The 141,039-nt window shown below is 44.0% G+C and overlaps 9 protein-coding genes and 1 pseudogene across 14 annotated transcripts; 6 read left to right on the plus strand and 4 right to left on the minus strand.

The window, feature by feature from the left end:
* The first annotated feature begins 1,616 nt into the window (after positions 1–1,616).
* Positions 1,617–14,698, plus strand: LOC114603353 (protein lifeguard 3-like). Its single transcript, XM_028742267.2, has 12 exons — positions 1,617–1,763; positions 5,228–5,307; positions 5,767–5,861; positions 6,077–6,141; positions 6,846–6,899; positions 7,422–7,472; positions 8,239–8,278; positions 9,004–9,041; positions 10,228–10,315; positions 11,859–11,954; positions 12,417–12,470; positions 13,871–14,698. Exons 2-12 carry the CDS (start codon positions 5,256–5,258, stop codon positions 14,012–14,014), a joined length of 777 nt encoding a protein of 258 aa, XP_028598100.2. The 5' UTR covers positions 1,617–1,763; positions 5,228–5,255; the 3' UTR covers positions 14,015–14,698.
* A 243-nt stretch (positions 14,699–14,941) lies between these two features.
* On the minus strand, positions 14,942–17,292 carry LOC144328897 (uncharacterized). The gene is made up of 3 exons (XM_077934301.1): positions 17,146–17,292; positions 16,661–16,862; positions 14,942–16,438 (listed from the first exon to the last, which is right to left on the minus strand). The coding sequence occupies exons 1-3, from the start codon at positions 17,252–17,254 to the stop codon at positions 16,255–16,257; spliced, it is 495 nt and encodes a 164-aa protein (XP_077790427.1). The 5' UTR covers positions 17,255–17,292; the 3' UTR covers positions 14,942–16,254.
* A 180-nt stretch (positions 17,293–17,472) lies between these two features.
* On the plus strand, positions 17,473–35,223 carry AAMP (angio associated migratory cell protein). Of its 2 annotated transcripts, XR_013394270.1 has the most exons (12): positions 17,473–17,657; positions 19,274–19,399; positions 20,124–20,243; positions 20,716–20,855; positions 21,903–22,047; positions 22,933–23,016; positions 24,034–24,149; positions 24,677–24,771; positions 29,741–29,831; positions 30,738–30,892; positions 31,511–33,713; positions 34,091–35,223. XR_013394270.1 is itself a non-coding variant. In XM_028742254.2 (11 exons), the coding sequence occupies exons 1-11, from the start codon at positions 17,528–17,530 to the stop codon at positions 31,584–31,586; spliced, it is 1,278 nt and encodes a 425-aa protein (XP_028598087.2). In that variant the 5' UTR covers positions 17,473–17,527; the 3' UTR covers positions 31,587–35,223. The 2 variants fall into 2 exon arrangements, 1 of the variants encoding a protein (XP_028598087.2); XM_028742254.2 differs by having other exon boundaries at positions 31,511–35,223.
* Positions 35,224–45,827: 10,604 nt separating this feature from the next.
* On the minus strand, positions 45,828–54,197 carry GPBAR1 (G protein-coupled bile acid receptor 1). Its single transcript, XM_028707721.2, has 2 exons — positions 53,807–54,197; positions 45,828–47,060 (listed from the first exon to the last, which is right to left on the minus strand). The coding sequence occupies exon 2, from the start codon at positions 47,051–47,053 to the stop codon at positions 46,019–46,021; it is 1,035 nt and encodes a 344-aa protein (XP_028563554.2). The 5' UTR covers positions 47,054–47,060; positions 53,807–54,197; the 3' UTR covers positions 45,828–46,018.
* A 2,071-nt stretch (positions 54,198–56,268) lies between these two features.
* Positions 56,269–69,019, minus strand: LOC114603365 (keratin, type II cytoskeletal 8-like). 2 transcript variants are annotated; one of them, XM_028742290.2, is made up of 9 exons: positions 68,389–69,019; positions 62,483–62,691; positions 62,201–62,261; positions 60,716–60,811; positions 60,318–60,482; positions 60,039–60,164; positions 58,382–58,602; positions 57,585–57,634; positions 56,269–56,501 (listed from the first exon to the last, which is right to left on the minus strand). In XM_028742290.2, exons 1-9 carry the CDS (start codon positions 68,680–68,682, stop codon positions 56,338–56,340), a joined length of 1,386 nt encoding a protein of 461 aa, XP_028598123.2. In that variant the 5' UTR covers positions 68,683–69,019; the 3' UTR covers positions 56,269–56,337. The 2 variants fall into 2 exon arrangements, with proteins under 2 accessions (XP_028598123.2, XP_028598134.2); XM_028742301.2 differs by having other exon boundaries at positions 56,389–56,530; positions 68,389–69,016.
* A 93-nt stretch (positions 69,020–69,112) lies between these two features.
* LOC114603372 (keratin, type I cytoskeletal 18-A-like) lies at positions 69,113–78,991 on the plus strand. Of its 3 annotated transcripts, XM_028742315.2 has the most exons (9): positions 69,113–69,672; positions 71,667–71,749; positions 73,021–73,177; positions 74,585–74,749; positions 75,495–75,620; positions 76,933–77,153; positions 78,225–78,253; positions 78,405–78,526; positions 78,817–78,991. In XM_028742315.2, exons 1-9 carry the CDS (start codon positions 69,289–69,291, stop codon positions 78,883–78,885), a joined length of 1,356 nt encoding a protein of 451 aa, XP_028598148.2. In that variant the 5' UTR covers positions 69,113–69,288; the 3' UTR covers positions 78,886–78,991. The 3 variants fall into 3 exon arrangements, with proteins under 3 accessions (XP_028598148.2, XP_028598157.2, XP_028598167.2); XM_028742324.2 differs by lacking the exon at positions 78,405–78,526 and having other exon boundaries at positions 69,116–69,672; XM_028742334.2 differs by lacking the exons at positions 78,225–78,253; positions 78,405–78,526 and having other exon boundaries at positions 69,119–69,672.
* An 822-nt stretch (positions 78,992–79,813) lies between these two features.
* On the minus strand, positions 79,814–106,451 carry ARPC2 (actin related protein 2/3 complex subunit 2). Its single transcript, XM_028742348.2, has 10 exons — positions 106,214–106,451; positions 95,652–95,686; positions 94,371–94,483; positions 90,164–90,209; positions 89,349–89,535; positions 88,278–88,371; positions 85,965–86,091; positions 83,890–83,990; positions 83,589–83,689; positions 79,814–80,273 (listed from the first exon to the last, which is right to left on the minus strand). Exons 1-10 carry the CDS (start codon positions 106,285–106,287, stop codon positions 80,249–80,251), a joined length of 903 nt encoding a protein of 300 aa, XP_028598181.2. The 5' UTR covers positions 106,288–106,451; the 3' UTR covers positions 79,814–80,248.
* A 5,587-nt stretch (positions 106,452–112,038) lies between these two features.
* On the plus strand, positions 112,039–120,451 carry LOC114603388 (C-X-C chemokine receptor type 1-like; annotated as a pseudogene). Its single transcript, XR_013394273.1, has 2 exons — positions 112,039–114,493; positions 117,118–120,451. The product of XR_013394273.1 is annotated as a C-X-C chemokine receptor type 1-like (transcript).
* Positions 120,452–127,028: 6,577 nt separating this feature from the next.
* Positions 127,029–129,014, plus strand: LOC114590095 (C-X-C chemokine receptor type 1-like). The gene has a single exon (XM_028716459.2). The coding sequence runs from the start codon at positions 127,042–127,044 to the stop codon at positions 128,122–128,124; it is 1,083 nt and encodes a 360-aa protein (XP_028572292.2). The 5' UTR covers positions 127,029–127,041; the 3' UTR covers positions 128,125–129,014.
* Positions 129,015–137,293: 8,279 nt separating this feature from the next.
* LOC114585260 (C-X-C chemokine receptor type 1-like) lies at positions 137,294–138,739 on the plus strand. The gene has a single exon (XM_028707750.2). It carries the CDS (start codon positions 137,301–137,303, stop codon positions 138,393–138,395), a length of 1,095 nt encoding a protein of 364 aa, XP_028563583.1. The 5' UTR covers positions 137,294–137,300; the 3' UTR covers positions 138,396–138,739.
* The last annotated feature ends 2,300 nt before the right edge of the window (positions 138,740–141,039 follow it).

A 141,039-nucleotide genomic window follows, 5' to 3' on the forward strand; every position in this document is an offset into this window, starting at 1 on the left:
TAAACAGTCGGTCTGTGAGCACTTAGAAAAGGATGCTGTGATTACGGAGACCCAGCATGGGTTTCTCAAAACAAATAATACAACTGGGTGATACTGAAAGTCATGGAATTTGATGAGGTCATGTAGGTGCAGATGAGGCTGATGGGAGTTGTAGTCTAAAACATCTGTCGGGCACCAGGTTGGGGAAAGGATAGTGTTGACAATAGTTGGGTGCTGCTTCAGACAGTAGTTATGTGCACAGTAAATCATACAGCATACACACCTTGTTCTAAAGATTTAAAGGATCCCTATCTATCCCAAAAGCCTAGAGAGACTTTAAGCATGACGATTTGCCACAGACTCATGCTCAAAAAAAAAAAAAGTGAGAAAGGGAGGGGAAGGGTGTACCTGTTCTGAAGCAATTGGAACCCAAGTCAGAGATGGAAAGGGCTGTCCCTTTTGTTACTTATGGTCTCCCCAGATTGGCATGCAATGTTATACTGCAACGGGTGCAACCACTACAGCTTTTCCTGGACTGGGAGATCTTGACCACAGTAGTGCACTCACTGGTGACTTCAAAACTGGATTACTGCAGTACACTCTATGTGGGGCTTACCTTGTACTTCCCTTGGAAACTGCAGTTAATGCAGAATACTGCAGCTTTGTTGCTGGCAGGAGTGAGACTCTGAGCATGTAAAACCTTTAGGCAAGAGATATACACTGGTTGCCCATTTGCTTAGCAGGTTGACTCCTCCTTCCGTCTCAGAAGATCTGGGAAACATGGTGTGGTTTCTGAACTAATCTTTTCTGTTATTGTGGGTTTCCTGTTTCCTTTGTGTTTGCATTCTGTTTTTTTCTTCAACTTTGAGGTGCAGTTGCAGTCTCAATAAGGCACAAAGGTCTGATCACTCTGACACCACAAAGTCTCATGTATTATATTCCCAGACTACTAGAAGCCTACGCACTGTAAGGTGATGTTTGCTGCTTCCCCAATACATTTTTTTATGTCTCTGTAACACTCCCCCAACCATAGAAATACAAATGAAACAACAGGGGCATGCAGGGTTGGCCCTATCATTGGGCAAAGTGAAGCAACCACCTCAGGTGGCAGATGCCGGGAGGCAGCCGCCGCCACCACCCTTAAGTGTCTCTCTTAACCCTACAATGATCTTTGGGCTTTCACAACCCCAACGTCCTGCTTCAACCCCATTTAGTGAGTCTATTTGCATGGATTACAACACCAGACTTCATTTATGACTTACCTTAATGACTTGTCCCTGATGTGCTCAAAAGCCAGGAGTGTGTCTATCTGCAAGTGTTAATGCAATTTGGAGGAAGATTAACCTTGCAATTGCCCAAAGGGTTTATCAGCAGCCAAGTGTTGGTTCAAACAGTAGTGGCTAGTACATGATTCCAGGACAAGGACTGAATCCAGGAGGAAATCTGCTGATGTGGGGCCTTCCAAGACTTCTAGTGCTACTTTTTAGGTGAACAGGGAATTTCCTCTGACCTCAGTGCTAACATTTCCTCCCTGAGCTCTCGACACAAGGGGAGCTTGCAATAGCTCCAGCTCTCCTCTTGGGGGCACTCCCGCTCCATCCCATAGCCCGCTTCATGCAATAGGGAGGGGACCAAACGTTCCCCCTCCCATCACTTCCTCGTCATTTCTGGGAACTTTTCTCCCATCATTCTCGGGATTTACTTCGAAGAGCCGTAGGTCATTTTTCGGTCTAAAACTTTGGCAACGGGAGACGAGGGTTCCGGAGCTAGGCACACGGGTTAAGGTAAGGATGCTGGGAAATTTGGGACAAGGGATTGGGTACCCGTGCTCGGTCACATGGCGTAGGGGGTCGCTTCGGTTTGGACGGGCATCGCTCTAGCCAGCGAAAAAGTCTCAGTCTCCAAAGTTCAGGTCTAATTTTAATTCCCACGCTAAGATTCAGGGGCGGGGGTGGAGTCTAATTTGATCTTGAGGGGATCAATAACTTCTAGCACATTTTTGCCTGGAAATAAACCGACTGGCACAAGGACCACCGGCGCCTTGTGTTCGGCTGTGACTTTTCCGACGGGATCTACTAAGGGATAAACGCTACTCTCAAACCCACATCATCGCACGTGCGAGCAGACCCTCTCGGGTCCAGACAGGCCCAGGACACTTCCAGCTTCAGAGATCCTTAGCCCATAATGACGACAATGCAAAAATATCAAAATAAGGCTCTTAAAAAAGAGTGAGACGTCATTTGATTAAAAAAAAATAACGGAAGCTTTCATTTTCTGTGCAAATGCACTAATTATTGAGGTGGAAATGTAGCTTTTGTGCCATGCAACAGTTGATACTAAGCATGGTGAGCCTGTTCGAATGCTCTTGTTCCATAATGGAGCAGTAATGGTTCTTTATCTGCTCCAACATGTTCATGGAAGCTGCTGATTCAGGCAAACCGGCAAAAGTATGCCATGAAATTGTGCTATTAAGAAATAATATTAAGAAATGCCCCAGAGAGTCGTAAGTTTGAGTATGTCTTGAAGCCATTTCCTTTGAATTGCAGTGTTTCAAAGTTTATGCGAGATAATTGTTTGAGGAAGATGGCCTTGTCAGTGAGATATTTTGAGGTTTCTTTGATGTAAAGTGCTGCTTGCTGTGAATTGCTGCAGAAAGTAGATCTCCATTACTCAAAATGATCAAGTGGGTGGAGGAACTCTCCCGTGTGGATGAAACCATTGCGACTTTGGGGGCTTTTTAGTTTGGAAAAACTGAGTTAGAAGGGACAAGATAGAGATGATTAGACAAAGTCATGGAGGGATAAGTATATCAGTGGCAGCTAGATAACACTAGGTAAGTATGCCTCTGAATACCTGTTGCTGGAAATCACCTGTTGTTCCACACACGTGGTTGACCGCCATGAGAACAGGATACAGAACCAGATAGGCACCTGTGTTTCCATGACTTTGATGGGTGTAAAATGCAGTGCCAATTTAAAGCATGTATGTTATTCACATATCATCGTATTCTTGCAGATACATTTGTACGTTGTATTAATTGTTCTTAGAAACATTGATAGTCTTAAAAACAGTGATGGGGGATCATTGGGCTTCCCAATATTGCTGAAGGACAACTCCCATCAGCCCCAGTAAGCATGACCAATGGCCAGGGATGATGGGAGTTATTGTTCAGCAACATCTGAAGGGCTAAAGGTTCCCAACACATTCTCTAAAAGATCTGGAATGTGAATATATAATAAATAGAACTGTCAGGCGCATATCCCCTCTGCCATAGAACCAAACGCTGCCAATTTGGCAGATTGACAGAGGCTATTAGGGGTCAGCCCAAACAAAAATTTCAAAAAGAATGAGAAAAATATAAATGATACCTTAAAAAGGAGTGCCCTCAAATTAGTACTTGGACTTGTTTCAATTAACTTCTGCAAAATAAATTATGGCCTTTAAGTTAAAAAACAGAAAGAAAAAAGCGGTAATAACGAAATAAGGAGACAGTTTACAAAAAATGAAAAGAGAACCATGTTGAGGATGAAGGAAGTTAATTGGAAGAAAAGAAGAACTGAAACATGGTATATATATTGTTAATTATTTGTTCAAGCTGTCCATCAACCTGTCCAGTAATGTTAGTGAGGAAATGGGGGGCGGGGGAAAGAACCAAATGCTGTTCCATTTAGCCAGTGTGCTGTTCAGATGTCGGGGGGTGGTAGTGTATTAAGATTACAATAATATATGTATGTATTCTGAGAATACTTGCATTCAGAAGTGACAGACCCCTAAAGAAAAAAGGGGGCGATGACTAACCAATAGCAGACAGTCCTTCCCCCACTTAACCACAGAGTTTGTTTTGCTCAGGGTTGCGCTTCCTGTGAGAACTCACAGTGTGAGTATTATTTTTTTATATGGAACTGCTTTTAAATGAGCAGGTGATAGTGGTGGCCAGGATTGCCTTTCCCCTCAGTTTAGGTGGGTATATCCACCATATGCCCTTCCTTTAATAGGTTGAGCAGCAACATTGAGTCATGCCTTAGTGACAGCCAGATCACAGATCTCTTCATGGGGCTATTTTTGAAGAGTTCAGAATCTGGCTGCTGGGAGATGGAGATGGGTTGCAGAGGGTCAGTCCTGAAACAAGTACGGTTAGTTTCAGGGTCCAATTCAGAATGCTCCCTGCCCCCCTTTTCATTGCAATGTTCCATTTATTAAAAATATACGGCTCTTTGAAGAAACACTGCAAATCAGGCAGCTAGTGTCGTGATGGATACTTTCAGCTATGTCAGGTGTGGGGAACTTTTGGCTCTCCAGATATTGCTGAACCACAACTCCCATCAGCCCCAGCAAGCAATAGCCAGGGATGATGGGCATTGTCGTTCAGCAACATCATCTAGAGAGGGCTGAAGGTTCCCCACACCCAAGCTATGTCATGGAGTGCAGACACCTTTCCTCCATGGGCCTAGAAGACAAGGCAACAGGCTATGGGGAAAGAACAGGAGTTTGAACCTACAGATAGGCTACCTCAGAGACCATTTTTTTTAATGCATAGGCCAGTTCTTAAGAACGTGCTTTGTAGCTCCAGCTGAGCAGAAGTAGGTGGCAGCCCCTTGTCCAAATTCCCACCACCAGGAACTCATGCATTATAGAAACTCCCTCATCTTTGTTCTTTATGGTCCTGCCTTTACAGCCTCCTGAAGGCCAGCCTCTCTGGAATAAGCAGTCACTCTGGCAGTGTTAGAAACTCAAATGGCTCTTTAAACCAGGGCTACAGTTGCCAAAACAGAATGCCTAGTTGTCATTTGGGTCCCAGGCGGCTTGGAAGTTGTATTTTTCAATATGACTTTTTGGTTTCCGAAATTCAAATATAATGGATAGAATTCTACAGGATGTGTTGCTTGTGGGTGAAAACAGTCAAGATCCAAGGATGCCTAGGCATGCAGCTCCAGATGGTGGAGACATCAGACACCATCCTGGCACCTGGGCATCTTCACTTGGTTGCAAGTGGCTGATAACCAGGAGCAAAATTCCCCTGGTACCTGGTGAATTTTGAACGCTGCACTCTGGATCCAACACCTTTTCCCCTTACGGTTTATGCTTGGCACACCTTGCTGGGCTCCTTTGGCCTGGTATGTTCAGAACCAGTGGTTCAGAGAAGGGGTGCTGCCTCAGGGATGGGCATGTTGTATTTTGCACCCTGTATTTTATGTTTGTTTTCACTCTCCAAGTGATAATGAGGGTTTACCTCCTTGGTTTTTTCCAGGTGCTGTGCTAAGCCTCCCTGAGACATCATGGCAGAGCAGAGTCCACCTCCCTATGATGGCAAGAAAACTGGAGCTGCAGGTGCGAGAGCATACTTCGACTCACTTGGTTAAAAGCAGAGATTCTGCAAGAAAGGTGGCAGAGGGTTGAGGGGCGAGAATATTGCGAATTGCTGGGGACAGGAGAATCTCCACAAACAGGGAGGAAAGTTGAGAGCTGGTATGAGGAGAGGCGCCAGGTACTAGGCAAGCCAAGAACCAAAATAGATGGGATGTTAAATGCATAGTTAATATATTTCTTAAACTACAAACAGTAGCCACTGGTGGGGGCTACCAACAACTATTGGGATTGCAGTGGGTATTGATGGATAATATAGTGTCATGTTAAAGGTCCTGTTGAACCACTGTTTGAATTCTACTCCATGCTAAGTGTGGAAAAGCAATGCTTCAGCAGTGTCTATGGGCCCTAGGGTGGAATCTGTACCATCCAGATCTTGTGGCTTTGAAATTTACACTAACAAATGTTGCTGTTTGTCATCAGATACAACAGATTTGGAGTGTCTCGTAGAGGAAGATGGGGGTTTTCACATTGATTATTGGGTTGACAAGAATGTCCGGCAAACTTTCATTCGCAAGGTGAGTCTGAAGGCACTTTGGGGAAGAGGGAGAGGGAGAAGGCATATATGATAGGGTCAAGGTGCTCTAGTACACAGTTCAGCAACAGTCACCATTCGTGAATCTGTGAATCTGATCTTGCTGCTGGGCTATCTTGGCACCTGTAGATTGCAACACGCTTGTTTGCATTTATATATGTATGCAGATGCTCACATCTTGTTTGTCTTCATGACCAGGTCTACAGCATCATCACCCTTCAGCTGTTGGTGACTGTGGGCATCGTTGCACTCTTCACTTTTTCGTAAGTTTTCTGGTGCTCTGCTAGAACTCTGGAGGGGTTCTGGAACTCTAAAGGTAGGGGTTATCAGAATCAACCAGTTGCCCCCCCCCCCCTATTCTGACGTCTGGTTAGTTCTATTCCCATTTAGCTCCATTTGGAAATTCAGATTCTAGATTGTAGCAGATGGAATTCTGTACCTGTGCCATTTCCCTAAAATCAGGAAAAAAAGTATTTTATGTTGATTTGGTTTTTATTTATTTATTTTTTAATCTGTCCTGCAATTTTAAAGTGGTGAAATTGTTCAAATATCTGCCTCTCTGTCATTTGGGCTTGTTTTGTAGAACTTTTTTCTAGATGGGAAAGGATACTTTATTTTGTGACCTTGGCTTTTCTCAAAATCTTTAATAAAGAGATATTTGAATGGGTTCTTCCCCCCCTTTTCTTTTTGCCCATAAAAAAAACATGCAAAATTATGCCATGAAAGAATTGCACCAGTGCATCGTTTCTCCATTGTTATAATTTTGTCTTTTAAATGGAAAACATAAATTGAAAAACCCTGTCATTTCAAAGTTTCATCATTTTCACTACGGAAAAATGGCAAAATGCTCCTCCAAAATCCAGCTGGATTCTGCCTGCCATGTTCTGATCCAGAAACTATTCTGGCAGTACAGAACTGCAAGAATCAGGGCAGGCATCTCATCTTGTGCTCTCTTCCTTCCCCACAGACACCCTGTGAGCCATTATGTGCAAAGGAATATTGCCCTGTACTATGTATCTTAGTAAGTATCACTCCTTTTACAGAAGCAGAGCCAAATTCCGCTCTTGACCTGTTGCCAAGACAGATTGCTCTACTGGCCAGCTAAGCTGCTTCATGTCAGATTCTCTCACCCTGTCTCTCCTGTAACTTCCATCACTACCATTTCATAACAGCACAATGGCTGTGTTGTGCAGGGGGCCTCTGGGGAATAAGTTGCACATGGTATCCTTCCCTAGAGGAAACCTGCCTTCTTCATCCATAGTTTCCTGATGAAACATTGACATCTGATTTTACTGGTAATTTTAATGCGCTTTTTATATTTTATGTAAAATGCTGTTGATGTTTAGAAAGTATATAAATTCTATTAAATTAAATAACAAACATGCATAGTCAATTGATGGGAGGGATATTCTTTTTGTATGGAGGCTATCTCCCTTCATGGTTCAAGAAGGGCTTGAGGGACCTCCTACAATTGGAAAGCTGTTTATTTATTAGAGTTGCCAGCTAGTTTTAAATAAGTCATCTCTCTCTCTTTCATCCCTAGTGCTGTATTCTTGATCTGCTACCTTGTGCTGGCCTTGTGTAGAAGCATCCAGTATGTATCTGTTGATGAGATTTGTGATCACACAAAAACAGTTTCAACATTTGCTGGGACTCATAGGGAGGGGACAATGACAGAAGATGGACTTGTCAAAGGAGTTGGCATTTTGACAATGGCTTTGGATATAAATTGCCTTGGTATCTTACTTGGCCAGCTCTCTGGGTACAGTGGCTTCACTTATGTCCATAGGGCCAGTTCAGAGAGAGAACTACAGGCTGATTCTCAGTTCCCTGTCAGTTGTGCTGTGGGGTACTACAGGGAACTTGTATTTTCCCCACGTTAACATCTCCATAAAGCCGCTGGGAGCAGCCATTAGGACAGCGGTCAGTAAACTTTTTCAGCAGGGGGCCGGTCCACTGTCCCTCAGACCTTGTGGGGGGCCGGACTATATTTTTTTTTGGGGGGGGGAATGAACGAATTCCTATGCCCCACAAATAACCCAGAGATGCATTTTAAATAAAAGCACATATTCTACTCATGTAAAAACACCAGGCAGGCCCCACAAATAACCCAGAGATGCATTTTAAATAAAAGCACATATTCTACTCATGTAAAAACACGCTGATTCCCAGACTGTCCGCAGGCCAGATTTAGAAGGTGATTGGGCTGGATCCAGCCCCCGGGCCTTAGTTTGCCTACCCATGCATTAGGAGATTTGAAGTGCAGTGTCATCAGTATGTTGAATTCTCTCAGAAGGCTCCTTTTCTTGAGGTGAGACCGCCTGCACGTACTCTCTGACTCTCTTGCTGGTGTCTTTCAGGAGGCGCTTCCCATGGAACATAATCCTCATGACTATCTTTGTAAGTACAGTTTTTTGTGTGGTTTGCATTGGAATGATGCAAAATCTCTATTGGGGGGAGATGGTGGAAGAAGGGTCTAAGATGAAGTGTAGGGCAATGCATTTGACTCGCCACAAATTTTCAAGCAAAATAAATTGTCCAAATTGGTTTAGTATGTAAAAAATAAATACTTGCAATTCTATCCCCTTTTCATAAATTCAGAACACCTTTGTATATCAAATATTGGGATCAACTAACTAGCCTTGCTAGTGGAAGTGGGCTTTCCCCCTTTTCTTCTCCCCACACCCCCAAAATTGACTTTAGGTGTGTGTGTGAGAAGACACAGAAAAGTATGTAGGGAAAAGTGGGGTGGGGGGGTGGGGTGGGGTGGGTTGTTCCATCTGGTGAGGTGAAAAGCTTGTGCTGACTGGATGATTGCCTTAGTGCTAGGAAAAGGGCCAGCACAGAGTAGCAGATAAAGTATTTCTGTTATGTAAATAATGGAAGAAGCCGAAACTATTTGTCCTGATGTGTAACTAGGGGGTCCAAGGATGCTGTAGGACAGAAGGGGGGAACCTGTGACCCTCCAGATGTTGTTGGACTCCAACTCCCATATGTCCCAGCCATGATAGTCAGTGGCCACAGATTACGGAATCTGTTAGATCTGGAAGGCCACATGTTCACCATCTCTAGTGTAGATGGTGCTCTGTTAAATTTTTTTGTTTTTGTTTTCTGATTTCCCCTAGACCATGTCCACGGCATTCATGACTGGCACAATCGCAAGGTACTGTGCAAAGTGGTAAATGGAAGTGATACAGTAGAGGCCTACACAGTGGGAAGCTGTTTCTGAGCTAGATTTAGAAAATGTCTCCAAATAGGTCATATCCCCAGACACTACTGCACATCCCTTTTCACCCCTCTGCATGGAACTCATTTCTATGGTTGTGGCTGCAAAAAAAATAAAAAAAATGCATAGCAAAAGTGTGGAAATAATTTAACATCCTGACAGAATGTGAAAAGTTCAGCAGGTGGAAAGTACAGGAGGTAGTAGAGAGGGAAACAATAGCCAATAATGCAAAATTAAGTCTGCAATCCTAAACAAACCTAGAATTATGGGTGCTTGGAGCTGAACTGACCAAAGGTCATCTACTCCAACTTCCTGCTGATGCAGGCAGTCTGCTGCCACAGCTTCCCTGGGAGATGGCTGTCCAGCCTCTCCTTAAAAAAACCCCAACACCCCCCCCTTTACTAGATTCTTTAATTGCTACTGGGGAAATTCCACTGAACATAGTGGAGCTTATTTCTGAGTAAACATCCCTAGGATTGCACTGTGAGAGAAGCAAACAATCAAGCAGATTCTTGATGAAATAAATGGCGTTCCTTCTTGGTGAAAAAATATGAGCATGTATACTTTCATGTTTTTGATAATGCAGTTTTGGAAGTGGCGTTGTTTTTGGCTAGTAGAGGATGATATTCAACGCTGCAGCTCTGCTGGCACAATGGATTTCGTTGTGTGCCACAGAGCTGCTTCCTCTCCTGTCCCCTCCAGCCCCCTGCATGCCCTCAAAATCAGCTCTGGAGCATTGGGGGATCCTGTGGAGCACATTTTGTAGGTGCACAGGGTGAGGAGAGGAAGCAGAAGGGTCTTGGCTCAATGATAGAGCACCTGTTCACTCCCAGCTTCAATTCCTAGGGCTGAGAGAAACCTGCTGCAACCTTCGAGAGCTGCTGCCAGTCAGTGTAGGCATAACTGAGGTGGATGAACTGAAAGGTTGACTTGGCATAATGCAGCTTCCTATTTTCCTATGTTTGCACCAGCAAAATCATGTGGCTGGAGCATAGGATACAACCCCTCAAGTTTGAAAAGTACATTGTGCCTAATTTTATTGTTGTTGTCGCTCTTACATTATAATAAAATTATTTTAACAACAAAAATGTATGATTGTTATTTTTTACCTTTTTGTTACCAGCGTGTATGAGACCAAGACTGTACTCATTGCCATGATCATCACAGCAGTTGTAACCATCACTGTCACTGTTTTCTCCTTTCAGACAAAGGTGAGAAAGCCCGTTTTTCCAGTACAGTTAGCAGGCTTAGGAAGGGTGATTGCCCTGTGGTGGAAATGGTGACTTAGCTAAACATGTTTGGATCCCACCCTTACAATACAAGGCCCTTGTCATAAACAAAAAATTCCTTGTCATGGTGTTATGTACACCTGGCCTGTCATTACAACATGCAGCCCTCCATTTCATGAGTTAGGCTAGACAGCCACCCTTCTCTTTTGTATGCTCCCATGAGCTGATATTTCGGGGGGGGGGGGGGAGACACCATAGATATAATAATGCAGGCTAATGGCTGCAATTGTGACTAGTAAAGGTAAAGGTACCCCTGCCCGTACGGGCCACTCTTGCCAGACTCTAGGGTTGTGCGCTCATCTCACTCTATAGGCCGGGAGCCAGCGCTGTCCGGAGACACTTCCGGGTCACGTGGCCAGCGTGACAAGCTGATCTGGCGAGCCAGAGCCGCACACGGAAACGCCGTTTACCTTCCCGCTAGTAAGCGGTCCCTATTTATGTACTTGCACCTGAGGGTGCTTTCAAACTGCTAGGTTGGCAGGCGCTGGGACCGAGCAACGGGAGCTCACCCTGCTGCGGGGATTCGAACCGCCGACCTTTTGGTCGGCAAGTCCTAGGCGCGGAGGCTTTAACCCACAGTGCCACCCACGTCCCTGCAATTGTGACTACCCCTCCATTAAAAAATGGTATATGCAGGTAGAAAACTGGTTCCAGCCTGGCAAGCTCTAAACTAGAGGCCTTCCTTTTCCTCACACACTGGATTTCCATGGATAGGAACATGGAAACACTCAATACTAAATAGTTGTCTCCTAGGGTGCTTATGCGGTTCTTGCTTTTTGCCGTAAACTTTCACATCAGCTGTATATTGTAGACCCTCTTTGTGTGTAGTTTCAGAACTACACAGGCAATATTTTATCTCATTAAAATAAATTGATTTTAAAAACCTGGTTAGATGGTTTGGTGGGGGCATAAAGGGATGGAGGAGAGAGTGTTGTTGTTCTCGGTTCCTTCTTTTGGGCTTCCCATAGGCATCTGGTTGGCCACTTTGAGAAGAGGATGCTGGACTTCTTATGTTCTTAAGTTCCTCTTCTTATGTTCTTAAGTTTCCCCCCAGGCATCTGAGAGCAAATTAGTAGGCTTCCACCATGTGTATGTACCACACTAAAATCAGAAAAGAATTACTTTCTCTTGCTTTCCTGTCCGTTGTGCTGAAGAAAAAAAAAGCCCCCACAGTTCCTCTGTATACTGATTTGAGAGGAACTCCATCATACCTAGTGGGGCTTCTGAACAGACCTGCAGAGGATTGGAAATTCTAATCTGAGGTAGCCATGGCGAAAGTGGAAAGTGGAGTTTTTATTTCAGGTTAGCTAATCCAGGACACTGTTGTCTTTGGCTCTGCCCACCTCTTGCCCTCAGTACAAAAAATGGCTGCCCACCCCTGACGCAGGACTTCATAACTGAATACGTTTGGGCAGTAATATTTCCAAAGGTAATAAGGTATTTTTGTCACTTCCTCCGTTGACAGGTGGATCTCACAACCTGTCGTGGTTTCTTCTGTATCATGGCCATTGTCTTCATGGTGACTGGCATTGCCACTGCCATTGTCCTGAGCTGCAAATACGTAAGTGGCTGGGGAACTTGCTAGCCTATGGGATCAGCAGTACCACAAAGCTTCCTGTGGCAGAGCAATCCCAGTTGGTGTGTGTGTGTGTGTTCAGTGGGGGCTGCTGCATTGTTTCAGGAGGCTTTGAGCGATGGCTGCCCTTGCCCAACCTCTCGCTTTCCTGAAAGAGTTCATTCCCTTCTTTTGGACCAAGGCCTGTTTAGAAGTTCAGCTTTATTCCCTAGGCCTGCTGCCTTAAGCATCCCTTCAGTACACAATATGTTCTCCATGGGAATATTTTTGTTTTTAAAATGTACATCTATTTCTGTTAAGCCACCTTAGATCATTTTGAGAAACAGCGACTCATAAACATAAATAAATAAATACATATCGGCAGGTCTCTCGCTAGGTGACTACTTAACCTTTTTCATGCAGAGATGTAGAAACTCATTAGTTGACGCTCTTTTTCTCTTCTTGCAGATGTACTGGCTCGACTTGCTTTATGCGGCCATTTCTGCTGTGGTCTTCACCCTGGTTAGTAGAGATTTACTGTTGATTGCATGAATAGAGGTACCCCTTTTCCTGAGACAATATACATGCAGCATTTTGAATATTCTGGGTGTGCTGTGTTAATTCTGATAGGCAACAACTCAAGAGTTTCCTGTTTCGCCACCACCTCTTTGAGGTGGAGACCCTGCAAGAATCTTCTGGCTGTCCCAGACTAGCAGCGTAACAGGCAAATCAAGCTAGAGGGGCACAAAAACAAGGAAAGGCTTTGGAGAGTGGATTTTGTCTAGCATCTTTAGATTTCTAGCAAACTTTATTTATTGCTTACGTTTCTACCTTGCTCCTCAGCCAAAATACAAGTACGGCTGACAGTACTACTGTATGCAATGTAGCTTCATAGCAAATAGATGTAGCTAAATAGCTAAATCCAATGGCAGCTGCGTTGAGGAGGTGGGTACCAATTTTGTGGGAAGATGCTGGAATATTAAGATCCTTGGCATTGTAGTTTTCACTATGTTTGCAGACACCAACGAAACAGGAATGCTTAACTGCAGCTGCAAATTACTTTGAATTGGTTTGGGCCTGTCAGTATTTTCATCCCTCCCATTGCAAAGATCACCAGATCATGTTTGTTTTACTTTCTGTCTCAGAGAAAGGAGGGGGCGGAAACCACTCTTCCAGACTTCTGTCCCCAGCACTGTGCTGGTTTTTCTTTGATCTGTCTAGAGACTAGGTGGCAGTATGAGAGAGCTGACTCTCTCGTGCATGTCCGTTATGTTCTTTTGTTTTGTTTAACCAGTAGTAACAAAGTTAGGTATGCAACAAAACCTCCACTGTTTCGCTTCCATTACTCTGCTGCATTTGAGGTGCTCACAATAGCAAATGTGAGTCCACTGCACCAGGACCTGTTTCAGAGGAATGCTGTGCTCTGCTGTTCCTGCGATCAGAGGGTTGGTGAAGGTGCTCCCGACACCTAGCCCATGCAGCTGCTGAAGACGTGGGCTTTAAAGGGTGTACGGACAGGGCCTTGCTGTACTGCAATAGGCTTAAAAAAAGTTTACAAATGACTAAGTGGGATACTCTGGACCAAACTAGACGCAGCATTTTTCATTTAGTTTGGTCTCACATAGCTGCCCCCCACACTTTAATCAAGAACTGGTGTGGGGAGGGGGAAATCAGAGGGACCATGGCAGCCCCAGCCCAATGCATTTTGGTGCCTGAGGCAAACCACAAAATGGTTCCCTAGCCAGGGAAGTAGCAGTGAGTGGAGAGTTACATCAGGAACAGGTGGGGAGCAGGAAATCAAATCAACCTTACCCAATGGTTGAGGTGGGAATCAAAGGCTGTTGATGGGGAAAGAAGGAAGCTTTAAAGATAGACCGTTTATTGAATGATGTGGCTAAATGCTGCTTTGTGCTTCCTTACAGTTCCTTGCTTACGATACTCAGCTGCTGCTGGGGAACAGGAAATACGCCATCAGTCCCGAGGATTACATTTATGGAGCCATCCAGATCTACATAGATGTCATCTACATCTTCCTCTCCTTCACACGGCTTGTGGGCAGGAATTAGGGACTGTGGGACCTGTACTTAGGGCCAGGACTTTGTCTCAGCATTTGGGCAAAAAGGTTCTTCACCTTTTCCCTCTTCATCAGCACACGAGTCTGTTGTTTGCAAAGATCCTATACTGATGGTACACAAAGCTGATGCATAACCACTCCGCCACTAAGGCATTTTTGTGTGGCCATTAAAATTTTGCATGAAATTTGACTGCATGGAAATGCTCAATTGCAGAGTTAGTTGCGCTTAGGTCCTGTTGAAATCCATGAGATGTGTTAATAGTCGCAATTGATTTAAACCCTTCTGGTTTCAGTGTCTGGGCACAAATTGATTTCCTGGATTGGAGCCTGTAATTTTTACATTTTTCTGCAACATATGCAGGCAAGAAATATAGACCTTGCAGTGAAGTTCCGCTCTCTTAGCTATAACTGCAAATATGTATATTTAAAATAAGCCAACTGTCCATTCTTGTTACATATTAGAGATTACGGCAACTTTCTTAACATAGCACTGTGTGACGTAGTAGGCCAGTGCTGGTGAACCTTTTAGAGACCGAGTGCCCAAACTGCAACCCAAAACCCACTTATTTATCGTAAAGTGCCAACACGGCAATTTAACCTGTGTATCTCATTTTTTCTGTGTGTTTCGTGTTTCTTCTTAATGACTGCTGTTGTTAATAAATAATCCTTCATAAAAGTTATTGCATTACATATATATACGTCTCTGAACACAGCCTTCAGTATGTGAAAGAGATGGATGCTTTGTCAAGAATAAGACCACATAGTCCCTTTTATTTCTCATAGAACAAATGCCTCCCCTGTAGAGAGCAAGAATGATTAAGGATGACCCCTGCAGGATTGTTAGCCCCCTATCTTACTTGACCCACCCTCAAATTGGCATGAAATGCAAAAAATACAAACGCCTCTTTTTAAAAAAATGAAATGCACCGAACTATTAATTATGAGAATTAAAACACCTGCTCTAAAACCCATGTATGGGGTGGGGGAAGAACCCTGAAAAATTATACTTTTAATCTATGTAATTTAATAATACCATAAATGCAGTGTCTGGACAATTAATGGTTTATGGAACTGACTAGAAACAGCTGTTCCGTTTACTTCATCTCGCAGCTTGATGTGTTGCTACACAATCCTAGTCATTAGGGAAGTTATTGAAATCTGAGAGTGGTGTTTGTGCCAACTGTTACATTACAGTGGAACTAACAACACAGTTTTATAGGTGTGCAGGACGGCAGAAGGCACTCTGTGTGGAAGAGACATGGGAACAATATATTTGACTATCAAAAATGGTTACAAAAGCAATTGCTCACTGTAACAATCTATAATATTACACATGATTTAATACGCTAGAAAGGACCTTGTAATGATACCGCCAGTGTTTAGGAAATCAAATATTGTGCTATTCACACAAGCACTGGGTTTAACATGTCTAATTCTGTTAGAATCATAGAATCTTAGAGTTGGAAGGGACCCCAAGGGTCATTTAGTCCAACCCCCTGCAATGCAGGAATCTGAGCTAAAGCATCCATGACAGATTGTTGGATTATAGCCAGTCAGTTCACCACATGCTCAAAACTATAGAAGAAAATAAACCTGCTTGGATTCTCCAAAAGCATCTGCAATGAATCAGACTTCACACTTTCAATTTCAAGGATTTAATGGGTCATTTTTATGCCAATCTGGCAAGGTGTGAATGGTGAGACCTGGTCTCCCCTCTGGCCAATTTTTTTTGTAAAAAATGTGATGAGAACACAGTTTTATTCCTAAATATGCTGCTGATCTAGAAAGTACAAGAAGATGGGCTTAATGGGTCCTCACTGCCAAACATTCCTTACATAACTACTGTCCCTGCGCTTATAATTCCACCCCACCCCTAAATATTACTCAGACCCAAAAGAAGATAATCTTTTAACCCAAGATACCTACAACATGATGCCAAGCCAGACTGCAGTGCTGTCTTCCTAGGACACATCTAATGTTGGTGATGGTAGGGAATTTATCGATAACCTCTGCTTAACCCCACAAAAGGCATCTTGAGAAATCAGCTGACCATATTTCATACAGCGCTGTATGGTGCCTCACACAGATTCAGAGAATGCACCGGGATAACTGCTGGCAGCAGAAGCCAATACCTGCAAGGTACTCCCAATACACTGCAAAGTACTCTGGTACAGAGATAGAGCATCTTAAAAATGGCAACGACTGAGAGTTCTAGCCACTTTCATCCCAGGGCTAGGACTTCGTTTGAGCAAGTCCCTCTGTTTCTCGCAATGCTGTCCTGTATCGCTCTCTTTCATACTCTCCCTCATTGGATGCCCTCATCTTCTGGCGGACTTTCAGCTGCTTCAGACGGTTCTTGTCCACTTCTCGCTTAGTGAGGAGGAAAAGGATGATGCCAGAAGGGAAACCAATGGCCCTGGAGAGAGGCAAAGAATACATAAGCCACAACTTGTTCCCAGGAAGATTTTGCTTGGGGCTGTTCAGTCTCACACCACAGTCTGATATCCTTCCACTCCCATACTCAGCCGATATATTCAAGGGTTCCTTGGTGTTTGCATCAAACTGAGTTGCCTGGCATTGTAGGCTGCAAGATTAACAGCTAACCTATCATAAAACAAACTGATGAAATGATGCTCACCAAGCAATGCCAACTGCCTTCATGGGGTTCTTGCCCTTCCTCCCTGTGGGAATATATTCCACATGTTCATAGGTCTTTCCACCAGACTGTGATTTTGTCTGTAATTCTTCCAAAGCCCTGCAGCTCCTGTGGAAGGATCGGGTAGGAGTTCTGAAAGGCACACCTAAGCCTACAGCTCGGTTCACAGTGGCAGAAAAGAGGCCTGCAAAGGAGACACACTATAGTGAAATTGTACTTTTAAACATTTCATCTAGATTTATCCAGGGCCATGGCTGGGAATCTCAGCACAGCCACAGAGCTCTAGCCTAGGCGACACCTCTTCCTCTCCTAACCAGCCCCAGCAGCAGCAGCTCCTCCTCCTCCTCCGCCTAATTCACCAGCCGACCCTCTGGCTGTTTTCTCCCCGATGCCGGACCCCGCTTCCTCCCCCCCAAGGTCGCATTGCACGGGCAGCCGCGCCTCCCCTCCCTACCCTGCATTCGAACCCTGCAAGCGGCCGCCATCTCGGGGAAAAGTTCTCTCCCGCTTCCTCCCGCTGCGCGCCAGGTAGCAAGGTCGAGGAGAAGGAAGCGAACCGGGCACTACAACTCCCATGACTCCCTTTCGCGACGGCGAGAGGTCACATGGGCAACGAAGGCGCTCCCGTCGGGAAGGAGGAGAAGGCGGCCCTCTGGCTCGGAACGCGGAGCTGGCGAATGAGGGAGTCCGCGCTGATGACCTCCCCTCCGATTCGCTAGCCCGTTCCTATTCGCTTCGCTGATTGGTGGCGGAGACGTTGACCCCGCCCTCCTCGACGGGAGGGAGAGAGGGAGGAGAAGGAGATCGGCGTAGGCGCGTGCGGGTTGCTGGTAGGCTGAAGTCGTCAGCATGGCGGAACCCGCAGACGGGGCAGGTTTGGAGGCGGCCTCGGAGGGGCTCTTGCTGATGGCAGCCGGCGATGAGGAGGGGGCCGCGGAGGAGATCGTGGAGGTGGTGGACCTTGAGGCGCCTGGACCCGGTAAAGAGGCGAGGGACTGGGCGGCTGGGACGGGGACTTGGGATCGAGGTCCTTTTCCAGGGACTTTTGCAACGGAAAACGTGACCACCCTGAAAAGTAGTAAGAGGGCTGACCGGTTAGGTGTCATCACCCCCATCCTCATTATCGCCACTCAGTCTGTCAGATTTATTTGTTAGGAGACTTTGGTCATCGCTAAACTACAGCCTAGCTGAGTGAAACATTTTAACATAAATGACCCCCTAGCAAGTTGGATCGCGTTTTGTGCAATAAATCATTGGTTCATCCGTTGGGTGTCTAGCAACCCTAGAAACCTTATATGTCATATACTATATTTATGCCTATCAAGCAGTAAATAGCACGCTTTCTCCCTAATGTTAAAAAAAGAGAGGAAACTGGCCCTTGGATCATTTTCACAACCCATCCCTAGGGGAATTATACAGGAAACAGTATAACACACTTTGAACAATCTTTTGGTCACAGTTGCACATACATTTACTGATATTCTGGTGTTCACCAACATCTTTGTTATTTATACACCCAGAGATAGGATGGATTTAGAGCTGGCCACTTGGAGGTGCTCTAGCTCAAGAATATTACAAAGACAGGTCCCTACCCCAAGAGGCTTACAATCTAGAATGGATGCAGTGAAACAACAGGGAAAGGGGGAAATGGAGTCATGGGAAATATATGTGATTATTTCAATTGCATGCTATTTGGCTTTGGGAACAATTCTGTGTGCAAGAAGCTGCCATAAGGTAAGCTGATGTAAATTAAGCCAGCGTAAAGTTACACTAGGTCCAAACACCATGGGGCATTGGGGGGCTGCTTTCTGCCTAAGCTTGGTAGAGGGAAAACAAGCATTTAAAGTAGTGTTTTATGCTGGGTTGCTAGGTCACACGACTGAGCTGAATGGGCTTAGGGTGCAGTCCAAATTCTGCCCCCTCATCTCACCTTTTGAGGGACTTATATTGGCCTTAGCTCTCGTGACTGAGCCAGAATGAGCAAGGTACACTGGCTTATCTTTGGCTGAACTAGGGTTGGCTTTAAGGTGACCCACTGCTTCCTATGTTGCTAATCCTGGTGGATTTTGCCATAGGATTGCTGCCTTGGTTTAAAAAAAGGTATAGGTACAAAGCAGGTGATGGAGTAGCAATCACAGGGGGAATGGGAGAAGGGGAGCTGTTTGGAGGCAATGAATAAAAGAACAGAGGAGAGGGAGGGAGGATGGGGTCCATAATTATCAAAACCGATGTCTCATGTAGGTATTGTGCATTACAATCTATAATTTGACATAGGACTATAATTGAGGGGCTCAGGTTCTAGTGACAGCAGCATTTCAGACCACATGGAGTGGAAGGGGCTCAGGAGATTAGGGTTGGTGATTTCTACAACTTGTCTGAATCCTTTGTGACTATGACTTACCGGCACTTAGCTGTGAACTGATGATGGCAGTTTACCACGTAAGGTTCATTCTTCTCCTCTAAACAGGACGGTGAGCGCACACACAGATGCCGCAGTTTAGCACACCTGCCTTTACTTATTATGCTGGGTTGGAGGGGGGGAACCTTCATGCTGACTGGCTTTGTAAAATAGCATTGCTTTGTTTGCTTCTGCAGATGATCTGGCTGATGAAATGGAAGATGTGGATTTAGATGAAGAGGAGGCTGCTTGGGAGGATGTTGAGGCAGAGGAAGGCATGGAGGCCCAAGATGACAGTGAGGTCACGTTCTCCAAACACACGGGTGAGCTGGTAGAGGAATGAGAGTAGGCATCTCATTCATTATCTAGTGTCCCAGGTTTGGGCCTCCCTATTCTGTGCCTATTTTGTGGCCCGGCAAGACTACTTTATTATTATTTGCAAAAGAAACCTGGTTGATAAAGGATTTAACCAGCTCTTTGTCAGTGGCTAGCACGGTATTCCATTGGTGGGTTGCTGACGCAAGGTCACACTAACCGGTGAGCCTGCTTTCTACTTTAAGTCCCAGCCCTGCTAATTTAAAGCCAGGGTTGGTGATGTGAATCATCTCTGCTGGTATTTTCCAAGATGGTGCTCTTCCATGTTTTTCTTTTACCTTAAAAGGGCCAGGTGCCCTTGAGCAAGGAATGGAGGGGAAGCACCTGTGCATTCTCTATAGCGCTGCGCTGTTGTGGCTACAGGATGGTGCTGTTTCAGCTGAGAGTGTGCTTCACTTTCGCTCTTCTTTCCTTAACATTTTGCTGGGAGAGAGCAACACAGTTATGCCCCAGTCAAGGATGGGGAACTTGTGTCCCTCCAGATATTGTTGGATTCCCAGCTTCCATCAGCTCCCAGCCAGCATGGTCAATGATGACATTTGGAGGGTGGCAGGTTTTGCATCTCTGATCCTTTCGGTTCCTCTTGTTTGGATGCCCACAATAGGACTGTGAGTGTGTGAGAGAGGTATGTCTGGCTTCTGTCACTAACATAGTTCTGTTTGTTCCCCCTAGCATCTGTTTTCTGCGTCAGTCTTGACCCCAAGACCAACACGCTGGCAGTGACAGGCGGTGAAGATGACAAGGCTTTTGTGTGGCGCCTCAGTGATGGTGAGCTCCTCTTTGAATGCTCAGGTGAGGCTCTTCTGGGTAATACCTTGCAACTCCAATGCCAATATTTGAATTGCTTTGTGTTGCTGGGGTAAGCATAAAACAGTTTTAACAACAACTACTTCCCTCTATCTTGGATAGCCCTGGGGATAAAGTGATCCATATCTAAAAATCTATATATAGGAAACTCTTCAGCTGGTGATTTGGACAGGAAGGTGTAGCAAATGGAAAACATCTGTATTTTTGAGGTCATTGAATATCCCCTCCTTTTACTTCTGGCATTGAAAGGACTGCCTGCAGATTGCCATTATGTGGATAACTCCACATTAAGGGTATACTCTATAATGGCCCTGATCTACTGAAGAAATAATAATTCCAACAGGGCTGTGGGCTTTGAATATTGTTGGACTACAACACTCATCATTGTTGACCATTAGCAATGGTGGCTGGGGTGATTTCAGAATATGCATGTTCTTGTTCTTTTCATTATCGCCAGGACACAAAGATTCCGTCACTTGTGCTGGTTTCAGCCATGATTCCACATTCGTGGCCACGGGTGACATGAGTGGACTGATAAAAGTTTGGCGGGTGGATGCCAAAGAGGAGATCTGGTCTTTCGAAGCGGGCGACTTGGAGGTGAGAAATGGGGCCTATAAATTCCAGGGCAAAAGTTTCACCATGAGATTTCCCAGTGGAAAGCATGTCCACTGTCTTGATTCTAGGGAGAAAACTGAGAGATAATTCAGATAAATTATTTCCTCTGACAGAAATGCAGTGCTTTACAGGCCTGACATTTGGAATATTCCATTTGGAACAGTTTCTAATTTGGTTGGGTGCAACAATGTAATATGGAACAAACTGATGTTTTCTGTGCAAGCTACAGTGTTACGATTGCTACAACAAGGCTTTCAGTTTTGCTCATTCCGTGTTCCTTGCCACTCTGCCGTAGTCATACAAAGGCTCACAAAACCACATGGCAACGTCATAGCGTGCCAATTGCACAACCAGTATGTTAGGATGCAGTCGTAAGTAAGGCGTACTGGTGAGATAGTGTGATGTGGTGGCTAAAGAGTGGGAGCTAGGAGGCTGGAAGTCTCCAGCTGAAATCTCACCTCGGCTGCAGATTTGCTAGGTAATGTTAGGCAAGCTCCCATCTCAGCCTTGGCCCCTTCTCCATCTCCCCTGTTGGCATTGTATGGGGACCTCTCTTAAAGTGTGGTTGCACGGAATACTGAGAAGAGCATATGGGAAGCTATTTTCACCAGGAGAGCCAGTGTGGTGTAGTGGTTAAGAGTGGTTAAGAGCGGTAGACTTGTAATCTGGGGAACCGGTCCGCGTCTCCGCTCCTCCACATGCAGCTGCTGGGTGACCTTGGGCCAGTCACACTTCTCTGAAGTCTCTCAGCCCCACTCACCTCACAGAGTGTTTGTTGTGGGGGAGGAAGGGAAAGGAGAATGTTAGCCGTTTTGAGACTCCTTAAAGGGAGTGAAAGGTGGGATATCAATTCCAAACTCAACTCTTCTTCTATACATTAAACTTTTGGGGTACGTATTTAAGAGTTGGCTGTTGGATAACTTTTGCACAGTGAGAAAGGATTTGTTGGTCATGTGCAAAGCAACAGGCTCCTTTCTGGTATTGCTTAGCTCCCAGCCTATTGCTTTCTCTTTCTCTTCTTGACCCCAGTGGATGGAGTGGCACCCTCAGTCCCATGTCCTTCTGGCTGGCACAGCTGACGGCAATTCCTGGATGTGGAAGATCCCTAGTGGAGAGTGCAAGACCTTCCAAGGCCCGTCCTGTCCAGCTACGTGTGGTCATGTCCTTCCTGATGGTGAGGAGCAGGGCTTGGGGTGTGGGGATGAGCTTGCAGAATTTTTATAGGCGTGGCACTGTCCAATGGCAGAATACATCAGCTTGGTTCACCCATGATGCTAAAGCATGGTTGGTTGGTTTGTTATATTTATACCCCACCTTTCCTCCAAGGAGCTCAAGGTGGTCTACACAGTTCTCCCCTTCTTCATTTAATCCACGCAACCCTGGGAGATAGGTAGTGTCACCCAGTGAGCTTCAAGGCTCAGTAGGAGATGTAAACTCTGGTCCTAATCCAACACTCTAATCCCTACACCACACTGGCTTATTGGTTGGTTGAATCTTTGAACCCAGCCAACAGAGCAACCATGGTTTGTGTTTTGGCAACTTACGACTCCTGGCCGTTTTAACTATGATTTTGTGATATGCCTGAACACAGCAGCATTGCTTAATCAGTTTTTCAGCCACTTCATCCCAGATACTGGCCAAGTTACAGAGGCAGACGGCAAGGCTAGATGGAAAACAAACCAAGCTTTGGAGGAACAAGCTATGGCTTGTTTGCTGGATTAGAAGGCAACTCCTGGGTTTTTTTTAGAGTGGGGGTGGAATGGTTAAAACAAACCATACCTTAGTGTCATGTGTGACTGTAGCTGCTGTGACATTTGCCTCTTCCAAGCACACCCTCTGTTCCTTTATGCACAGAGGCAGCCTTCCTAGTGACCTCCATAAATTTTGAACCTCGACCAGCATGGCCTATGGCCAGCAAGGAAAGAAGCTGTAGTCTAAAACATTTGGAGGGGAAGGCTGTAATAGCAAGGGATCATGTTACAGTTGGGGTTGACTCTTGGGCTTCCTTGGGATCTCCCTGAATATGACAGAGTGACTAACACAAAGACGCTCAATGCAGGGAGGAGAGCTGTGGTCGGTTACGAAGATGGGACCGTGCGCATCTGGGATCTGAAGCAGGGCAGCTCGCTGCACGTCCTCAAAGGTACCAAAGGTTCTGTTTGGTTGCCTGTTTCCATTTATTTGCTGTCAGGAAGCTGGAGCGCGGGGAGGTGTTGCTCAGAAACCTCTTTCAGAGTACTAGCTTTGCACGGGAACTGTAAAGGCAGGAAAGAACCTGAGGAGGAGGAGGAATATGGATGGCTTTCAAGAAACATGGAATCCCAAGGCCTAAACAAAAGCAATAAAACCCTGCTTTCATTGTGCAGCCTCTCCCGGATTTCCTCTCATTGTACCTTGGCATATTGGCATCCTCTGCTTGGGGGATGTAGTGATGGTCACCGACTTAGTTGCCTTTGAACGGGAATAAGACGAATACATGGAGGATAGGGCTATAGCTCTTAGTCACGATTGCCGCATGCATTGGATGCAGTATGCCTCTGAACACCAGTTACTGGGGAATAGTATTGGGAGAGGCCGTTGTGTTGTCCAGGACAAAGGTCATTTTTTTGGGGGGGGGGGTTTCCTGTGATTATGCCTGCTTTTTCCTGCCTCGTGGGCTTCCCAGAGGCATCAGGTTGGTCACTGTGGAAACGGGATGTTGGAGGCCTTTGGTCTGATCCAGCAGGAATCCACTTGCCTTTCTATGAGAATCAGTAAAACTACAACAAAGAGTGAGATGGATTGCTTTGAAAAGTATCAGCAGACCTTCATCAGTCACTGGGTTGGGGCAGAGGAGAGAGGTGTGTTGGTCAACCTTTCTTGTGAAATTGCATCACCCAAGGGCCACTGAGCCACTTCTGCTCGCAGATAACAGGGTGTTTTTATGAGTCAAGGCAAAGGCCACAAGCCTGTCTCATGGTTTTCGTGTTCTTATATGAAGTCATAGCCTTTTTGTTATTTTCTCTTGTGGCTGTAATGTGCTTCAGAGTTGGCAAATCCAAAAATAAAAATGGTGAGCCAAGACACAAGCAACTATTTAGGGCAAAGAAGGAGGTGGAAGGTCTTAGCACACGCCTAGGCACCCTTTGATGTGTGATCTTTGCTCTCTCACCATTTCTAGGTCAGGATGGGCACCAGGGCCCATTGACGTGCGTGGCCAGCAATAAGGATGGCAGCCTAGTCCTGACAGGCTCTGTTGACTGCCATGCCAAGCTAGTGAGCTCTGCAACAGGCAAGGTGGGTGCCTTCTTCCCCTCCATGCTGGAATGAATATACATGGGAACTTCCTTAGCCCACAGGGTGAGAGAGTGAGAAACTGTGTTTGTTGCAGCACAATCTTGTATTGCCCATTTGGATAGAAGTTGCATTTTTACTCCGCCCTTCTTCCAAGGAGCTCAGGAGTTCTGTCCTCTTCCTTTTTTCACCGTCACAACAACCCTGTGAAGTAGGTTGGGTGGAAAGTGATCTGGGTCTCCCTGCTGATAGTCCAGATTTTACACCAGGGTGGATAAAAATAATTGATTTTTTAAAATTTTGTTTTGTTTTGCTTCCCCTTAAAAGTCCCGCCCAAAATGGAACCCCAACAAAATGGGTATAAAATGGGGTATTTCCCACCTCTAAATTAGGTCAACAGCAACTTTTACCTGAACCCCTAAGAAGGGGGGGTAAGATTACTGTCAGATTTTAATTCTGAAAGTAGATCGCAGTCCCTCGGGAGCTGGCCACCCCTCATTATCCTATCATTGGCTGTTTCTTTCCTGCAGGTTGTGTCTGTTTTCAAGGAGGAGGCCATTGTCCCCAAGTCTTCTGCTGAGGAGGCTGAATCCAACTCAGTTGAATCTCTGGGCTTCTGCAATGTGTGAGTATTGCCTTCTGGGTTGTGGGAACTGCCCGGAACTAATTGCTGAAATAAGTGAAATGTTTCCATCAGTGATGGGGAACCTGCAACCCTGCTGGATTTTGTTCCCACAAGTCCCGGCCAGTGGTCAGGAGTGATAAGTGTTGTAGTCCAACAATGTTTTGAGGACCACAAGTTCCCCATCCCTGGTTTGCATGAACAGAATGGAAGGGGACAACTGCCTGCAACAGAATGTAGAACAGCCTTTGCTAACTCAGTGCCCTACAAATGTTATGGACTATTATAATCAGCCCAACCACTATGATAGTGCTTGTTGAGGCTTATGGGAGTTGCAGTTCAAAGTACCTGGAGGGCACCAGGTTGGCAAAGTCTGAGCTAGTATAAGATCAATATGGGCTAGATACCACTGCATCATGAAATCTAAATTGTTTATTTTACATGGCATTTTCTTCATCGACCCTTTGAATGCATACGCATCCTTTGGGACTGCTTACAACAATTAAACAGCAATATCATGAAACTACTATACAGGTATCAAGTAAAATTACGTCGGGAAAGAGGCAGACTATTTCAAAAACAAACGTCAGATGGAAGCATCTTCCCAAGAGGGCAAAGGCCTGCCCAGGGTAGTTGGGATGGTTGAGTCTTTGCAAGCCTGCTGGCTTCTGAGATTTCACCAGGCATTGCCCACATGCTTTCTTTTTTTTTTAATAAATTTTTTATTGCGTTTCTTTCCATAATTTTGTACAATCCAAACAACCCAAGTGCAGTGAATACAAGAAACAGTTTTTCTTTTCTTTTTTACCAAAAACAAAACAAAAACCAAGAAAAAATATATATATATAAACCATTCCCTATTTGGACTTCCCCACACCCGCCGAAGCCGCGTTCTTTAAATTTAATAATGTCAGCAATTTGTTACCTTATTTCATACCTTGTTGTAACTTTCAATTGTTATGCATCCGAATTCAATATATTGTATCTTGATTTCAATACTTTTAAAATAAACATAACATATTCAATTCCGCTTTCTTAACAATAAAGTGTAATCTAAGCACAATGTTATTTTAAACTTTAGTCGTCCCATTAATCTTACCCTAATTTCCAATATTAAAAATCTTGATGCTGGAGCTTGGTTTTCCAGTTTATGCAAATTATTGAGAATCAAATAACTTATAATGTTTTTGTAGATAGTCCTTAAATTTTTTCCAGTTCTCCTCCGTTGTCTCTTCTCCCAAATCTCGGATTCTGCCAGTCATTTCGTCCAGTTCCATATAGTCCATCAATTGCATATGCCATTCTTCCAGAGTGGGCAAATCTTGTGTCTTCCAATACTTTGCAATAAGTATTCTTGCTGCTGTTGTTGCATACATAAAAAAGGTTCTATCGTTCTTTGACACATTCTGGCCGACAATGCCCAGAAGGAAGGCCTCTGGTTTCTTGGGAAAGGTATACTTAAATACCTTTTTTAACTCATTGTAAATCATTTCCCAGAAAGCCTTTACCCTTGGGCATGTCCACCAGAGGTGAAAGAATGTCCCTTCCACCTCTTTACATTTCCAACATCTGTTGTCAGACAGATGATATATTTTAGCAAGTTTTACTGGGGTCATGTACCACCTGTATATCATTTTCAAAATATTTTCTTTCAATGCACTACATGCCGTGAATTTCATACCGGTGGTCCATAACCTTTCCCAGTCATCAAACATGATGTTGTGCCCAATGTCTTGAGCCCATTTTATCATGGCGGATTTAACTGTCTCGTCCTGAGTGTTCCACTTAAGCAGCAAGTTGTACATTCTCGAAAGTACCTTTATCTTTGGTTCTAACAGTTCTGTCTCTAATTTCGATTTTTCCACCTGGAATCCTATCTTTTTGTCCAGTTTAAAGATCTCTTGAATTTGAGCATAGTGAAACCAGTTTTGCACCTTATGTTTTACTTTTTCATAGCTCTGTAACCTCCAATTGTCGCCTATTTTTTCTAGCATTTCCCAATATTTCAACCAGCCGGTCTCCATATTGGGCTTTTTTCGGGCCTTGGCCTCCACTGGTGAAAGCCACCTCGGGGTCTTACTTTCCAATAAGTCTTTGTATTTTATCCAGACCATAAATATTGCTTTTCTGACAATATGGTTTTTAAATGTTTTATGAACCTTAACCTTGTCGTACCACAAATATGCATGCCACCCAAAAGCATTGTCAAACCCTTCTAGATCCAGGACATCGGTATTTTCTAAAAGCAGCCAATCTTTCAACCAGCAGAAGGCTGCAGCTTCATAGTATAGCCTTAAGTCTGGCAGGGCAAATCCCCCTCTTTCTTTTGCATCAGTTAGTATTTTGAATTTTATTCGGGGCTTTTTGCCCTGCCAAACGAACTTCGAAATGTCCTTCTGCCACTTACCAAAACATTCAGGTCTGTCCACAATCTGAAGGGCTTGAAACAAAAACAACATCTTTGGCAATACATTCATTTTTACTGCTGCGATTCTGCCCAACAAGGAAAGTTTCAATCTTGACCAAATTTCTAGGTCTTTTTTAACTTCTAGCCAACTTTTTTCATAGTTATCCTTAAACAAATTCAGGTTTCTGGAAGACAAATTAATTCCCAGGTATTTCACTTTTTTAACCACAGATAATTCTGTTTCCTTCCGAAATTCATCTGTTTCTAAAGGTGTCAAGTTTTTAACCAGTACCTTGGTTTTTTGCTTATTCAACTTGAATCCCGCCACCCGACCAAACTCTTGGATCAATTCTAAAACTCTTTTTGTACTAGATTCTGGCTCCTGTAGTGTTAAAACCAAGTCATCTGCAAAGGCTTTCAATTTATATTGTTTCTCTCCGACCTGTATTCCTTTTATCATCCGGTCCTCCCTTATCATTTTCAGAAACACCTCCAGGACTGAGATAAATAAAAGAGGGGATAGGGGACACCCCTGTCGTGTTCCTTTTTGGATTTTAAACTCCTCCGTCACCACATTGTTCACTATCAATTTAGCTTTTTGTTCTGAGTAAATTGCATCTATACCATTTTCGAACCCCTGTCCCACTCCCATCCCCTCCAAATTTCTCTTCATAAACTTCCAGGAGATATTATCAAAGGCTTTCTCCGCATCAATGAAAATTAACACTGCTTTTGTATTAATATTCGTTTGCAGGAGTTCCAAGATATCAACAATGTTCCTAGTATTGTCAAACAAATGTCTGCCTGGGAGAAAGCCTGCCTGATCTTTATGAATTACTTCATTTAGCACTCTTTTAAACCTACTTGCCAAAATGTCTGCAAAGATTTTATAATCCACATTTAGAAGAGAGATGGGACGGTAGTTCTTTAGTTGAGTCTTTTCAGCTTCCAATTTAGGAATCAATGTGATGAAGGCTTCTTTCCACGTTTCCGGTGTCTTCTTCCCCTCCATAATCTGGTTACAAACCTCCATTAATGGCTGTATCAAGTGGTCTTTTAAAGTCTTATAATACTTGGAGGAAAGTCCATCTGGGCCTGGAGATTTACCAAGTTGCATATTCTGAATGGCACTCTCCATTTCCTGTTGTGTTATTTGGTGGTTTAAAATTGTCCTCTTTTCTTGAGATAGTTTTGGTAATCCCTTAGCTTTTAGAAATTGTTCTATCTCAGTCATTTCCTGTGGCCCTTGCGTGTAAAGTCTTTTGAAGTATTTCTGGAAACACTTTCTTATTTCTTCCGGTTTCTGTATGTTTTTACCCTCCACCTCCAGATTGGTTACAAAGTTCAATTTTTGTCTCCTTTTCAACTGCCACGCTAGCAGTTTTCCACATTTATTAGCCGATTCAAAAGATCTTTGTTTCATTTGTTTGATTTTCCATTCCACTTCTTGATTTATTAATTTCGCATATTGTGCTTGGTGAAATTTAATTTCTCTGAGAATCTCCTTAGATTTTGGTTTTGATCTCAATTTTTCCTCTCCATCTCTTATCTTCTCTAATATCTTGTCCTTTTTTCCATTCCAGAGTTTTTTCTTAATCGTGTTCTGTTGTATCAGAAACCCTCTCATTACAGCTTTACTTGCGTCCCAGATTATTCTCTTTTCCACCGAGGTGTTCAAATTTATTTCAAAATAGTCCTTTAAAGCTTTTTGGGCCTTTTTAACAATCTCTTGGTCTCTTAGCAGAGTGTCGTTCATTCTCCATCTGAAGGAACCGGCTGGAGTAAGTCTCAGTTCCACTTTCAAGGCGTTATGGTCGGAGCAGGTTTTTGGGCAGATTTCCACTTTCTTGGTCTTAGGAGCCAGTCCTCTAGATGTCCAAATTTGGTCTATTCTTGACCATGACAAATGAACTTCGGAAAAAAATGTTCCTTCTTTACCTAGGGGGTTCTTTGTCCTCCAAATGTCAATCAAATCCATATTGTCAGTCAGTTCAAAAAAAGTTTTAGGTAGTCTGCCATCTTTGGTTAAATTTTGATTTTGCGACTTATCCATGTGAGTAGAGACCACCCCATTCATGTCTCCCATCAAAAAAACACATGCTTTCAAGGCTATCCTCTGCCAGAAGGACTGAAAAAAATAAAGGAGATTTGTTTTTAAAAATTAAACGGGGTTCATAGGGAGGTTGCTCAGGATCAGTTTCTACCCTCATGCATTACAATTACAGGATGCACACAATTCTTGAGAATATTTGTGAGCATTTCTGCCAAAGTCAAGGGCTATTTTGTGGAACCCATTTAAGGGGAAAGCTATCACCAAATTTCAAGAAGACTCTGCCTTCACAGGCAGCTCCTGCATTGCTCCTTTTCTGAAGGAACAAGAGCCAGCCTGGTGACTCCTGAATGACTGCCCTTCTGCAGGGAGGTTTGGACTCCCCTGGGAGGAGATCACATTGTTGCATGGGCTTATTTATTTATTAAAGCGCATTGCCTACTTTTCCACAAAAAAGTTGCACTCAAAAGCCTCCCATTAAAAGCTCCTCTTTCTCTGGCTTTGTTGTCATGCAGGATGCCGCTGGCTGCTGTTGGCTACTTGGACGGGACCTTGGCCATTTATGACGTCGCCACACAGACCCTGAGACACAACTGCCAGCATGAGGTAGTGGAGAAGACCCTTCTGGGAATTGCTGGGGGCTTTGGGAAGAGCTGCTGTTGGCAGGAGGAAGCAGTTCAATCCAGGAGGAATGCAGCAATAGCCAAGTGCAGCTGTTCACAGAAGTCCTGGGTCCTGGCCTCTGCCTTGCAGCCCTGCTGCTGACAGGAGCTTCAGACAGGTCCCTAGTGCCTCGGGTAGAAGTGGCCCTGCACATGTTGTTGGGACCGCAACTCCCATCATCCCCAGGCAACATCACCAGTGGTCGGGGATGATGGGTGTTGGAGTCCAACAACATCTTGAGGGCCACAGGCTCCCTTTCTTTGCTGCAGCAGGAAGCTTTCCTGAGCTAAATCCCCTACATGCAAACAGCACCCAAAAACCCTATTATGGGCGAGCACATAATGGAGGGAAGGGTCATATTTTCTAAGCTCTCCTTTAATTCATTCTCTTCTCCTGGGTGAGCGGTCTTCTTTCCCGGGAAGCTTACTGTGCTTTGACAGGTTGATTGCAACATGCACTGAGTTTGTAGTCCAGGCTTGGCGTCCAACCACCTCTGATTTAGGTAGTCAGTAGAGTTTGTTTCATTCAACATTTCAGGGTGGGAAGACCTTAGGTGGGCGAGGGACCTTTCTTCTTCTTCTTCTTCTTCTTCTTCTTCTTCTTCTTCTTCTTCTTAATATACCTATACCTGGAGGTCTCAGGGTGGTTCACAGAACAAAATCAAAATACAAAACCACCAAATACATAATCGAAATAAAAACAACAACCCAATAACACCCCCCAAAAAAGAAAACCCCACATTTTAAAAGGGCATAGGATGTCAATCAAATCAACAAAAGGCCTGGTTAAAAATGCTAAGCGGGTGGGAATGCTGGTGACTAATAGGACCCTTTCCTTCTGTATTTTCAGTCGGGGATTGTACAGCTCCTGTGGGAAGAGAGCTCCCCTGTGGTCTACACCTGCACCCTGGGTGGGGCTGTGTGCCTCTGGGATGCCCGCTCAGGCAAGCTGATCAGCGAGTACCGGGGCCACTCAGCGGAAATCCTGGACTTTGCTTTGAACAAGTGAGTTCCTGGAGCAAGAACCCTTGGGGAGGTGCTGGGTGCTGGGTGGAGGGGTGCAGAGGGAAGCACAGAAAGCAAGCATTGGAAGGCAAGGCTATACGGAACAGTATACATTAAGCTATGGCTTGTTTTTGTGTGGGTGTGAGTAGGGTTCCTGGGGAAGGAAATATATCCTGTCTTCTTAAGGCTCTTTTCGTCCCAGCTCCCTTCAGAGTTGTCCTTTTCATTTGGAGGGAGGGCTCCACCTGTGGTTCTTGCAGAGAGCTGCGCATGTACACTAAAATGGAAATATGTGGTTTGGCACAGAGAAGAATGGGCTTGGAAAAAGGCTTCATCCCTAGGTAACCTTGGGCACTTTGGCTTTCCCTGCCTTCCTTTGTTATATGTAAAACGGGACTTGCTGATATCTGCCCCACCCGGGAGTTGTGAAGGCAAGTGAAATAGTGATTCTGGTTGGTTTTTGTTTGCTTGCTGGGAATTAAGCCTCACTGAGGTGAACAGGACTTGCTCCTGAGTAAAACCAGGGTAGGCTTGGGCCGTCGAAACTTGCACTGACATTGATTAGTAATCGTTGTTGGGGGTAAACCTTCTTCTCTTCTTGTCGCCTCTTTCTTGCAGAGACGCTTCCATTGTGGTTACCACTTCTGGCGACCACCAGGCCAAGGTCTTCTGTGTGCAGCGCCCTGACCGCTAACAGGGCTCCTCTCGAGCAGTGATTGGCACTGTGAAGAAGCAGCCCCCGGTGGATGCAAGTGGCCACACCAGTGGGACTGTGGTGGGGTGGGCAGGGTGGGCATCATCCCGCCTAAGAGGGCATCTAATGTTTTTGGGAAGGGAAAGCTTTGCCACCCTATCCCCCGACTGTCCGAGGGCTAATTTTTTGGAGTTTTGGATGAGAAGCTTTTAATTATTCCCCCTGCCTAGTACTCTGAAGAGCCACAAAGGTGTGCAAACACACTGTGTCTGGTCTGGGGGATAGATCATCTGCATGACTGTGGTGGCAGAGGTGTGCCATGCCTTTTTCTGCATTTTTTTCTGGTATGGCTCCCCCTTGTATAACTTGCAAAGGAGTGTGCAAAAACCCTGGTAATCAAAGGCATTGGCTTCCATCCGCTTCTGCATAAGCTGGGACAGGTGGATGGCTTCGCAACCTCTGAAATGACAAGGAAGTATGTCCTCCCACCTCCCCTGTTTGAAACCTTTGCCCTTGGTTTGGGTGAGCAAATTGTGTGGCTTGGCAGGGAGGGATCGGGTTTAGCCAGAGTTCTGACGCTCACACATTGTCTTGGAAACATCATCTTATGGTTGGTTGAATAGAACAGCCTGGGAGTTGGGCAGTGGATCTCTCCAGCAACAAATACACAATTTGTTCGAACGATCCCTCTGGCCGCTTCTATATCAGATGACATCGTGATGCAATAAAAAAGAACAAATGAAATAAGAAAGGCTATCATTTTCGCAAGGACTTCGTTTGGGGACCTATTTGTCCATGGTCAAACAGTGAGTCGGTTGACTCCCAAACCAATGGTCATTAAATAAAAATAAAAATGTGTGCTTATGTTCCTGAAAAACTGGAAAGAGGGAATGAATGAACACATGGAAGCATCCCTTGTTCCTCCACCAGCCAGTTCCCTGGTCTCAGCAAAGAGAGCTGAGTTGGGGGTTCTGTTGGGAAGTGCTCAGTGGTTCCTTGGCTTACTCTGTAACCTCTACTGCATAACAGATCTGACCCCAGTATCAGCCAGATGCGTGCAAATAGAGCACAACTGTTCTAGACATCTTACTCTTTGAGGTATCGTACGCTGTGATGACCTTGGTAGGAATTGGGGGCTCCCTCTCTCCCAGGGCTAGCGCAGTGTCAGAAGAGGGGGAGGGGGGGAAGGAGAATGCTCCATCGCACGCTGCGTTTTTGCCAGCTGGTCGTTGAAAGTGCTGCCCTGCGCTGAGGGAGGCGGGAACAGAAAATGTTTGTGAGAGGGGATGCGGTGTCTCTTATGAGAAATGGTAGCAGGAGGAAGTTCATGAGGTGCAGTTTTCGCTTCCTATGCTAACACTACCTGCCCCACAGCCACTAACAGCTCAAGGGGCTTCTCTGAAGTCAGCCTTCGCCAATCATGAGCCTTTGGAAGATTGTCACTAGCATGTTCTCCGCTTCCCAGTGTTGCTGCTCATTTTGTGTGTGTATTGTCACCATAAAAGTCTTGTTCAGAGGACCTGCTGGAGGGTCCTGTGTAGAAGGTGAATATAGAAAGCTATCTTATACTGCAGCAGACTGTTGATTGATCCAGCTCTGAATTGTCTCTGTAGCTACTGACTAAATAAAGTGTGACTGGAGCTGGAAAGACATGCTAGTATTTAAAACAAAATGTCAAGTATGTATTTAGGATATCCTGGGACAGATTGATTAGCCTGTCCCACCAGTAGGAGGCAATTAGTTTCTAATTTGCGTGCTGTGGAGGTGTCCCTTGTGTTTAGAAGTGGACTGAGAAATAGGTGTGAAATCCTCTTGCGCCTTTTCACTTGTGAAACTGCTTTTGATCCATCAGGCACATCTGATAAGTTAAGAAAAGGAGATGTGGTTTTTGGTTGTTTCTCACTGCAGTCCCAAAGGCGCCCCTTTTACAGTGGTGGTGGTGGGGACCCTCCAAAATGGTTTGCGGGGGAAGAGGGGGAAAATGGATTGTCCTTTACTTCAGTGGATGTCTTCACCGAATTAAAAGCTAATCTGTGAGCAGAATGGTGGCATGGTTGGATTTCAAAGCATGTGATCTCCATGGGAACTGTCGTTTGTTAAGGGTGCTGGATATGGTAGCTCTGTGAGGTAAAGGTAAAGGTACCCCTGCCCGTACGGGCCAGTCTTGACAGACTCTGGGGTTGTGCGCCCATCTCACTCAAGAGGCCAGGGGCCAGCGCTGTCCGGAGACACTTCCGGGTCACGTGGCCAGCGTGACAAAGCTGCATCTGGCGAGCCAGCGCAACACACGGAAACGCTGTTTACTTTCCCGCCAGTAAGCGGTCCCTATTTACTTGCACTCGGAGGTGCTTTCGAACTGCTAGGTTGGCAGGCGCTGGGGCCGAGCAGCAGGAGCGCACCCCGCTGCGGGGATTCAAACCGCCGACCTTTTGATCGGCAAGCCCTAGGCGCTGAGGCTTTTACCCACAGTGCCACCCGCGTCCCTGTGAGGAGGAAACTGTGAGGAGGAAACTCTAATTACCAGGATTGTTTGGGGAAAGTTGTATACTTCAGATGTCCGTTGAATATGCTTTAAAACGTATAGTGTGGATCTGCCCTGTGTATGTGTGTACAGGTGGTGATGGGAATTCAACAGTCAACTATTGAAAAAAGTATAGAAAATGACTTTTTGTAATTGGGTTGCATCACCTGCTGTGGTTCTTTTTATTTTTTTATGCATGCATGTTTTAGCACTTCTTCTTAGAACAGTCGTGAAGAGGGCAAAGCCTGTTGCATAGGCAACCACCCAACAACACTTCTTTTCTTTCCATGCAAATATGTTTTGTGTGTATAGCAATGCCTTTAGTCATGATTGGTTTGTCTGGCAAATTTTGAAATTTGCTTGTTCACAAAGCAAGGTTCATTTTGTTTACCAAATCCTCAGAAACTTTTGTTCCACCAGCAGTCGGGCTAGCATCATTTGCTTTTGTGTAATGTCTACGTTTCCATGGAGCAACGTCCTGCACTAGGACTAAACATGAAGAGCCACACCATTGCTCTGTACGTTTTCTTGAAATTTCAAGCTGGCTTCAGCAACAAACCCATCCACGCAGTGACTACCGTTCTGCACCTCCTGGTCTGAGGAATGCAGACCATGAGCTCTCGATATTCTTGACTTAAATCAGCCTTGTCAACAAGCCCGCAAAAGTTGCAGAAATGTTTATTAGCCCGCTGGGGCTGTCAGAAAAGAGGCCCCTGTTCCCATTGCAGCTGGTCCGGTGCATGGCAGAGGGGGGTGGGCTTCCCTCTGCTGGCACCCTACTTGGTTTCTAAGGTAATCTGAGGAAGGAAGATGTTCTCTGTCCTCCCCACCCCCCTCCAGTAGTAGGGATTGTTGGAATTTTTCAACTTTCAAATTCCAAAAGTGAGGAATTTGCTAAAAAGTTGCAACATAACTTGGGAATTCCAAAGATATTTTGGTTAAATTAATATAATTTAGTTTTGCTTAATACGTAAAATGTGTAAAATTGCATAGAAATCATTAGAAATGATTGCCAAGTACTTGTAAGTTTTATATAAATATTATTGTTGTTGTTGTTATTATTTAGCATTACCTGACATTTTCAAAAGGTAAAATTAAAATTCTTTGCTTTTCTGAGAGCAGTTTATGTGCTTTTTAATCAAATGTAGATTTACCAAGCTAAATGTTGTCCAATAAAAAATAATAGCAGATTTGAATTCCTCACACCCCAAAATATATTTTCAAGACCCCTGAAGAAATTTGCAAAAATTAAATTCCACCCCCTAAAATGACATGCTCTACTCCACCAGCTCTACTCCACCAGCACAATTGTTTTTCTACATGTGTTCACCTCCATGCAATTCCTTGTCACCTAGGGTGATAACCCCTTTTCACCACTTTTTCTTGAGCAAGACAGCTCAGCTCAGAATAGATCTATTTTGTAAACTGAACTGACATGTTCCAAGTTCTCTGGTTATCCTTAATAAGCCTTAATGGGTCTCTTGTTGTGGATGAGAGAGTGTCGCTCTTATGGCAGAAGAGACATGGAAAAAGACCACATGTGCAACAGCAAGATTAAAATACCAGGAAGATGTAACAGATCTAGAACATGTGACCCTCCAGATGTCATAGAGGCGGCGACCATTTTGCGCGTGTCCAATTGATGTGCGACCGACACGTGTGTTGCTTTTAGCATCAGAAGGGGGTGGAATGGACTTTCATGTTACCACTGATGTGTGCATTGACCCAGAACACAACTCCAGTGCAAATAGGGACTTGTCTGTACTACAGTTCTCATCGTTCCTGCCTGGTGCTGATGGCAGCTTGAGCACAACAGCTTCTGCAGAGCCACAGGTTAGCCACTCCTCTGAGCATCTTTCTGTCACCAGGGGTCCACCACTGAGAGTATGCCTATTACTGTATGGAAGAAATACTTACATAGAAGTATATTTTGTGCCTAATGAAGAATGGAACATCCAGTTCTGTTACTTTTTACTGATGATACTGAGTATATCAGTCTTTCCAATATGATGGCCTCCAGTTGGGAGTTATTGGGTTCCCAGTTAAATTGTTGGGCTCCCACCTAACTCCTATCAGCTCCAGCCAGTAGTCAAGAAAGATGGGAGTTGTAGTTCAACATCTGCAGGACTACATGTTAGGCTCCTCTGGAATATGTAATGCCTGAGTCTGTCTTAAAATAAACTGCTTGGTTTTGTTTCCCAGTATATGAATATCATGCAGCAATATTTGTTTCTGGGAATGTAAGCCACAGATTTTCTTCCTAGATATGTAAACAGCGATTCTCATGGGAAAATGTTGGCCTTTATCTAGCAGTCCAGAACTGAGATGAACTTAGATAGTTACAAAATGACGTTGGAGGGCCAGTGCGACCTTATGTAGTTCATACACCAATCCCTCAGTGTCCAGATGGTGGTGTGGGCTCTGAGAGATGCAAGCAAAATGATCGAACCAGAGGCTTATTTCTAAGCAGACATGGTTAAGATTGCACTGTTGTTCAGAGATGCTAGCAAGACCACATCAAAGTTCGTAAAATGGTTGAATCCAGAGGATTCCTGAACTAGCAGGCTGCCTTTCTATAATGAAATGAGTCAAAAGTGAATGAAGACTCCTCCTACCTCAGCTTTCAGTGGCAGCAATGTGGAAAGACCAGAGTGCACACAAAGTGTGTGCTAGAAAGAGGGGTTTCTGTTCCACGGAACCACAAGTTCAGAGAAATACATTAAATTACCAGAGGTCTCAGAAAAGAGCATTTCATGGAACCTAGCAAATATCGTACGTTGGTTAAGTTAGTAACATCTCTTACAAGTGGTTGTCAAGTTCAGTGGTCAACGCTGTGCCCCAAAATCACTGGAGAGTGTGTGTGTGTGTGTGTGTGTGTGTGTGTGCACCTGTCAAATATAACATGGGTAAGGTAAAGTGACAAGATGGGGCAACCACCATCTGGGAACTCAAAGGAGGGATCGTTTTGCTTTTAGTGGACCTTCTGGCTAGTGATCATAGGAAGTTCTTTCATACTAGATCAGCCTGTTTGTCCTTCGGGATTAGCATTGCTTGCTCCAATAGGCAGCAACTCCATGTCTCTACTAGGCAGGGGTTGAAGCTGGGCCTTCTGAATAAGAAGCATGTGCTGTACCACTGAGTGGTGGCCTCTCCTCTCCTCTTTCCTGGGCATGGGAAAACGTAGCTATTTGCTTTGGTGTGACCTGCTTTGGATGCTCTCTGCTGAAATGGTTGTATTTTCAAGCTTGGCTTGCTTAGCTTGTGCATGGTATAGTGTGCTATGGCCGCTGCGGAAGTGTCCTGACAGTTTCCCCACTTTTTCATCATTAAGTTGTTCCAAGATTCCTACCCAGTTTAATATTAAGGAAACCGGAAGTACCATAAGGGACACACAGGCAGGATCTCTGAATGGCGGCAATTAATACTGATAAAGCTCAGTTTTGCCTCCCTTTCCAAGCTTCCTGAATCTTGGGGCTGAGAAACCTGTGACCGTTCATATGTTGTTAGACTCAAAACTCCCATCAGCCACAGCCATCATGGCCGATGGCCAGGGACAAAAGGAGCTGGAGTCTAGCAACATCTGGAAGAGGCTGCAGGCTCCCCATCCCTGATTTAAAATACAGGGGAGGTAAGAGACTTTTTTCCTGTTGCAAATGAGAGATCAGAGTATTATAGAGTGAGGACTGTGGGGGCGGCAGCAGAGATGAGTGGCAGGCCTGTGCTGTGCTGCCCTTTCTTTGATCTCTTCCAGGAAGTGCTGCTGCTGCTAGCACAGCATCAGATATTATAATAAACACAGGGTAGGGGCTGTTCTTTTTCAAGCATTCCGGCCCTCTCTACATCCTCAGATCACAGAGTCATCAGGGAAGAGAAGCATCCGGCTGACCAGCTCTTCTGACTGCTCACACTTGAAACTTAGCAGAACTTTTTTGGTATTAAGTCAACGAAAAGCAGAGCTCTGACCTGGGCTGGGTAGAGCAGGGAGGAATTCCTCGCGCTGCCATTTACCCTATGAGAAAACAGCAAGAGTTCCTGGAAGCGTCTGGGCTGCTGTGTCAAACTGCGGAGAAGGCAGCGCTTGCAAGCCTTCTGCCCATACTGACTTTTCTCATTTAATACAGATGACAGTTGCTCCTGGCATTCTGCAGGGAGCCGCAGTTTATCACAGCGTGATCAGGCAAAGCTGTTGCAACTTCAATTTACACATATCTGCAGTCGCTGTAGCTTGCGTTACATCTGCTTGACCGGCTGCCCTTTTCGTGTTGCAGCCTCCAGTCCCTTCTGATTGAAATCCCAGGCTGATGGATGAGCTGCTTTGTTTCAGTGGCACAACCGTGTCCTTGGAGCGTTTCAGGAAGCTGTGAGAGATTAACTTGAACATTTTGCATCACAGGGTGTGACTGCTGCCCCTTTCCTGGGGACAGTGTGCTTCCTAATGGAATATTTACGAGCTCTCATCCATCACATTGCGGAGAGCAGGGGATGATCATGAGCCATCAAACCCCATCTGTGAGGGTGGAATGGCTAGCTAATCCTCTTTCGAGCAAACACAGTGGCAGATGCTGCTATCGATACAGCCCACTTGGCGGTCAGCAAACATTGGTAGGGGGAACTCCCTGGGATGTGGTGAGAGAAGAGGCACCACCGGACTCTATTTGTTCTGTCAGCGTGGGCGAAACACCCAGGTTGGTGCCCAAGTAGGATAGTATCATGGTGGGTGATCTAATTATATATACAGATTTACCAGGTTTCACTGGTATGCCAACTACAACTGTTCCTGGATAGGGATGGGTTGGCCACAGTGATCTGTGCACTGACAGCCTCAAGAATGGATTACTGTAATGTACTCTATTTGGGGCAGCTCCTAGAGCTGGTTTGGAAACTGCAACTGGTGCAGAATGCAGCCCCTCCAAGTGTCCCTGAAGTGCCCCGGCCCAGTATACCTGAAGGAGCGTCTCCACCCCCATCGTTCAGCCCAGACACTGAGGTCCTGCTCCAAGGGCCTTCTGCTGGTTTCCTCACTGTGAGAAGTGAAGTTACAGGGAACCAGGCAGAGGGCCTTTCGGTGGTGGCGCCTGCCGTATGGAACATCCTCCCATCAGATGTCAAGGAAATAAACAACTGTCTGACTTTTAGAAGACATCTGAAGGCAGCCTTGTTTAGGGAAGTTTTTAATGTTTGAAGTTTTATTCTGTTTTTAATCTGTTGGGAGCCGCTCAGAGTAGCTAAGGAAACCCAGCCGATGGATGGGGTATGAATAATAAATTATTATCATCATCATCCCTATTTTCCAAGGACAGTCCTGGATTTACAGAAGCCATCCTGGTTTCTGATTTGATCCTGGAATGTCCCACATTTCCTTAGGACATCACTTAGGATGATCCCTTAGGACATCATTGGATAGATGTGGGAGGATATGAGAATACCGTGGTTAGCTTACTGACTGCAGCTTCTTGCTGCATGCATGTAACACCCTCTTGAAGTAACCACACTTGCTGCCATTCTGGTCCCGAGTCAATTTTCCTCTGTTGACATATAAAGCTACAACCAACTGAGAGCTGGTAACCTGGGAAAAAATGCTTCTTTTAAATAAACCTGCCCATTCAATTAGATCACACAGAGGACTCTCCTGTGTGAGTGTCTGAGGGCCCTGCTCCTTCCTGCCACTCACCATCTGGCCCAGGGCAGGGCCTGAAGGACTCACAGGGACTGCTGCGCTCTGCTGCCCAGGAGGACTCTCCTGTGTGAGTGTCTGAGGGCCCTGCTCCTTCCTGCCACTCACCATCTGGCCCAGGGCGGGGCCTGAAGGACTCATAAGGACTGCTGCGTTCTGCTGCCCAGGAGGACTCTCCTGTGTGAGTGTCTGAGGGCCCTGCTCCTTCCTGCCACTCACCATCTGGCCCAGGGCGGGGCCTGAAGGACTCATAAGGACTGCTGCGTTCTGCTGCCCAGGAGGACTCTCCTGTGTGAGTGTCTGAGGGCCCTGCTCCTTCCTGCCACTCACCATCTGGCCCAGGGCGGGGCCTGAAGGACTCACAGGGACTGCTGCGCTCTGCTGCCCAGGAGGACTCTCCTGTGTGAGTGTCTGAGGGCCCTGCTCCTTCCTGCCACTCACCATCTGGCCCAGGGCGGGGCCTGAAGGACTCACAGGGACTGCTGCGCTCTGCTGCCCAGGAGGACCCTCCTGTGTGAGTGTCTGAGGGCCCTGCTCCTTCCTGCCACTCACCATCTGGCCCGGGGCGGGGCCTGAAGCCTCTCCATAAGGACTGCTGCGTTCTGCTGCCCAGGAGGACTCTCCTGTGTGAGTGTCTGAGGGCCCTGCTCCTTCCTGCCACTCACCATCTGGCCCAGGGCGGGGCCTGAAGGACTCATAAGGACTGCTGCGTTCTGCTGCCCAGGAGGACTCTCCTGTGTGAGTGTCCGAGGGCCCTGCTCCTTCCTGCCACTCACCATCTGGCCCAGGGCAGGGCCTGACAGGACTCACAGGGACGGTTGCTGTCACTGCTGCTGCGGCCCAGGGGGATCCGGTGGGGCGCAGAGTTCCTTTTAAAATGTTTTAAAATTTTCCTTTTCCTTTTCCTTTTATTTTTTTGTATATGTGGGGACGGGGATGGGGGTGGGATGGATGTTTAGTTGGGAATTTGTTTGATTTTAATGGATTTGTAATTTTTATAGTTTTTCATTTGTATTGCTTTTTGTTTTCTGAATTTTGTTTGTTTGTTTGTTTGTTTTTGTTTTTATTGTTTTAAGGTCTTATTTTGTTTTTAAGGGGAAGGGTCAGGGCTGCCGAGGAGTGGGTCCCAGCCAACAAAATGGCTGGGGTATGTTCCACAGAGGGGGATGCGCTGGGACAACCGATCTCAGTGATCACGGGTAGGAGGAGGAGTTACGCTAAGACCAGACCATGTCATTACAGAGGAGGCAGGTTTAGTCGTTGTCTGAGGACTATCCCTGCCTCCGGGTCTGGTCCTGTCCGGACGGATACTAGAATCAGCAAGGGATACCCACATAGCCTGAAGGTGCTGCTGTGCAATGCCAGGTCAATGATTCATAAGACCACTGCCATCCATGACTTGATCATGGATGGAGGATTTGACCTGGCTTGTGTAACAGAGACTTGGTTGGATGAAGCAGATGGGCCTGTTCTTGCCGCTGCTTGTCCACCGGGTTTCTCTTACGCACAGCAACCCAGGCCTTGTGGGCGGGGAGGGGGGGTTGCAGTGATTTTTAGGAAGTCATTAGTTTGCACCAGGCATCCTGTTAGGAAGACCCAGTTCTCTGAGTGCATGTTCTGGAAGTTGGGCAATAGGGGCAGTACAGGATTCCTTTTGGTGTACCGACCTCCCCGCTGCACCAAGGATTCCCTGCCCGAGCTGCTTCAGGTCGTGGCGGATGTTCTCCTGGAGACACCTAGTTTGGTTGTCCTAGGGGATTTTAATATCCATGCCGACACGACCTTACAAGGGGCCGCTCGGGACTTCGTGGAAAGCATGGCCTCCATGGGGCTGTCCCTGAATAACTTTGGCCCAACCCATAGCCGCGGACATGCCTTGGACCTGGTGTTTACCTCCATGGATGTTGGTGTTCTGACACTAAATAAAAGCGAAACAAAAGAAGTGCCATGGTCAGACCACTTCCTGGTGCAACTTGACTTCTCCGCGACCCTTCCCCTCTGCAGGGAGGTGGGACCGATTCGGATGGTCCGCCCCCGCCACTTAATGGATCCAAATGGCTTCCAGAGAGTGGTAGGGGATGCTTTATCCCATGTTGATGGCCTTTCAGCTGATTCCCTGGTGGCCCGCTGGAATGTGGAGTTAACCAGGGCTATTGACTGTTTGGCTCCGAAGCGCCCTCTCCGATTGCATGGAGCCCGGACAGCCCCGTGGTTTTCCACGGATCTGAGGGCAATGAAACAATCGTTGAGACGGCTAGAGCGCCGGTGGCGGATGACCCATTCTGAAGCTGACCGGACACAGGTTAGAGCTCAGTGTCGAGCCTACCAAGTGGCGGTAGCGACAGCGAAGAAGGCCTTCTTTGCCGCCTCTATTGCATCTGCAGAAAACAGCAGCAGGAGACTTTTTCAGGTGGTCCGCAATTTAGCGGAACCACCTGCTACATCGGGGCCCAGTACGGGCCACATGATCTCCTGCAATGATTTTGCAAAGTTTTTTGCAGATAAAATCGCTCAGATTCGGGAAGAGGTAGACGCCACCGTGGGAGCAGGGCCAGGGCGGGAGAGTGCTAGAGTCCTGTCTAGTCAAATTGCATGGGATCAATTCCAATCTGTTACCTCCGAGGATGTGGACAGGCTGCTTGGACGAGTGAAACCAACCACCTGTCTCCTGGATCCTTGCCCATCCTGGCTTATAAAAGCTAGCCGGGAAGGGCTGGGCGATGGGCTTCGTGGGGTGGTGAATGCTTCCCTCCGTGAGGGAACCTTCCCAGACCCGTTGAAAGAGGCGGTTATTAAACCGCTTCTTAAAAAACCATCTTTAGATGCGGCCACGATGGCCAACTATCGCCCAGTCTCAAATCTTCCATTCTTGGGCAAGGTGATTGAGCGAGTGGTTGCTGAACAACTCCAGGCACGCCTGGAAGAAGCGGACCATTTGGATCCCTTCCAATCGGGATTCAGGCCTCATCACGGGACTGAAACTGCCTTGGTCGCACTGGTTGATGATCTCCGGCGGGCTAGGGACAAAGGTGAGAGCTGTTTCCTAGTTCTGCTGGATCTCTCAGCGGCATTTGATACCATCGACCATAACATCCTTCTGGACCGTCTTGAGGGGCTGGGAGCTGGGGGTACTGTCATACAGTGGTTCCGCTCCTTCCTCCTGGGCCGTGTTCAGAAAGTGGTGGTGGGGGATGAGTGTTCAGACCCCTGGGCTCTCACTTGTGGGGTGCCTCAGGGTTCTGTCCTCTCCCCTATGCTTTTCAACATCTACATGCAGCCGCTGGGAGAGATCATCAGGGGGTTTGGGCTGGGTGTTCATCAGTATGCAGATGATACCCAGCTCTACCTTTCTTTCAAATCAGAACCAGTGAAGGCGGTGACGGTCCTGTGTGAGTGTCTGGAGGCGGTTGGAGGATGGATGGCGGCAAACAGATTGAGATTGAATCCTGACAAGACAGAAGTACTGTTTCTGGGGGACAGGAGGCGGGCAGGTGTGGAGGATTCCCTGGTTCTGAATGGGGTAACCGTGCCCCTGAAGGACCAGGTGCACAGCCTGGGAGTCATTTTGGACTCACAGCTGTCCATGGAGGCACAGGTTAAATCCGTGTCCAGGGCAGCTGTGTACCAGCTCCATCTGGTACGTAGGCTGAGACCCTATCTGCCCGCGGACTGCCTCGCCAGAGTGGTGCATGCTCTGGTTATCTCCCGCTTGGACTACTGCAATGCGCTCTACGTGGGGCTACCTTTGAAGGTGACCCGGAAACTACAACTAATCCAGAATGCAGCAGCCAGACTGGTGACTGGGATCGGCCGCCGAGACCATATAACACCGGTCTTGAAAGACCTACATTGGCTCCCAGTACGTTTCCGAGCACAATTCAAAGTGTTGGTGCTGACCTTTAAAGCCCTAAACGGCCTCGGTCCAGTATACCTGAAGGAGCGTCTCCACCTCCATCGTTCTACCCGGACACTGAGGTCCAGCACCGAGGGCCTTCTGGCGGTTCCCTCACTGCGAGAAGCCAAGTTACAGGGAACCAGGCAGAGGGCCTTCTCGGTAGTGGCGCCCTCCCTGTGGAACGCCCTCCCACCAGATGTCAAAGAGAACAACAACTACCAGACTTTTAGAAGACATCTGAAGGCAGCCCTGTTTAGGGAAGCTTTTAATGTTTGATGTATCACAGTATTTTAATATTCTTTTGGAAGCCGCCCAGAGTGGCTGGGGAAACCCAGCCAGATGGGCGGGGTATAAATAATAAATTATTATTATTATTATTATTATTATTATTATTATTATTATCTTCAAAGGAGGACTTCCTGGCTGGGCCATAACGTGCATTAATCCACCTTGTGATAATCCAGCATAGTGCCTTGGCTGTGGTGGTGCCTGCTTTGTGGAAAAGCCTCCTCTCTGAAATATGGCAAGCACCTACAGTATTGTGATTTTGCCATCTGTTAAAAACGCATCTATTCGACCAGGCATTTTGTCAATTGTAGCTAGTTCTCTGCCTACTGTATTTGTATACTGCATCTTATTTTGATGTAATTTTATCAAAAGATTTTATATTAATACTGTACACTGCCTTGGAATTTTGTTTTAAATGAAGTGCATTATAAAAATATTTTAAAATAAATAGCATAAATGCAGTTTAATCAGCCACCTTTCATGTGGTAACCCATATTCAAAAACATATAAAGTAAATTATGGCAAGTCAGTAGAAAAATCCCAAAGTTATAACCCAGTGGTTCCCAGCCTTTATGACTATGTGAATCATAGAATCATAGAGTTGGAAGAGACCACAAGGGCCATCAAGTCCAACCCCCTGCCAAGCAGGAAACACCATCAGAGCACTCCTGACATATGGTTGTCAAGCCTCTGCTTAAAGACCTCCAAAGAAGGAGACTCCACCACACTCCTTGGCAGCAAATTCCACTGTCGAACAGCTCTTACTGTCAGGACCCCCATTCAACCTCAAAAAATACCCCCCACATGCTAATTGCTGTAATTTTAGGCTGTGTTAATTGAGAAAACACAATAACAAAAAACTATTTTGAACTCAGTAAGGCTTTGCAATGAAGTGTTAAAAAACCTTAATTTTCATTAATTGCAACTGTCATCATCATCATCATTATTAAAGCATCCTACTGAAGAACTGAATATAGTTCTCCAGGTGTGGTGCAGTTTGAAAGCTAGTGCTTATACTGTCTTCATAAATGTGGGTACCTGTGAGACAGAAATATTTGCTTCATTATTCTCCAAGTGGTACAGCAGACCCACCTCTTTCTCCTCTGCCAATGGGCAGGATGGGGTGGGGAGCAGCTATCTCACAAGGGGTACAGACCAAATACAGATACTGTAAGGAAACTACACTCACTCTTGAGGGAACAAGCCAATCTATCTGATATTAGGGTGGCAGATTTGATGAATGACCAACCAACACAAAAACGATTATTATTCATGGGAAATTCCCAGTCCAGTCAGAGAATCCAAACAGGGATAGAAAAGTAACTTTCTCATACTATTTGGTACCATTGGTCCATGATTACTCCTGACAGGTCTCTCCAGTGTCTGGCTATGATGCTTCTGGCTGCTGAAAGTAAGTGGGTTATGAATTCTTTGTGGTGTAAGTGGGCATTGTTGTCTTGGAAGATGTTTAGTAAGGCCAATTATTTGTGGTGGTTTCTAATACTTGCTTGGTTATTTTACTTATTTCTCGTATGGTTGTCCCACCCACCCCATTCACACATGAAAACAAAGACCACCACAGCCAACCAAAAATGAATAACCACACCCTAGGCCAACCCCAACCTCTCTCACCACCAAAGGAACACAAATGAACAGCAAAGAACCTGCACAAGCAACGCTGACACCAAACCCTACATATAGTAACCATATAGTAAGTAAAATAGAAACATTGCTACCCCATCTCACCCCCACCCATCTCACCCCCTCCACCTCTTTTCCCCTTTTCTTCCTAATGTCTCAACAAATGAAACTGATTTGTAAAAATGTTACATGGAAAAAAATACGAGAGAGAGACATTGCACACACTTTTGTAAATCAAGAAAATCTTTAATAAAAAAGAAAAAAAAGTAACTTTCTTTCCTCTAGGCAACAGGAGCACAGGGTGACTTATTGATTATGACCAGGGCCCATTTCCAAGATCTGTCTAGATATACAATCTTACTCAGAGTGTGGTTTTGCTTGCTTCTAGTGACAATTTGCTATCTCCGAAGGTATCAGCCTGGTGCCCCATTGAGGTCTGCCTCTGCAGGGCAATGATGACCATGTGGCAAGTGGGCCTTTGCTTTGGCTTTCCTTTCCTTGCGCCCCTGTCTTTGACAACAGCCCCTACAGCATTTGGTGGCCATGTCTGTCCAAAATTGTGTGTACTGTCTGTTGCCAAGGCTGAGGATGACAGGCAGTGCAGCTGCGCTGCTGGTGCCTATGCAGGTGACAATAGGAATAATGAGAGGGTGGATTTTTTGATCTATAGACAGCAGTGAGATATTCAGGCAAACAATATAGGGCACCCAGCAGGCCACGAAGATGAAGGAGACACTAGCGATCTTCTTAGCATTCCTCAGTTCCAGTTGCTGCTCCAGCTCTGAAGGGGGCTGGCCTTGGTTCACTGAATGAAGGAGTCTTGTGATGTCCTTAAGCTGCCTTCGGGATGTGCACAGCACCTGGATGCACATGAAGCCCATGGCAAGGATGGATGGAATGAGGAAGCCATAGGTCTCTAGATAGAGGTAAGGAATAGGGAAGACCAGACCAAAGGAACAGTTGGCATGGGGCCGCCACTGGTTCCAAGCCAGTGGGAGGCATGCAAAGATCAAAGGAGCTGTCCAGGCTACTAATATGTAAAGACCAGGCCAGCGATACACCCAGGACCGGTGGTAATGCAGTGAGTGGATGATGAACACATACTTAACATAGTGCACCACCAGCAGGTTGGCTAAGAAAGCAAGGAAGATGAAGTTAGGTGCCACATAGTTGAAGAAGCAGAGGTGGTAGTTTAAATCCTTCGTCGAGGACAGCTCAGGAATATTGGGAAGGAATAAGCCGGCCAGAAGATCAGCAAAGAGTAGGCTCAGGAAGAACCAGTTGGTGGTGTTGCGGAGTCTACGGTTGAAGAGGATCCCAAGGATGAGGAAGATGTTGGCCAAAACAATGAAGGCTGACAGGGGCCTTGAGAGCCAGATGATGATATTTTGTGTCATAGTTTCTGTGTCTCTAGTGAGGACTCCCCTATCCTCTGCACCTTCCGACATTGACTTCCTAATGGAAATGAGAAAACACCCCATGTTATTATTCAGCAAAGCCAGAAGGTTAGCTTGGCAAACTACATTTCACTTCCAAACCACTGTGGCCTGATGATCATCTTCCAAAGCAGCTACTCTAGTCTGAACTTAAAAATGGTAAGCGTAATACTGGTGGTCAACAAAAGATGTTCAAAGACTCTCTCAAGGCAAATCTTAAAAAATGTAGTATGAACAGTGAAAACTGGGAAACACTGGCTTGCGAGCACTCCAGTTGAAGAACAGCCTTTACCAAAGCTGTCATGGACTTTGGATGAAAGGGAGAAACGTGCTAAGAGGAAAGCACGCTTGGCAAACCCTCACTGTGATCAACTCCTGCCCGAAAACCTATGTCCCCGCTGTGGAAGGACATGTGGATCCAGAATTGGCCTCCACAGTCACTTACGGACTTACTTTTAAAATCGTGTATATGAAAGACAATCTTACTCGGCTATGAGTGATCGCCAAAGAAGAAGAAATATTTCACTGACATGATTGTATTTAGTTATTAAAAAATCAATCCCACATTGAGGAGTTCTTCCAAATAAATAAAACAAAGCAATAATACAGCATAAAAATTAGCAACACCACATCTTATTTAAGTGCGTCTTATACAGCACAATTATACTAAATCTATTTTTAAAAAACCAAAAATAAACTTAGTTGCTACTGTGTCAATAGGGCAAAAATTCTGATATTATTGTTGTATTATTTATTGGCTTCATTTGCCACTTTCCCCCAAAAAACGTAACTCGGAGCGACTTACCAGAAAAAAATAGCACATACATTAAAGCCAACATAGAACTAAAACACAGTGAAAACTAAAAGCACATTCATATTTTAAAAAGGCAGGACTAAAACATCCCATACATTGAATTCATCAAAAAAAAGTTTATGGCAAGGGTGCGGAATAGCTAGCTGGGCTGGCCACTAAATATTTAACATTTAGCCTTGGGCAGAAACCTTGAATTTGGCCATGATTGTGCCTCTGCAGGTCATGGTGAAACTCAGAAAGCCAGTGCTCTTAATTCTCCCTTCTCAGGACAGGTAATTATTAACATCCCACCACCTTCCTATCCCTACCTTCCTTATAGTTCCCTAGACTTGCTACCTCTGAACTGGGATTAGTTACCCCTAGATATAAATAATAATAAACAGTGATATTAATTTAGACTAGCACTTGATAGTTCTTGCTCATTCTCCCAAATAAGCAAGACAAGACTGGTCTTTTTTTTTTTTTTTTAAAGTAATCATGTCTGTTGCAATAGCATTTGTCTTGTCTGATAATTTCCAGTAAAGATCCCTAAAAGTGATATTTCTGTCAAGGGTGCAGATCTATAGACACGTAAGCAGATCTGGTAACAGAATTAAAACCGGATGCCTCATTTTTTTAAGAAAAAAAAGTGAAGAAATATTTTAAACCAGTTGGACCAAGGAAGGGTAAGCTTGTCCAAAATTCCCATTCTCAGAATGCATGTCAAATGTTAGCAGTCTTTACAAAGAGCCCCAAAGTGTTTTGCAGTTAGGCTTCGGTTAGAAAATGAGTAAGAGAGAGACTTCTTCACTGAGACCCACAGCCCTGAAATCTCTTGTGAACTCCATGGTCCTTTTGACCACCTTTCAAACCTAAATGCCCAGAGACATTTTATTTGGCTCATGACATATCCTTTTGGGAAATGCTCAGAGACTGTCCAGCCATAAGCTCATGGAATCTTGAAAGTTAAGCTGTTGTCTTAGGAGATGAAATCATTTCCCAACACTGAGCAGTGCAGGTGGCAGGGATGGCTCAAGATAGTTCCTTGCCTATGGCAGTGCAGTAACCTTCCACCTCAGATCATGGGGCATAGTACCCATGGCTGGTCAAGTTATTTTGACACCTGAGGCAGATAAATCCCACAAACACTCCTCCTTGACAGGAAAAATGCAACAATCATAAATTCAATAATTAACAACTTGATACCCTTTCATGACACCCAAAATCTTCTACCTGAGGCATTCGTATTCTGCCTAATGGTAGGGCCCTGGAAGCCACAGATTAGGTGCTAAGGAACAACTGGGGTCACATCTGCATCATACATTTAAAGCACTAATATACCACTTTAACAGTCATGGCTTCCTCCAAAGAATGATGGGAAGAATAGTTTGCAAAGGATGCTGAGAGTTGTTATGAGACTCCCTATTTGACTCACAGAGCTACAATTTGCAGAGAGGTTTTTCAATAAATCCCTCTTTCCAGGGATTTGTGGGGAGGTGGGTTATTTTACTCACATGTGGTGGAGCTGTAAAAAAAGTTCCTCGATTTTGGGACTTGGTTAGAAATTTTTAACGTATTGATTGGCTACCTCTTGGTAGCAGTGAAGACTGATAGCTGGATATTGGAAGGACCTGAAAGGGCTTACCGTGAAACAGTGGTATACGAAAGCATAGACTAGAGTTTTGATTGAGAAATTGACTCATTGTTTATGAACAGCTAGAGACCGGAAGGAAAAAGGACTGTTTTGCAACAGAGTGGCAGAGTTTCATGACCTTTGCAAATAAGGAAGAGACTGGCTGGCCTGTGCCATCAGTATTCTGGAATATCTGGCTTGTACAATTTTTAAATTCGGTAATGTCTTGGTTTTGACCAAACTGCGGGAGGCAGTGGAAGACAGGAGTGCCTGGCGTGCTCTGGTCCATGGGGTCACAAAGAGTCGGACACGACTAAATGACTAAACAACAACAATGTCTTGGTGCTTATATTGCTTAGCTTGCGGGATGAACAATACTTACCTTGGCATTTGTTGTGTGCTGTTGCCTGACGGAGAATTTGGATTTTTGTTGTAAGCTGAATATAGTGGAAGCTCGGGTTGCGGATGTAATCCGTGACAGAGGCACGTCCGCAACCCGCAGCGTTCGTAACCTGCAGTGTTGCGTCTGCGCATGCGCGTGACGCAATTTGGTGCATCTGCGCATGCGCAAAGTGCGATTGGCAAAATCTGGAAGTAACCCTTTCTGGTATTTCCGGGTTTCCCGCGGTCCGTAACCTGAAAATGCATAACCCGAAGCGTCTGTAACCCAAGGTACCACTGTAATAATAATAATAATAATAATAATAATAATAATAATAATAGGGTTTTTAATGTATGGTGTGGATATAGCTAGAAAAAACAGTTGAGGAGGAAGACCATCATGAAGTTGTTTGGCAAAGCTTTTGAGGGCCAGGATAAATACGTGTGGCATTACCTCATGTTGCAGCTACTCTGCAGTCAAGAGCCACTAAAAGAACCAGTGGTGTTATTTTAAGACACTCATAAAGAAGAGGCAACAGGCTTTTTAGAGGGAGACTCCTACCATCTGGCTGTGTTTAAGAGAGTCAATTAAGCTATTCGAGTGACATAATTGCCAGCGGAAATCATCCCTGCTGAGGCCCTGCCGTCTTTCTCGAAAGGCTGAAAACAAAGTGGAATAAAACGAGGAAAGAATCATTTGACAGGGTGGTTTTAAGGGGCTTTAAGAGCGACCAGCTTAAGAAGCAAAGAAAAGCCTACCCATGCAATGATAGCCTGCATAAAGGGTTAATCTGGTATGCTGTTAAAGTTGCCTTTGCCAAATGACTATCAGCTCAATAACACTTCCCTTCCTCCCAACTGAAATTAGATTCATTTTTGCACCCCAAAAGATTTACTTCCACTGTGGCCTGGTTCACATGCAACACTAAGCCAAACCATGGTTTAGTGGTCATGGAGATGAGATTGTGGTGTTTTGTCTCTCCCCAGTTGTTTTGCTACTGAGCCATGGTTTGGCTTAGTGTGTCATCCAAACCCTGGCTCATGGTTTGCTCACATCTCAGCACACTGCAGGAGCAAAACCTCAGGGGAGGAGCAAAACATTATGATTGCTCATTCACACTAAAGCATTATTTGGCATAGAGTTATGTCTAGATGAGGACTGTGTGTGAGAGTGAACCAGAGGTGCTGTGGGGAAAATTCAACCCACACACATGCTTTTCTTGCATGTGCGTGGGTTGAATTTTGCCTCATCCATTAGATTTTGTGAAGAGAATTTCCATACTGCTTAATCCTCAAAACATCTAAATGGTTTACATAAAATATAAGATATATGATAAAATTGCCAATAAAATAAGATGTTAACAAAAATTTCAACACAATACTAGTATTTTTAAAATATATACACTTTAAAATAAAGTTACATACTGCATTAAAATACAGGTCAGATTTACATGTCTAGGTAGGTTTGCTTAAACAAAAACACTTAGCTGGTGCCGAAAACAGTACACTGGTACCTCGGATTACAAACACTTTGGGTTACAGACTCCACTAACCCGGAAGTAGTACCTCGGGTTAAGAACTTTGCCTCAGGATGAGAACAGAAATTGCATGCTGGTGGTGTGGCAGCAGGAGGCCCCATTAGCTAAAGAGGTACCCCAGGTTAAGAACGATTTCAGGTTAAGAACGGACCTCTGGAACGAATTAAGTTCATAACCAGAGGTACCACTGTACAGCAAGGGCATCTGCCTAATATCAATAGGCAGGGAGTCCGTCCCCCCGCCATGCTTCTGATACTGAAGCTTGGGTCTATATGTATCTATAACTGAGAATATATATTACTGAGAACATATGCAAAGTGTCTTTTCTTCGAATAATGACAGGGCTTTAGCAGTGGAAATGGGAAAGGCGAGGTACTTGCCGGGAAAGGGGGGCATCCTGATTGCACTGTCTATTTAAATGATAAGAATAATTATTAAGCCTTAGGCCTCTATGGGAGCCGTTGTTCTGCTTGAATAGAGGCAAGATTCAGAGCAGTGAATCATCTAGAGAAGCAATAAGCAGCCTCTTCTGTTGGTGGGCATTTTGGAGCTCATAGGGGCATTTCATTTCCTGCAATATATCAACAGTAATTTGTGTCTGTTGTTGAGCTTCACACATGGCCTGGGAATTACCATGTGGAAGATTTCCTGCCTGGTATTTTGCTGGGCATGATTCAGCAGAAATCATTTTGTGAATGGGATCAACATGCTAATCTGCCAGTAGATGTGCTCACGTACAATAAGTATTAATAATAATTAGTACAGTGCCCAAGCCTTATTCATATGTCAGTCAGCAGCTGCATGCAATGGACAAGAGTATTCTAAAGCAGTCAGGAGAAGAGGCATGAGAGAAAGAAGGATGAGAGGAAAGGATTTAGAAACAAGTTCAATATTAACTTATTAAAAATGGAAATGATGAAGATTAATGATGGGATGCATGCTGAGCTGAGAGAGAAGGCAGGCAACATTTTTATTTTTATACAGATATGATTTCAAGGGCTGGCCCCAGAAGCAGTACCGATTAACCTGCAAACAAGTCACTAACAGGGATGACCCTAGCGAAAAAACAAAAATGAACTGTAGCACAGAGGGAGCCTGTTGCCTTCCAGACGCTGAACACGTCCAATGGTCAGGAATGATGGGAGTTGTAGGAGAGAGCGGGAGACAGCAAACAGTGAGCAATGTGTGGATCTTATTGGAACAGCCTGATTCTCCAGTCTCATTTAAGGGCAGCATTTTTCATGTAATAATGATCCATTTTTAAAAAAACAACAACCTACCAAGCAAATTTTGCTTGCGAAATATTTTAAGGAACTCTGGATTTATTTATTTTTGCTTTCAGTTTCAATGGGACTTACCCTCAGCCAAGTGTCCCTGTCACCAGTCTTAAGGACACTGCTTTGCTCACTCCCAGTTCTTGGCTTCTGTCAGTGCTCTATAGCCATGGAGTCATAGTGTGACTGCATAGTGAGCCTCTGTGGAATATGAGCGCTACTCCCAAAATCAAGACCTTTGGTAACCCTTAGAATCCTTTATTGCTAATGGGGAAACAATGTGGTCTGTGCTCCATTATGATTGAGTCGCTCCTGGGTAAGGAGGATAAATTTCATTCATTAGCATTTAAAAGCAAACCTGCCCAATGCTGGATTAAACCCTGTGGCCCCTAGGCTGTTGAAATCTTGCGGGCCCCCACTCTAGTGGGATAACATTGAACCAAGAAAGCATGATTGTAATTTTCTTTCAAGAACAAATCAATATTTTGATCTGTTGTCGCAGGACCCCTAAAAGGCATGGGGCCCATAGGCTGGTGCCTACTCTTCCTATCTGGTAATCTGGCACTGAAGCTGCCTAATTCAAGTTTTCAAAAAAGAAAAAAAAAGGAAAAAAAGTGCATGAACTGAGACACAGACACCCTTCAAAATTCACACCTGTCTGAAATTTGCAGCGCCGCTTTCCAGCCACTTTATATATAACAATGCATTTACTGTACCAGGGTAAATACATATAAATGCATCTATCAGTGAAAATAGCATTTTAAAATGCATTATATTAGGCAAAATTTCTTTGCGAAGCATGTATAGTATACAAAACTGCATATTAGGAAAAAGTTGCACTAAAATCCTGGTGAATTTTCATGAAGACTTTTAAAAACTAACAGACAACTTGCCAACTGATGTGGTAATGTGGAGAACTGAATTTAAGATTGGAAAAATGAAAAACCAAAATAGACATAGCCATCCTTTCCCCTGGGTAGGTTTACTGTGAGTTCCTCTCCATGAACTTGTGACCTTGTGCAAATGGATTCAGCTGAGTAATGCAGCCCAGTGACTGGCAAGTGGCCTGGGTTCCTTCCTTCCTTCCCTCCTTCCCACCCTCCTAATCAAGGTGAAATATCAAGGGCCAGACAGGCACAAACTAACCTGGAGGTTTATCAGCCTTCCCTGGGCAGAGCTCCTGTTGACACCAGTTCCCAATGCACACCCAGCCATGTGGTGATGAGAGCAAGGACTTGTCAGGTGCTTCTTGGATACCTCGCTCTGCTCGAGGGCTGGCCCATCTTCAGCTGCTATCAGATAGTAGTGTATCTTGGACCATCTTTGACCGAAAAGGGAACTGAGAAAGCAGGCGTGGGTTGGGGGAGAAGAGGAGCTGGAAACCACAGTGAAAGGCTGTTTCCCTCCTCCAGATTGTATAGTCACACCCCTTGGTAGCTGCTAGCAAATTGCAGGCCTGTAGAGGGTCTGATTGCTTAGAGGCTCATCTGCCTCCTAGTGGTTCTGAGCTAGGCTATGGTGCAAAGATAGCCCTGGAGGCTTGCAGTAAATTAGGGACACAGTCAGCAAAAAGCTGAAGTCCTGCAGATTCTCCTAAAGTGCTTTGACTTTCACACAGGAGGGCAACCAAACAGGACTTATCTAAGCCAGGGGCTCAGCCCAAAAGCGTCCTATTTTTCTTAATGCAAAAACTCAGCTCCGGAGCACATGGATTGGGCTTGCAGGACAGCCTTGCAATGGTTATGCTCACATGGAATCATAGAATTGTAGAGTTGGAAGGGACTGTGAGGGTCATCTAGTACAACTCCCTGCAACGCATGCTGCTGAAACATGGAACTGTACAGAATACATAGAACGGAATCGGGTCTCTCCAGCTGGCAGGCAGGGGAGCTGGCTTCTTGCTAGTGTCAAACCCCAGAACCCAGTTCTTTCGTATCACACATTTGCTTCTGCTCACAATCCACTTTTAAGGGGATGCAGATCATTTTATTGCTATAGATTCCTGGCTAACAGATTGTATTACGGCACATGCTTTCATGGGCTGGAGTCCTACAGCATCTAGAGGGCCAGGAGTTCCCCGTTCTTACTTTAGCAGGAAACCTTGCTGAACTGAAGCTCAGAGACAGGCTTTAGAAGAAGAGCTTCATTGGATGTTGCCAAAGTCCCACCTGGTCCAGCATCCTACTCTCACAGCGGTCAACCAAATGCCTACAGGAAGCCCACAAGCAGGACCTGAGTGTTCCTAGGTTCTCCTGCTCTGTAGCTCGGTGGTGGAACATCTGTTTAGCATGCAGAAGGTCACAGGTACAATCCCCAGCATCTCCAGATAGGGCTGGGAATGTACCCTGTCTGAAATCCTGAAGCTGCTGCCAGGGCAGTGTAGACAATATTGAGCTGGATGAACCAGTGGTCTGACGTTGTATAAGGCAGCTGTTTTTGTTCTTGGAGCACGATTTACAAGATTCAAACCCTTCTCGGTAGGATCCCTTAAGGGTCACGCTCCATCCCATCCCCATTAACCCCCCCCCCAATGGATGGTTGCACAAGTTTCGGTACAAAGAGCTCTGAACTGCATTCCTGCTTTTCTTTCTGTAGCTTCAGTGTTGTGCTGGATTCTCTTCAGAACATGAAAGTGGCAGAGCCTCTGCTCAGAAAAGAAGAGAAGGCCATTCCAAGCATTTTATCCATTGCACATCAGGCTACCTCCTCCCACCCCAAATGCATCTGAACTTTCAAACTGTAGGCTACCATGATGCTTCTCCCCTAGGAACATCATCCCTCTTCTCTAAAAGACATAAGTTATGCCCCACTCTTGTCTCCAAAAGTACCAGCTTGCCTTTTAAGGGCAAACAATGACAATTGTTTCTTCAACAAAACCCAAAGGGTTGGGCCAGTCCTCTCTAGCATAACAAGGGAGTGAAGGAATGACTAGCAAAGCCAGATGCTCAGGATTGGCCAGGATAAGACAGGAATTCAGCCTTGCTCAGCATCCAAGAAAAAGCCATCATCCTGGATGCAAAATGTCCAGTATCCACTGTTGTACACTTTATCTAGGGAGATCAGAACCTCCCGCTTCTCCGCAAGAAAAAAATAAACCTATATGACGCATGGGCAAGAATGGAAGATTAGGGACCAAATGCCTGGAGCTGCTGTCAGGACTCATGCAAAAAACTTGGTGCAGCTGAGGATAATATTGATGGAATTGAACCAGGGATGGGGGAAACTTTGGTTCTCCAGATGTTTGCGACACTACAACTCCCAGCATCCTTGAACAATGGACATGCTGCTGGGCTGATGAGAGTTGTTGTTCGTCAACCTCTGGAGCAGGCCTCCTCAACCTCAGCCCTCCAGATGTTTTCAGACTACAGTTCCATCATCCCTGACCATTGGTCCTGCTAGCTAGGGATCATGGGAGTTGTAGGCCAAAAACATCTGGAGGGCCGAGGGTGAGGAAGCCTGCTCTGGAGGGCTGCAGGTCCCCCATCCCTGTGTCAAAGGGATGCATCACCCACACCAGCTTACCAGCAGTGGGTTCTGGCCTGCCTATGATGGCTTAGAGAGGAAATAGACCCACTGTGTGGACAAGTAAAGAAAACAAGGATCTGTAGAAGGCTTTAAAACACTCATTTATTTTTAAGCACTGGGGCCTGATTGGCCTTTGGCTTGTTCTGCTTCGGCTACTTTTCTGAGAAGTGACTGGCCTCAGAGAGGATCTTCCCATTCTTGGTCTCGATGGTTTTGATGAGCAAGGGCCTCTTCAGTGAGTTGTTGTTGGTCAAGGAAGTCCCCCCAGGTGCCATGTTGTGGGCAGGCAGCGCCATCCCCTGTCTCAGGAGCCCAGCTGCATAAGCAATGGATGGATTTAGAAATCTGGGTCAAGAGATCAAAGAAGGATGGCTTTAAGCAAGAGATTCCTGATTTGACCCCCCAAAGTGATTTGAGAAAGAGGAGGCAGCTAGAAATGCCATTCAAGCAAGTTAGCAGCAGGTCCAGGAGCCAGAAGGCCAACTGGCCATTTGCACTAAGCGAGTGATTTACATGAATTTGCACACACACACACACACACACACACACACACACAGAGAGAGAGAGAGAGAGAGAGAGAAACCCAGACCCAGATATAGAACCAGAAACAGGACCAATATATTTTGCACTAATGGAGACTGAGCAAGGATACCATTCTGAGGAACCCAAAGGGTCTTGAGCAGAGGTGGAATTATAAGGAGGATGCAGAACCCTGCAGATGATAGGAGGCACCCAATATATTACATGAAATTCTGGCTTCTTGTGGGGCATCATTCAGTATTAAGCTCAAGAGGCAGGCCAAACAAGCATAAGAAAAACTGAGGTGTTCTGGAGCCTTCTGTAGTGTGTGTGTGGACAAAATCTCTTGATTACATTTAAAATATGTTTCTACTGTTTTCTGTTCAGCTAACACATGTAAAAGTTTAAATACTGAGACCTCAAGATAACAACTAACTAAGTTGGGTCCACATCATGGCAGACACCCTGGGTGGAAAGTCTTGCCTGTCAAATGCCAAATACCATGACACATAATCAACTATCAAGAACTGTAATCAGTATCAGACTGCCAGATACCAAATGTTAAAATCGAATGTCTTCCAGTATCCGACAGAGATGTCAAATATTCAACAAATATTTGAAAAATGCAGTGATGAGTGATGACAATAGCAAAAAATTTGTTGTTGTTGTTTAGTCGTTTAGGAAACCTAGAAAAGCTCAAAGGGAACCCGTTTGGCAAGGATGGGGCTGCCGCGTTACCAGAAGAATCCTGAGGATGGCAGGAGAGATTGATGGAGTTACCAGCCGCCTCCATTTTATGAGCACCCATTTTTACCACAGGCTTGGGACTATTCTAGGGAACTTCATGCACAGCTTCAATCAGAGTAGGAAATACACTTACCTAGTTTGTCTATAGCACTGAACTGTTGACTTGGAGCCCGGCCACCCATCCTGAGAGAAGGGGGGAAAACATGTGATGGAACAATGGTGTTTTAGTGTTTCAAGTGCCCCCACCCCACATTTATTTTTTTACCTCCCAACCCCCTGCTGATTTTGGTGATGTCAAATACACACACACACACACACACACACACACACACACACACACACACAGAGAAAACTGGGATGAGTGGAGCAAAGCACCTGATAGGGTTAAATATAGCACACTTCCTGGTAATCAGTTTGTGCATCTGATGAAAGGAGGGGGGCTGATGCTAATGCACCCCCTCAACTGATCTGCACAGATCATCTGAGGAACATGGATGCCTGTGTGTGTGTGTGTGTGTGTGCGCGCACGCATGATAGACACAGACCGACAGACAGAGTGGGGTGGCCACACACCCATTAGTGCAAACAACCTCCAAAACCATGATTGTGGCCCATGGTGTGTAGGCAATACTGAGTTAGATAGACTGTCAGTCTGACTCTGTAGAAGCAGCTTCCCATGTGACAGCATAGTGATGTCACGCAGAACAGCCAATCCTAGATGTCCAGGTGCAGAGCGACTGATTCACCCACCTCCCACCTGCCCCATCCATGCATGGCGAGTTCCACCAAAGTTAGGGCTGCATCCAACTAAATCCTACTCAGAGCAGACCCACTGAAATGAATGGATCCAAGGGACTCATGTCTATCAGCTTCAACGAGTCTTCTCTCAACAGGACTAACACTGCTTACCGCCCACAGGACCTTGCTTACCGGTTCTCTTCTCCTTCCAGCAGTTTCTGATAGGTGGCAATTTCTATGTCAAGGGCCAGCTTGACATTCATCAGCTCTTGGTATTCTCGCACCTTGCCAGCCATATCGTGCTTGGCCCGCCTCAGAGCCTCCTCCAGGTCTTGGATGGCACCCTTGGCACTCTGCACAGCCTGCTCCCCTTGCTCTTCAGCCTGCGCCACGGCACTCTCCAGGTTGGTTCGCTGGGCAGGAGGAGAGAGGAGCTGTGAGACGGCTCCAACACCGTGGTGGGAAGCCACAGGGAAAGCCCACAGTAGGAAACTGGAGCCAAGGTCTGTCTCTTATTGTAGTGTGATGGGGAAGATCCTGTTTTGGGGCTGCATGGTTGCTCCAATTTGGCTGCGGCTGCTTGTCCTATTTTCCCCAGCTGCCAATTTGAATAGCAAAGGAAGAGCTGAGAAAACTTGGGCAAAAACGAGCCCTTCCACTGTTCCTCAGTTTGGGGATACAGGGCATTTCCAGATGATTTGTTTGCAAGGAGGTTAGATGATGTTGCCAAAGCAGGTGTTACCCTATGCTTTCCAGTGCATTTCCCTGTCACTTTTCTTTATTGCAGAAACTCTGATCTTTTGGAGATGCAGGTTTGTTGCACAATATCTCCTAATCTGTTTAAAACTGCACAACATGAATTGACCAGCAAGTGAATGAATCTCACCTGAATAGAGAGACAGTCGAAGTGTCCACAGTTCCTTCAGCTCTTTCAATATAACAAATTGCTAAGGTCATGCCCAGAAAGTTGCTATTTTGTGGGTGGGAGTCTACCCCATGATGGAAAATTCAGGTTGTGCAATTAGAGTGGATTTGGTACCTTGTGCAGGAAACCCATTAAAATGGGACTTTTTGCACTGAGAAGTGTGTGTGGGGGGGGGGGGATTGCTTGATGTGGTGCCCTGCAAATGAATCATAATAAATACAGTGGTACCTCGGGTTACAACACTTCGGGTTACAGGCTCCGCCAACCCGGAAGTAGTACCTCGGGTTAAGAACTTTACCTCAGGATGAGAACAGAAATTGCGCGTTGGCAGCGCCGCGGCAGCAGGAGGCCCCTTTACTAAAGTGGTACCCCAGGTTAAGAACGATTTCAGGTTAAGAATGGACCTCTGGAACAAATTAAGTTCACAACCAGAGGTACCACTGTACTCAATGAACAGCCCATGTCACCTAACCTCCCCACAAACTTTATGCAAACCAATGAGGATGAATGCTCAATTAGCAGGTCATCTGGAAGTGGCCTAAGTTACCCTTCAAAAAGAATCAGTGTTTGGGCTGTAGACCTTTGGAAGCAGCTGAAGGCCTTCTGGGCCACACATTTCATTTAGCAGTGTATGTGGAATGGGGACATGAAGTGGATCCATGAAGCATGCCCCCCTCAAGACCAAATTACCCCTTTCTCATCCCCTTCCAGCTGTTCCACTTCTTTATGAAGATTGAGGCTACCTGAAGACCTAAGGTATAACCTATCTGTGAAATGCAATCATATAATGGTTGAATGGCTCAGGAATGAGAGGTAGAGTGTGTAAGGGGATGTGAGTGCAGTCTAATTTCCCCCGTTAGTGTAAACTCTCAGCTTTCACCAATAGTTTAAATAAGACTCATTTTCTGCCCAGAGACAGCTCACCTGGTTCTTCAGGGCCTCAATTTCCCCATTAAGACGCTGGGCGTAGCGTGTCAGCTCAGCAATCTGCCCTCTGGCTCTCTTCAGATCCTCAAGGTTCTTCTGGGTCTGTCTTGCTATGTCATCACACTGGAAGGTAAAGAGAAGAACCAGGAGGTTTTAGTCAACAGCTTCATCCAGGTACCAGCCAATTCTCTTTAAAATGTTATGTTCAACCATATGCATATATGTTCTGCATGCCTGCATGCACACACTTCCACGTGATGGAAATGTGCTACTCGCCTTGTTCTTGTACCACTGTTCAGTCTCATCACGGCTTTTGGCAGCCATGGCCTGGTACTGCTCCTTCACCTCATCAATTATATGCTTCATCTCCAACTCCCGGTTATTGTCCATCTCCACAGTGACCATTGCATTTTGGATCTGAGGTTGCAACTCCCGGGTCTCCTGGGTGTGATGAGCAGAGAGAGAGAGAGAGAAATAATGACATTGTTGATGAGGTTGGGATGACAGGTCATCTCAGATGGAGAACATAATCATGGAGCAAAGCCCAAGCTCTTCTCATCTCCTCTGAGTACTCCTTGTGAGCCATCAATCCAGATGATGGGATAATAATCCCACCCTCTTCCCACTCACCCCTACCAAACACACCCACCACTCTTCTCCCATGTGTCACCCACCTCTTCAAAGAGCTGGTTGAGGTATTTCATTTCATTGGAGGTGCTCTCTAGCTTCGACTCAACAACCACTTTCTGCACATAGATGTCATCTAGGTCCTGTCACGGGAGAGAAGTAGTCAGCAGATCCCATGCCTTGGTCAGAACAGGATTCACCTGTCATGAGCCCGGCAGCGGGATTGGGTTGGCAGCTCTGACAGAGGAAGAACAAACAGAGCAGAGGGGTGAATTGTGGGAAGCTGGCTTGGAGGAGGGGGGATCTCTTCAATCACTTTGGAAGGGGGAGCAGGGATGCCAGAATTCCCCTCTGACATTCCTGCAAAGCAGAGAGCCTTTGTAGAATCTGGAGAGGCCGCCACCCGATTTCTGTTCTCATCCTGAAGCAAAGTTCTTAACCCGAGGTATTATTTATGGGTTAGCGGAGTCTGTAACCTGAAGCGTATGTAACCCGAGGTACCACTGTACCACCTTTATCTTCCAAGGTGGCTCCTGAGCCCTGTGTCTGCTGTTGAGCTGGTACCATTGCTTGTGAGTAAGGTATCTCCTCATGAGTAACAAATCCCTGACATCCCTTCACCGCCACCAGCTGTGCTTAGGGTGTGTGCTCTAGGAGGCCAGAGTACATAAATTCTCCCTCTTGAGCCTTTTGGTACAGTGGTGCCTTGCAAGACGAAATTAATCCGTTCCGCGAGTCTCTTCGTCTTGCGGTTTTTTCGTCTTGCGAAGCACGGCTATTAGCGGCTTAGCAGCTATTAACGGCTTAGCGGCTTTAAGAAGAAGGAAACAAACTCGCAAGAACTCACAAGACGTTTCGTCTTGCGAAGCAAGCCCATAGGGAAATTCGTCTTGCGGAACAACTCAAAAAATGGAAAACCCTTTCGTCGAGTGAGTTTTTCGTCTTGCGAGGCATTCGTCTTGCGGGGCATCACTGTAATTGGAAACAGCACAAGTCTCTGGCTCCTGGTTCCAGTTCCCCTGCCTTGCTATGTTATATCTTAGCTGAACAGTGACCTTGGACCTGGCCTCTGGATCATGGTTTGAACCTAGACTGATTTCCTGTTCTTCGCTTTGGTTTGTTTGGACTACCCTTGGCTGGTGAGTGTTTTGCTAAGAGGTTTATACAGTGGTACCTCAGGTTAAGTACTTAATTTGTTCCAGTGATCAACCTGAAACTGTTCTTAACCTGAAGCACCACTTTAGCTAATGGGGCCTCCTGCTGCCGCTGCGCCGCTGGAGCACAATTTCTGTTCTCATCCTGAAGCAAAGTTCTTAACCTGAGGTACTATTTCTGGGTTAGCGGAGTCTGTAACCTGAAGCGTATGTAACCTGAAGCGTATGTAACCCGAGGTACCACTGTATATCTTGGGATTTGGACCCCTTGAGGGCACCCACTGGCTATCCTGGGTGTAGGGAATAGGGAGAACTGCCTTGGAACCCTATGCCCTACAAGTTCTATGTGGAGATGTTTTTTCCACTTCCAAGACCCACCTTCTTGGTAAGCACAAATTCATTTTCAAGTTGGTTACGCCGGTTGATTTCATCTTCATACCTACAGAGAGAGGGAGAGGAGATGCTGTTTGATCTTGGTAAACAGGGAATTTAGACTGAACATCTATGCCCCGTTTTCCAACCCCTTGCCCTCCAGACTTTCTTTCCTTTCTCCACAGCACCTGTAGCTCCTCTTCCAAGTATCTGCTAGCCACTTCCTGCCTTGCTAGGCATGTAAGATCTCAATTTAAAATGCATCTCATTTGCACCTCGCAAACCCACCTGCTTTTCAGTTCATCCAGATAGGCCTGCATGTGGTCCAGCTCATTCTGCAGCTTCACCTTGTCCTGTTTCAGTGCATCAATTTGCTGCTTGAGGGGCTGGCTGTGGGCAGTCATGATGCGCCCCACATTGGATTTGTACTGGTCTTTGCCCTTCAGAAGCCTCAGCTGTGTCTCCAGCACTTTGTTCTGTTGCTCTAACTTTCGCACCTGGGGGTTGGATGGATAAATAAATAAATAATAAAATGAAATGGGCACTGGGGCAGGGAGCCCCGAGCAGCCTTGTTCAGGGTCCAGAATCCCACCACACCTTTCAGTGGTTACTCAGGCAATGCTTCTGTCTGGCCATTTGTGACTGGTTTCTAAAAACCCCCACTATGTGCTCTGTGTTTGATTCATTCTGATGAGATGACCATTCAAAAATACAGTGCATTTCAATAATAATAATAATAATAATAATAATAATAATAATAATAATGATTAATAAATAAAATTTATTATTTATATCCCACCCATCTGGCCAGGTTTCCCCAGGCACTCTGGGCGGCTTCCAACAAAATATGAAAAATCCAATAAAACATCAGACATTAAAAACTTCCCTAAACAGGACTGCTTTCAGATGTCTTCTAAAAGCCAGATAGTTGTTTATTTCCTTGACATCTGATGGGAGGGCATTCCACAGGGCGGGCAATTCAAAAGGAAATCTAATGACTACTTACTTTCATTCATTGCATCACATCCTGCCTGAAATCCTTGCTTTTTTTTTTTAATCCACTGAAACAAACTACTGTATTTTTCGCTCTATAACACGCACCTGACCATAACACGCACATCGTTTTTAGAGGAGGAAAACAAGGGAAAAAATTCTGAATGAAACAGTGGATGTATCATTTTTATGCTTCATGCTGTGGCCACAGACATGTGATCTGATGGTGAATTTGGGGTAGCTCAATGCAAAGATCCTGAGGATCCATGTGGATCCATGCTTTTTAACCACATTTTTGCACCATTGCAGCCCCAGGCAACAGTGGGTGTGTGATTTTTGGGGGGCAGGCTGCTATGTGATCTGATGGTGAATTTGGGGTGGCCCAATGCAAAGATCCTGAGGATCCATGTGGATCCATGCTTTTTAACCACGTTTTTGCACCATTGCAGCCCCAGGCAACAGTGGGTGTGTGATTTTTGGGGGGCAGGCTGCTATGTGATCTGATGGTGAATTTGGGGTGGCCCAATGCAAAGATCCTGAGGATCCATGTGGATCCACGCTTTTTAACCACATTTTTGCACCATTGCAGCCCCAGGCAACAGTGGGTGTGTGATTTTTGGGGGGCAGGCTGCTATGTGATCTGATGGTGAATTTGGGGTGGCCCAATGCAAAGATCCTGAGGATCCATGTGGATCCATGCTTTGTAACTACATTTTAAGTGGGGAGTGAAGGAAAAACACAGAAGGGACAAGAGAGCGGTGTGCAGAGAGGCAGCTGGCTAAGAAAGCAGGAGAGGGATTTTACGGGAAGGAGGAAAGAAAGGCAAAAGCTTCCACAAACCGAAGCCAGCTTTCTCTCTCCTCCTGCATGTTTTCTGGCTGCCTGCGAGGAGCACGGAGAGGAATTAGAAGGAAAGACCTCTGCTTTCCCCTCTGCTTGCCTGGAGGGGAGGGGATTTGCCTGCTCTTTGTTCCGTTTGAGCAAACATAGCAACGAAACAGAGGAGGGTGGGCAGTAAGACCCTGAGGCAGAATGCAGGAAAGCAACCACTTCCTCTTTTCAGGTTTCCCTCTCCGACACAAGGCAGGATTGATTTTTGCTGATTTTTGTTCCTGCGTTCCCCTAATCGGCTCCAGGGACCCCCCCCCCACATTCGCTCCATAACACGCACAGACATTTCCCCTTCCTTTTTAGGAGAAAAAATCTGCGTGTAATAGAGAGAAAAATACGGTAACTCACATGCAAATCGTTTACAGGACTGAGGAATGGTAGATTTTCTGTGTGATGCCCCAACCCTCCATTGCCTTCATTTCTACAATTCCTTTAGAGCAAAACAGGACAGAAAGGATATGTTGCCATACTAGTCAGTCTCATTTTAGCATTGGGCTGTGTACATGGCCACACCATTGCTTTTCCTCCTTTGGATCAAAGCTGGTTTGCGGCAGGGGAGGCATCAAAACACAGTATTTACTATGGAACAACAGGATAGATGGATGCGGGTGGCGCTGTGGGTTAAACTACAGAGCCTGGGGCTTGCCGTTCAGAAGGTCAGCGGTTTGAATCCCCGTGACAGGGTGAGCTCCCGTTGCTCGGTCCCTGCTCCTGCCCACCTAGCAGTTCAAAAGCACGTCAAAGTGCAAGTAGATAAATAGGTACCATTCTGGCGGGAAGGTAAACGGCGTTTCCGTGTGCTGCTCTGGTTCGCCAGAAGCGGCTTAGTCATGCTGGCCACATGACCCGGAAGCTGTACGCTGGCTCCCTCGGCCAATAAAGCAAGATGAGCGCCGCAACCCCAGAGTCAGCCACGACTGGACCTAATGGTCAGGGGTCCCTTTACCTTTAACAGGATAGATATGGATTGTGGCTCATGTTGTGTGTATACCTCTTCCCAAAACAGTGTTGAGAGCACCCCAAATGGAGACTAAACAGGAGTGGCTTAGGCAGCCATACTTAGGTTTGCTGTTACTTCTCTCTTCTGCATGGGTGGTACCCTTTTGGTGACATAAGCAACAGCACTCATGCCTGAACATAGGAAATAGAGAAGGACCAAGGCCTTCAGTCTTCTAATTCAAAATGTTTCAGTACTATGTGATACTGCATAAACCAGGGGTAGTCAACTTTTTTATACCTACCGCCCACTATTGCATCTTTCTTGATGGTAAAATTTCCTTACCACCCACCAGTGCTCGATGGAAGGAGGATCCAGCTTGTGCCATAGAACCCCCTACCGCCCCCTAGAATCCTGAAACGCCTACTAGTGGGCGGTAGAGACAAGGTTGACGACCCCTGGCATAAACAGTTGAGAAGAGATTTCTAGTTTCTGCCCTGAACTCCTCAGATTTGGGATTGCTGGGAAATGTGCCCTCCCCTTTGTCGTCTCCCCTTTTTGGGGAAACATTTAGAGACATGGAGTAGGGGCAAAATCACTGTGCACCCACTCCTCGAAATCAGGATTCTGTATCAGAAGGAGGAGTGTGAAGTAAGCTAGAATTGAAACGGTGGTGGTTCTTTAGTGAAACATTTCAGGAAAACCAAGAACTAGCATTTGACACATCTGTCCACCAGGGGGCGCAAATCCTCTTTGTTTCATTGTTATGACGCATTATATTAGAAGTAGGATTGGAGCCTTCATTTAACCGTCTTGCAACACACAGTTTTAGTAAAATAAGCAATCCATTGAGCCATAGTTGAGGACTCCAACACCTATCCAAAGAGCTCACTTTTTCAGGTACCATGCTTTAGGGATATTTCAGAAGCAGCTTTCAGAGGCTGCTTTGTACCTTCAAAATGTCTGCATTGATTTGCATGGTGGGTTTGGTGTGAATCCATGTCATGCAATGATCCCTCACATATTTTGGACTGCTGAATGCAACAAATGGCTACTGTCTCTCAGCACAAGCGAACATGTAGGATGTTCACTGGCTAAGGAGAATACAGACAGGCATCCTGCATCTTTAATAGCTGGGAAGGTTGGCAAGAATAGCTTGCTATGTAGGAGGGATAAATTTTGTCTCCTACACAATGCAGCATTTGCATCTTGGGCTGCTCTATAGGAATTTTGATACATATTCAGCATCCCTCACAGGTGTGGCTATCCTCCGAATAACAGCTGTGTACACACCACACATCTAAAGCACATGACGTCCCCCAAACAATGTACTGTAGTTTACTTCTCACAGAGCTACAATTACCAGCACCCTTGGAAAACTACAGTTCCCTGTAGCATTGGGAGGAAGCTGGGTGCTTTCAATGTATGGTGCATATGCAGCTACCTAAAACAAATTTGTGAAATGTTTCTGTGGACAGCGTGCCTGTTAGAAACCGGAAGTTTCTGGACTGCAAAATTCATTAGCTTTATTTAAGCAGTGTGTCCTAGAGCTGGTTTGTAGTTTCAAAATAAATAGTTTTTAAAGACAGTATTTTATTAGATTGAAAAGAAACCCCTCCCCCAGCACACACACATGCACACGCAGACTAACGTACAACTGAGGCCGAAATTCTGTATCTGAAAATGAGCCCCATTGAATTAATCGCGACTTCTGTATAGACACTTATTGAATTGCACAAAGTACAGAACATTTTTTGTGGAGGGGGGGATCCATATTAGATTAAAATAATCTATTTATAGTGAGTGTGTATATGAAAGAAATACTTTTGCACAATTTCCTGTAGCTCACAGCTTGGGAAGCTTTAGTAAATTGACTATCAGTTTTGAGATCCATATTCCTTTTAGAACCTGCACATCCACATTCCACAATTCACAATTACATCAGATCTTGTTTTACTTCCTGGTCCCAGAATAAAGAGCTTGATCTTTTATTTTAAGCAAACAACTTAAGTTTCAACTACTCCTCAGTTTATAGTAAGATTGAACAACATGGATGATTAAGATGAACACACACACACACACACACACACACACACACACACACTCCACCTTAGTTTGGGGAAATTGGGATGTTGGAAAACCCTTTGTTAGTGATATGAGCATCATATTTGTCTGGTGGTGTGTTATGTAGCACAGTTTTCCCAAACATCCTTTCAGTATATATTTATTGAAGGATGAAAAATTCTTCCTCCACCCCCTTTGTCCATCTTTATTGCGACAGTCATGTGAACATGTGTTAATTCAATGTTCTAGACTTGGGTATACATCTAACTCCATTCCCTATATATAAACAGAGTGTATGTAATACTTTCCATGAAAGTCCAATTCCTGGAATCGCCAATTTATAATCTTGGAAAGAGGCCTTGAAAAGTCTGCTAGTCAAATAATGCAGTATTTGACTCACAGCCAAAGTAGATCATACTCTGGAGATCTCTGATCATATCTCCCATCTCTTTAAAGCTTTTAAAAGCTAGCTGTGTGGAGAACCCACATCACACTGGGATCACAGTTCAGGGAGACCTGAGTTTTAACAGCTTACCCTGAAACATCTGCAGTGCAATCTTGTACACATCTACTCAGAAATAACACTGTTTCCAATGCAGCTTATTTTCAGGCACAAGACTGCAGCCTCAGCCAATATAAAGCCTTATCTTTCCAAAGCTATTATTTGCCCCATTAGGGAAAATAAGTACTCTTATCAAGCATCTCCTTTGCATCCTCTGACTTGCACCATCTCTAGTGGTTTCTAGAAGGAAGCACCTATGGAAATCAATTTATCAAGTTTTGTGTTGTTGGTTTTTAAAGGTTTTTCTGCTCTTTGGAGCTGTGCTTTTTGTTGTGCTGTGAATAAATAAATGCACTGGGGATGAGCGCGAAAGACCCTTTTTTGTGTGTGTTCCAAACTTTACCTAGTGGAGGTAATTGCAAGTAATTGCCAGCGTTAGGTTAACTTCTATTGAAACTGTGCCTGGCAGAGGTTTGGGCTCTGCGTAGTGATAACAACAAGGATAGATGTTAACAACAGGGTCCCATAACTTCAAACACCTGAATACAAGTTGACACGAACTTGGAACTTCCATAAATGCTTCCGTCTCCGTATTCTCCACTCTGATTGGAGCAGCATTGCCTGCGCAAAGGGGCAATCTCTCTGAGTGGTAGTAAATTAATTTTGACTCAGCCCATCCGTTTCAATGGGTCTACACTAACGTGGGCATGTTCATTTCAATAGGCACCACCAAACCCCTTTCCCCCCCTCTCTCGCACCCCCCACCCCAGAGCAACGTCCCGCCCCACGCGCGCATCCTGGTTGCACCTTGTCGATGAAGGAGGCGAACTGATTGTTCAACCCTTTGATCTGCTCCTTTTCCTCCGTCCGGATCTGGTGCAGTTTAGGGTCGATCTCCAAAGTGGGCAGCGAGGAGAGAAGGAAAGCGGGCGAGGCGGACAGGGGAGAGCCGGGGAAGGCGCTGGAAGTGGATCCTAGTCGGAAGAGCCCCGGCTGGAAGCTCCCCGGGCTGGCCCGGTACAAAGAGCCCCGGTTGGAGAGGGAGCCGTGGGAGCGGCTGCTAAAGCTCAGGCTCCCCGGGCGAGGGTAACTGGTGCTCATGGTGCGCGGGCTGCAGCGCTGGCTCGACAAGGACAAGGAGAAGAGAAATACAGGTGTTCAGTACCTGGGCCGAGCTTAATAGCAGGGGAGATGCAGAAGGCCCCGCCCCTTGCACACCTGGGCACTTTATTGGCATATCAGCGCCCCCTCCCCCTTTCCAGGGCTTCACGTAACGTGGAGCGTGATGGCATATTTGCACATCAATTTGCGCTTCACGCATCCGCGCTATCCAGTTGCACCCTGATTAACATAGCCGCGCCCCTATCGCCTCGCTCGGCCAATCGCACGACACCGCTAAAGCCAGCTCAGTCTACGAGTGCGTTCCACTTGTTTGCATAGCTCCGCCCCTTTGGTCCTTCTTATTTGAGATTACTGTATTACGGCGGTCCAAGACGAGCGCCTGAAAGGCTGCCCAAAGTTTGTGCCAAAGCCCCCCCCCCCCCCAAATCCTTCGTGCAAACAAAGGAGGCTTATGCAAACGGATTCTCTTCTACCAATGTGGCAGCTAGGCTCTCTCCCATTGGCTGGCCGCTACCTGGGCATGCAAATGAGCATCCTGGAGGATATAACGGGCCGGTGCGGGCGCCCAGCGCGCCAGGTGGCGCGATGTCGTTCTATTCTCGTCCGCGCAGCGGCTCCCTGTCCGCGGCCTCGGGGCGCTTCTATCCGGCTTCTTCCGCGGGCTCCGTGCGCGGCAGCTCCAGCGGTTCCGACTCCTGGTTCTCGTTGTCCCGGCTGCACGCGGCGCTCCCGGCGGCGCGGGCCAGCGCGGATGTGGCTCCCGCCTGGCTGGGCCCGGGCCGGCAGCAGGAGGCGCTGCAGGGCTTGAACGAGCGCCTGGCCGGCTACCTGCAGCGGGTGCGCGGGCTGGAGGTGGCCAACCGAGCTCTGGAGGAGGAGATCGCCGCCATCCGAGCGCGCAAGGCCGGCGCCATCGGCCAGAAAGACTGGGAAGCCTGCGAAAGGCCCCTGGCCGAGCTGCGCAAGCAGGTGAGGGGCGCGGCTGAAAGGGACGGGGTGAAACACCTGGCAGGTGGGAAAGGGATGCGAGCGGAGGGGACGCAAAACGCTGGTGGGCTTGGCGAGAGAGGATACTAGAGCACCTTTCAGGTGGTTCTCCATCTCCAGGTACGGATGGTTATCTGCAGATCATTCCAGCACTTCATAGGACCCAACACAGCTACGCCCACCAAGGCCACGGTTCGTTCCACGCACGTTTTCTTCCCCACTATGTTCAACGAAACTCGCTGGAAAGCGTGCGTTGCTAGCGTTTTGCTGTCCGAGTGTTCGTACTGCTGGTAAATCCAGGCGATTCAGGCAAATAAGCAAGAGGGCAAGTGCAAACGATAAAGGCATGGGTAGAAAGGTCAGAAACTGGGCGAGTAGAGTCAGTGGCCAAGGGGACACATTGACCTAATACAGGTTGAAGGCCAAGAGAGAATGGTGGAAAGCAGAACTGGAGGAGAACTGGGGCAAAGGAGCCAGACTCAGCCCTAAACCTATTTGCAATATGGATATATTATTTTCCTATCTTCCAGTGTTTTAAAAGTGCCACAGAGCACTTCATGTACATGGTATTGCCATAATCCATATAAACACCAATGAAAAGCATATGGAATTGCTAAATACTAAATTGGAGGAGATGCACTTTGGATTCTAGAATAAAGTGTTGTGTGTGCGCGTGTGCAGTCTAAATGTTTTCCCAGCTTTTCCAGAAAGCAACCAAGCACCCTCTCCACACCCATATAACTTTTTGATCCTGTTTTCTCTTGACAGTTTAGCAACAGTCTGGTTAAAAATACAAGCTTATTCCCTCACTTGCTTTCTGTAAGAATTGTATGGAAATAAAACCCCTTCTTGATAGACTTTCTTTTCTTCCTTGTACGGGATGCTTGCATGTCCAAACAAAGGAGGATCCAGACATTCCCAAAATGTGGGGATGTAATAACTTCCTTGAAAAAAATCACCTAATCCTCCCCTATCTAACAACTGCCTCCCCCCGCAAAAAAGAAAGCACAGCTGTAATGTATTCGTTTCATAGTGAGGCATACAACTCCAATTGTTTCCCTGTTGTAAGCTCATATTTGAAAAGCTGAGTGTAGCTGGAGATCCAAGCCCTTGGTTTGGTAGGTGTAGCTTTCTTTTCACGCTAATATCCTTGGATTACCTGTTTGACCACCTAGTGGAATCTACATTTCTGCCCAACTGGTTTTCAGCATGTTCTTATGACACCAGGGTTGAAAGGTGCTGAGATGTGTAACATCTAACCAGGTAGATTCATTCATAGGAAATTTCCCAGAGCTGAGCATTGAATAGCAGCTCATCAGCTTTTTATAGCTGGTTTGCAAGGGCTAGTCCACCCATAATGCACCAGAGTGGCTCAAAATGAGGGGTAGTTTGTGTGTTGAGTTATTATGTTCTTATCCCACTGTTCAGACATTGACTCCCAAAGTGGTTCACATCCGTTTAAAAGAAAAAGGAGGAAGGGCTCTGCTGAAACACAATGTTTGACAGGGAATCACATGGAACATGATCCAACTAGGATACACCCAGCCTGTAGAGAAAAAACAACAACACATCTTATTGATGTAGTGGTATATGACAGAACAGGAACACTGAATTGAAGATTCAGTCATTCAGATTTTCATTCCAACAAGTTACACATCAACACAATGGAGTCTCATAAATGGCCTACTCTGGATAGCACAAAGCAAACATTGCAGCCATCAGAACCTAGATTTTATTTTGTATAACCAAATGCAATGGTCCAAAGAACATGTCTGCCATGCACGTGAAAACAAATATGTTCATTTGCTTTGCAAATACATTTGATTATTCAAGCTGCAACCCTCTAGGTTCAGCTGATTTTCAACAGGAACCGAGAATATGGGCTTGATGCAAACCTATTTGAACACGGTGGGATTTTTGCATAGGATTGTGTTGTACATGCATTATTGATACACAACTGCTCCTTCCCATGTCAGGTGGAAGACCTCAATTTGGACAATGTTAAGCTGCTTCTGCAAATCGATAATGCCAGGTTGGCAGCTGATGACTTCAAGCACAAGTAAGTTGTTTTGTTTACAAACCTTTACAAAAACTGTACCATAAAAGCAGGCCTGTGGAAAGAGTGTATAATTCTACCCCAGACACCTAAATGTGAGGAGAAATCACAATGAAGTCTCTTGGGGTGTTTGCGTGTTGAATTCCATATGCCAAAGAAGATTCAAAAATAAAAACTGGGATCCCTTGAAAATGTTGCTTTCTCACAGGTTCAAAGTGAAACATTCTCACTTTCTAATCAATTAATTTAACACTCTTCAGTGTTAACTGGCTATCACACTTTTAGCGTATGTTACTTTTTGTGGAGGAATTTTACTAGCGCAGTTCTTGAGGTTCTACATTGAAATTAATATTTGACACACAACTGCAAATTTGTTAATGTTTCTAGTCCGTATGATTGGCATTGCCTGTAAAAGATACCTGGGTCATGAAGATAGAATCTCTGTTCTATACATGGCTAATTGTCTGTTCCTTGGGACCTCTTTTCATGACCTCCAACCCTGACATCCTTCCTGCACCTTATTTACTCATCTCTTTCTTCAGCTATGCTGCACCTCATGATAAATTCTGTAAATTCGATTATATGTGGCTTGGAACCACCATGTCCCAGGTTCACTCCCTGGCATCTCCAGGGAGGGGCTAGGAATGTCTTCTGCTTAAAACACCAGGAAGTTGTTGACAGTCAGTGTTGCTAAATGGGCCAGTGGTCTGATTCAATAGGAGGGGAGTGGTGTTTGTTGGATTCTTGTTCCTTGTCAGTTTTATATTGATTGATAGGTGTTTTTATTCTTTGTAGTTGGCTTTTATCACATGAACTGCTTTGAGATTTCATAGCTGAATGATGGGACAGAAATTTAACATTTGCTTTAAAACATACACATATAAGCCATATGACTATGTGAACCTGTGAGCCTTCTTTATATATATATAAAAAGGAAAGTGGCAGTCAAGAAAGGTTTGAAAAGCTGCTGCTAAATTTTTGAGAGAGACATGCATCTCATCCTACACTCAGACCAGAGCCAGATGAGACAACAGAGTACCAGCTATATCCCAATGGCCATGAAAATAGATTAAAATATTAAAATACTAATATCAATATTTAAATTATGTTAACCCTCACCCCCAAATGTGGAAGTGGTCTGGGAAAATACCTGAGCATGATTTACACCCAGGTCTAAAAGGTTAAGTGAAAGTCTGTTCCATTACTTGCACTTGGTTTCAGCCTTGCAACTTGTTTGTTCATTTGTTTCTTGTTTCCTCCTTCCCTTCTTCCAGACTGGATGCAGAGCAGGCTATGTGTGACAGCGTGCAAAAGGACTCACATGGGTTGCGCAAAATGATCGATGACACCAACTATTCCCGCTTGAAGTTGGAAGGGGAACTGGAGTCCCTCAGAGAGGAGCTGGCTCACTTGCGCAAAAGCCACCATGAGGTAACAGTATGGTGAGGGCTGCGTCTGAACCCACCTGTGTGTCCATCCCCACGTATTCAACACACAGCTCTGAGAGGATTGGAATATTTCCCATGTAGTCAGTATGTGTGTCCATAGTAAATACATGCTTGCCCTTATCCTAATAATAATAATAATAATAATAGCCAATAACGACATTCACACACACACCAGAGGAATAAAGAAAGCTTACATGGAATGAAAGATGCTGCTTCAGGCTACAACTATGCAGGCCACAAGCCCTACGGTTCATACACACCTTAATTATGAGAGTAAAATAAAGGCCCTACTTAAACATGGAGAGTGAGTACACCCGATCTGGTCATAAGTGGAGCACAAGTCAGGGATAGATAACTGTACCTTCCGTCAGAGTTAAGATCTCCCCTTCAGGATCCTATGTCAACAAGCCAATAGTATCTCTCCCCCAAGCCGTGATTAAGCAAAGCACAAGGATGATCCTTGAGATTGTAGAGCAAAAAGGAGGGCCTGTTGTGTGACCTACCCAACCACTGAAAATCTGGGGTTCAAATACTATTTTGAGCCAACCGAATGAGTGAATACTCTGACACCTTAAACCCTTTGAAGCATTGTTTATTTCCTGCAAGTTTGCCATTGTGTCCTGAGATAAGTTTGAAACTGCGTGGTCACAACATTAGTTGGGGATAACCAACAAGTTACCTATACATTTCCTGAATAATTTACTTTTGAAAGAAGACTTTGTTGCCCATGTGAAATCCAGTTCCTTCTTATGAGAGGGTGATGATTAAACTTTTCTGGAAACTAGAGATCAGTATGCTGATCTTTACAGTAAAACTGTCTGCTATCCCTATTAGGTCATGTCTAAGGTAAGAGCTGGTACCAGAGTTGTGCATAGTTTGTTGAGGGGTATATTTTATATTAAAGCTATGACAGCTGCACGGATGCCATGATCTGCAGTAATAAACCATGTAAAAAGTCCAGACTAGCATCCATTGTTACAACAGATACAGCTGAGAAATATCTCACACTGCAGACACAATGTTATTATTATTAATAGTAGTATTATTGGTAGTAGTAGTAGTAGTATACCACCCTTTATCCACCAATTTCAGGGCTTTTCACAACATAAAATTCCAATATAAAAAGCATGTAATACATAATAAAAATAAGAATAATAAGTAAGGTCTCTAGATCCCTTGGAAGCATGTTCTGAGAAAAATATGTGGGGACACCTGGCAGTGTGGTACTTACAATTTAAACTCTTAAAATAGAAGGGAGATGAGACAGTAGTAAACAATAGGAAAGTATACATATACTTCAGGCTTCTCTGTGGAGATAAATGCTTCCCCCCAAAGGCCATATTGACCTCTGCCCCCTAACAGGCTTTCTCCCTTTCTGCATGGTCTGCAGGAAGTAGAGGCTCTCAATGCTCTGATCGCCAAATCTGACATAACGGTGCAGGTGGATAATCCACAGAAACATGACCTGAGTGAGACCATCGCTGAGATCCGCAACCAGTATGAGAAAATGGCTGAGCAGAGCCGTTCCGAGGCTGAGGACTTGTACAAAACCAAGGTGAGGAGGGAGCTAGGGAAGGGGAAGAGCAGGGACGGGACAGAAAATTGGTTGAGTTCACATTTAAAGGCAAATCTACCTAATTCACTTTTTTCACAAAACAATATGCAAACTTGAAACCCAGCCACTGTTCAGAATTCACACTTCTCTGAATTTTGCAATGCCATTCTCCAGCCAAGCAGGAATGCAAATACAGTGGAACCTCGGTTTTTGAGCGTCTCGGAAGCTGAACAATTCGGAACCCGAACGCCGAAAACCTGGAAGTGAATGCTTGTTTTCGAATGTGCCTCAGAAGTCGAATGGCTTCCGAGGCGCATTTCTCCATTTTCGCAATGGAATTTGCTGATCGCCCATTGAACCTCGGTTGTCAAACGTTTCAGAAGTTGAACGGTCTTCCGGAATGGAATATGTTCGACAACCAAGGTTCCACTGTACTAAGGTAAAGTATGCATTCAATGGCAGGTAGCAGTGGAAAGAACGTACCGAAAATCATTGTATTTGGGGAGGCTGCTGTGCAAAAATGAGTATATTAGGCGAACTTGCCTACAAACTTGTGTATTAGGAGAAACTCACTAAAATGCTGATGAATTTTTTTGCAGGGACCTTTAAAAAACAATCACAAAATGAGATGGAAATGTGGAGAACACAAATGTGGAGAACCAACAAGATTGCTTCATCCCTAGGAGGGAGCATGGCTCTCTGCCCCACTCTAACTTCCCTTTGCCATTACTGTTCGCCCTTGCAGTTTGACTCCATGTCTCAAGAAGCAGATGTGCATGCCCAGGCACTGGAAGAAGCCAAAAGCGAGTTGACAGAGCTTCGTCGGCAGCTCCAGGGAATAGAGATTGAACGCCAGACTCTGCAGAAAACGGTAAGAAGAGGGGTGCCCTCTTTCCTTCCCAATTCCCAGTATAGGTCATAAGAGGCTCTCCTGAGCAGTGAATAACTTCTTCCTGCAGATTATAAGCATGCAACAGGCAGTGAAGAAGTACCACTACTTATTTTATAGCAGGAGTGTTGTCTCCTGTTGTGCTCTTTGTCAATCATCTGCGTATCAAAATTATTCATGTATTATTACAGTTCTATCCTTGCAAAGAGCTCAAGCTGGCATCCATGGCTCTCCCCACCTCCCCATTTTATTCTCACAACAACCCTGTGGGGTAGGTTAGGTTGAGATTTGGGAACTGGCCGAAGGCCACCCAGGGTCTTAATTCATCACTTGTAACCAATGCACCCCAGTGACTCTAGATAGTTTTTCCTCAGAGATGAAATCCATCAAATAAGAGGTCTGTTACATCAGAATGCACAGCTAAGGGTTGAACTTAGAATTAAAGGAACTGACCCCCAAAGCAAAATACCTTTATTATGACCAATCAACTTGGAGTGAAGAGTGAAGTGAGAAAGATTGCTTTGACCAATGCCTTATCAAGCACCCAGAGCTGGCTTGAGATCTATTGCTGCTAATGTCTATTAGCCGGCTAGCTAAGGGGTGCTGGACCAGTGATGCACTGCACACAGTTCTGTCCTCCATATCCATTTTCTGGGTCAGCCACTGCACCCTATTCAAGTTGAGTCAGCCCAGGCTTCTCACACCTGTGGTTGCTGGGCTCCAGGAGTGACAGATGCTACTGTAAGAAAGGACACACACTTTTGCTCCTTGCTCCAGCTGTCGGTGAATGAAGGATGCAGCTTTTCTTACTTCCGCTTCACAAGCAGCACCAGCTGTACCTCCCCAAGCTGCATAAATATTACAGACTGGGCCTATTAAATGTCATTTGTTTTGGCACGGATGCCTATTTTAATATGATTTAAACTTTAAAGGTGTGGCAATGGCTGAAAGCTGCACAAGCACAGGGTGGAATTCCCAGAGACTTAAATTCACCCCAGAGACTTTTGTTCGCCCCATGGAACATATTGACTCCCCCACCTGAATAGTTGATTTCTTCCTCTATCAATAAAGCAACCTAGCTCTGCTCAGCTTCAGAAGCTGTTTTTTGTGAGTCAACACACATGAAGGTACTACTGTTGAAAGAACAAATCTAAAACTCATTAAACTAAGAGAGCTGCTCTTACAGAATTTGTGGAGTCCTGGCCAATATTCACTCATTTTTGCCTAATTTTGTATAAAAGTTAGGGTATCAAATTTTGTTCACTGCATAAGCCCAAACCATTTTGTGATGCAGATAGATACGCTGGAGAACACCTTGAAGAACACAGGAGAGCACTATCAAAATGAAATGACCAATCTCAACCATATCATCGCCAAGCTGCAAGATGAGCTGGCAGCCTGCCGCGCTGACTTGGAGAGGCAGGCCCGAGACTATGAGGCCCTGCTAGACCTCAAGACCAAGCTAGAGAACGAGATTGAACACTACCGTAGCTTGATCGAGGGGGCAACAGACAGGTAACGAAGGGTTATGCCCCTGACTTCCTTCCTTGTACTTCTTGGTCATATGCCTGTTGAATGTCCCTGGAGTTCTTCCATCAGGCTCACTTTCCCTTCCCCAACCTACATTTGACAGGAAGCTGCAGCCATTCCAGGCTCCCTGGCTGGTTTTTCCTGTATGATCCATGCTACCAAGTTTGATTCACAGTATGACACTGGTAGGGGGGCATGTTTTCAGAAATCTACATCTGCTAGTTTGCCAGCCACTCCATCCAGTCAAAATTCTGTGTGATGTATCTATCCATAGGACGTAATTTTTCTAGCGCTGCATGTATCTAAAAATACTTAACTTGCTTCCTAATAAAAATATACCAGGAGCTACCTTCACATTGGGCATAGCATCAAGTTACAAGGTTAATAATTCTATCCTCCTTTCTTTATAATCATTTGTGCTTTGCTGTTCTTCCCTAGGTCAGGGTAGTAAAAGTTTAAGTAAATCTACATTCTAATTAGGTCTGAACCATCACAACCTTCAGTTATATAGCTAGAGCTGCAACCAGTACATGACTGACTTTGCTGTCTCTGAGCTGACTGCCTTGTGGGACAGAGGGGCCAACTCAGTTTCTGCTTTTTCCTGAATGGGGGAGACCATTAGCTAAGACAGGTGGTTTTCAGGTATAGAATGGGAAGGCACTTGCATCTTTCAGAACAGCATAAAGGGGAAAACCCACTGGTGCTGTTTCTCTTATCATTGTAGCCATGTGATGTGACAAGGCGTCTTACTAGTGAAATTTTCTCTCTAAAACCATTACTAAAGATGCAGGAACCCTCATGGCATCTGATACTGGCAGCCTCATTTTTGTCAGGCTACGAGTGGTAGAAAGGTTGCTAACAATCATTTAAGTCCCTTGAGTAACCCCACTGACTTTGGAGGAAACAAGGCAGCAGATGGGAAATATGGCTGTAGAAGCTAATGCAATGCGTTCGGTGGCACAGGTGTGTAAGCAAATTTGTAGCAGGAAGCCATCACAGTAAGCAAATTGTCCTAGGATGAAGCAAACAAATGGCTGCCATGTTTTGTATTTTCAGAGGGGAGTTGCAGAACTCAGGCAAAGCAGGTAAGTTCTCCTCTATGATGTAGCAGTAGACATTACTTAGCACAGTGCTGCTTGCTTCTGCATGTCTGTGTCTGCCTGAAACCTGCTTGTTGATCTCCCGGCCTCACAATTCAAACACTCTCCCAGGCTTTGTTTGCTTTTCTACCAACAGGACTCTTTTGGCTGTGGCTTGGTGTGAAGAACGCTAAACTGAGTAAATTGTTCAACATGCACAGGGGCTCCAAGCACAGTGCTGTATCAAGCCAGTTGGCTGTACCCAAGTATCTTCAGGAAGTCAGTTTTATGCATCAGAGGATGTAATGCACACATACAAAGCTTGAACTCATATTTACCAGTGTATACCCTAGGAACCAGCCCTGTTTCTCATTGACAAGCAGCAGTTGCAGTCTCAATTGAAAAGCTGCACAGGTGTCCTCAAGGTGGAGGTTGCATTTAGCAGCGTCAAAAGGCAGTCTTCAGGCTTTTCTTTTTTAAAAAAGCAAGTTTTTGATCTCTGATCTAGTCTCCCGAGTCCATCCTAGGCTTTGCACTCTAACCAGTTACTTTTTATTCCTCTTTTGCAGACACCAGGAGACAGACCATTAAGAAGGTGGTGGTCACCACACAAGAAATTGTGGATGGGCGAGTGGTGACTCAGAGATCTGAGGAAGTGATTCAGTAGGCTTGTCCAGTGTGGTGTTTGCTAATCCCTGTATCAAGTTCCTTTTACTGCTGAATAAAAGAAACAATGTTTAGCAACTCTGGACATCCTGTCATGACATTTGCTTGCACAGCTAACTGTGATTAGTCAAAATCTATATTAAAAGACAACCTGGAATACAGAGGTTGGACCCTGCATAAACCACATTAGCATTAGAGTGAACAAGTGCTGTTGCCCCTCATCTACTAGGCTAGAGCTCCATATGGCAGCAATAGAGAACAGGCAAGTGCACATTTACTGATTCCTGAAAAGCTGAAAGCAGAAGGGATTTTATACTTCTTTTCAGAGGACTGTTGCTTCCCCACCACATCAGAAGTACCAGCAGTGAGGGTCTATGCCATCAGAACTGTCAAACACTATGGTAGACTTTCTCATGTAATTCATTGCTGATTTTAACTACTTAAACCTTGGCAACACAGGCTTGCTACTAGAGCCTGTACTAGAGTCCTACTAGAGTCCTCAAATCACATTTCACACACATCACCTCTCATGAGAATACAGCCCTAGCGGTGTATCAGCAGAGTTCTCCATTAGGAGTATTGACAGACCTGTATTTGCTAAAAGAATGGGGAGTGAAATCAGCAGACTTGACCCTTCCCATGCCCAGAAATTATCCTGATCCTAGGAAGAGGAGAAATTAAAATTCAAAAGAAAACATTGCTGCTCTTAATCTGCCAGGGTCATTTCCCCCTTCCTTTCAAACTATAAAATTTTCTTTTCAAGTGAGCCTGTCACACATTAGCCAGAAGCTGCTGAAAAGTCTGGGCATCTTATTTATAGCCTTTCCCATATGCCTTTTCTGAATTTGTACAAGAATAAATTAATAATGCACATCTAAAAATGAATACTCACAAACCATGTTTGGTAAGATAGAAAGATCTCCTTTATTAATGAACCCCAACAATATTTCTTCAGATACAGGAGTTGTGAACTCAAAATACTCAGAAGAAAAACAAGTTAATATTGCATTATTCTCATAAGAAATACTGCAACTCATTACCGGTAAACATATTGCAAAGCAAAACAGCTTGAAAAAGGGGAGGGGGGAAAAGAAAGAAAGAAAGAAAAGTTGATCAAAATGGAATTAAGGTTTGTTTTTCTGTTTGAACTATTAAGTCCTTGCAAGCACAGCTCGATTCCGCAGATCAATTCCCAAACTTGTGTAGAAAACATAACCCGATTGGATTTATTTCCTTAAGAGCCCAGAGAGGTGCAATGTTAAAAAGCTACGATTATCAGGTAGCAAGTGCTCCAGCCTTCTGCCACAGTTGTCTGACTTCACCTCGCCTCAGGCATTAACGGGATGAAAAGGTCTTCCCCCTGGCAGAAAATCAGAGGGCAAAGATCAGGTTGACTCCAGTACATTGTCACTACATCATTATACTCCTTCCTGACTTCATAGCATAGATACCTACTACTTTTCCCATACAAGTGACCCAGGTGTCTCATTGCTCCTTGTCCTGCACCACTAATAACAATTCTAATCCCAAGCTTCAGAATGAAGAATGCAAGACTGATTTTGTGGATGAATTCACCACAACTGAGTTTTTCCTGCTTGCAGATTCCTGGGTATACCACATTATCCAGAAAAAAATCAAGCGCTTGCTAAACTCTATAAACTCACAGATCAAGGGAAAAGGGGGCTACAAAGAATGCACTGAAAGGATCTCCTCCTACTACACAGAATTGGTCTTGGATTCAGAAGCTGATACCACACATGCTGTTTCATTGTTTGTCTGTTTAACATCCACCAAAGCAGAAACTGGGAAACTATCAGGTTCTTGCTTCTGCGCAGACACACAATAATCATACACCCTTAGCACACAACCAACTATACCTCTAAACACACACAGAGACTGACTTCTCTCTCCTTTCAAGCGCCTCACTCAGTGGGCCGCATTAGGAATGAACATTGGGGCCTTTTCACTCCTCAGCTGACCTATGCAGAGCAACAGAGCTGCCGGGGTGGGGAGCTAGATTGGGAAACCTGGAGGTCTGGACTAGGGTCAAGGCCCAGAGGATCCCTATCCCTGCTGCAGAGTATGGAGTGAACTCAGAAAAAGTCAAAGGACAGTCCTGGAAATCAGGAATTACACTCCATGCCCTACCCACAGCTGTTTAAGTTGAATATTTAAATTTGTTGATTTGTGAAGAAAGCCTCTCAGGACTTTTGTCAGATGCTAGCAGGGCTACGGAAGTGAAATAGCCAGGTGAGTGGAAAGAAGAAACAGTCCCAAAGAAAGAAGATTGACAACAAAAATTGCTGGAGTATGAAGAAATGGTGAAACTTACCAGAAGATTAAGAAATCAAGAAGAGAGAACAATTTAATAAAGACTATTTGAAAAATTATTGTAAACAGCTTAAATCATTAGCAGGATTGACACAACAACGTGCAGTGAAAATAAACTAAATAGAATATAACGGATGAAGAGTAAAATAGATCTGAACTGGAAATGCAGTGGCAATAGATATAAAATATGTAACCGTGGGGGGGTTTGATATTAATATTCAGTGCTTTAAATTGGATGTGTAAATTTATTGCTGTCATAATATTTATAAAGTGAGAAATATATATTTAAATGAAATAGCCAGGTGCTATATCATGCAGTAAGATAGATGAAGCACAGAAAGTAAAGAATGGAGATGTTGAACAGCTGAAAGCACCATTTTGTTCCTAAGGGGTCACCACCTCCCATCAGCACAGAAAGCAGCTATCCTTGCTCCTTTAAAGATAAATAATTTTTCATACAAAAGCCAAAGGCTGTACAACACAGAACCGGAGCTACTAAGAAGGAAATCAGATACCTCTTTAAAGAGATGTTATGTGCTCTGATTCCGGGTACGGCATGAGTCATCCTTTAACATTCTTAATCACAGCTGTGCATTATTCTAGCCTTTGGGGTTGACCGCAGGAGCTTGTTTGGTTTAATCCACCCCCCCCCCGCCAAGGAGGCCTAAATTCAAGCTTATTATCTTAATTTTACCAGCTCTGCCCAACCCCCACACTATGGTGCCTCAGCACAGTAAGAAAATCGGACTGAAAACTGGCTGTAAGATTAGCAATTTGCCCCAGGTCAGAGAAGAAACATCCTGCAAGGTTAGCAGCATCCTGCTATATGGCCCATCACAGCCATTCAATCTTCTCACAAACTTGCTTGCCTCCCTTGTCTCAAAAGCTGAAAAAAGTGCTGAGCTAACCTGTCAGCTTCTTCACTAGTCCTATCCATAATCTCCCATTTCATCCACAACTACACCGCTGGCCCCCCTTGGATGTCGTTGCTTGGTAAAAGGAATCACCAATAAAAGACTTGGCAAAGAGGGTCTTAGAAAAGTAGAATATAAGCACCAACAAGGAATGAATTTGTAATCTGATCCCTGAAGTGCCAGGAGCATCCACATCAATTCATACTTTCCCCCCTCCAAATAGATCAGGTATGCTATGCTAGAAGGGCTCTTAAGAGCAATATATACACCCTCCACAATCAGTGTGACCAGCAAGTTTATTCCCATCTTATCTTGCTTGCTTATCTCACCCCACCCTGTCAATAAAATAGCAGTATACAGTGGATTAGTTTCCATTCTCTTGTCCAGGGAAAAGAAAGCACCCCACTCATTAAATACCAGTGATATTCTGACTTGCCCTATGCAGCTCTTTAGTCCTGTAGAGTACAAAACTCATCTCAGGTTTATACTAGAGAAGTATGGTAACTGCCCTCAACTGAAAGCCCTTCAAAGTGCTGAAAGTTAAAAAAATAAAAATCACTGCCTCCATAGAATCAGCACTGCAAAGCTGAATTGCTGATTTCAGTTCCTCATGTTAACCACACAGTTCTTCATGCCTGGTTACAGCAAACCAAGGAGAGAGAATATTAAGAACAAAAACAAATTACAGATGCAGCTTCTAACCTACACTTCTAATTTTGAGCCCAAGGATGCAGTAGCTAACCTTCCGACAGAACCAATCAGTGGCAGCTGGGATCTATCTCTTGCTAATGTACTTGCCAAAGTGGTTGCATTCCAAGCAAGTAATGATCATGAGTTTGCTTCTAACATTCATCATCCTTCTCATTCAACATTAGCCACTGGTTCCCCTTAGCAACCTGGCCACTTTTTTCTCCACTACAAAGACCCAAGTTTTGAAACTAGTTTTTTTAGTTCACCTCCATCCCATTCCTGTCTGCTGCATGGCGTGAATTAGGGCAATGCCTTGCCTTTTGCGTGGAACTGCCCACAAGAATTTGCAGAAAACCTTATCAGATAATATGGCTGGATTAATTAATCTTTATTGTCAGGCCTCAACTTTTGAGACATTGATTACATTTGATCACATCTTTACTTAATAGGCCAAAGTATGATGAGCTTCCTGCACTTCCACACAGCCCCTTTGCATGATGGGTGAAAAAAAAGTTCAAGAAGCCGCAGTTAAAGACTTGCTATTACTCAAAGCAGGAAACTATAGTGACTTATAAACAAGCCAGGATATTACACCAAGTACTATCAAATCTATCTGTGTATTGCCATTATTTAAACAGCAATACAAGGTAGTCCTTTGTTCCTCCTCAGGTGTGAGCTATAGCAACAATAAAACAAGAGAGAAACAAGCAGAAGGAAGAAACTGTTCCTCTGATACTCACGTGATTGTTTTCATTTCCTTCTTTTCTGCATCTGGCCGGGCACGATTCAGCACTTTGAGGAAATCTGATGTTTTTGCTCTCATGCGCGTGTGAATGTAAGCCTGCACATAGGTCAAAATACAAAAGGCAGCTAAGCAGATCTGTCTTAGTACTTTGAATTTCAAATTTCATCTAAGCACTCTAAAGGATCTACATGCCAGAATGGAGCAGATGAAAGTCAGGAATCATTTTAGGCACACGAAAGAGAAGTTTTGCATAGCTCTTCAGAAAAAAAAATTCTATAATAACACTCTTCCTGTACCTTGGAGCATTTGATGTGATAGTGCAGGTAGTCCCGGAATGTGTGAATCAAATTGATGGTGTTGTCCCTGGCAGCAGTACTGGTGTGGCGGGGGAACAGCACTGCAAAGGAGAAGGCAACAGAAAATAGTTACTCTCTACCAAGCACTAACAAAGCTATGAGGGAACTCACTAGTCCCGGGCCAGAGATACATTTAAAAGGCCAACAGCATGTACAGTTATGAATGTGCAGCATTTGCATTGAAGGGCTATAATGAAATCCTTATCCATGCTGCACACCAGGATTAAGCTTGTCTTAATGGGATGCCTTTAGGGCATCGTCTTTGGAACCAATGTCTCTCCACAACTCCAACTCAGGAACTCAACCTAGTATTTGATCAGGCTTAGCTATGCCACTCAGTCCCACAAAATGCTGGCATCAGTGACAAACTTGCTCATCTGAATCTTTCCTATTGGTCCTTCCCTGAGCACTTCTTGTACAGCTTTTCAGTGATCACCACTTTATTCCTCCCAGGCAGCTAGATAAACCAAACAATGAGCTTTGCACCCTCACAGGCTCTGTACTGTATGAATAAAGAGGAATTATGCAGCCTTTCACTATTTAGGGACAAAATATAGTTCTCACTGATCCAGAGCCAGAAAACAGTATTCACAAGGAACTATTTGCAGATATGATATTTAGTACTTATTTTATCTGTATCCAAATGTGTTGAAATGCCTCTCAATTAACGGACTCTGCAGTTGCCTTTTCTATTTCTAAGATTCATCACAAACAATTATTGGCAGTGTCTCCTCCTTAACACGATTTGCTAAAGTAAGAGAGCACCTGGGAGAAGGCAACTGCCAAGACTGAGTTTCTTATCCCCTTTGTCATAGAGCATAAATGTTCAGGAGATGACAAGATACATTAATATTCCATAGGAAAGTCCTGCCAGTGACAAGTTTCTTAGACATCCAGAGGCTTCTGTGGGAAAAGTTTCCATTTGCTGTTCCAAGGATGAAGACCACTGTCTTGTTGACAGTAGTGCAAAATATGAGAAGAGCCTGATGGTTCAGGCCAATGGCCATCTGGTCCAACATCATGTTCTCACAGTGGCGAAACAGAGGCCTGTGGGAAGCCTGCAAGCAGGACAAGAGCACAGCAGTACTCTACCCACCTGCAATTCCCAACAACTGGTATTCAGAAGCATTACTGCTCCCAACCATGGTGTGCTAGATGTTGTAAGCCAAAATTGACAAAGGGCAGTCAAGTGGGCAGACCTCATCAAACTGAAATTCAACTGTGAGGACTGAGGGGGTGGGATCAGAATCCAGTGATTCTGTTTACAAAACTATTGCTCATCCAGTAAAATAGGACTAAACAGAGCTCTGGATATGTCAATTGCACTACAGAATTAGGGATACCCAAGCTATTTCTTTGGCACGCCCCAAATCAAGCATGCTAGAGACTGCATGTCACCACCACAGCTCTAAATGAAAAGCCATTTCCAATGCTCCACTGGCTTCTGAGCTATGCAAGCAAGGCTTTTACACTGTACAAGCTGCACTGGTTGTTAATCAGCCACTGGTTAAGTTCAAGGTGCTAGTACTGGTGTATAAGGCCCTATACAATTTGGGACCAGGATACCTATAAGATTGTCTCACCATTCATATACCCTACAGAGCACGGCACTATGCATGAGAGGGTGTCTGGCAGATATCATCTTATCAGTAGATCCATTCCATGTGACTGGCCTACAGAGTGATGGTGTCAGCCCTTTATAACTCTCACCCATTGCACATCAGACAGGTACTATCTTATTGTACTTGAAGCACCTATTGAAGACCTTTCTCTTTCAATGAGCCAAAGTAGAGATTTTTATCCCAACTGGTTATCTGTACTAGATTTGGAATTATTTTTATATATGAAATTGTTTTATGGATGCCTTTATTGTGAAATTGCTTTCATAGGAAGCTATGCATAAGTGAAATAACTCTTAAAAGAGATACTAAGCACTTAGCAAACTAAGCAGGATTGCAATGGGAAAATAGCTTTCAACTTGGCTGGTCACCTAGGTGAGAGCAGCACCCACTTACCGAAGGTAATATATCCAATATTATCTCCTACAGCTGCATCTGTATCTTTTAGCTCCAAAGGGGGCTCCCTGTGGCTGAAGAGCACTTGGGGGGCTGTGTGGCTGGCACGACGACCCTCCTTAAACTCCTAGGACAAGACAGGATGAGAGAGAATGCTAATATGAATCAGATACTAAAAACAGCAGGCATCCCCTTTCTGAGCCTAGGTTAATTGTTCTCTATTCTGGGGAATGCATATGCCCAAAACCAAATATTTATTAAGTCCCTCTCCCCAACTGGTGTAACTTCTGAGCTTCTATCATATCTCAGCCTAGAATCAAAACTGATTGGTAAGGTCACTTCAACAACTATCCTTCAAAATAGTATATGTGTATTTTCATCACACTGGTATTAAGATTAATTTTAGTGTCAGAACCCCGAGGCACTTTAGGTTAGAAGCCTTAACATCCTTTGCTAGCAGCTTCATCAAGAATACAAAGACACAGGAGAATGGCAGTGCACTTGAAGCATGATCTAAGACTAGGTCATGAGAGAGTAGCTGAGAGCTATCACCACAAAGGGTTACTCCTTCTCTTGACCAAAGTGCGTTACAACTGTATTATTCACTGCCAAGATCCAGTCATTTTATCAGCACACATAATTGCTTCAAGAAATGCTTGACTAAAGACAGGGTATTTGGAGCAGCTGAATCTGACTCCTCACTGCTAACATAAATGAAATATTAACAGTACACACTACCTTATCTGGGATGAATAAACTGGATATCAACTAGGAAGTGAAGCACACACATTTGCACTGCTTCAAATGCTTGAAAAACATCTTATTGCACCTGAATCTGGGTCCATTAAGTTTCAAGATATGCTACTGATACTTTGATACTATGTAGTCAAAAGTGGCACAGTGCTGAATGTATCCACAATTAAGCCATGTTTTAAATCAAATGATGACAGTGTGACATACAAATCATCTTAATGAAAACTCAATGAAATTACTTTGAGAAATAGGCCTTTTAACATATGCTTCAGAGAGCATAGTATATGTAGAATTAATATTTCTAATTTTAAAGCTCATTTTCTTGGCATTTCTTGCATTAACTATGATTACTTTTGTTTGATTCTTTACTTTCATTTTTAAGCCACTACACTTAGTTTTAAATGCAATTTGTAGTCTACATTTTCTTGACATAATTTGTATGGTGTTGTTCCTCTTTTTCTCTGCTGATTTCCTCTTCTACTTCAAAATTCTCACACTAAGAAAACAACTCCATGCTCTTGCTCCTATATATGGACTTTTCTCCTCTGCTTTCACCATGCTCTATTCTACTGTATCCTCTTTGAGCTACTGACACCAATATTTCAAGTCAGTGCTTAATTTCTGGAAGAGCGATACTGAGGTTCGGGTCTTTTAGAACCACTCCTTCATTTGGAATACCTTCCTCCTATTTAGTAGTGTGTAGGGAACCTGGTAAAGAAGGACACTGCACCTGTGGAGGAGCAATTTCATCTATTTTTACTTCCTATATTCTAAAATAGAAACCAACGATACTGAGGAAACAAATGCTGGGCCTGAGCCACAAACTCTTACAAAATGGAAGGCTTTTTTATTTTGTCAATTATGTCTAATGTTCCTCTAAGCCCTGCCAGGGCCCCCTTTTACACTGAACACACTCACTTCCTTCTTCTGTTACCAAGTGGCACCTCAGGACTCGCTTCTTTGGCTTTCCTTGTGTCCTTCCTATATCCCCCTTTTTGCACCTAGACTTTAGTATACTGTAAGCTTGTGCAGTGGGACCATTTTAGCTTTTAATCATCATAGAATGCCTAGAGCAGGCATAGGCAAACTCGGCCCTCCAGATGTTTTGGGACTACAACTCCCATCATCCCTAGCTAACAGGACTAGTGGTCAGGGATGATGGGAAGTGTAGTCTCAAAACATCTGGAGGGCCGAGTTTGCCTATGCCTGGCCTAGAGCATTTAGGTGATTCATCATAGACTAGAAAAAGGTGGGTTCTGGAATTAGATTAGGTGATACAATGTCACAGTTGGTAAGGTGATTGCAACAGCATCATTCCATACCCCCAACTCTACATTCCTTTATACTGCAAACCTGTGGGCAGGATTCTTTGCACAACCCCTACTGAGTTTAGGAGCCTAGCATAATATCCTTACAAGCAGGTTCCTAAAGGCACCACCAATGTCAATCAATCTTACCAGGGTAAGGAACTCACTTCAAAGTTAGCAGCACAATGGCACTCCTTGCATAAATGTGCAAGTCATACGCCACTAGAACTTGACAGAACTTGAACTGGCATACCTGCATAAACACCTTTCCAATCACTACGTCATCATCATCTTTAAATACCGTGCTGAAAACCACTGTGACACGGTCCTTCTTTGATTCAACATACCTAGGAAGGAAGTGAAAAGAAGGAGACTTCTTAGGTGTTCCAGATCTTCAATGTGAAAAACCTACAGGGATTTTTAAAAAACACCCTACAAGGGTGAACCACTTACACTATTCAGCAGTTCATATTATTCAGCTATCAGGAGCTCCTTGTGGAGCTTATTTAAAAAACAGCGACCAAAGTACAGTGCCACCTTCTCCCTGCTCTCTCCTGCCACCTACCCAAATGCAGGGAACAAAGACCTTTAAGGCATGAAATGCGCAACATCTTTCCCTGTACCAAAGGGACTGTGCATGTGAGATAACTACAATGCGGAGGGCGCTTTAAGTTGCCTCCCGCAGCAGAGATCTCCACACGGTAAGTCACTGGCCAGGTTGCCAATAGTGACTGCCCCTGCCCCACATGCCAGCAGAGAATGCTGGCCCAGAACATTTTGCTGCCTTAAATGCAGCCAAAATGATGCCCCTCCCCACAGGCCACTACTTTCTTGCTGTACCATTCAGAAAGAACAATCACCACAATCTATCCCCTCAACGCCCCACTCCCCTTTATGGTAATGGCTGAAGGTCCCTTTATCCTATTGCATTACCAGCTCAGCCTTAACAGCACAGAGAACAGAGAACTGCATAGAACTGGGGTGGGGGGAACACAACCAAGTAGGCAAGTGCTCAATTCAGCAATGTCTTTTATCTCTGAGGAATATGGCACAGCCTTTTGTCTGACCCCTCCAACGTATATGGGGTACTTGTATATATTTACTTGAGCTGTGAATTTGCAAATTAAGAGCTTCAGCCCAACTGAGTGTCAGCAGCTACACCTCAGAACACGCGGTCATGTTTTGCTACTGACCACTCTAAAGGAGCTTTTGGTTGACAAAGAGCAATGCGCAACTGAATACAGAATCCTTTGAACATCTCTAAACCTCACAGTTTGGCAACCAATTTCAAAATGCGGGAGACGGAAGGCCAGTTATTTCTTACATAGTTTCATCATCTCGGTAATGGATGACTGCTCTCCTCTCTCCATCCTTTCCTTCCTCCTGGAACTTGAAATATTTCTCAAAGACTGAGGCAAAGCAGTTGCGCTTCAGCATGCCCGCTTGGTGCACAATGGAGTCTTTGGCAGCAGGAAGGTTCTCCAGGTCATACAGCAAAGAGACATTGTAACCTAGAACAGGCAAATGACATTGTGATCACAACTTTCCCCTCCTGGTCAGACTTGAATGGATCACTTTCTGGAGAAAGCAATGTACTGCTGAATCATACATTCAATAATTATTTCAACCCAACTTGCCAAGGGAAGGACATTCAAAATAAGTGTTTGATACATTTAATTTAATGTGTCTCCCCCCCACCCCACTCCCACCAAAGGAAAACATTTCTCTGCCTTCTTTCAGAGTTGGGAAAGTAGATTCAACCCCTGTGTTTTGTAACAAATGAGTGGGAAGCAGTACTGTCACAGGTAACCATGGTTTTCCACTGCTTCTGAATGCCTGTCAGTCTTTTTACACAGAACAAAGAATCCCTAACTAGAGGAGCGGGGGCTTGCTTGGGGGTGGATCCAGAATCATAGCTTGCGCTGCTAAGAAATAAAGCTCTGATGTTCTCAGCCTTCCATGTGGAACACTGAAGGGAGAAGGCGGTGCTTTTTAAAAATAGCACTGTGACAAGGAGATCACAACTGAGAGCTGGCTTGAAAAGGTGGAAAGCAATTCCTTTTCTGAAAAGCAGGGAGTAATTATACTGGAGCAGCAAACTGAACAAGTTATCAGGGCACATATTATGCAGAGGCTTACCAGACTCTGGAGTAACCAAGTAGTTTCCATACACTCTCTTCAACAACTAGGAAATAGACAGAGAAAAGTGTTGTGAGCTTTGACGTGTCTTCCTATGTGCTCTCTTCAGCACCTCCCTGTCTTTCACTCACCCTATGCTTTTTAAAGCCCTAACCCTTGTTCCAGTCACTCTTGATGTTCCAAGCAGTTATCCAGAAGCCCTAAAAGTTCTTTTCAACCACCTCATGCTCTAACAGGCAAAAGTCTTATACAACAAAGGAAAAGATACTGACGTCCAACAGCATAGCTCACCAGCATCAAGCCTTCTCAGCTGGGATACTTATTTCAGTACTACTCAGTTCAGGGTAGAACAGATGAACTCAGTGTGCTTGAAATAGTAACTTGATTTTTAGAAGTATTTCTTTAAAAGTAGCTGACTAATGCAGAAAGGCATAGGGGGAAGCAGGTTATTGAGCACTTAATACAAATGGATCTGCAATGAATCACTGCAATACTACCTGCATGGTTTCTGAAACAATAAGTTTGCTGTTCCGACAACTAACTCCAAGGAGCAGATTAATGTAAAATGGCCTCTTAAAACTATTCACTATTTAGTATTTCTCACCCTCTGAGTTCTGGGAACATTAAAGTAAATTCTTCTTTCCTGGTTGACAGATTCTAGATTTAATGTTATTCTTTGATAATCCCAAAGAATTCTATGGTGTTCCAGTCACATATTCAGAGGCCAATTACGTTTTTCCTGTTGAGCTATAAATTTCATACATATAATAAGCTTGCTGCTGGTGACATGATGCTTTAATTTGGGAAGAAAGAGTAAAGCCACAAGAGATCTTGCCAGAGTTTATGGGTTCAATCCATGTCTGGATTCATATAGTAAAAGAGAAGCTGGAGTGCTCAAGACAACTGAATCACATATATAAGCTTCCAGAAAGTCATAGAAGAAGGTAGCACTTTGATTACAGGCCAGATTTTGGTAGAACATATACTATATGCAGAGGAGCTTTGACATCTTGTCTTGTCCCAAATCCAATTATTGACAGTGATTTGTTGCCAGCCAAGTGTAGAGAAGAGCATTTTTTTCCAACCACATGTCATCACACACACAAGTAGTACCTATATGCATGCATTGCACACTGAATGGAATTTCTATATTTTCAAAACACACACCTCTTGCCTTTGAGGAGCAGCTTTACAACCCAGTTACTTCAAGTGTGACAGCAGCTGTGTACTTAAGTGATCTGGCAAAAAGACACACTTGAAACTGCACTGAGAAGATCCAGATAGCTTAAAACTAACAGGGTTGGGAACAGAATTGCACAAGGACCCCCAGCAAAGCTTGCAAAGTTGGGGCTTAGTGCAAGAGCTTTAGAGGAATGCTTCCATCACAGTGATACTCACAGAAAGTTCAAATCTGTAGCACAAATTGGACCCCGCCCCCATTCACACATACACGACCTCATGAGGAAATATTTCCCACTCTACTAGCAGTGTGAAATGAGGTTTCACAGGCAAGTTTTTTGAAAGCCATAAAGCTAATTCTGTTATTAGCTGCTTACCAAAGAAATGGGCAAGCTCTTGGCATACAAAGTGTGTCATACCAGCCACCTTTAGAGCTCATGCTTTCCCCAATACCTGGTGGTCCTGGTTGACTCAGCTACAAAACTTTTACACCCCCCCCCTGAAACAAGGGTGAGTAGTTTGAAAAAAGCAATAGGTATCTCTAGAGGGAGAAAGTGAACTGGGCTTTGAGTGAACTGGGCAGCACACTGTTTATTTGAATCAGTTCCTTAACTCATTCCATCTGTCCTCAGAAAGACTGAACCAGATACCACAGATTCAAACAAATACGGTAAAACCTAAGACTCTTACTGGGTTGAGAGTTTTCCATGGAAAGTAGCAAGACAACAGGTGCTACAAAACTGAACTTGAACACTTTTTAATAATTTGCCTGCCTCCTCTGCCCCTTTAGAGGTACTGTGCCAACAAGCTCCATCAAAGATTTACACAGTCCATTGTTAAAAACCTGTGGCAATCCTTTAGTAAACTGTTCATTGCCATGACTGTTTTCCTCCTGTATAAGGCTAGCCTTATACATCATGTGTTCTGGGCAGACCTTCACTTCCTTTCATCCCACAGCAGCATTTCCCTTTCCTCCATTCCTCTGCTTCTAGTTGCATCCTGCCTTAGAAAGTAATTCTGCTGGACCAGAGAAATGGATGGGTCAAGCATCGCAGATGCAATAAAGACACAGTACATTTTTCCAGGTCAATTCAACCAAATGCTCTCAATAAAACCAGACTGGGGCAACTTCCTTGTGCTCTTGACAACTGTTAAGTGGCAGCAGCAGGAGGGAGACAAAAGAAAGATGCAAAGTTGCTCTGGAGGCAGTGCAGAAGCAATAACCCAGTACCCCGGTATATCAGCAGCGGCATTGGAGTTCTTCAGGCCAAAGCTGCTCCATACTCCTATTCATTTGCTGCAGCTGGGGTTTCTCTCTACCTTTTATTTTTCACACTCAGAAAGTCAGAGACTGAACAAGACATGACATGCAAGTGTGCATTAAAAAAACAACTGATGGCCACTTTGTTTATGCAAAAACAGCATTGAACAGCCACTGAATGGACACAGACCACTTCCTTTTTATTTTCTGCTCCAAATCAAGCCCTCTTTAAGAAACACCTTAGGCACCCTGAATGGTTCCAGACACACTTGCAAGGCTAAGCACGTATATGTACACAAATATACCTGAATAGGAGAAGAGATTTGGAAGAACAAACAGGCAGGGGAAGAGTTAAATCACCACCCTTGACTCACACACTTTTCTGCTCAGAAACAAATCCTCCCAAAACTGCTTTTCCATGAACAAAGAAGCCATCAGGGCTTTAAAAACATGCAGTTTCCAGGCTTTCATTTTTAATTTTTTTAGCCCATGGCTCTTCTCAGATGCCAATGTACATGATTCAAGCAATTTTATGAACCATTTCCTTAGTTTTCTACATATGCCCCATACCAATTGTAGCATCTGCTCTTGCTAATGCAGAATGAACCCCCGTTCAGTTATGCAACATCTGAAAACCATTTCAGGAACTGAGTCACACTTTCTGCTGAGAGATGCAACCACAAGGCACAGAGAGGACTGTTATTTCTACCATAAATGGCAGCAAGAGACCTGCTGCTCAACATGAATCAAATTTGCCACTTCACACATAAGGGACTTAAGTAGAGAGAGCCCTTGCAGCTTGCAGATAGATTCAATTATTTATTTTTATTCACAAAATGTATATACCACTTGATTGTAAGAACCCTCAAAGTGGGTTTAAAAAAATTCAAGCAGATCTAGAAAAGATCCTGCTTTGAAAGCGTTGCTACAGTAGAACCAGCACTTGCAGCTTCCACAGTGATTCTCCCTTACAAACTCCCCAGGTATCAATGGTACAGTGCAAACTTTTTAATGACAGTGCCCTAGTCAGCAGTAGGGAGACTGGAGTTAACTCTACTATCTCTACAAGTATTGGCATCATGTGTTTCTCCATTCCACAGGTATCAGTTTAAGTTTAAAATGGATTTAAGTCAGACACAGCTAAGCTAAGGAGAAGTCCACCAACAAAGGATGAAATACCTGGATGCCAATCATCAAATGAGATTTATAATGAGCAAAATGCCAAATTTTAAACTACCTGGACGTCCTTTCATATAGACAGTAGTTTATAATGAAGTCCTACTAGCCATAAAAACACCATTATTATAACACAGTGAAGTCAGCATTCAACATCGCATACTAGTCAATCTCCCAAAGTTTGACAGAAAAGGAAGCATTTTAATTAATGATGTGGGGCTGAGTCCAAGTACTCCTCCCTTGGAAGAGAGTTCCTCAGCCACTTGTGATCACTGAGAATGTGCTGCCTCAAGTAGGAATTTTTATCACTATAAGTGAGGTGAGAGTTTTGAAAATCTTAGGTCAGGAAGAGAAAATGTAGGACCAGGAAGTGTTCTGAGACACACCAAACTCCAACAATTTTGGGCTATGCAAGTCAGCATTTTGAATTGTGCCCATAACAATAGTGTTCAGTAGTTCCACCATGAACAGTGAATTGGCAATGCCTATTTATAGTAATTCAATTAAAGAAAATCAAATGCTTCTAAAGAGTTAATTAAGGAAGGTATAGAGGCCGTCAATAGAATGTAAGGATAAAGACTACATTCTCACCTCATCAGCACCATGTTCCTGGAGCTCCTTGTAGAACTTTAGAGAAATACTGACCATAACCTTTGTTTTATCACCATTAGGGTTGGAAATATGGTAAAGAACTCCATCGAAGTCTAGGAAAGAAGCGTTTGAGAGATGAGTGCTTGAGTATTTTGGAACCTAGTTGCCCAGCAAGGAAGGATGTTTTCTAAAATAATGTACACCACAGCATAAAGGTTTTGAATTACTAGTACAGTGGTGCCCCGCAAGACGAATGCCTCGCAAGACGAAAAACTCGCTAGACGAAAGGGTTTTCCGTTTTTTGAGTCGTTCCACAAGACGAATGTCCCTATGGGCTTGCTTTGCAAGACGAAACGTCTTGCGAGTTTGTTTCCTTTTTCTTAAAGCTGCTAATCCGCTAATAGCCGTGCTTCGCAAGACGAAAAAACCGCAAGACGAAGAGACTCGCGGAACGGATTAATTTTGTCTTGCGAGGCACCACTGTAAAAAAGACTTTTACATGAACAGGAAAAGCATCCTGACAGAGCAGAATCCATCACGTTATGACTGTATTGTGATTAGATTCTCTCAGATGACACCTGGGCCTATTAGAATCAAGCTGCAATTTCAAAACCACACTCAGGTGCCCAGCCAAGTTAACAGTGGACGTTTATAACTGCTTGCTCCTGTGAGTCACTACCCTTAGGCAGAAACTCTTAATATTCAGTGCAAACCTGTATCCACATTCTTCCCCACTGGTAAAGCAACAGTTATCAGTGGTTCTGGGCCAATAGGTGCCCAGGCCATATCGCTATCTGAGTGATGATGGCCATTTTATGAAGAATGAAAAAGATTAAGAACCCAGGGCTTGCAAACTTGAGATAAACTCTTTTCACTGGAGTACCAGATGTTGTGAAATATTAATGGAATGATATTCTTAGTTTACAAATCTCACCCTTAAAAGCACACTCAGTCTAGATTGAGAAGGCTATGAAAGCCACCTGATGGATCTATCACCATCATAATCCTCATTAGTTATTAGATGTATATACCACCCTTCATCAATAGGTCTTAGGGTAGTTCACTAGATAACGTACCAACTCCAACAGCTTGAACACAGAACAGCTCCTCATTAGATTACATTAATATACAAAGAAAAGAGATTTATTTATACACGCACAGTCCCATCAGCAGAAGGGACACAGGGCTCACTGATGAGGACAAACTCTGCAACACAATGTGGGGATTTGTGTTTTTACTCCCAATTCTTTATCCCAAGAAGTTTAATACATTGGCACTTACCTGCAAATGTTACTTCTACAGCCTCAGGCTTGTTTCTGCAAAAAAAACACACACAGAGAAAAAGCAATCAAAATAAGCTGAAGCCCTTGCAAGAGTTCACAGGATCTGGGGTACACTTAATCACAAAGGGCTGAATTCCAGCTTTTGATCCATAAACTTTCTGGCATATCTGCAGCCATTATCTATATTTGCAGCACATTAGCCTTGCCATTGGCATACAGAGATTCCCAATAGCCTCTGATACCCAAGTGACCAGGATTAGAAATATAACCGTGACCCATACATTCTTAAATTAAACAGCCCTACAAACCTCGCTCTACCCTTTGTGTGCTATAGCTTAACGATAGATATATTTCTGTTACTTTGTGAGGCTACAGAACAGGCACAAGCTACTGTAAAAGGGTCCTAATGGAAAGTGAACTTGATTTGTACCATATTCCATACTGGATTAAACTACCTGGCTCCGTTAGCAGAAGTAATAACAATAATTTTATTATTTATACCCCGCCTATCTGGCTGGGTTTCCTCAACCACACATGCAAAGACTCCTGTTAGCACAATGGAGCTTAGCCCCCCCACCCCCATATCCGCTCTGAAGGATCAGGAGAGCCCCCAGAACAATGTGGGGGAAGGGGAAACCTTTGCACCAGCACTTCTGCTTGCAATGACAGAACAAGCTCCTTCATAAGAGCACTGGCTGATCCAGTGGTATCACTGATGAAACTAAGAATTCCTCTCATTATTGCAACTAATTTCTGAGTGACTGACCTTGACTTCAGGATGCAATGAATCTATTCACCACATCTGCTGTTGGGCTTTAACAAGTTCTAAGCAAACTAGCTAGATTTTAGTTTTTATGCAAAAGTATGACCAAGCTTGTGGTCAAGGAAGCCTCTTCCATGTTGACTTTTCTCGCCAGTGGAGGGACTATTGAAACTAGGTTTTGTCCATATTGTCTTAAGTTCTGTCTAGTGCTCATTTAGAACCATAGGCAACCAGCAGGAAATTGCTGTAGCAAAAGACAAACATGGTTTCTGAACTACATATTTTGTTTTGGTATTGTGATATATATGAGTGTTATGTATGAGTGAAAATGGTACCCAGAATTTTAACTTCAAGCATCTTCCTTCTCACTAGCTTAAGTCAAAAATAGCTGTGAAATTTCTTAAGCTATGTCTATATATGGCACTAAATTATAAACTATCAATACCAAACCCTTTCTGTTTTGACAACCTCCTCTTCATCCGTGCCAAAAGAATCATGTAAGGTTTCAATGCATTTAAGAAGCTCAAGACAGTTCTTAGAATTCTATGATGAGACTTTAGAAAGCTCAAGACCAGCCTTTGCCCACCAGATGTTGTAGAATATATCTTCCACCATCCCTGATCATTGGCCAGTTGTAGTCTAAAACATCTGGAAGGCACCAGGTTGGGAAGACGGCTCTAGACAGTTATCACAATGGAAATACGGTGCACAAACTAAGGGGAATAAATGGTAGTATGGCTTCCTATATATGAAATTATTTCCAGTTACCTACAGACTACTCTTAAATTTTGCTTACCATCTGGAGTTTAAGACTATAGGTCTACTACACCAGGAATTAGATCCCCATTTTAGCCTTCAATCTTGAGTGGGGAGCCATTTCCACATGTTCTCAAATTAATCTATGTTCATTGGTTATCAACACAGACCAGAAGATAAATTCCATTTTCAAGCACTAGTCATTACCACGCAGCTAAGTGTGACTGGCAGTCTGGGATTGAGGTAGCAAGAGCATTTTATTAGCTAGAAGCAGAAGGCAGCAAAAGAGGCAGGCTCCCCACCCACACATTTGCTAGTTCTCAAGCAGGAATAAAAAGCAACCATCGTTTCTTATGCACTCACCAAATTCATTTCCACTGCAGAGCTTATGTGAACATAAAATGCACCCATGCAGATGGTTAAAACAGCAAAACTGGTCACCTCCAAGTATTCCAGAACTCTTTTCTGAATATAGTTACGGTAAGTCACATTTTGTGAGCGCAAACATGAAGGCAAATTAGTTTACCCAAAGATACATAGTGCCCACACAATTTTAAACTTCTCGGCTGGCAAACTGTGAGAATCCAACCACCATTCTCAATCCACCAGCTCAGTTTTCACTCTATAGTATATGATTGCTGCATACTATATAACAGAAGGGTGGCTCAAAAATGGGATTTGCCACTCATACCATTCTCTGGCTCTCATTTCAAGTACATCCTTAGTGAGAATGAATGAAAATGGGGCTTATCCTCTTGACTCTTACATTCACCTCTGACTACATCTCTTCCTTTGCAGCTTCTCAATAATAAAAGAGAAAGACACTCAAGGAGAGCAAGGAGGGAACAAATTCAGCCTGATGGCCATCAGTTACCAACTGGCAGTTGATTGCTAAGTCCAAATCCCTGTGTTCAGCCCAAACTGGCTACCGTGACTTAGAGAAATAACTAATATGTCGGTGCTTCTTAAACATTCTTCACTCAGCCACAACATGCTTCAATTTCAGTGCGGATATTTAAGATATTTTCCACTTATTTTGCTAGATGTTTAAAATTCCAGTCAAAGCCATTTTGGCATTTCCTTTGTAGGGCTTTTTGCTAGCCTATGAAAATATATGTCATTCTTGAAGCACACAACATACAAAGGGGTTCTATGTTATCCTGCTAGCAATATACACCCACTCATGTGCATGTACACACAGCGTCTAGCAAGAGAAGGTGATGTTGGTACCCTGAAAGATGTTGGCAACTTAAACACAGCTGCATATAATGGCTTCTTTCTCACCAAAGAATACACTTTGCTAGGAGCAGCTGGAGCTATAATGTACTTCCTTGCTACCAAAAAGTTGTTCCTGTGGCATCTGAGATTTCATCAGCCATTGCCCACATATTCAAATTCATCTTTGTAGTCAGAATGGTTAAATCCAGAGTACTGTTCTCTGCACCCGAAATACAATTAAATACTTGTGTGGTGCAACTGCAAAGCAGAAACAGTTATAGAAGACCAATAAACTTTTTATGTAAAATAACATTCTGAATAACTGATTTTATCTTTAATGAACTATTGTCCAGATGAAACCTTCAAAAATCAGTGATGTCACTTCTTTCTCACCACTGCGTGCAGTGAATATTTTGTTCCTGTTTATATGTTGCATAGTCAGTAAGGCTGCAATCCAAACTACCAAATCATCACATTTGGAGGGGGGGGGGGGGTGTTGGACGGGCCAAGATCTTGCTTTGGGGTGGGATATAAGCATAACATATAAATAAGCTCTGCCAGCCTCCAATTGCAGAGTGATGCTAGTGTGTGTGAACAAAAGTTTAAAGCTTCAAGGCAAGGGACTGATAACATTAACCCATCATATGGAGCCATCCTTCAGCATGTTCTACCAGCACCACAAATACAAGATCCACATTGTTCAATTGGGCAAAAAGTAAGGGTAAAGGGACCCCTGACCGTTAGGACCAGTCACGAACGACTCTGGGGTTGCGGCGCTCATGACTAAGCTTCTGGCGAACCAGAGCAGCGCACAGAAACACTGTTTACCTTCCCGCCGGAGCAGTACCTAATTATCTACTTGCACTCTGACGTGCTTTCTACGTGTAGCTTTACTTCACTGGTGATGTATGAATCCATTTGCTCCTCCTGATGGCTCCCTTCCCAATCAAAATGACTTATTAGGAGTCAGACTTATCTCCAAACTTTCCAACAAAGCACTGCTTTCTGCAATTCTGATTAAAGTGAGTCTCTCTCTCTCTTTTTCTTTGTGAGCTTCCTACAGTGCAAGCCACCTGAAACATGAGGACACAGGGAGCTTTTCTTTTAGCTGCATCTGCACTAAAGAGCAAACAAAAAAGGCTCACAAACCAAAAATACCACCCAGCAGTCAGTTCCCTTCCTGTAACAGACTCTAAATGCAAGACAGGCCTGTTTTTGACAGACTCATCTGAACTTGGGAGGCTAAAAAAAAACAGTAGTGGTTTCAGTCAGAGGCATCTGTCTGTTTTCCCCATTAACATTAATGGGCACTGAGTTCAGGCCATTCAAATCCTCTCTGAATCTGATTCCAAGGACATCTACCCTAATGCAAAAGATGAGAAATGCTTTTGGCTGGCCTAATTTCTTCCTGCACTCCTCTGTCTCCCTCCACCTAATGATAGCTGTTTGCCATTCTTAAATTAAGTTGCTGTACTTTCGAACTCCTGATCAGACTTTTGTCCCCAAAGCTACTGGTAAGAGAGAATGGCAGCTAGAATGGATCTAAGCCAGCACATGCTTAAAACCAACGTCAAATCCCCATCTGACAGCATTCCCCCTATTTTCACTCGGACACAAGCCAAATGCCTCAGACTAACAGTAAATTAATGAAATGAGAAAAGAGATAATTATGTACAGTATCTTGTGCAGAACTTGCTTCTCATCTGCTACATTAGACAGAAGTGGGGGCCAAGGCACACAGGAAGGCATACAGGGGAAAGGCAGCCTAATTAGGAGCTCATTCGGTTCACAATTAATGTCTGGTCTGAGTAATAAAGGAAATTGAGGATTTCAGGCCAATTTAATCTCCCATTTCTGTAGGACAAACAAAAAGCCAATTAAAAGCTTACACCCTGCACAGGGGATCAGTCCATATTCCACCAAGTCTATACAGCTTTGGGGAAGTGCAGGACAGGATGTACTAATAAATATAGATTATGGTAGAATCTGGTAAGAGCACTGTGCCAAAAATAAACATTAGAACAGGAAATTGCAACATTTAAGATAACTAGTTAAAGTGTCCCAGTCCCATGTTCAAGCATTCACAGGCACAAACTTTAAATCCCTCATATGCTTAAGGGATATGAGGGTATGAACTGTCACGCTCATATGCTGCACGATTACTTGGAAGTCCCAATGAAAGCAGTGGAATTTCCTTTCAAGTACAAATCTTTGCATTCAGAATGAGTTAAAGCTTATGCAGATCTGCGTCATCAGATACAAGGAAAGCACCAAATGGTATGTCAGCCTGGCATGGTGCTAGGCCAGCTGCCCAAAGCACTGTGTTTTACAGTGGAAGGACAGTAGACAAATTCTCTTAAACAGATACAGTCAACTCACAACTTACATGCATTCAACTTGTGTGATCCCAGTTTTGCATACTTGGTGCTGGCAAACTGATATCACACAAATTAAAATGCATGCAAGGCACATGCAATTCAACGCATCTCTGACTTGCTTATTGGGCTCTGGGAAGCTCTTGAACAGGCTTCCTCAACCTCAGCCCTCCAGATGTTTTTGGCCTACAACTCCCATGGTCCCTAGCTAGCAGGACCAGTGGTCAGGAATGATGGGAATTGCAGTCTCAAAAATATCTGGAGGGCCAAGGTTGAGAAAGCCTGCTCTTGAGAGATCTCACACAGCCCTGTGACTTCTTGTGAAAGCTTTGAGAACCTGTGCAAGAGCCCCTCCCCGCCAGCCTGGCAATCAAGGTGGAAAGTTGAAAGGTGGGGATGCTTGTGTGGGGCCAGTTTTGGGGTTGCTTTGACTGTATAGATTTTGACTTTACATGCAATCGCCAGAATGTAACCCTCACATCACCATCATTCCCCAGCCACTCTGGGCAGCTTACAGCATATATATATAAACATAATAAAACATCAAGCATTAAAAACTTCCGGATATAGGGCTGCCTTCAGATGTCTTCTAAAAGTGGTGTAGTTCTTTATCTGCTTGACATCTGAAGGGAGGGCATTCCACAGGGAGGGCACCACTCCCAAGAAGGCCCTCTGGTTCCCTGTAACTTCACTTCTCTCAGTGAGGGAACCAGCAGAGAAGTCTCTCAGAGATGGACCTTAGTGTCTGGGCTGGAGATGCTCCTTCAGCTCCTTCGCCTGGACAGAGGCGATTTAGGGCTTTAAAGATCAGCACCAACACTTTGAATTGTCAGAATTCAACCTCAATCTGTTATCCACCATCCATCCTCCAGCCACTCACACAAGTTGCAACATGACTTTAGTTTTTTTGAAGTCCAGCCCTTCCACCACTTTACCTTCCATTTTCAGATAGTCTGTCTCTGTACAATGGTTCTACCCTGTGTCTGTTTATTCTTTGTGGAGTAATCTCAGTATTTCACATAAGAGACATAAGAGAAGCAGGATAAAATTAAACAGTACATGTAACTTCAGTATCACCTGACTTGAAGAAGATACCAAGGGCTGCTGAAAATACTGAATTATCCAACACACATAAAATGAATGAGAAGGAAGTAATGTGCAACCCTACTGCAGAAGCACTCCTATTTCTGGCTTTCTGCTGTGCTGAGAGACTCCATTACAGCCAATGAGAGGGAGCCGCTAGATAGTATTAAGAAACTAAAGCTTGAAAAATCTACATAAAGATATATTAGAAAGATTTTCTATGACAGTCTTGCAGATTAATCAATTATGTCTGTCTACTGCCACTATGTAGTAACCTCTGATCAGCTGCTGCCAGGTGGAGTTGAAGAACTCACTACTTCTTGATGCAAAATTTTGTTCCAAGTTGGCTACAGTCACTGAAAACCTAGACCCAAATAAAGAATCATTCTGCATGGCTTACCAAACCATCTAAAACAGAACATTTGAAAAAGTATGTTGAAACAGTTTCCAGATTGCCAGGAAACATCAAGAGCTACAAATGTAAAATTAATGTTATTTAATTCCATGTGTAACTTTGTGTCCATCATAATCTGGGAATGCATGACAAATGTCATATATAGAAACACTAAAAACCAAAGCCGGAGCCAGAGCAGTTAAAACAGGCTACTAAGTGTGACTTAGCACAGCATAAGCTGTGTGGGCATAATGTTCACAAATCAACAGTGATAGCTGGGAATGCATAGCATTCTGGGCTGTTCCCAAGAAATATGCGTGCTTTTTAAAAATAAAAAATAAAAAACCACAGATAACTTGACGTTCCAGAACACCCGTGGGCAAAGCCGAGCAAGCGTTTTCACAAATATGCAGACAATGAAAGAAAAGCTGGTGCCAAAGACAGGCCCTTCCTAGAAATATATTCTGCTTTATTCCATAGAATACTACATACACTGATGAATCCCTGCTCTCATTTTACTGATCTGACTGCACTACCTTAATTTATCCAAATATCCCAAACAGCATTTTCTGTTCCATCAAATAAAGTGAAGTAGCAATGGGACCAGTTCAAACAAAAACAGAAATATTCAAACTAAAACACAAATGATAGAACTGTGAGACAAGAACAGTGCACCCCAATGCAAGCATGGTAGCGCATCCATTAGTTATCATCACTTCCAAGGCATTTAAGCACCCATTACTTCTCTATTTACACTTATCATTCTGCAACTGAGGGATGTGTCTGAAACATTCAAGGAGATAGAAACCAGTACCATATACTGGATTCAGACTAAACACACATTGATTAAGGGCCTGTGCTCTAAACTGTGGGGCTTAGGACTATTTCTCAGATGTATAAATGCAGGAAGAAAAGTTCTCTATACACCCATTCCGTAAATGAAGAATGACTCAGCTTGAAACAAACAATTTAGTACTCATTTCAGATCTCTGTCTTGGTTTTGAGCTTGTCGGGACATGGAAGCCTTCAGCTTAAAAAATGCAGAACCTACAACTTCCTCTCTGCTAATATACCTAAAATACTAATCATACTGCCGTTCTAGAGAAGCCATTTTGTTATATTTCCTGACATATAAGGAATTCAACAGGAGATTAGTGCAAGGGCCACATAGGCTGCAATCCTAACATAATGCTGCAGCAGCGGAGTTTGAAGGAATGCTCGTCAGTGCTGCATCCTAGCTCCAGTGTCCACACAAGTAGGTTTTTTTTTTGGGGGGGGGGGGGGGGGTAAGTCGTAGGACAAAATATCCTAGGCTGCTGCAGTGTAAAGGCCCAGATCATGCCTGTTGCATCATAGCAGCAGGATCTACACAGGATCCAACAGATCCTGTGCCAGTCTACCCCTAAACTCAGCCTCGGGGATGCCACTAGCAATAGCTCCTGCCTGTTATCCTGCCTGAAAAGCTGGGTGAAGGGGCATCTCTGCTCCATCCAAACTCCCTCCAGATTGGGGGACTGGATTTCTTTCTCCCATGTTCGTGTTCATGTGTGTGAAAAATACAGCACAAGTTTGCAAATGTGAATGCTACTAGGTATGGTGCAGTGAATAAATTTATGCAAAGGTCTGGAGATACCTGAAATAAAATCGCTACTCAGCCATGAAGCTCACTGGGTACCCCAGGCCAGTTGGCCTAACCTACCTCACATAGTTAATACGAAATAGAGGAGCTACCCTGAGCTACTTGGGAGTTAAGACAGGATAAAAAGATACTTATGTGCACTTACCAAAGAATTGTAACTGTACACTAAACAGGAAGCTGCAGCAACCTTGTGCCAAACCAAGGCTTGCTTCTGCATAATTCATGCATGAAGAGGGCCTAAGATAGCACATCCTGCCCAAAGAGTTGGGACACAAGTGCTGCAATCATAGAATCGTAGAGTTGGAAGGGACCATGAGGTTCAGTCCAACCCCCTAAAATGCAGGTCTCTTTTGCTCAACACAGGGCTCAAACCCACAACCATGGGTTTAAGAGTCTCATTCTCTACCACCTGGGCTATCTGCATGTTAATTCGTACATGTGCATGAATGCAGCATCAATGCTAAGATTCTTCATATTTAGAAATGGGAAGCATTCCACAATAAGATACTCTGTGCACAGGATGTTGTATTATGTGAGGGTGATGAATTTATGAACATCCAGAATCAGCAAGTATGGCTAGTGTTATTGCGTGCAAGCATAAAACTGGTTGCTTCCCAGGAGCCTTCACACAGTCCTCACATTGTAGTGTGCAAACAACGACTGCTGAAATTAAGAGGTTGAACCTGGCCAAATACTACACATTCAATTACATGTATTACATTAGTGAAATGACATAAACACTCTTAAAACCTCTGACAGGAAATGCTCCTCAATATACTGTTATAGCCTTGAGTAAGCAGGCAGATCTGTGATTAAATTTCTATCTTTTTTCTCCAGGAATAGCCCTCCTAAAGTTTTCCTCAAAGAGTGTGTGATGCTTCTGTCAGGCACTGCTACTACCAGAAGCCAGCATACCATGAGCCAAAGTACTACTTTTTGAACAAAACAAGCACAACAAATTGTATAAAGCTACATTGCATTTAGAGTTATTATACAAAGCATGAGCAGAAGATGGTCTGCTGGACACTGACATGCAATGTACCTGGTATCTCCAATTTTCTGGGATCCTTACAAAGACTGCTAAAGTAGGTGGGCGTGAGAGGCAGCTTTGTTTCTAAGGATCACATAACACAAATTAGTTATAAACTGACAGTTATCTTGGAACTAAATTATAAGGATGAAACATTTGTTTCCAGTATTAAGTACCTTAAATGAAGTCCTGTAGCAATATAGGAATGCAGAAAGCTGCCTTATACCAAGTAAGACTGTTGGTTCATCTAGCTCAGTACTGTTTGCACTGACTGGCAGCAACTGTTCAGGATTTCAGGCAGGAGTCTTTGCTAGCCCTTCCTGTAGATACTGGGGACTCAACTAGGGGCCTTCTGCATGAAAAAAACAAATGCTCTACCACTGAGCAATGGATCTATGAAACAATCTACCTAAGGGACAGGCAAAAGCTGAATGCACCCACACCCTCCAACAACAGGGATAGGTTTGCCAACACTGTGCCCACGGCACATACACAGCAGAAAACTATTTTCAAACAATTCTGCATAGAGAGTTTGAAAAACTCTCAAAAATGGATTTCACAATCTCCTTTTAACTTTGCTTAAACCATTACGGAACACTTGGCTTCTCAGTCACTTTACAACCGTTTCGCACATACCTGAAACGTACCCTGTATGTGCAAACCCAGAGACACACCCTAAGCTAAAACAAGGCTGAGCAAGTGAGATCCCAGAGAAAAGGGCACTTCCTGGTGAGAATGGGGAAGCAGCCTATACCGCCTGCTCTGCAGCAAACCTGCATTCAAAGGCCACCACCGACTGAACCCACCCAGCCACCCAACGCTTTGGAGTCCCCCCCCCCCTTTTAGGAACAAGCCTCCTTTCCGCCGCCTAACGTTATGCGATGCCGATACAGCGACGGAGAGCTACAAGGCATTTTGACAGACTGGGAGGAGCGGGAGGGGAGGGAAAATCGATACGAAACGGTTCAGTTTCATGAGTCAGTTTTATTTCTGGGTGGAAAGAAGGGAGCTCAGCGAGGAAGTTGGAAGTCCTCCTCCCGCACCTAGTCGCACAGGGTGGGGAAGCACAACTCCATCCCGGCGGACAGTCAAATAAAGGGGGGGGGCGAGTGTGTGTAAAGGGCTGGGTGCTTGTGGAAGTAGGCCCAGAATCCCCGCCCTGCCTTTAAGGAGCCTTGCCGCCACCCTCCTGCTCCGGCAGCCCGTGTGGTGGGGGGCGGTTGTCGGGGAGCCCCGCTTTGCCCCCCCCCATCCCCTCCGCCGCCTCGCCTGCCACTCCCTCTCCCCTCTCCCTTCTCTCACCCGGCGGCCGCGCCCTCGAACTTGAGCGCGAGCGTCTCCTCAATGATGCGGTTGTTGACCTCCAGCAGGATCATGGCGACGGCTGCGGGCGGGACGAGGTGAGGAGGGGTACGGAAGCCGGGCGGGGAAGGAGGAGGCGGGGGGGGAGAGGGGAAGGGAAAGAAAAAAAACCACCTAGCTGAGAAGCGCGCCGCACCGGGGACCCGCCCGACTCCAGCCGCTTCCGCCACAGGGGCCCCACCCACCTTCGCCGAGCCGGCACCGTGCGTCACTTCCGGGCGTGGGAAGGGCCGGGCTGTGAACGGGTGGGGAGGGGCGAGGAAGACGAACAGGAGGAAGGAAAGTGCGCATGCGCCCTTTCAAGCGACCACCGCCGGAGCCTCGCTCTGGAAGCTGCGCAGTGGCTGCTTAGTATGGTCCTCCCCTTCGCGCTATTCATGTCTCCGGTGGGCTGCGCGCGCGTGCTGCTTGGTGTCGGGCCTGCTGATGATGATTGACGGCTGCCGTCCCGGAGGCCCCCCTCGCCCCGCTGTAGCTTCGCGCGTGCCGCCAGATGGTCCTTTCTCGCCGGCCGCGTGCGTGACCTCGGAAAGCGTGTGCCGCCGCCTCCTGCTGACAGTTCTGCTGCGTCCAGACACGCGCCTGCTGGGTAGCTCAAGCATCCAGAGGGGTGTCTTGGTTAAAGTGTCAGTACTCTTGGCAGACCCCATGCAAATCCCCATTCAGCCCTGGAGCGCCCTGGATGAGCTTAGGCCTGACATTGGCTAACCTGCCTCGCGGGGTTCTTCTTGTTGAGATAGCCATGTGATTTTTTTTATTTGTTAAATTTATATCGCGTTCTGCCTCCTAAAAGATCCCAGTGCTACAGATGCATCCGTGGTAAAACACAACAATTAAGACAAGATAAACACGTATTGAAAATATTTTAAAAAGGATTAAAACTGCAATGAGGTCTATTGCAAAAGTTAAAAATCCAGAGGCAAAAAAGTCCCCCTGGCCATAGGCCTGGGCAGGCCGGTTGTCCTCTTATATACCTGCTGGGATTGACAAGGCATAATTACCATCACACGTCATGTGCATAGACGTTGCCAAACCAATTAACCAACTAGAAGGATTACTGTTAATAGCACCAGTTTTCCTATAACTTGATATTGCTGGATAGTTTTGATGAACTGCAAAAGCATTTTTAGTTTGCTTTCTATTGCCACCCTGGAACTTTTCTTTATTAGTGCCACTTCGTTCTGTACGATTCCTTGAAAATGAAGGAAAACAACTTTTCTGCTTGTATATCTTGATAATATAATTTTGGTTACTGAGGACATACAAGATTGTACAAAAACAAGATTGGGTGCTGGCCTGGCCAGGACATAGGCATCCTGACTATGATAAAGTTGACCTCTGTGCTTACTTGCTTGCTTAACAGCTGTTGGGAACTTCAAGGTCCCTGTTCTCCCTTCTTGTGGTCTTTGTACTGGACCTGGAGACTCCAATAGAGAGCATTCCATGTCAAGAAGGAGAGCAAGTGGGCACACTATCAAACGACAGGACAGGAGTTACACGGAGCAGGGCCTTTTCACTGGTGGTGCCCATTGTATGCCTCGCTCTTCCCAGACCTGGTCTCTTATAGCCTGTATTTTGGAGCTTTATAATTTAGGAAGATTTGGAAGAACTGGTTGGCAAGTCTTAACAGTTGATGACGTATGAGCGGATTTTATTTGCTGCTATTCTGTGCTTCTGGTGCACCAGTGTTTACACCAGTGTAATTGAATTGGCCAGGATGCCAGAAGGGATACAATTTATGAGCTTTCTCCATTATCTGCACAGCAGGGGGTGTTCAGTCCACAGTACAAAGGCTGAGCTGAAGCATTCCCAGCTGATTACCTGCTTTTAGCAATAGGGGTCGCTGTTTGGTAGTACCCAATTGGTTAGCTGTCAGATTCTAGAGCTCCCTATTGGTGGCTCTTAGGTAATTCAAAAAATACAGAGTACATTAATAAAACACAGTGTTCATTCATAAAGCAGTAACATAAATTTCCATTGCTACATATTGGGTGTATATTTCAGCAGTTGAACATACAAGTTTATGGCCATGCTGTAGTGTAGTGCTTATGCGACTGTGAATAAAAGGTGGCTGCGCTCGATATCTCAGGGTTTGGGGGCAGGAAGAGGTGACAAAACTGATTTCCAATAAGTGCCCCCCCTTTATTTCCATAACAAGTCCTTGAGTCTGTATTCTGAATGGTGACACCAGGGACCTAGAAGGTGCAGGGCTTGTCAGTCCAACCCCTGCACAGTCTCAACAGGGTTGACCTTAAGGCAATTGGGCCAAATTGGGCCCCACGGGCTGCTCTTAAGGGGGCCCCTGCACCAGGGCAATCTAGATGGATTTTATTTATATCTATAAGATTTAGCAGAGTTTGGCTGTGAACTGGGGTCCTACAAAAAAAAAATCAAGTTGTGTCCCACCACTTCAAATTGGACCCCACTGGCTAGCCCTGAGACTAATAGTTGCTGGGCCTGAGTAGCCCTGCCCTTGCATAAAGTCTTGGGTTTACAATTTTAGGAGAGGGGAGACTGCCCACTGAGGAGTGGGAGGGCTGGCAAGGCCCCCTAGATTTAGAGGCCCTAGGCTTCAGCCTATTTAGCCTATACATAAATCCGGCACTGCTCCCCATATACTTCCATTTTCCCCATTGTGCAACATGATAACTGTGTAGATAAGCCCAGTAACATTCGCTCTTGTGTGCTGCCAACAACTACTGCTCAGCTCTGCTATTTCCACGGGGGGGGGGGGCATTGCTGGAAAGCAGTGGTGCCAAACAGTATTAAATTGCCACCTGATTTTCCCAGTCCTGCACCTTTGACAGCTGCCTAGCAGACAGAAATTCAGAGCGTTTTCCATACTGAATCTCTGCCTGTCATCTAGTTCTTGAAGACACGGGAGCATAGCTAGAGAGGGAAAAATCGAACCCTAATTTTTAAAAAGTTTACTGTCTTTTTGTATTTGATTTTTATTTGCAAATTTTGGGTGTAGGAATAATTAGTTTTTCTGTTAACTGCCCTAAATGCAGATCTTTGTTGTGTTTGGGGTTTGATTCTCCTTATACATTTTAATTCAGAATACATTGTAGTGTTTTACTTTATGTTTTAAGATAGACTGAAAATGCTTTAATAGGTTTTGGGGTAAAGTAAAATTGTACAGAAATGATCTAAAAAAAAAGAGTAAAGAATCCTATGCATGGGGGTCGCCAACCTTGTGTTTGTGGGCACCGAGATGACCTCAGGAATCATCGAGGAAGATATTTGTGGGCACTATAGTGCCAATGAGTGCTGGGTTGGGAATCTCCATACCTGTATGTGAGTCTTGCTACTCACTACCAACTTTAAAATATAATACAGCTCTTGTGCAGGATGTTGGGAGGGTTGTTAAAGTAAAACTATTGCACTCCAAACTCATCTCTTATACAAGGGGCTGAAGTCTTTAACCTCCTAGCTGCATTTAATCACACTTTTAATAAATGCTAACCTTACTTAGATACCATTGAACATTTGGATGGCATTTACGGAGCTTTACGTGTAAGAACATAAGAAGAGTCTCCTGCTGCACGAGCTCTCTCCACTCTTGCAGTTCCCATTCAGAAGCATTCCTTCCTCCAACTACTGTATGTGGAGGCAGAGCATAGCCATCATGGCTGGTAGCCACTGGTAGCTTTATCCTCTGCAAATTTGTCTAATCGTCTTTTAAATCTGTAAATTAAAATGGATGTAGTGATGGTTATTGTATTGTTAATGTGAGCTGATTGGTGTTTTCCCCCCTTGTTTTTTAGCTAGTTTTCCCCCCTCCCCATTCCTCATGAATTTGCAGTAAAATTAAAATAATTAAAAAATGAAAAGAATAATAAAGTACTGACCTGTTTTACTATGCATTTTGGGGGAATATGTCAAAGGTGTATTTCTCCACCCTTCAGAAATCAGAGTTCACAAGGAAGAGTAAATCTGGCCCCCGTCCCTCCAGCAAACACACACTCCCTAGTAAGCAAACAGGTGGAGCCCCTTTTCCCTCACGTAGCAATGGCTGTCCACAATAAGAACACTGTTCTACCTTTTCTTTTTATTACACAACTTGCAATAAATAACTCTTCTTGGCAATTGACAGTGAAAACCCACAGTTATTTACAATGAGGATTGGGTGGGGTGGAGTAGTTTGGATTTTAAATTTTACTCGTTGTGTCAACAAGGCCTGGCAAAGCCAAACATCCCCTCCACATCCATAGCTGTTTCTAAATAACCTCTGCCCAGAGGCCTGCTTCATGGAGCATTTTTCATCTATGTATAGGACTACAGACCTAACAGAGCCACACTAAGTGACATTGAAAGGCAAGGGTGGCTAAGCTTCAGGTTGCATCCGCCTGTAAAGCTACAGGAAGTAGCCTTTCACCCCCTGGATGTTATTGCCTGATCTCAGTGCTGTGGTATTCAGGGCTGAGATGGGGAGGTAAGGTGCTCTATTTGCATTTTTGAGAGTGTTCTCTAAACAGTGGGCATAGTGTGCTTTATCAACCAATCACTGCTTGGATGTTCGGCACTGAGATGGGGAGATAAAACCTCTCTGCTTGTGAAGAATAAAAGGTGGTGTTTCAACCACCAGCACAGCTACTGGAATGGGGAGGGGTGGAAATGTTACCATAACCTCTGTCCAGATACTTCTGTGAATAATAATAAAAAACCATTTGAGAGAACTAACTTTCCTCCAGAGTGTGTGTGTGAGAGAGGTGCACTGGCAGGTGCACTTGGATGTGTGGCTGTACATGTGATTTGTGTGCTATATATGCAGGATTTGTGCATGTTATGTGTGGTATTTGTGTGTATGTGTGTGTGTTGTATGTGTGTCCAAGCACACGCGCGCGCGCACACACACCTGTGTGTAAAGTTACATTCATACCAATCCCAGGCTTCCAGCGGCTGATAATCAATGGGCCAGAAAAAGTTTGCCAACCATGCTTTAAAAGGAACGTTTTCTTTAAGATGTCTATTGCAAGGACTGTGTGTAATCTTGCAAGGACTTGTGGTTGTCCTTGTCTCTCTACTGTGTGCTATTCTATGGTCACACCAATTAATCTAATGGCAACTTGCTATTTAGAACTACAAATACTTACAATGAGGAGGATTGGGTGGAGCAGAATAGAGGAGTGAGTGGAGATTTGTATGTAAAACAAACATGACAGTTCCCAACACATACTATGTACATTTTTTAAACTGTACATAGTATATAGTACATAGTACATAGTGTGTGAAACAGTCCAGTCATTTTATTTATCATTTTCTTCAACAAAGTTCCCAACTTGTACTTGAGCAGAAAACCAGCCTCAAAGTCTGTTTCCTTCACCCACCTAAGTGGGAGAAGGGGTGGTGTCTTAGTTATAGCCCAGCCTAGGGTAAGGTTTTCACACTTAATTTCTGCCTCTTTGTGGCAGAGAAGGACTGAGGAAGCAAAGGTAATGACAACAGTACCATAACCTCAGTGTGCACATGATGCTTCCTTTGCTCCTCACACAAACAACTGAAAATAGTGGTGGAAATGGTTAAAAAAGCTTGAAAAGCCCTTAGATGGGCTATAAGTGAAACATGGCCACCCTCTGAATTTCAAAATTATCCATATTTTGCTATGCAGTTATCTAGCCAAGTAAACTGACTAACATGTACAAAAATGCATATATTATGGGAAAGTATGGATAAAAATGCAAATATTAGTGAAGATAGCATACAAAAATGCATTAGATTGTGGAAAATTCTGCAAAAATGTGTCTATTAGCAGTACATCCAGACGCACACTAAGATCCTGATGAATTTTCATCAGGTCTTTTAAAAAAACAAAAACATTACAAACTGATGTGGAAATTTGGCAAACCGAAGATTGGAAAAATGAGGAAATGGAAAGAAACTAAAACTGACAGGTTCACAAATCTCTACCCCCACCTGCAAGTCTTCCCTTCTAAAGCAAAATTGTTTGTCAGCTTTGCTTCCTTAACAAATAGTGGGAAAGCAGTGGTTTCTTGCTGTTTCTTGCCCATTTCATCTGACAGTTCAAGAAGCACTCAATTTTGATGGTAGGCTATGTTCCTAAACACACCAGGGAGTATGCCCCATTGAATACACTAGGGCTTACTTCTCAGTCAATATGCATAGAGTTGTGCCATTAACTTTCAAAACCATCTAGATCAGCCCACCTCTTTGGCCAAATGTGTGATGAGGATGGGTGTGGAAGTATTCTTTAAAAAAGAACCTTTCAGATTCAAAAGCCTTAATGAATTTAGCATATGTTACCGGATCTTTGCTTCCTGGTCATTATGATATTGGAACACGTTCCACAGAAGCTGGAGCCAAAAGCCATCAACAGCTTCATTGTATCAAACCCTTGTGGTTAAGAGTTTCCTCCTCTATCATGTAAACATTCGGCTTCCAGAGCAGGTCGTTTTTAAAACTATAGTTTTAGCAATTTGCTGACTGATTTGGTAATCTGGGAGTGGGTGGGATTGGTCTCCATGGGAAAATTCAGATAGATGGGTAGTCACCATGAAAGACTCCTAGCCGGAAAATTTGCAGAACATAGGAGGGCAAAAAACATCATCTTTCCCAGTAGCAGCTTCCGCCTTCGTGGTTCTTTTCACCGGTGTAATCCTTAAACAAAGAGATGGCTCCACCCTGCTTATAGTGGAAAAAACACAAACATGCTGTGATCTTTCCACTTTAGTGCACGATACAAGTCAAGGGCAAGGCTTGGCCGAAAACCCATTTCATAGCACTTCTCAAGGGTCTTCTCAAAAAGTTACTTGTAATCCATAACTCCTACAATGTTGAATAAAGGTATTCCACATTGACAAAAAATAATTCTGTCTTTGATTTTGTTCTCTAGATCTAACAAAGGATGCTAACTTTGGCATCAAAACATAACCCCAAATTCTATCATACCACTCTGTGCATATAACAGCATATAACATTATTCTTTCTGCCAATGAGTAGGAAGCCAATTCCACATGATCTTTCTTCACAGAACCTTCCAAATAAGCAAGCTTTATAGCTGAGTAGGGATTTGAACCTTGCTCTCTGAGGTTCGCGTCCTACCATTCTAACCATTACACCACACTGACCCTCATTTCTGGCATGTGGCTTGGTAGCTTATGTTTATGTCATGTATTTTTGCAGGGGTAATAAACCATCTAAGGGACGCGGGTGGCGCTGTGGGTTAAACCACAGAGCCTAGGGATTGCTGATCAGAAGGTCAGTGGTTCGAATCCCTGTGACAGGGTGAGCTCCCGTTGCTTGGTCCCTGCTCCTGCCAACCTAGCAGTTCGAAAGCACATCAAAGTGCAAGTAGATAAATAGGTACTGCTCCAGCGGGAAGGTAAATGGCGTTTCCGTGCGCTGCTCTGGTTCGCCATGACCTGGAAGCTGTACGCCGGCTCCCTCGGCCAATAAAGCGAGATGAGCGCCGCAACCCCAGAGTCGTCCACAACTGGACCTAATGGTCAACGGTCCCTTTACCTTTACCTAATATACCATCTAGGTATGATTTGGTAACAATCCTCTCTTATACCCATATTTAGAGAAATCATATGTGCAATTGACCAAAGCTTTCCCTAAACATCCATTGGAATGTTTTCGCCAATATTCTGGTCGCATTTTACATTTTTATTGTACACTAGAACAAATGTGAAAATATTCAGACTACGGCAGAGGGTGAGTTGATGCTGCAGTTCTATGCACACATACTTATTTCCTTGGGAATAAGTCTTATTTAAATCAATAGGACATCCTTAAGAAGAGCCCTGCTGTATCGGACCAAAACTTCACCCAGGACACTACTTTCCAACAATAGTCAGCAAAGTGCTCCTGCAAAGGACACACGGAGGCAACATGGGAGATGTACTGTTGCCTTCATCCCTGCTTGATCATGGTCTTTCCAGAGGCATTTGGTGGACCACTTCCCAGCATCCACAGTCTTTGTCCCTTGCACAAGTGTAGCCAACATGATGCCCTTCAGATGTTGTATACTACATCTCCCATCATCCCTGAGTATTAGCCATAATAGCTGGGACCAAATCCATGGTCTACCCCCCCCCCCGTCACCCACAATACCCGATGAGTGAGAACCTTCTGTCCATTTTCTCTGTTTAGCCTGCCACCTTTGTGAGGGTGAAAGAGGATCTGTTTTACTTTTGTTTCTTGAGTGCAGGGTAGAGGACAGGGGAAGAGCTCTTCACACAAGTTTCCGTGACCGAGGTAAGAAGGCAAAACCCCTTTTCTTGCTTGCTTTTGTTGTAAAACCAGGGTGCAGGAAGCAGAAAATAATACTTTTCCCAATTCTGGAGGCATGTGCTGAAATTGCAACCTATATAGTTCTCCTTTGATTTGATTTTGGGGGTGTAAATTTAAAAATGCTCTCTGTGTGCATGTTCTTTGATTTAAATATGAAGCTGCAGATAGAAAATGCCCTCTCACAGTTGTTGTTTTTTTCGGGTGGGTGGGTTGCATTTTAGTTAGAAGCTGTATATTTTAAAATGCTGTAATGTAACTAAAATTCATGCCCACTTGAACCTCGGAAACTTGTCCAGAATGGATGATGGCTCTTGGACTAAAGGAGATTTCCCCACCTCTGCTATGCATGCTGCATTGAATTCAGCTACATCCTACTCAGAGTAAACCATTGAACTTAATGAACCTAAGTTAATCATGCGAATGGGACTAACACTGAGTACCACCAGCTTATACCAGAATACATGTGTGTTAATAATGATAATGGGGGAGGATAATTTTGTGGGGATTCTGTTGAAATGTGAGGGTGGATACTTGGAGAGAGGGAAAGGCTTTTATTTTTATTATTTTATTTTTTAAAAAAACAATTGCTTGTGGGACTGGTGGCTTTGGCTGAAACTTGAATGGCAGGTGCCTCGACAGAGAAGAGCTAAAAAAATATTATTGGGGTGGGAAGTGCAATTCTTGAAGTTTGTTGAAATGGAGGGATAGTGGCTGCTCTCCTGTAGACACTTATCCTAGAATGTGTTAATAATGAGGGTGGTAATCACTGATAAATATGTCTTTGCCTATGAAGAGGGTGATGTTATAGGATTGGAAGTCAGGTGCCCATGGTTTTAAATTTGTAAGATTGGAGTCTGTCTGCTGAAGTAGATAAACCAACCTTTCAGGTGGGGGATGTGCTTAAAATGTTTGGTGTGAGCACAGTTCCATAGCCATTCATAACCTTACTGTCAATGTGGCAGTTTATTTTTCTTCTTACTAAATTCTCTTCAAATGCAACACTTGTTTATAAATTGCAGGTTCCCCAAACAGTGTTACTGGTATGCTTTTGGTCTAGAAATTAAATTCAATATAAACCCGGAAGGAGCGGAACTAGATCAAACCAGAGTTCCTTGAAAGTTTGTTAAGATAATGATGATAGGCTTGGCAAACCAATTAAGATTATACAGTGTTAGAGCAGTGCAAATAAAAAAAGAAATAAATTTAATTTAATCTAAAGTTTCAAAACATCACAACAGAGACTGTTTAATTTTCATTCAACATTGACATAGGACTCTGATCTGAGTTAATGAATACATGATCTTGATGGGTTGCTTTTCCTCATACCATGAGGTCAACAGCATAAGAGCAGTAGAAGGAAGCAATCAATGAATCTCCTTTAGATTTTCAGGGTGTTTTCTCATGGGACAAGTCCACACTGCAATATTATACATGTTTACTTTGAAATAACACACACTTTGTTACATGGGTCTTACTCCCAGGAAAGTGCACATGGGATTGCCATCAATAGCCAAATTGTTTCTGACATGCTTGTTCAAATACTTTCAAAGCCAGTAGAAATTATCCAAATTGTGTGCTACTATCCTCCCAGTTCGGGGGGGGGGGGATCCTCTCCAATGTCATCAATTATATTTTATTTATTGCTTTCTTCCGAGCTATATCCATCTTCTTTTCTCTGTGGTATTCTGAATAAATGTGCCTGCTGAGCCAATGGCACCAGATTCCTAAGTAGATGTTTTTCTTCAGTAACCTCTCACTGAATCAGTCCAGAAACTATTCCACCACCACTTTGCTCCCAAAATTGATAACTCTTTTGGTTACCTTTGGCAGGATTCCCTGCACATTGCACAGTATAATATGGATTCAAAGGGCTACTTTGTTTAGCAACAGGTTTTGTATGGTAGCAGGGAATGGAATTGTTATGAGTGTCAGGTTCTTTTCAGATACATTGTTTGGTTATCGCATAACATTACTTGTTATGCTCCCAACACCAGGATTTAAGATGCTGAGGTTTCAACTTTTAAAAAATGCTCGAGCATTTTGAGAACTGTTAAACTTAGATTCTATCCATATATTACTTGTTCATGTGTCTGTTTTTGTTCTCCTTGAATCAGTCTGAAGACAATTCCACTTTTGCCCCAAAGCAAAAAATGGAGCATCCTGATTTTGAACAGTGAGATATTGGAGGGTATGGATAGAAAAAAGTAGATCTTTTTCCTCAGTGATCTCTCCCTGAATCAGCCTGAAGACAATTCCACTCCTGCCCCAAAGCAAACTCTTGTCACTTGTGGCAGAGTTTTCTGCATGCAGCACAGTATAATCTGGATTCCAAAGGCTACTCCGTTTAGCAACAGGTTTTGAGTGGTAGCAGGAAATGGAATTGTTAGATGAGTGCCAGGTTCCTTTTAGCTCTACTGTTTGGTTCTTGTGTAACATTGACTGATATGAAGGATTTAAGTTGCAGTAGTTTTAACTTCTTTGTTAAAATGCTCAAGCATTTTGAGAATGGTTAAACTTAGATCGGTTCCATGTATAACAGATATAGAACCCCTTGATCTTAATGAACTTGTTCTTGTGTCTCTACACAGACCCAGAGAAAGACCTCAAGGATGGCAAAGACAGTTCTGTTTTCTGATCTGGATCTTTCAGACCTATATCCAGATGCTAATTACAGTGACTATGACTACTACGGCACTTTCAACCCTAACAGCGTAGCAGCAAAAGCACCCTGCGGAATCGATGTTATGCCACCTGTGTTCAAATACCTAGTGGCATTCATCTATGGCCTGACATGCCTTCTGAGCCTGGTGGGGAACTCCCTGGTGGTTCTAGTGATTGCCTATAGCAAAGGAAACCGTTCTGTCACTGATGTGTATCTTCTAAACCTCGCCATTGCTGATCTCCTCTTTGCCCTCACCTTGCCTTTCTGGGCTGTAGATAGAGCGCATGAATGGATCTTTGGCACTCCCATGTGCAAAATCCTGTCACTCCTGAAGGAAGTCAACTTCTACAGTGGCATCCTCCTGCTGGCCTGTATCAGCATGGATCGCTACCTGGCAATAGTTCATGCTATTCGGGCAGTCACTCAGAAGAGGAGCTGGGTCAGATTTGTCTGTGTTGGCATCTGGCTGCTCTCCTTCCTCCTCTCCCTTCCTGTAATTATCTTCCATTAGGCTTTCTTGCCAACCGAGGAGATGAAATGGGTTTGTCCCGAATATATTGAATGGAATCAAATATCTGGCATTAGGGCGAAACTGAGAATCCTGCCACAAACGTTTGGCTTCATTCTTCCCTTGATCGTCATGCTCTTCTGCTATGGTGTGATGGTACACAGACTCTACCAGACCAAGAACAGTCAAAAAAAGAAGGCCATGAAAGTCATCTTGGCTGTGGTGCTGGTCTTCCTGGTCTGTTGGCTGCCCTACAATATCTCTTTGCTTCTTGATACGTTAATGAGGTCTGGAGCTATTGGTGAAACCTGTGACCTTCGCAACAGCATTGATACAGCCCTTTCGGGTACTGAAATCTTGGGATTTGCTCACAGCTGCGTAAACCCCATCATATATGCCTCTATAGGGCAGAAGTTCCGGAACAACTTCCTCAAGATCCTGGTCACAAGAGGCATCATCAGCAAAGAAGCCTTGACTTGGTTTAGAAGGGGTTCCTCCTTCTCATCTACCTCTCTGTAATAGGCTGGGGGGAAGAAAAAATGGGATGGAATTAAACAGCTGAAATGAGGGTGAAACAGAATCCTGCCACAAATGTTTGGCTTCATTCTTCCTTTGATCATCATGCTCTTCTGTGCCATGCATATTATATTTAGTTTCTTATAAACAATCCAAACCATCTCTTGTTCTGCTAAAGCCATTCTGTCCAAAATAGAATCCTGTGATAAAATTTTGACTGGATGTAGCTACCATTTCTATATGAGCTTAACTAAAAATAAAATACACAGAGCAAGGAAACTTAATCCCCTCTCTACCTTTAATTCCTTATTTTGTAGAACTGCCTTTTGTATATTTTAAACTGAATGTGGTCATCATAGAAATATGATTTTTCTGTAATCTTGACTGCAGAGCTATGATCAAGTCAGTAACTGACCCCTTAGCAACTGCTTTAAATGCATCCCATTGCACAAACAAACCTGTTCATTCATAAGGATTGTTCATTACTGAAAATGTGGTTCTTGAATGACCTAACTTGAAACATTTGAAGCCAACTACATTTCAAGTCACCCAACTTTTTATGGGGAGAAGCTTCTGTTATAGGTCGGGAAATACAGCATCTGTAATATGTAGGAAGCTTCCTTTTTGGCCTGCTGAACTCCATCTGCGTATCTTCCCTTGCCCAGGGGGGTGAGGATAGTGTGCTATTTAGTGGTGGATAAGATCAGCCTTTCCCATCTCAGTGATTTGCATTTTATGAGACATTGATATTTGAGCCGAGAGTCTTTATGATCCCTATTAAAACAATTATGTCGTTCTACCTGTCAGCAGGACTTCAGTTACCAATGTATTTAAAAGGCGAGGGACACCCCCAAAGCTAACAGGAGGGGCCAGAAGGACAATATTTGCTCTCTCTGTGTGAAAACATTCACAGAAAAACAAATCAAGCTTTATGAAAGCAGAAATAGGCTTTTGGGAACAACTCCTAAGAACATTATTTGTAAGTCAAGCATGGCCAAGGTGGGCAGGTCCCAAATGAAGGAGCAGGGCCTTTCCTGGCTGGGAATTCAACTCGGGGCATGATGGCAATACAGTCTTCAAGGGTCACCAGGCAGAAAGGCGATGGAGGAGCTAGGCTCTACACCTGACTTCTTAGCATTTAGGGCAACACCACTCATAGGACACAGTGCAGAGCTGGAGCTGGAGCAGAAATCATGATCAGGCAGAAGCCATGTTTCTGAAGCAGTCTTTCCCAAGCAGGTGCTTTCCAGATGTTTTTGACTACAGCTCCCATCAGCCCCTGCCAGTTGGCTGATGGGAGTTGTAGTCCAAAACATCTGAAGGGCACTAGGTTGGAAAAGGCTGCTGTAAAGGGTGTGACTGTGAACCAGAATTCACAGAGGATATGTGCATTTTTGGCCAGGAGCCACAATTGCAACAGAAATCACATAAACTGGCAGGCCAGCCTGACAGTGAGGTGTGAAAAGATCAAGTATAATCTTTGTAGCAAAAACAACACAAGAGTCTTGTGGCACCAAAGGCTAACATATTTATTATGGCATCAGCTTTTGTTTACCAGTGGTCATACCCACAAATATATGCACACACAGAGTATTAGTTTTTTTTTATTTAAAAAATGGTAAACAATGTGGCCAAATGGTTATCAAATACCCCCCAGAAAAGCTCAATCCATGACCTTTCTATTTATGTAAAACTTAAATATATATAGAATATATATATTCTAAAATATATAGAGACTGAAATACTCAGGTGTCAGAGGAGGTTATTTATGTACACAACAACTGTGGCCCATGTTTTGTTAGCCCAAAAATGGAAAGCGAGTGAGGTCCCAACTAAACAGGATTGGCAACTTAAGTTGACAGAATATGCACAACTTGCAGATTTAACATATAGAATAAGAGACCAAGAAGAATATACGTTTAAAGAAGATTGGAAACGTTGTTTGAGTATATGGAAAATATGGAATATATTGAGTATATGGAAAATATGGAATATATTGAGTATATGGAAAATAACTGTACAGCTGAAAACACTGGCAGCATTAAGATAAATTCAACAGAGTAAATAATTCTTGATGGATGTAATAGTGGAAAACCGATTGGAATGGTTATTGTAAAATATGCAGGGGTGTAAGATATGCAAAATGAACCATGGAAAGAGAAGACAGGAAGTCATCAGATATTTTAAAGTTTGTAAAATGTTTATTTGAAATTGTAAAACAGAAAATTTAATAAAATATATATATAAAAATAAAAGTCCCATTGTTTTTGTTTGATGAGCATCACCTAATCCCAACATCCCTACACCAGCAAAAAATTGCCAGAAATCATTCACATTTGAAGTAGCTTCCCTAAAACATCCAAACTTTCTGCTTCATAGTCAAGCAATAGTTCCCTCTGCTGGGGAGTTGTAAGGAGAGCATCAAGGGACACATATTATTTCCTGCATGCCAGTCAGGCAGCTAGGATGGCAAAATATTATTTGGTGAAATCTTTAAATTGCTTTACATCTTCCTGTCAGTGATTGCAGCTCTGATGTTGTTTCATAGCCCTTTAAGCAGAGAACGATTTGTGGGCAGAAATTGTGTGTACTGATGGATGCTGTGTTGGTCCAGCAAAGGAAACTAAAAGAACTTTCAGACTGTCACTATTTGGAGATGAGAATCAGTCACATACTTCAAAATTCAGGATGGACTAATATACTTGATTTGGAGGTCTTGAGCAAAAAACCTTCTGCCCCAAATATCAAATGTTTGCAACTAAGGAAAGTGATGGGGAGATGCCCTGGAATGTGTGGGAAATTAGTTGCGTTGACACGTCATCTAACTTCCCTGCAAACACATCATCTAAATTCCCCACAAACAAATCAAGAAGAAAAGAAAGCAACAAACAGGTAATCTGTGAGTGCCTTCACTCAGGCTTGTCACTCACATGTCATCTCACAGAAATAATTACTCTTGTCTTCTGGCACAGAATACAGAATTAACTATCTACTTAGAACAACTCCAGTTCAAAATTGGTAAACCATTGAATCTCACAAATCTCCTTCTACTGTATATACATTCAGTGATAAAAATGGGGGGGGGGTCATTTGAATCATACGTCATCATTTTCAAAGAGAGGGAGGTTCAATTTACCCTACACCCTTCAGTTATGTCCTCCAGTTGCAGCCCCTGAACTCTATCATAAACAACAATGTCCTTAAAAATACGCTTTTCCCTCTCCTGCAGATCTGAAACAGGACATGCTTTTTATGGTTATGGAAGTCCATCACAGTATTTTCAAAGATTGCATTAGAATTTTTCAATGCATGCAGACAGATTTTCTAAACACTGTCTACAGGAGTAGATGAGTTTCTGCACTATATCAGACTGAACAGCTTGATCTTTGATCTGCAAGGAAGGAGCTGTGAACTAGTAACCACGTTCAGCATCATGTTGGGGTAATCAAAGTGAAGGAACTGAGTGAGTCCCCTACTAGTATACTTCTCACAGCTGGAGCTGTTTCCTGTTATAGTCCTCCACAGCCTATTCCTCACCCAGCTTCTTAAGTAATAGAAAGGAGGACTTGGTGTGCTTTCTGGAGGGAAGTTTTGCAAAGGCCAGTTCCTCCTAGAAAACACGAACTTTCAGCATCACATTTTTTGTGCTCTCAGGACAATTCTCTAAAGCAGGCAGGTAAGTGGATGACTCTGCCTAACTCTGCATAGGACTGAGGTTGAGGATAAGAATGATGATAAGGACAATATATTAATATATTGGGAATAACGCATTGATAGTCAAGACTTGGTATTCCAGGGTGCTTAAGTTCTACATAAATGTGTAACAGGCTAGGAAATAAAAGTTAAGCAGCTGTAGAATTTTGATGGTGCGATCCTCACTGTTGATCATAATGATTGTATCTGCCTTGTATTGCGATGCCAGTCGGCAGACTCAAGTCTTACTAAATATTATTTTGAACAGCATATTAAATTATACCATTCTAAAACCCATTTTACATGTGATATCACAGCACTGATCATAGTTTATCTTGCAACTGACCATACAATATTTCCAATTTTAAATAATAATAGGAAACAAAATACACACAGAGATGTCCAATACTATGTGATACTGGATTTTAATATTAATGTTGTGTTGTAATTGTTGTAGCCCATCCTGGGACTTTATGGTGAAGGGATGGCAATAATAATAATAATAATAATAATAATAATAATAATAATAATATAGTGATGGATAATTTTGAATACAAAGTGATGCACTTGATACTGAACATCAGACATCTCTGATGTGGGGTAGATTGAGATCACAGATCTGATACTGGTACAGAATGACTTCTGAGAGGGGAAGGCTGCTTAGAGAAGGATCCTGCAACTGGTGATGATATAGAGATAGAATTATCAGCAGCAATTGCAACAATTATTTACTACAGCTGCTGCTCATACAGCACTCTCAATACCTTGCTTTTCGTAAGTCAAAAAGACAGCAGCTGCACCTCTGCATGAGTGTCCTTGTGAATTTTCTAGTGATTTGCATTACAGAGATAGGCATTGCAACGTTCTGCACAATTAACTCTTTGCAACATTCAAACTCAGTGATGCACACTGAACTCTCATGTGGGGCCTGGCTATGTAGCAATTGTGCTGGATTCCACTGGACTAGCTAGCAGAGCAAGAGAGAGTTTATACTGTCAGTCCAAAGAAGCATCTAATCACAACAGGAAGCTATTTCAGTGGAAGCTCCCAAGCCAAACAATTTCTGTTTCCTACCAAGGTGTCCAAATTTATATTGAACTCAAAACCACAACTTAATTTATAAATCATACAAAAAATAAGAATATTGGGGCAGAGGCGTAGGAAGGGGGGGGGGGGCGAACTGCCCTGGGTGTCATCGCTGAGGGGGAAGCTTGGGAGTTGGGGGCGGAAGGCGCGCCCAGGGTGACATTCGGTGCGCCGCCTGCCTGCGACTCCTAAGCCTACCTCGAGTCATTGATGGGGGGGGGGGGGAGGTGACATTTTCCCCCCCGCACCGGGTACCACCTTACCCTGCTACACCTCTGTATTGGGGAATGTCACTATAGGTTGACTTTTCTTTGCCCATAAATGAGTCAGCTTGGATTTTGATTATCCATTGAAAGGAGTAATCTCTCCAGCATTGGCTGTTTCTCAGCATTAAATCAGAGAACAGAGGTCAGTGCAGGAAAATATTTATGCATGAAACAGCCCATAGTTTTCAGCTACACTGGGTATTAATGCAGACCTCAGAAATGAGACTTGCATGGCAGACCTGCTAAAGCAAACATGCTGTGCATCTTGAGAAAGAGGTGTGCTCACACTTCCTATTGCAAGAACAGCAAAAGCAACCAAGTTATTGGCACAGATTTCCCCACATTGCCATAAAGATGAAACTTCACACATGTAGTTTTGCTACACAGACATATCCTCTCCACAGGAAGAGAGCAAAATAGCATGTGTGTATGTTTGGCAGTGGTTATGACAGGTGTTTCGAAGTTATCCCATAAAAATAAACACTTGATCTGTTTTCACATATGATGGTATGCAGTATATACCAGATGTAGCCAATGTGGTGCTCTGCAGATAATGCTGGATTACAACACACATCATCTATGACCATTGGCCATGCTGGCTGGGGCTGATGAGAAATGGAGTCAAAGGCCAAAGAAGAGCATTATGTTGACTTGCCCTGGTGTACACAGATATCAATTTCCCTACCACGGTTCATATTGCAAAGGGAATGTGTGGTAAGTGAGGTGGTCCTCACAGTAGAGAGATGGTTGTTATTTTTGGGTAGGATTCAATTACATACTGGCAAATTCAAGTTGCACATAATGATTCATTGGGAGGTCTTGCATAATAATAATAATAATAATTAATAATAATAATAATAATAATTAATAATAATAAATTTTATTTATATCCCGCCCTCCCCAGCCAAAGCCGGGCTCAGGGCGGCTAACAACAATAAGACAGTACAAAAGTACAGCATAAACAACACTCTAAAATCATTCATTATAAAATTAATTAATTCAAGCCACGGGCAACCATTGGGCCAGAGCTCCGCGAAGATTGCCGAGGGAGGGAGTCAGGCTGTGCCCTGGCCAAAGGCCTGGTGGAACAGCTCTGTCTTGCAGGCCCTGCGGAAAGATGTCAAGTCCCGCAGGGCCCTGGTCTCTTGTGACAGAGTGTTCCACCAGATCGGAGCCACAGCCGAAAAAGCCCTGGCTCTAGTTGAGGCCAGCCTAACTTCTCTGTGGACTGGGACCTTCAAGATGTTTTTATTTGAAGACCGTAAGTTTCTCTGTGGGGCATACCAGGAGAGGCGGTCCCGTAGGTACAATAAACCAACTTCTCAAAAAGATCTGATTTCTGTGATAAGGAACGTGACGAGAAAAAATCCTAGAAAGGGTTGAAGCAATGTCATGTCACTTTGCTGCAAATGAATTGGGAATCAATGGCCCGGCATTCAAATTGTATAGCTGGGATCTCTCTAGACTCTAGCTACCATATCTATGTTGCCATAAAATTCCGCTTTTGTATGAAAGGAAGCCTGGTTAGCTGCATCAAATCAAGCCAATTTTTTGGAAAAGGCAGGCAAGTATATATTCTCATACCTAAGAGAGGCGGCACCTCAGGCTGGGGCCAAATGTCTCTCTGGACATTGACACTTTCCCCAGGCCACATTACTTATCCCCAAGCTGCACCATCATTTTCCTTTGTGCCTTTCCTTAAATGCCATTCCCAGAAAACTTTGTGTCATTTCCTCTTCACCTCATTTTCCACCCCACCCCACAAAATAGTCCCCAGCAGAGATTTAAAGTCACAAAATATGCAACAAAGTGAAGGGTGAATATATATAGGCTGTTAGACCTTTAAAGTATGCTCTTCCAAGTGAGTTCCAACATGTCCTCTTAAAAAAATAATCCAAATTCTTCCTCTTTCCCCAGCATAGGAAAAGACCAAACATTTGGTAGGTTAAAAAATGATTTACTAACAAACTCTCCAAAGGTCAGATTCATGTGCTTTTTCATACACCAAGCAGAAAAGTTGCACAGGCAGTAAAACGTAGCTTAGTTACAAAGGGATAAAACTTCCTAAATCCTTACCAAGAGGTTGGTAAAAGCTATGAGGCTGAGCTGCAAACCTCCTTACATGCTTAGTTCACAGGTAGACTAAGACTAACAAAGACTTGATTGCCCATTTCCTCCCAAGGTAAGGGCATAGCTAAGTCTGACTGGACAATTAACCCCTTCATGAATTAATCAGACTTAAGTATTTGGGGTACATGAGGCTGGTTATCCTATATTCTCCTTAACATGAGAACTGTGGGAATTCAATATTAACAATGGACTACCTCGCAGGCATGCTGTAAGCCTCCTGACATAAGAATCAGAGACGCAAGATGTATATTTTTGGTTTTAATAATTTTTCAGTGTTTCACTTTTAGTTGCATTTAACCTCTTAGATAGAATGAATGAAGGGAAATGTTTGATTTCTGTGTGAGGTTCCTGTGAATACCTATACAGAAACCTCTCAGGAATCGATTCAGGAATCCACTTTGACATGGCAAGTTGTGGAGAAAGCTGTTGTTGAACCTCAAGTAATACAAGTGGAGAGAGCCCCAGTCGTTCAGAGGCAATTTGATGAATATAACCTGTTGCCTTCTACGATTGAATTTAGAGAAAGCCAGATTTGGAGGGATGGAGTCCCGCTTGGATTGGAGAAGGAAAGTTGGATAGATCCCCTTATGCAGGGATGCTCTGGCTTTTGGGATCTGGATTTGGGTCAGGGGGAGATTGGAGTTGTGGGGGCCTTTAGCTTCGGAGGGATTTTGAAACACGCTCTGAAATATCTTATGGACTTTAGTTTTGACTATGGAGAATGGGCTGACCTGTCGAGAAGGAATAAAGACATTGTTAGGTTGGAGTTTCCCCGAGATCTACTCCTCAGTGCCAAAGGATGGAAATTAAGAACAAGATCAGCAGAAGATAAAGTAAAGTGCATGTATAAATATGAAGAAGATCTGCAGAAGGGACATGGAAAAGAGTTAAGAGCCTCGGACAGAAGATCACCAGGTTGATGGACCATATGGAATTGATAGAAAGGACTGACAGAATCCGAGACCAGGGAGAAGAGACGGTGAAAGAAGATTGGAAAAAAGTTTAAAATTTATTTAGAGAAATATTGTAAAATTAATGAGTGTTAGAAAAATGTTGGAATGAAATTACATGGCTTTAGTAGAAACGTTATAAGGAGTTAAGTTTAAATAAGTTTTAGGGTTTTAATGGTAAGATAAGGTTAAAATAAATCAAGACAATTAAATGACAGAAAACAGTGAAAGATGGAAAGGATTTGCTGAAATAATTAATAACTAGAATACAAAAAAGGGAGGTGTGAGGAGGTCGATGAAACAAGTTAATGAAAGACAAAGATATGGAAATATTGGATGTGTTTTTAATTGTTTTTGCTTTTGTTTTTGTTTTGATGTATTGTGTCTTTTGTTTTTCTTTTGTTTTTCTCTTTATGTATTGTAATGTATTGATTTGTATTGTTTACTTTTTCTCTTTTTTTACTTCTATCTGTAATCTTTAAACTTTTAATAAATATTATTTTTTTAAAAAAATAAGATACCAATATGGAGCCATGTGTGTTTTACTTCTGGTGAGCTGTAACTTTTTGAAGCATTTTGAAAATGACACTGGTAAATCTGATCCATGTATAACAGATACATAACTTATTGATCTTAATGAACTTGTTCATGTGTCTGTTTTGGCTTCAAACTCTATGCAGGTCCACAGCAAGACTTCAAGGATGGCAAATACATTTGTGCTTTCTGATTTGGATCTTTCGGACCTAGATCTAGACGCTAATTACAGTGACTACGGCACTTTCAACCCTAACAGCGTAGCAGCAAAAGCACCCTGCGGAATCGATGTTATGCCACCTGTGTTCAAATACCTAGTGGCATTCATCTATGGCCTGACATGCCTTCTGAGCCTGGTGGGGAACTCCCTGGTGGTTCTGGTGATTGCCTATAGCAAAGGAAACCGTTCTGTCACTGATGTGTATCTTCTGAACCTCGCCATTGCTGATCTCCTCTTTGCCCTCACCTTGCCTTTCTGGGCTGTAGATAGAGCGCATGAATGGATCTTTGGCACTCCCATGTGCAAAATCCTGTCACTCCTGAAGGAAGTCAACTTTTACAGTGGCATCCTCCTGCTGGCCGGTATCAGCATGGATCGCTACCTGGCAATAGTTCATGCTACTCGGGCAGTCACTCAGAAGAGGAGCTGGGTCAGATTTGTCTGTCTTGGTATCTGGCTGCTCTCCCTCATCCTCGCCCTTCCTGTAATTATCTTCCATGAGGCTTTCTTGCCAACTGAGAAGATGAAATGGGTTTGTTATGAAAATATTGGATGGAATCAAACATCTGAGATGAGGGTGAAACTGAGAATCCTGCCACAAACATTTGGCTTCATTCTTCCCTTGATCATCATGCTCTTCTGCTATGGTGTGACGGTACACAGACTCTACCAGACCAAGAACAGTCAAAAAAAGAAGGCCATGAAAGTCATCTTGGCTGTGGTGCTGGTCTTCCTGGTCTGTTGGCTGCCCTACAATATTTCTCTGCTTGCTGATACCTTGATGAGGATGGCAGCTATTGCTGAAAGCTGCAGCCGCCACCGCAACATCAATGCAGCCCTTTCGGGTACTGAAATCCTGGGATTTGCTCACAGCTGCGTAAACCCCATCATATATGCCTTCATAGGGCAGAAGTTCCGCAACAACTTCCTCAAGATCCTGGTCACAAGAGGCATCATCAGCAAAGATGCCTTGACTCGGTTTAGAAAGGGTTCCTCATCCACCTCTGGCATCACCTCTACAACTCTGTAATAGGTTGGGGGGAAGAAAAAAAGGGAGAAACACTCAAGACAGAGTTTGTCCAGCCACTGTTACAATGAAGGTCTTTGTAGATTTCAAGAATCAGGTCCAATAAGATGATACAACTGAAATGCTAAAAAATAACAGCCACTATTTTTGCCAGTATTAGTGGAGATTCAGCAGTGCTAATATAGAGTTCCTTATAAACAATGTCCAAACAATCTCCTGTTCTCTTACCACCATTCTGTCTAAAGTAGAATGCTGTGACAAAACTTTGAGTGGATGTAGCCATTTTATATGTGGTTAAGTAAAAATGTGATATATAGAGAGTAGGCAAACTACATTCCCTTTCTACTTTTAATTCATTATTTTATAGATCTGTCTTTAGTATACTTTAAATCGAATATATTTATACATCTTGATAGAAATATGTTTCTGCTGTAAACTGCAGTGCTATGCTTAAAGTCAGTCACGAACCCTCTAGCAAATACTTTAAACACATCCTTTGGCACAAACAGTCCTGTTTCTACACTCACATTAATTAGAAAACAGATTTTTATGTTTTTTAACACTTTATGGTAACCCTTAATCTTGTAACAAAAAATAATTTGAATTTTGTTTCTTTCTTTCTGTGCAACTGTTCTTCATACTATGCTAAAATTAAATATTGATTTCTGTTCTAGTTTTTAAACACCTCTGAAAACATTTGTATGCTGCCAAGCTTTTGCTCGCAATATAGAAAACATCCTTCTGCAATACTTAGTTGACCTCTGATTTTATTTTTTCATATGGTTGTTATCACGTGGTTTTATGTATGATTGTTGTAAACTGCCCTTTTCTGAACAGAAGTTTATACATATATATTTTTAATATGTAAATAAATAAATAAAAATCTGAGATAACTATGCTTCCACTTCTGCCAGATTGATATACTGTATATGTCAGAAAGGTAACCCTGCACTGCAAGCAATATTGTATGTTGTTGTTATTATGTTTTCTTATGAACTCTTAAATGTCTTTTCTTTGTTGTTGTTTTCTGAACAAGCAATAATATCTTGTGGCATCCAAAAGAATAAAAAATTGCATAATGGCATAAGTGTAGGGGTGTGTGTCTAGATACAGGGAGTTCAGAAGGAAATTAAATGCTTACAGTACGGAACAGCAATTGCATCATTGGCAGTGACTTTTCACAAGAGCAGTCCCCAAGAAGCATAGGCTGTATTGGCAGGTGAGGAAAAAAATGACCCCCTCATTTCAGCTGGATGTAGGAACACTAAAGTTTCTATTTTAATTTCCAACTAGTGATGTATTTGCACATTTGTTAGACTTCATGTGTTCTATTTGAATGACTTGCTCTCAGTGCCTGTAGTTGATGCTTAATGTGTTGTGCTTAATGACATCACTATGACCTGCCTCTGTGTGTCAGGGGTTGGACAGAGGAGGAATGGTGGGGGCTGCCCCCCTTCTTCTGAACCTTCCCAGGAACAGGAGGACAGTATAGATTTAGAACAGTGGTTTGCAGAAGGTCATAGTTCAGAGGCTGCAGAGGGGAAAAGCTGGGAAATATTGAGAGAGGAAGCAGGAAGAAGAAACACCAGGGGAGAGACAGCTGACAGACTCGGTGTCTTTGGAGAGCATTCCTGACCTCTCCCTAACCTAGGACCAGGCAAGCATTGAGGATAGTGGAACAGAAAGCTCAGAGACAGAAAGCCCAGATTAGCCGACGCAAGAGTGGCGTAAAATAGAAGAGACAGAGGGGGTTGGACTTTACTCGAAGCAATGCCATTATCTTAGGGAGACCGCATTCTTTTGTGTCTCTCTGTGAATTATGGAATAAATTACTTGGTAAGAACTCCTCTTGTTTATCTGCTTCTTGGCTGCCACCATGGGAGGGATCAGATTCTCTAAAGCCTGACACGGTGGCATCACTGGGGCCCTTAGGTCTCATATCTGGGCCCTGAAACCCCAGGGTCTGAGATGCTCCTGACCTGGCAAATCCATGGGTAAATACCTTACTAGGAAATGAGGACGAATGCAAGATGAATGCTCGTTGTTGCATAACCACCCAACAAGTAAGTCAGAATGAATGCTCAACAAAGACCCCTCTCAGACATCCCTTTTTATTGTGCATTCATGATGATTTGATGGTATCGAGATGGTTATATGCAAGCCCGCTTTCAGCACCATTCACACTGGCAAACGTTTTGGGGCAGCTATACAGCTTTGTTTCCTGTAAATTTATTTTTTATTGAAACTTTTCAGCATGGAACACAATAAAAAACAGATTAAGCTAAATAAAAATGTAAAAAAAGAAATCAACAAAAAAGAAAAGAAAAGAGAAAGAAGAAGAAAATACAAAGCCCTCTATCAGAAGTACAGTGGTACCTCGGGTTAAGAACTTAATTCGTTCTGGAGGTCCGTTCTTAACCTGAATGTTCTTAATCTGAGGCACCACTTTAGCTAATGGGGCCTCCTGCTGCCACCCGAGCCGCCATTGTGCAATTTCTGTTCTCATCCTGAAGCAAAGTTCTTAACCCGAGTTACTATTTCTGGGTTAGCAGAGTCTGTAACCTGAAGCATCTGTAACCCAAGGTACCACTGTAGATCTTGTCTCACATAAAAGGGGGTGGACCCTCCCAGCTCTCACCTGGAAGCAGTGGCGGAGCTTCATGCTTCAGCACCGGGGGGCGGAGAGCAGGTAGGGGCAGGGCTGGCGCACGTCCCAGGGGTGTGGCGCGCTGTCCGCAGGGGCGTGACATGTATCCTGGGGGCGTGGCATGCCGCCTGCAGAGGCATGGCACCCAGCGCGGCCGGGGGAGCAGCTGCAATGGCACCCCACCGGGATCGCGCTGCCAGGTGCGGTGCGCTCCCCCCCGCACTCCTCTTCCTCTGCCAGTGCCTGGGAGCTTCCCTTTTCCTAACCTCGCACCCTGGGAGACCCTTCCCTGTCTCTCACGCAGGGTTTTTCACCTTCCATCCATCACCTTCTTGTGTGTGCCCTCATTAACCCATAGTAGAGGACCTCAAAAAACAAAACAAAACAAAAGCAAAAGTAAAGTGGATAGAAGAAGAAAGAGAAAACACAAGAAGTAAAGCTCATGAAAAATAAAAGGAAAGAGAGCAACGAGAAGGAAATAAATTGGACTTCTGATTCTCCGTCTGTCAATTATGTGTATAAACATTATTCAAAATATTCAGCGTTCAGAATAGTATCCAGCTGTATTCCAAGGTAATACCACTCTGCTCGTCAATCCGCTAGGCAGTATTTTTCCAATCTTCAACCCCAGGTATCTCATTCATCTCCCTTTCCACACAAAACGTCCAAAAGGGGCTCCTCAATTGTTATTATTGCTAAAAGTTAATAATAGTCTTCCTCTAGTCCAGTATAATGACTTTATCTCCAAGAAATTCCAACATCCATTATTAGAATAATAATCCATAATTAATACAGAGTAATAATCCATGGTTATATAAAGCTTTATTTCCAATGGATGCAGCTGCCATAGCTTTCCGCCTGTAACTTTTTGTAGCAGAATTCTGCAGTTCTTTTGTTTCACTTTTGTTGCACTATGCAGGCACGTCCAACAGGTAGATCGTGATCTACCGGTAGATCACCGGACTTCTGTGGTAGATCACTGGTAGATCACTGGCTCCCCCCAAAGAAGCTCAACAACTTTGGCTCCCCTAAAAAAAAGCTCAAGATTTTTGACCTGAACCCCAAAAAAGGGGGTAGATCACTGGCAGTTTTTAACTCTGTGAGTAGATCGCAGTGTCTTGGAAGTTGGCCACCCCTTCACTATAGCATAAGAGTGCCCCTCCACATGGCAATAATGCAGTAACTCTGGGGAAGTGTCACAGAACAACGAATAAAGTGGAATGATGCATGGACAGTCTGGTATAAAACCACTACTATTGCACTGTTACTGTGTCACTGACAGGCTCAAGAATATGCCTATGAGAAAACACCAGTTAGGGTGGGTGTGGGTGTGGGTGTGCGCATGCCGATAATCTAACCTCTGTGTAAGCTTTGTGCAAGCAAGTCTGAATAAATGAATAGCTCATTGGCATGAGCCCTAAGTCACTTTAATTTGTTTTTACATTTAGAGAGTGAGGTTGAGAGATAAAGGCAGTGGTGGAACGCAAGTCTCCAAGCTTTACATCAATCTGTGTTTCTCCTGCACAGCCCTGGTTCTCAGATGTGGACCTCACAAATCCTGCTGTGTAACACCAAGAATTTGCACTACATGGTTGCAGTAGGATTTTGTGGATAGGCACTTAGCCATAATTTGATGGGGGGTTGGTAAACGTGATTTATGTAGGGTTTACTCTTTATCCTTTTGTTCTCCCAAAAATTTCCCATAAGGCAGTGGAGGTTTAGGAACAGTGTTTTCCTTCTCCTAGATGAGCTACCTATCCAGGTTGACAAGCCCTATCTGCCCCTCACTTCCCTCTATAGCATGTGCAGAAACTGCCTTCTTCACCAATGGACCCACTATTGGTCTCATTTGCTCAATCCACCAGAGCCTGTCTTCGCATACAGGGGAAGTTTGCAGGTAATGCACTGCGAACTAGTATCTTGTTGGGGTTATCAAAGTGAAGGAACTGAGCAAGCCACCTACTAGTATACTTCTCACAGTTGGAGCTGTTTCCTGTTATAGTCATCCACAGGCCATTCCTCACCCCGCCTCTTAGGTAATGTAACGAAGGGTTTGATGTGCTCTGTGGAGGGAAGTTTTGCAAAGGCCAGTTCCTCCTAGAAAACCCGAACTTTCAGCACCACATGCTGGTGTCCTCAAGACGATTCCCTAAAGCAGGCAGGTAAGTGGATGAGTCTGCCTAACTCTGCATAGGACTGAGGCTGAAGATGAGAATGATGATAAGGACAATACATTAATATATTGGGAACAATGCATTGATAGGCAAAACTTGGTATTCCAGAGTGCTAAAGTTCTACATAAATGTCTAACAAGCTAGATGATAAAAGTTAAGTTGCTGTAGCATTTTGACGGTGTGATCCTCACTGTTCATCATGATGATTGTATCTGTCTTGTATTGCGATGTCAGTCGGCAGACTCAAATCTTACTAAATATTATTTGGAACAGCATATTAAATTATACCAGTCTAAAACCCATTTTGCATGTGATATTACAGCACTGATCATAGTTTTCTTGCAATTGAGCATACAGTATTTCCAATTTTAAAGAATAAGCGGAAACAAAATACACACAGAGATGTCTAATACTGTGTGTTTAAATATTAATGTTGTGTTATAATTGTTGTAGCCCATCCTGGGACTTTGGGATGAAAGGCAGGGAAAATAATAATAATAATAATGCAGTAGTAGTAGTAGTAGTAATAATAATAATAATAATAATAATAGATAATTTTGAATACAAAGTGATGCACCTGATACTGAATTGCAGCTGTCTCTGATGTGGGGTGGGGACGCGGGTGGCGCTTTGGGTTAAACCAAAGAGCCAAGGACTTGTTGATCAGAAGGTCGGCGGTTCGAATCCCCGCTACAGGGTGAGCTCCTGTTGCTCAGTCCCTGCTCCTGCCAACCTAGCAGTTCAAAAGCACGTCAAAGGTACTGCTCCGGCGGGAAGGTAAACGATGTTTCCATGCGCTGCTCTGGTTCGTCAGAAGCGGCTTAGTCATGCTGGCCACATGACCCGGAAGCTGTACGCTGGCTCCCTCGGCCAATAAAGCGAGATGAGCCCCAGAGTCGGTCATGACTGGACCTAATGGTCAGGGGTCCTTTTACCTTACCTGATCTGGGGTAGATGATTATAAGTAGCTCACATATTTGGAACTAATACAGAATGACTTCTGAGGTGGAACAGCTATCTAGAGGATTCTGCAAGTGATGATGAGCTATAGACAGCATCATCATTATCAACAACTGCAACAACTATTTACTACAGCTGTTGCTGCTACCCCTCATAAGCCAAAAGGACAGGTTCCTGGCCTCATAGAGCTTACAGCATAAATTTTGACTGGGGAAAACAGAGAAAGGTGAAGGGGAAAAGATGCTGCTCTTATATTCTTAAAGGAAGCAGCTAATAGTACACTCATCACACTCACACTCACACACCCCGAAAGTAAAGCTGCCTCCACAGGAGAGACCTGTTTATACAGGAAATCATTGTCAGGTATTCAACAGCAGCTACACCTCTGCATGAGTCTCCTCATGCATTTTCTAGGACTTCGTGATTACACAGACTGGCATTGCAATGTACCACGCATTTCCCCCCGACTCTTTGCAGCATGCATCAGGGATACAGACCAAACTGTCATGTAGTGCCTGGCTATGTAGCAATTATGGGGTATTCCATTGGACCAGCGAGTAAAAGGGAGTTTACAGTGTCAGCCCAGAGAAGCATTAAATCGCAACAGGAGGCTATCTCAGTGGCAGCTTCTGAGCCAAATCATTTCTGTTCACTCCCATGTTACAACAGCATTTTAGAAGCAGAATGTCCAAATCTACATTGAACTCATCACCAGACTAATTTTACAAATCATATGAAATATAAGAATATCAGGAAATGTCACTATAGGTTGATCTTTTTTTGCACATAAATGAGTCAATCTGGATTTTGAATATATACTGAAAGGAGTCATCTCTCCAGTGTTGGTTGTTTCCTAGCCTTAAAGCAGAGAACAAAGGTCCATGTAGGAAAAACTTTATGCATTGGGTATTAACGCAGACCTCAGGAATGAGACTTGCATGGCAGACCTGCTACAGCAAACATGCTGTGCATCTTGAGAAAGAGGTGTGCTCACACTTCCTATTGCAACAACAGCAAAAGCAACCAAGTTATTGGCACAGATTTCCCCACATTGCCGTAAAGGTGAAACTTCACACATGTAGTTTTGCTACACAGACATATGCTCTCCACAGGAAGAGAGCAAAACAGCATGTGTGTATGTTTGGCAGTGGTTATGACAGGTGTTTCGAATTTATCACATAAAAATAAACACTTGATCTGTTTTCACATATGATGGTGTGTAGTATACGCCAGATGTAGCCAATGTGATGCTCTCCAGATAATGCTGAACTACAACGCCTATCATCCCTGACCATTGGGAAATGAGGAATGGAGCAAATGGGAGATGAAGTCCAAGATAAAAGGAGAGCACCATGCTGTCTACCTCTGGTGTACACAGATACCAAATTCTTCACCACATGTACTTTAGCCTCATAAAAGGAAAACATGGTGCATTAGTTGCTCCAGTGCTATTTTTCTAGACAAAAATGTTCTGGAACTCACCATGAGAGCCTCCCTTCTTCTCTTATAATGGTGCCCATCTTAAAGGTGCTGGAACTGAGCTCCGGTGAGTTCTAGCTGAAAAAAGCCCTGGTTGGTCCTCAGAACAGACAATAAACCCCTCCAGACATGTCCTATTTTAGGGAGAGACTCAATCACGTACAGTGGTACCTCGGGTTACAGACGCTTCGGGTTACAGACTCGGCTAACCCAGAAATAGTAGCTCGGGTTAAGAACTTTGCTTCAGGATGAGAACAGAAATCATGCGGCAGCAGTGGGAGGCCCCATTAGCTAAAGTGGTACCTCAGATTAAGAACAGTTTCAGGTTAAGAATGGACCTCCAGAACGAATTAAGTTCTTAACCCGAGGTACCACTGTACTGGCAAATTCATGTTGCACAATTTTTGATTTTTTGTTACAGTATAAGGAAAATGACAGGGGAAAGCACCATAAAACTTTGGAGCAATGAAGCTTTGAATGCTCAGTAAAGAGGTCATCTGGAAGCACCCAATATTTTCCAAATAATCCCCCTATTGCAGAAATTCCCATACGTTATTTTATTTTTTGGCTGCTTTAGTACCTATGCGAGCCCTTGTTGCGTGCAGGAATCACAGATATCCAAAATCGATGACACATTTTTAAAAATAAGCACAATAAACGCTAACAGAAATGAAAGGAAGGGGTATAAATAAAACTAGAGAAAACTTAAAAGAGTTTTGAAAAGGAGGCACAATCCTCGTGGGAACAAGGTAAAGGTAAAGGGACCCCTGACCATTAGGTCCAGCCATGGCCGACTCTGGGGTTGTGGCGCTCATCTCACTTTATTGGCCGAGGGAGCCGGCGTACAGCTTCCGGGTCATGTGGCCAGCATGACGAAGCTGCTTCTGGTGAACCAGAGCAGCGCACGGAAATGCCGTTTTACCTTCCCGCTGGAGCGGTACCTATTTATCTACTTGCACTTTGATGTGCTTTTGAACTGCTAGGTTGGCAGGAGCAGGGACCGAGCAACGGGAGCTCACCCCGTTGCGGGGATTCAAACCACTGACCTTCTGATCGGCAAGTCCTAGGCTCTGTGGTTTAACTCACAGTGCCACTCGCATCCCTTCTTGGGAACAAAATATGCTTTTAATAATTAAATTATGTCCCTGTTGCTGCAATCTATGGCCTCTGTGGAATGATAGAAAACCCAGTCTTTGTTTTCATTAGGAAAAGTAGGAGAAATGGCCACACATTCAACCTACATAGTTGGAATCTGTCTGGAATTGACCTACCATATCTATGTTATCAGAAAGCTCTGGTGTGGAAAGAAGCCTGGTTGGTTTTATCAAATCAATGCAATTTTGTGTGTGTGTGTGGAAAAGCCAGCCACTTATATGTTTTCACACACCAGTGATGGGGAACCTCCTCCTGCAAGAGTCAGCTGGTTCCCCCAAGAGCTCAGGACCAAAAATGGAGCATCCTGATTTTGAACAGTGAGATATTGGAGGGCATGGATAGAAAAAAGTAGATCTTTTTCCTCAGTGATCTCTCCCTGAATCAGCCTGAAGACAATTCCACTCCTGTCCCAAAGCAAACTCTTGTCACTTGTGGCAGAGTTTTCTGCATGCAGTATAATCTGGATTCCCAACACTACTCTGTTTAGCAACAGGTTTTGAATGGGAGCACGAAATGGAATTGTTAGATGAGTGCCAGGTTCCTTTTAGCTCTACTGTTTGGTTCTTGCATAACATTGACTGATATGCAGGATTTAAGATGCAGCAGTTTTAACTTCTGTGTTAAAATGCTCAAGCATTTTGAGAATGGTTAAACTTAGGTTGGGCCCATATATAACAAATATGTACCCCACTGATCTTAATGAACTCGTTCATATGTCTGTTTTGGTTTCATACTCTACACAGGCCCAGAGCAAGACCTCAATAATGGCAAATTCAGTTCTGATTTCTGATCTGGATTTTTTGGACTATTATCTAGATGGTAATTACAGTGATGTCTACGGCACCTTTGACCCTAACAGTATAGCAGCAGCAGCCTCACCTTGCAGAATTAATGTTACGCCAGATGTTTTAAAGTACCTAGTGGCATTCATCTACGGTCTCACATGCCTTCTGAGCCTGGTGGGAAACTCCTTGGTGGTTCTGGTGATTGCCTACAACAAAGGAAACCGTTCTGCCACAGATGTGTATCTTCTGAACCTCGCCATTGCTGATCTCCTCTTTGCACTTAGTTTGCCATTCTGGGCTGTAGAAAGAGCGCATGAATGGATCTTTGGCACTCCCATGTGCAAAATCCTGTCACTCCTGAAGGAAGTCAATTTCTACAGCGGCATCCTCCTGCTGGCCTGTATCAGCATGGATCGCTACCTGGCAATCGTTTATGCTACTCGGGCAGTCACTCAGAAGAGGAGCTGGGTCAAATTTGTCTGCGTTGGCATCTGGCTGTTCTCCTTCCTCTTCTCCCTTCCTGGGATCATCTTCCGTGTGGCTTACCTCCCACCTGATTTCTACAAGTGTGTTTGTTATGAAAATATTGAAGGGAATCAGACATCTGAGATTAGGGTGAAACTGAGAATCCTGCCACAAACGTTTGGCTTCTTTCTTCCCTTGATCATCATGCTCTTCTGCTATGGTGTGACGGTACACAGACTCTACCAGACTAATAACAGTCAAAGAAAGAAGGCCATGAAAGTCATCTTGGCTGTGGTGCTGGTCTTCCTGGTCTGTTGGCTGCCCTACAATATCTCTTTGCTTCTTGATACATTAATGAGGTCTGGAGCTATTGGTGAAACCTGTGACCTTCGCAACAGCATTGATGCAGCCCTTTCGGGTACGGAAATCCTGGGATTTGCTCACAGCTGCATAAACCCCATCATATATGCCTTCATAGGGCAGAAGTTCCGGAACAACTTCCTCAAGATCCTGGTCACAAGAGGCATCATCAGCAAAGAAGCCTTGACTCGGTTTAGAAGGGGTTCCTCCTTCTCATCCACCTCTGGCATCACATCTACAACTCTGTAATAGCCATGCTTGTAAAAAGGCTTCAAGAGTCAGACTCACTAAAGTGATACCACTGAGATGCTTAAAAAAACACACCTGTATACCTTTGGCTATAGGGCAGTGTAGAAATAATAAAATAAAAAAAATAAAAATAATCTGCCAGTATTAGCTTAAATTCAGCAATGATTATTGATGACACAAAACATCCCCACATGCTTGTCAGAAAAGCAAATATGTCTATTTTCCTCCCAGAAAGTTTTTGTGATTCAAATAATCTGAACATTTGCACATCAGGTATTGTACACCCAGAAACATGTATAATGTTCTCAAATGGAATTCTGTGCATTAAAACCAGGTTATGTCCAGTGCAGATAATATACAGTTCTTTGATAAATGATAGCCAGACAATATACTGTTCTTCCATAGCCAATCTGTCTAAAGTAGAATCCTGTGACAAAATTCTGGGTGGATTTATACGCTTAACAAAAAATAAGATATATGGAGAGAAAACAAACTCTATCTCGAATTCATTTTTAATTATTCTTTTATAGATCTTTCTTTTGTTTACTTTAAAATGAATTTGTTAATACATCTTGATAGAAATATGATTTTGCTGTAAATTCGCCTGCGGAGCTATGATTAGGTCAATGCAATGGAGAGAGAGGGTGGTAATAAGGAATAATGAACATTGGCCTTTAGGGAAAAGGCCCATCTCCATAACTTTTACCTGAGATCACATGTTTCCCTAATAGATAGGGTATGTTCCCATTACTGCTTAATCCAAATCCAGTGTTTCCACTGCTAGTTTTTGAAGCTGCATTCACACGTTATTTACAATTAATATTAATCCTGTAGTTTCTTGACATACTGCTGTTTGCTGCAGTCCTCTCAAAACATTTGCTGTGTTTTAAGCTGCTAATGTGAACATACAACGAATTAAGGAACAGGATGCATTGACCTGATTGCCATAATTTACTTGTGTCAAGGTAGGTAGGTTCATTGTGCACATCTAGAGCCAGTGTCAGGGGGTGGGCAGAGGAGGAGGAGTGGTGGAGACCCCCTCCCCATCCTGGCCCTTCCAGGGAGGAGGAAGACTCTATAGATTCACAACAGTGGTTTGCGGGAGGTCACAGCTCAGAGGCAGATGAGGAGAAAAGTTGGGAAATAATGGGAGAGGAGGAGCAGGCAGAGCTGGAGCAGCAGCTGGCTGACACGTCACTAGAAAGCATTCTAGACCCACCATCTCCCAGAACCCGGCGAGCCTTAAAAGTAGGAGAGCAAAGAGCTCAAAGACAGAGGGCACTTAGTGGTACCCGTAGAGGAGATGATGATGATGATGAATGGAGATTCACTCGGGACAATGCCGTTATCCAAGAGGCTGGATTCTGTAGCCTCTCTCTGTAAAGTTTGAAATAAAAAAGGACTGTAAGAAACCTTTCCTTGTCTTTATAGTTTCCTGGTCAACCAGCCGAGAGCTGCTGTCAGCCAGAAATAGAGAACTGATGGCCTAGTGTAAGCTTCAGTCTACATGGCTGTTGATGCATGATATCTCAGGGATAAAGTATCGGCCCTCTGCCTCTGCCTATACTGCCAGTGTTGTAGCTAGCTGTATGAAATAAGAAGGTCTGGCTGATGTTATGTAGATATGTATTCCTACAAATTCTAAACAGGTGACATGTTACCTTCCTTTATTATATAAGATGTCGGCCCAATAAAGAATCCTGGTTTAACTATTCCATCTCTTTTATATTTTCTACATGTACAGCACCTGATGAAGTTGTTATTAAAACACTACCAACAAAAGACTTTTACAAGATTATACACTGATACCTTAAGTTGCTGGCAAATAGAAGGGGAAGAAATGGAGGTAGTGAGAGATTTTACTTTCTTGGGCTCCATGATCACTGCAGATGGTGACAGCAGCCACGAAATTAAAAGACGCCTGCTTCTTGGGAGAAGGGCAATGACAGGCCTAGACAGCATCTTGAGAAGTAGAGATGTCACCTTGCCAACAAAGGTCCGTATAGTTAAAGCCATGGTTTTCCCAGTAGTGATGTATGGAAGTGAGAGCTGGACCATAAAGAAGGCTGATCGCCGAAGAATTGATGCTTTTGAATTATGGTGCTGGAGAAGACTCTTGAGAGTCCCATGGACTGCAAGAAGATCAAACGCATCCATTCTTAAGGAAATCAGCCCTGAGTGCTCACTGGAAGGACAGATCGTGAAGCTGAGGCTCCAGTACTTTGGCCACCTCATGAGAAGAGAAGACTCCCTGGAGAAGACACTGATGCTGGGAAAGATGGAGGGCACAAGGAGAAGGGGGCGACAGAGGACAAGATGGTTGGATAGTGTTTTCGAGGTTACCAGCATGGGTTTGACCAAACTGCGGGAGGTAGTGGAGGACAGGGGTGCCTGGCGTGTTCTGGTCCATGGGGTCACGAAGAGTCGGACACGACTAAACGACTAAACAACAACAACAACAACCTTAAGTTGCTTGTCCTATAGTTGGTCAATCATTTAGAAGTGGCTGCTGTGGAAGAATGCTTGATACCTATGCCCATTTTTTGGCATCGGTTTGGTTGTCTCTCAAGATTTCATCACTTAATTGAGTACAAGGGTTCCTGAGGTAGGGGCAGCAGACTTCATCACCATTTGAATACTGAGG

This window comes from Podarcis muralis, chromosome 1 (genome assembly GCF_964188315.1).
Source record: "Podarcis muralis chromosome 1, rPodMur119.hap1.1, whole genome shotgun sequence".
Classification (NCBI taxonomy): domain Eukaryota; kingdom Metazoa; phylum Chordata; class Lepidosauria; order Squamata; family Lacertidae; genus Podarcis; species Podarcis muralis.

What these genes read in the sequence shown, in the direction of transcription:
- LOC114603365 (XM_028742290.2), bottom strand. Translation starts at nt 68,682, where the DNA reads ATGAGCACCAGTTACCCTCGCCCGGGGAGCCTGAGCTTTAGCAGCCGC. An exon ending in AATTTGTGCTTACCAAGAAG is followed by an intron (nt 60,812 to 62,200) that starts GTGGGTCTTGGA and finishes CTCCCGTGACAG; the next exon opens with GACCTAGATGACATCTATGT. An exon ending in TTGAGGCCCTGAAGAACCAG is followed by an intron (nt 58,603 to 60,038) that starts GTGAGCTGTCTC and finishes CCTCCTGCCCAG; the next exon opens with CGAACCAACCTGGAGAGTGC.
- LOC114590095 (XM_028716459.2), top strand. Translation starts at nt 127,042, where the DNA reads ATGGCAAATACATTTGTGCTTTCTGATTTGGATCTTTCGGACCTAGAT.
- LOC114603353 (XM_028742267.2), top strand. Translation starts at nt 5,256, where the DNA reads ATGGCAGAGCAGAGTCCACCTCCCTATGATGGCAAGAAAACTGGAGCT. An exon ending in ATGACTGGCACAATCGCAAG is followed by an intron (nt 9,042 to 10,227) that starts GTACTGTGCAAA and finishes TTTTGTTACCAG; the next exon opens with CGTGTATGAGACCAAGACTG. An exon ending in TTTTCTCCTTTCAGACAAAG is followed by an intron (nt 10,316 to 11,858) that starts GTGAGAAAGCCC and finishes CTCCGTTGACAG; the next exon opens with GTGGATCTCACAACCTGTCG.
- GPBAR1 (XM_028707721.2), bottom strand. Translation starts at nt 47,053, where the DNA reads ATGTCGGAAGGTGCAGAGGATAGGGGAGTCCTCACTAGAGACACAGAA.
- LOC114603372 (XM_028742315.2), top strand. Translation starts at nt 69,289, where the DNA reads ATGTCGTTCTATTCTCGTCCGCGCAGCGGCTCCCTGTCCGCGGCCTCG. An exon ending in GCTGATGACTTCAAGCACAA is followed by an intron (nt 71,750 to 73,020) that starts GTAAGTTGTTTT and finishes CCCTTCTTCCAG; the next exon opens with ACTGGATGCAGAGCAGGCTA. An exon ending in TGCGCAAAAGCCACCATGAG is followed by an intron (nt 73,178 to 74,584) that starts GTAACAGTATGG and finishes CATGGTCTGCAG; the next exon opens with GAAGTAGAGGCTCTCAATGC.
- LOC144328897 (XM_077934301.1), bottom strand. Translation starts at nt 17,254, where the DNA reads ATGGGAGTTGTAGTGCCCGGTTCGCTTCCTTCTCCTCGACCTTGCTAC. An exon ending in AGATGGCGGCCGCTTGCAGG is followed by an intron (nt 16,863 to 17,145) that starts GTTCGAATGCAG and finishes TCTCCTTTGCAG; the next exon opens with GCCTCTTTTCTGCCACTGTG. An exon ending in AAGGCAGTTGGCATTGCTTG is followed by an intron (nt 16,439 to 16,660) that starts GTGAGCATCATT and finishes GCCTCTCTCCAG; the next exon opens with GGCCATTGGTTTCCCTTCTG.
- LOC114585260 (XM_028707750.2), top strand. Translation starts at nt 137,301, where the DNA reads ATGGCAAATTCAGTTCTGATTTCTGATCTGGATTTTTTGGACTATTAT.
- AAMP (XM_028742254.2), top strand. Translation starts at nt 17,528, where the DNA reads ATGGCGGAACCCGCAGACGGGGCAGGTTTGGAGGCGGCCTCGGAGGGG. An exon ending in TGGTCATGTCCTTCCTGATG is followed by an intron (nt 22,048 to 22,932) that starts GTGAGGAGCAGG and finishes CGCTCAATGCAG; the next exon opens with GGAGGAGAGCTGTGGTCGGT. An exon ending in CTGGACTTTGCTTTGAACAA is followed by an intron (nt 30,893 to 31,510) that starts GTGAGTTCCTGG and finishes TCTTTCTTGCAG; the next exon opens with AGACGCTTCCATTGTGGTTA.
- ARPC2 (XM_028742348.2), bottom strand. Translation starts at nt 106,287, where the DNA reads ATGATCCTGCTGGAGGTCAACAACCGCATCATTGAGGAGACGCTCGCG. An exon ending in ATCACATCAAATGCTCCAAG is followed by an intron (nt 83,690 to 83,889) that starts GTACAGGAAGAG and finishes ACCTATGTGCAG; the next exon opens with GCTTACATTCACACGCGCAT. An exon ending in AAGGAAATGAAAACAATCAC is followed by an intron (nt 80,274 to 83,588) that starts GTGAGTATCAGA and finishes ATTTTCTGCCAG; the next exon opens with GGGGAAGACCTTTTCATCCC.